The sequence below is a fragment of the Episyrphus balteatus genome, chromosome 3 (genome assembly GCF_945859705.1).
Source record: "Episyrphus balteatus chromosome 3, idEpiBalt1.1, whole genome shotgun sequence".
Taxonomy (NCBI): domain Eukaryota; kingdom Metazoa; phylum Arthropoda; class Insecta; order Diptera; family Syrphidae; genus Episyrphus; species Episyrphus balteatus.
In genome coordinates, this window is record NC_079136.1 from 7,261,949 (window position 1) to 7,405,280 (window position 143,332).

The 143,332-nt window shown below is 31.4% G+C and overlaps 5 protein-coding genes, 2 long non-coding RNA genes and 2 other non-coding genes across 11 annotated transcripts; 4 read left to right on the forward strand and 5 right to left on the reverse strand.

Moving 5' to 3' along the window:
- Positions 1-884: 884 nt before the first annotated feature.
- On the forward strand, positions 885-4,780 carry LOC129916021 (uncharacterized). Its single transcript, XM_055995782.1, has 2 exons — positions 885-1,430; positions 4,431-4,780. The coding sequence occupies exons 1-2, from the start codon at positions 1,336-1,338 to the stop codon at positions 4,669-4,671; spliced, it is 336 nt and encodes a 111-aa protein (XP_055851757.1). The 5' UTR covers positions 885-1,335; the 3' UTR covers positions 4,672-4,780.
- A 10,723-nt stretch (positions 4,781-15,503) lies between these two features.
- LOC129916019 (chorion peroxidase) lies at positions 15,504-23,453 on the reverse strand. The gene is given in 7 exon segments (XM_055995781.1): positions 15,504-15,803; positions 16,047-16,190; positions 16,193-16,209; positions 16,262-16,641; positions 17,027-18,530; positions 18,593-18,748; positions 23,126-23,453. Coding segments are annotated over 6 exon segments (2,469 nt in total). The 5' UTR covers positions 18,742-18,748; positions 23,126-23,453; the 3' UTR covers positions 15,504-15,528.
- A 365-nt stretch (positions 23,454-23,818) lies between these two features.
- Positions 23,819-36,909, reverse strand: LOC129916022 (nuclear pore complex protein Nup133). Its single transcript, XM_055995783.1, has 13 exons — positions 36,653-36,909; positions 36,419-36,590; positions 33,480-33,986; positions 33,232-33,415; positions 33,051-33,167; positions 28,391-28,994; positions 28,134-28,329; positions 27,970-28,076; positions 27,348-27,913; positions 26,930-27,282; positions 24,377-24,562; positions 24,096-24,312; positions 23,819-24,031 (listed from the first exon to the last, which is right to left on the reverse strand). The coding sequence occupies exons 1-13, from the start codon at positions 36,808-36,810 to the stop codon at positions 23,877-23,879; spliced, it is 3,522 nt and encodes a 1,173-aa protein (XP_055851758.1). The 5' UTR covers positions 36,811-36,909; the 3' UTR covers positions 23,819-23,876.
- Positions 36,910-40,327: 3,418 nt separating this feature from the next.
- Positions 40,328-54,671, forward strand: LOC129914071 (yemanuclein). 2 transcript variants are annotated; one of them, XM_055993123.1, is made up of 9 exons: positions 40,328-40,813; positions 40,925-41,622; positions 48,623-48,838; positions 48,904-49,636; positions 49,697-49,841; positions 49,915-50,154; positions 52,443-52,529; positions 52,590-53,805; positions 53,876-54,671. In XM_055993123.1, exons 2-9 carry the CDS (start codon positions 41,272-41,274, stop codon positions 53,981-53,983), a joined length of 3,096 nt encoding a protein of 1,031 aa, XP_055849098.1. In that variant the 5' UTR covers positions 40,328-40,813; positions 40,925-41,271; the 3' UTR covers positions 53,984-54,671. The 2 variants fall into 2 exon arrangements, with proteins under 2 accessions (XP_055849098.1, XP_055849097.1); XM_055993122.1 differs by having other exon boundaries at positions 40,328-41,622.
- A 7,813-nt stretch (positions 54,672-62,484) lies between these two features.
- Positions 62,485-63,197, reverse strand: LOC129915787 (uncharacterized). The gene is made up of 2 exons (XR_008772370.1): positions 62,800-63,197; positions 62,485-62,715 (listed from the first exon to the last, which is right to left on the reverse strand). It is a non-coding gene; the product is annotated as an uncharacterized LOC129915787 (long non-coding RNA).
- A 2,836-nt stretch (positions 63,198-66,033) lies between these two features.
- LOC129913711 (atlastin) lies at positions 66,034-84,215 on the reverse strand. Of its 2 annotated transcripts, XM_055992518.1 has the most exons (8): positions 83,921-84,215; positions 74,959-75,202; positions 70,661-71,437; positions 70,445-70,600; positions 70,106-70,386; positions 69,975-70,041; positions 69,850-69,903; positions 66,594-66,708 (listed from the first exon to the last, which is right to left on the reverse strand). In XM_055992518.1, exons 2-7 carry the CDS (start codon positions 75,151-75,153, stop codon positions 69,862-69,864), a joined length of 1,518 nt encoding a protein of 505 aa, XP_055848493.1. In that variant the 5' UTR covers positions 75,154-75,202; positions 83,921-84,215; the 3' UTR covers positions 66,594-66,708; positions 69,850-69,861. The 2 variants fall into 2 exon arrangements, with proteins under 2 accessions (XP_055848492.1, XP_055848493.1); XM_055992517.1 differs by lacking the exon at positions 69,850-69,903 and having other exon boundaries at positions 66,034-66,708; positions 83,921-84,212.
- A 2,779-nt stretch (positions 84,216-86,994) lies between these two features.
- Trnag-ucc (transfer RNA glycine (anticodon UCC)) lies at positions 86,995-87,066 on the reverse strand. Its single transcript has one exon. It is a non-coding gene; the product is annotated as a tRNA-Gly (tRNA).
- A 19,720-nt stretch (positions 87,067-106,786) lies between these two features.
- Positions 106,787-106,881, forward strand: Trnai-uau (transfer RNA isoleucine (anticodon UAU)). The gene is made up of 2 exons: positions 106,787-106,824; positions 106,846-106,881. It is a non-coding gene; the product is annotated as a tRNA-Ile (tRNA).
- A 27,239-nt stretch (positions 106,882-134,120) lies between these two features.
- Positions 134,121-136,143, forward strand: LOC129915914 (uncharacterized). The gene is made up of 3 exons (XR_008772385.1): positions 134,121-134,776; positions 134,836-135,820; positions 135,873-136,143. It is a non-coding gene; the product is annotated as an uncharacterized LOC129915914 (long non-coding RNA).
- The last annotated feature ends 7,189 nt before the right edge of the window (positions 136,144-143,332 follow it).

Below are 143,332 nucleotides of genomic sequence, written 5' to 3' on the forward strand. Positions count from 1 at the left end.
ATGGAAATGGAATGGAAATGGAATGGAAATGGAATGGAAATGGAATGGAAATGGAATGGAAATGGAATGGAAATGGAATGGAAATGGAATGGAAATGGAATGGAAATGGAATGGAAATGGAAATAGGATGGAAATGGAATGGAAATGCAATTGGAATGAAACTTATACTGAATTTGACTGCAATCATGCCTTCCACAATGAAATGTATACAAAACGCAAATGGAAATGCTTTTTTCAAAAAATAAATAAAGTAAAATAACGTCTTTATAATACAGAGTCGAGTCATAACGAAAAGAAGGATCCTGGTGATGATGATGATGACGACGACGACGCCATTTAAGGCTTTAGAATTTTCAATTAGCATTTTGGCGGTAGTATAGGGTAGAATATGTTGCACACACATGGGTGTTGGCTGGGACATGCCCCATGGGAACTTGTCAAAAGTTACGTCTTTATGTCGTTGACGTTCCTTCATCGTCTTCTACACTACAAACATACATATATGAGGGAGTTATCCTTCAATCTTGATATTTTGTCATTTTTGTTTCTAGACAAATTATCAAGTCCATGTAGCACAAGGAATTTCCTAGTCACATTATCAGTTTCATTCCATCACACACTCCAAGACACCAACTCACAGTTCTGTATAAGTATATAAAAGCAAAACTAGGAAAGGGGTAACATCTGTCGGAGACTGCTTCATTGTTTTGTCGTCAAGTTGGATTCAGTATCGGTTTTGGTTATATTATAGTGCTGGGAGCGAGCATTTAATTGTGCTCACGTATTCAGAGACATGGTGGAGGAGATAAGGTTGTTTACAGGAATTAAATTCACCAAATGACATTTTCACCAACCCAAACTGAACTCTGTAGAAGCAGCACACACAAGACAAGACGTTCCATATAAGCCAGCACATACCACCGAGTGGCAAGTGTGAGTTAGTACTTAAAGATGAACAGTAGTTCACTGCTCTTCTTGGTGTCTTGCAAATAAGTATCATAACGTAGGGGTTGAAAGAATAGATGCGGGTTGCTTTTATAAGAAAATAAAAAAAAAAAAAACACTTTTTATATTGTGTTTTCCTTTTATCTTGTGTATAGTTTTGAAAGCATACAAAGTGTTTTTTCGAGAGTGATTATATACATATAAATGTAGTATAATGAGTGATAATAAACACAATCTGGCAAATAGATAAGACTCTTAAAAAGATATAAGATTATTATCTTTGAAATACAATTTAGAGTGGAATTGAGAATTGTTGTTATTTATTATTTTTAACTTGAAGCTGCGAGTTCAACGATATAATCATAAGAAAGTTAAATTTAAGAAGATTAAATGGCCACTGAAACAACAAGGCTGCTTTTGACATCTGAATATGTTGTGGATATTTCCAATGGTGCAGATTGTTATGAATCCTTGGATGAAAGTCAGTAAGTAAGCTAACCCTTTGAGTAGTTCTAAATTTAATGAATTTCATTTTTGAAACGAAATAAATGAATAAAGGGATTTTAAAATATAAATAATTCAATAATTTGAATGTTTTTTATTAAAATAATTTTTCAAAAGTTTTAAGAAGATTAATTTTAACAAAATGTTATCATTTCAAATATTTATCTATTTCTTCTATCTTCTACCTATTCATAGAATAAACAATTATTTTGTCACAATAAGCATTTTTTTTTTTTTTTGTTTAAAGAAATGAGATAAGAACTCAAGGCTAACTCAGGTTCTAAATGATTACCATACCCTACCTACGTAAATGAAAAGAATGTCAAAAATAGACATTAATGATAAAGTAAACGTTGAACTTAGTGATGTGCAGGGTTGTAAAAAATAATTTTTTTTATTTAATGCATTTGTTTTCCATTACAAATTTTTAAAAAAATTATTGTTGCTGAAAGAAATTTGCATTATGTAAAAAAATGTAGGTATTGCAACTGAAAAATAAATTAAAAAATATTTATTGCAACTAAAAACATTCAACATTGAAAAAATTGTTATTGCAACTGAAAAATATTAACATTGAAAATAAAATTTTTGTTGCAAGCAAAAATATTTTGAATTAAAAAAAAATACATATTACAAATAAAAATTTTCTGCATTGAAAAAAAAATCATGCACACTTTACCTATGTGCATGAAATATTGTATTTTTTAAATATTCATGTTATTTCGACTTAGGTTCAATGGTATAGCGTATAGTTGACATAATGACTGATGCTGATGTATGTTCTAATTCAAAGTTCAAAAAGTCAAAAATTTAAAAAATTCGACATTAAAAAAATATTTAATGCTCACATTTTCCATTGAATTTGTTTGCAATGCAGAAAATTATGTATTTGAAATATTTTTTTTTTTATTGCAAAATATTTATATTTCAATCAAATTTTTTTTTTTCAATGTTCAATGCTTAGAATAATAAAGCCTTTTAAGGGGTTATATCTAGTTGTAAGTGCAAAAAAAAACCTTCTTTTTTGTGGATTTTTTGTGAAGAGACATTTAATTATATAAACATACAGAATACATATCCATATAGCAAATTTAAATGTTTTAAAATAATTCACTGTGTATTTAAAAAAATATTGGGTTCCGTTATTGAAGTGAAAACTTCTTTAGTATCGTAGTGATTTGAAACAAGATGAAACGAAAACGCGACACGACTTCAACTTGTTATAACTTTTTTGTTTTAATAGATAGATGAATGAAATTTGTACTGTAGATAGGTAATTAAATAAATTATAATTGTACAAAATTTCAATTAATTTCATATTCAAAATTCGGAGATAACGGTAAAAAGATGTTCTTTTCCAACACACGTTATATCTTTTGATCTAGTGCACATACAAATTTAGTTTAACTTTAATACGCATGCTTATAACATAACCTTTTATTTGATATATCACACATAACGTTACGTGCTCTACAAGTTACCTCAAAATACCTCAAAACACCTGTGGAGATCTGTTGGCGATGACCAGCTACCAGTGTAGGAAGTACCGTAATCTCAGTCTGGAAATTCGACATGGTTGACTTTAAAAAATTCTAACTTCTCTTGTAGACTTCTTTGAAATAAGATTTATACATAATTATTCAAGGTGAAACAATAAGCTTTCACATGGTATAAAATTTTGTATAGGTTGTCAAACAAAAAAATTGATTTAATAGCATGAGAACATAAAAATAAATGTTTTTTTTTGCTTTTCGGATGAAATTTCATCGAGTTTAAAAAATTCTAGCTCTTGTCTCATACACCTGATCGATATATATATTTTGAGCTACGACAATAAGCTTTCAGATGATTTAAAATTTATCTAGGTTGTCATATAAAAATATGGATTTAAAGGTGATAGAATAAAAATAGGTAGATTTTTTCTATTTTTTTTTTTTTTTGCAAGAAAAATTATTTTTTAAGGTTTCACTTCTACCACGTGTGATTTACAAACATGATTTTTTTTTGTAGTAGATCTGCTAGACGACCTCCAAAAAAAAGGTGTCTGGCGGTGAGCAAAATTTCTCCGAAACGGCTGGAGTAATCGGCTTGAAATTTTTACACAATTTTCTTAGATACTTTTGTCAGGTAATGAACGAAGGAAAAAGGTTTTCGACAATAATTCGATTTTTTAAGCCACTTTAAAGTGTAAATTTTCGTGAAAAACAACGATTTTTTCTTTGGGAAGCCGCCATTTTATCAAAAATCAAAATTTTGACTATTCCTTCGTTCATTACCTGCATTCGTCTATCTTGAAAATGAATCTTTTGATTTTTTTAATTTTAAGTGACTTGGATCAGAGATATCTTGCTCACCGCCAGGAGGTCGTCTAGCAGATCTACTACAAAAATAACGGAACCCAAGATTTTTTTAAATACACAGCGAATTCTTTTAATACATTTAATTTGCTATATGGATATGTATTCTTTACGTTTATATAATTAAATGCCTCTTCACAAAAAATCCACAAAAATGAAGGTTTTTTTGCACTTACAACTAGATGTAACCCCTTAAATCAAAATTTTACTGCGTAAGCTTAAAAAATAATTGCTACAAACTGCAGTCTGGAGATGTTTTCAAATAATTTATGGGTATAATTGTTTTGCTGGTTTTTCGTGAACGAAAAAGCTTACTAGTTTTACAGGAGGGAAAATTAATATAAGGTTCAATGATTTGTTTCATTGTTGTCACACTTGTTAAACAAAATTTGGACAAAACGTTTCTTTTTCAACTCTTGTTCATGTTTGTGTGCTTTTGTATTCCAATATTATGAGACTTCTTCATTTAACTCATAACAAATTGTCACATTATTAAGGGTACACTACGGTGTATTAGTAATATTTATTTTAAAGTTATTTTAATGAATCCATAATTTAATTTAATTATTGTTTATATTTGAATGAAAATATAATATAAATTGAATATATTCTTTTTATTTTCAGCAAATTGAAAAGTTTAAGTCTTGAAGAATTATTGCCATTTCAAGATGATCCCTGGTGGCAAAATGTGCGTAGAACTTTCTTTTTCTCGTTTTGGATTACTGTGATAATAACATTTTCTAGTGCATGTATACTTTCGGTGTTGCAGCATGGATCCTGTGCGGCAATGAAACATGAACTCCCCAAAACAACAACAATGATGGTTCCAGTAATAACAACTTCAACATTAAGTACTAGTAGTTAAAACTATAAAATTTAAGCATGTTAGTTACTTTTTTTTGTTAAACATTGTGCCTTTACAAAAACAATTGTTTTCATAAAAGAAAAAAATAAATTATATACATAAGTAGTCCCTCAAAATGTGTTTTAATTTTGATATTCTTATCAGTGTGCACTTTTTTGTATCTTTCCACAATGCACCGACGACATTGCACCTAGAAGAAATCTGTTCCAATATTTTAAATTATTGCATCATCAAATTAATCATTATTAATAATAATCTTTCGGAAAAAAATATAGGTAAGTGTTCTAGAATCCTTGATTTACAATGCAAATATAATCTTTCAATATTCTGAAATAATATTTACTTAGTCAATAGTTATCTTATTGAAAAGTAAATAAAATAGTCAATTGACTACAAACTAGAAGAACACTGTCAACGTGTGATAGGTTATGATTTTATCATCCCCAAACGAAATTTGATTAAAGACATTTTAATCAAATGTAAGTGAAAAAAATATTATTTTCGCAATTCGGTCTAGGAAACTAAGCATATTTAAATAATCATTTTTATCAAAAAAAATGGATCCATGGATCAAAACTGAGTTTTACGGTTTTTCTCTTAGTTTATATGGCAGTAAACAAAATTGAAATGGGACCACACTGCAGGCACCAGCTTTCCAATACAAAAAGAATTATGAAAATTGGTTCGCTTATTCCAAATCCAAAGATATGAGGTAACAAACACAAAAAAAAAATTAAAAAAAAAAATACAGACGAATTGAATACCTCCTCCTTTTTGGGAGTCGGTTAAAAAATAGAATACACTACGCATACAGTTACACATATTGACCCTTTTATTTAAAGCCATAATTTAATTCTTATTATTAAAGGTTAATTTTATGATCATGATTTTATTTAATGACAGTTCATATTTTAAAATTGTTTTTTTTAGCGATATTTCTTAGTCTTTTTATTTTTTCCGATTTTATTATGATTTGGACAACTTTACTGCTTTACACACTAACTTTTTCCTTTTAATGTCTTACTTTTTTAATTCTTTGTAAATTTTTATAATTTAAAATTATTTTACGATTATAACAATTTTTATATTTCTTACTTTCGATACACATAGGTACTACAGGTACTGCCCTAAAAAAATCGAACTTGAGAAAACAATCAGACTTGACACTTATTAGGGTTATAGAGAATGCTAAAAAGTGGGTATCGGGATTCTGTCAGTCTGTCTATGTGTCTGCCTGTATCTCGAGCTGCAGCTAAAAACTGCTGAAGCCATTTGCTTCAAACTTGTTAGTCAAGAGTTTTTCTCTAGAAGGGAAATTGAAATTAATATTAAAACGGAAAGGGTTATTTTTAGAAACCTATGTATTAATGTGCCTGCCAAAGCAACGTTTTCTTGATTTCTGACTTTCTCATTAAGACATAACCGATTTCAACGAAAATTATTATACAGACTACTCAGGTAGTCGTAATATTAAAAAAATTAAAAAAAAAATTCAAAACACTCTGTGTTGGATTTAAAAAAAGAAATACATATTTCAAAATTATTCCAAAAACTTTTGAAATACCTACTTCCCAATTTTTTTTTTGTGAAATTTTTTTGAAATTTTGTATTAAAAAAAAACTGCTTAGAAAAAAAAAATCATGTGTGCAATTCACACGTGGTTGAAGTGAAACCTTAAAAATCATTTTAAAAAAATCGAAAAAATATAACTTATTTTTATTCCATCACATTTTTTATATGACAAACTACAAAAAATTTTATACCATCAGCTCAAAATATTTATATCGACCATGTCTATACAACATCTACAAAAGGAGCTATTTTTTTAACCCAATTAGTTTTCATAAAAAAAGCAAAACAATCAATCTCTTTTCTCTTCTAACGCCATTAAATCCATTTTTTAAAAGACAACTTATAATAAATTTTATATCATTATTATTTCACCTTTTATATGACGCTTCTATCATATTTCTACCATGCCTACAAAAAAAGTAAGAATTTTTTAAAGCCAACAATGTCGAAATTTCAAACTGAGATTACGGTACTTCGTCTACTGCTGCTGGTCATCGGCAACAAATCGTCATAGACCGAGAGCCAACGACATAATGAATCAAGTCATCTAAAGAAAGTTGTGAGCCATATCATTAGAAAGAGCCTGGGGAGTAAAGCACGAATCGTGAAGTCTGGCAGCATTTTGGTGTGACCAACATGTGTTAAATTCGACCCAAAGGTGTGACAAAAATGAAAGAAGTCAAGTCATCTAAAGAATGTTGTGACGTATATCAGAAGAAAGCCCTTGAAGAGCTAGACAAGAATCATTAAGTCTGGCAGCATTTTGGTGTGACCAACATAGGTTAAATTCGACTCAAAGTGTAAAAAAAAGAAAAAAGTCAACCTGGTTGTTTAATTTTGTAAATTTAATTCCTAACCGAAAGTAATTTGCATAATATTTTTTTTTATGAAATTTGTCACATAATATTCCCAAAAGTGTGATGACTTGACTTCTTTCATTTTTGTCACACCTTTGGGTCGAATTTAACACATGTTGGTCACACCAAAATGCTGCCAGACTTCACGATTCGTGCCTTACTCCCCAGGCTCTTTCTAATGATACGCCTCACAACTTTCTTTAGATGACTTGATTCATAATGTCGTTGGCTCTTAGACTATCAACACAAAGCCAAAACCGCGAATCTGCATTTTTGGACATTTTCACTTTAATGCGTCATTTAACTTGTTATCGGTCCCTCTATCCACTGCTTCGATCCAATCATCCATCTATTGCCTAAAAGCTTAAAATATCAATTTCCGTAGCACGAGTTTCCATAAGATTGCATGAATTTCCAAAACTTTAAAGCCGTTTTTCTCAAAACTACAATTTTGCATATTCGTGGTTTTGGAGTGTTTTGAGGTATTTTTCAAGTTTTTCAATTAAAGATTATATAACTTGTAGAGCACGTTAGTTGTAGAGCACCGTTATGTGTGATATATTAAATAAAAGGTAATATTATCAGCATGCGTATTAAAGTTAAATAAATTTATTATGTGCTCTAGATCAAAAAGTGTTTAGAAAAAGAACATCTTTTCATCGTTATATGAAATTAATTGAAATTTTGCACAATCATAATTTATTACGTCCCTTATCTTGGCGGACACTTTGTGGCGGAATAAAACCAAATTAGTCTCATTAATTGTAGCTAATTAAATGCTAATTTGTTGCGCAAACCAAAAATTTGTAGCTCGTTTAGTTTTTGAGTTATTGAATTTTCCGCTAAAATAAGACTGAAGTTAGCGGACAAAATCTGAAATAATTAAAATAAATGAGTTAAGTTGGCCTCCGAATTTGTAGCTTTTTAAATGCTTTTCAATTCCATAAACTTGGATTTTGTAGCCTTAACAGTTTTTTTGATATTAAAAATTCCGCTAAAATAAGACTGAAGTTAGCGGACGAAAGTAGGAAATTTAATATTTTTTTGATGCCCAAAATTGTAGCTAATTAAATGCTAATTTGTTGCGCAAAAATTAATTTTGTAGCTCCACCCAGTCATTTTTTATTTAAACTTAAAGATTCAGAAGTGCACTTCCGGTTTGACGAGGCCAGTGGAGACTTTTTGAAAAAATCACTTTTTTAAATTTTTTCTTTTGCCATTAATTGTAGCTTTTGAATACATTATTTTTGATACAAACCACAATTTTGTAGCTCAAAACGTTTTTGAAATATTCAAGATTTTGTTTTAAAAATACACCTCAAAAGTACCCTTTCAAAATCCAAAAAAATGCCAAATTCCAAAATTTTTTTTTCCAGAAATTTGAAGTAACCTAGACTAAGACGAAATCCAAAAACCTCGATTTTGTAGCTCGATTAGTTTTTTTGTTATTCAATATTCCGCTAAAATAAGACTCAATTTCATATGTAACGGTCAAAATTTTCAAAAAAAAAACATGAAGGTAGTAAGAGTAGGTTGTTAGTTCCATTAGACCTTGCGCTTTTTATTACCTAGACATTTTTATAGGTTTAACGATGGAATGACTTGACTTGTGGGTAGATGAAGAGGCTATAAATAGTTTAAAAATGTTAGAAAACTAATTTAATGGAATTTTCCTAGAATGAATTTATGTTAATTGGTTTAGACAGAGTTAGAAGAAAAATTATGGGGGGTGTTTTCTTTTTTTTAAATTTATCTTCTTGAAGCTGAAGTTTAATTAGTATTTTTTTTTTTTTTTTTTTTTTTTGTAAAATTGTTATTAAACAATTCCTGAAAAATTTTATCTACTATTGTAATATTTTTTGGCCATCTCGTTTAAAATTATTCCTTTTTAGATTGTGTTTGCTTAAATCCCAGCCATATTTTTTTTTTGTCTTTATAAAATCTTAAGATCTTTCGCCATCTACTCAGAATTTAAGTAATAAAATTTGCTGTTCACATACCTACGTTCATAAATTTAGATTTTAAAAACAATGTGCGATAATAGCAATTTTGATCAATAAATAGATTTTTAAAAAATTTTCAAAGATCTGAAGTTCCCTCCTTGCGCTAGGCCCATTATATCAATTGGGTTCAAAAGTAACATAAACTTTTACACTGAGAGAAAAAACGCAATTTTGATTGAATGTTGAAAAACAAAAATGGAAGATTTTTTTAATTAAAGTTAAAACAAACCAAATGTTGTAAGATGTCTTTTTTTAAATTGGTACTTTTTTTAAAGATAAAAAACTTTGATTTAAGGATGTCTTATGATTAAACAACTTAAAAATAACGTCTTTTTACGTCGATTTTAAAATAATGGTCTTCAACGCAAAATCCTTCCGAAAAATACTTATATCTAATTGGTCTTCGTTGATATAATTTTGTAATTAAAAAGAAAATATAGGTATATTAGGGGAAAGTAGCCTAAAATGGCACCCCAAGGTAAAATGGCCCCCTTGCTAGGAATCGTAGAATCGAAAATAATTAGAAAGTTTTATGAACGCGATTCTTTAGTTTATCTGGCAAAACCAACATGTACGAAATTTCAGGAACTTCAAGCCGTTATTTAAAATTTGACAGGTCAAACTGTCTCTATCCATATCAAAAAGTACACTCGTTAAAATTTTGTGAAATTTTTTTTTGCAAAAAAAAAAAGTATAAAAAACATTGTATTTTGGAAAAAGAAGTTAATGTGTGTACGCATGAAGTATTTCTTATTAATTTACTGAAATAAGTTGGTTTAAAACGATTTTAAATTTTTTGGTGTACAAATTAAATTGAAAAAACTCAAAATGGGCAAAATGGACTACTTAATGCTCGGGTAAAATGGCATACCTATTTCACATGTCATTTAAAATTTTTTTTTCACATTTTCATTTTTTTAAAGTGAAAATAGTTGCTATTTATGAACGATGTACAGAGAGGAAGTCCTGGACTGAGGAAAGCCCTTGATTCCGTCAAAAACCTGGAAAAAAGCATCCAAAACACTCAAAGTTGCAAAAACTACAAAAACGAGACGAGCAACCAACATGAACTGGGGTTTGAATGGCTCGATGAAAGATCTGGGGGGATTAAGCACCACTTGTTCCAAGAAAATGGAAAAGAAGCCCTTTGAGTCAATTTTGCATTTAAAATCACTTATGTTTGGACGGTGTGCCATTTTACCCGGGTAAATTTGATCAGTGAAATTTGTAGACGTCTTGAAAATTAAAAAAATTAAATACTTTTTGGAACTTTTTCAAATCACAAATGAAAAAAATGTGAGAGTAATATATTAAACTTTGAAAAGTATATAGCATTTAAGTTTGAATGCTACTGTTTTTCGAGATATAGGACATTTTCCTTAGGGGGGCCATTTTAGGCCACCTTCCCCTACAACGAACAGGAAGTGCACTTTTTAAACTTCAAATTTGAATTGAAAATGACTGGATGGAGCTACAAAATTAATTTTTGCGCAACAAATTTTGTTTTGCAAAGCTACAATTTCTAGAAAAGAAAAAAATTTGAAAATTCAACTTTTTTGAAAATTTTGACCGTTACATATGAAATTGAGTCTTATTTTAGCGGAATATTGAATAACAAAAAAACTAATCGAGCTACAAAATCGAGGTTTTTGGATTTCGTCTTAGTCTAGGTTACTTCAAATTTCTGGAAAAAAAAATTTTGGAATTTGGCATTTTTTTGGATTTTGAAAGGGTACTTTTGAGGTGTATTTTTAAAACAAAATCTTGAATATTTCAAAAACGGTTTGAGCTACAAAATTGTGGTTTGTATCAAAAATAATGTATTCAAAAGCTACAATTAATGGCAAAAGAAAAAATTTAAAAAAGTCTTTTTTTAAATTTCGTGCATTGGTACAACGAACTGGAAGTGCACTTTTTAAACTTCAAATTTGAATTGAAAATGACTGGATGGAGCTACAAAATTAATTTTTGCGCAACAAATTTTGTTTTGCAAAGCTACAATTTCTAGAAAAGAAAAAAATTTGAAAATTCAACTTTTTTGAAAATTTTGACCGTTACATATGAAATTGAGTCTTATTTTAGCGGAATATTGAATAACAAAAAAACTAATCGAGCTACAAAATCGAGGTTTTTGGATTTCGTCTTAGTCTAGGTTACTTCAAATTTCTGGAAAAAAAAATTTTGGAATTTGGCATTTTTTTGGATTTTGAAAGGGTACTTTTGAGGTGTATTTTTAAAACAAAATCTTGAATATTTCAAAAACGGTTTGAGCTACAAAATTGTGGTTTGTATCAAAAATAATGTATTCAAAAGCTACAATTAATGGCAAAAGAAAAAATTTAAAAAAGTCTTTTTTTAAATTTCGTGCATTGGTACAACGAACTGGAAGTGCACTTTTTAAACTTCAAATTTGAATTGAAAATGACTGGATGGAGCTACAAAATTAATTTTTGCGCAACAAATTTTGTTTTGCAAAGCTACAATTTCTAGAAAAGAAAAAAATTTGAAAATTCAACTTTTTTGAAAATTTTGACCGTTACATATGAAATTGAGTCTTATTTTAGCGGAATATTGAATAACAAAAAAACTAATCGAGCTACAAAATCGAGGTTTTTGGATTTCGTCTTAGTCTAGGTTACTTCAAATTTCTGGAAAAAAAAATTTTGGAATTTGGCATTTTTTTGGATTTTGAAAGGGTACTTTTGAGGTGTATTTTTAAAACAAAATCTTGAATATTTCAAAAACGGTTTGAGCTACAAAATTGTGGTTTGTATCAAAAATAATGTATTCAAAAGCTACAATTAATGGCAAAAGAAAAAATTTAAAAAAGTCTTTTTTTAAATTTCGTGCATTGGTACAACGAACTGGAAGTGCACTTTTTAAACTTCAAATTTGAATTGAAAATGACTGGATGGAGCTACAAAATTAATTTTTGCGCAACAAATTTTGTTTTGCAAAGCTACAATTTCTAGAAAAGAAAAAAATTTGAAAATTCAACTTTTTTGAAAATTTTGACCGTTACATATGAAATTGAGTCTTATTTTAGCGGAATATTGAATAACAAAAAAACTAATCGAGCTACAAAATCGAGGTTTTTGGATTTCGTCTTAGTCTAGGTTACTTCAAATTTCTGGGAAAAAAAATTTTGGAATTTGGCATTTTTTTGGATTTTGAAAGGGTACTTTTGAGGTGTATTTTTAAAACAAAATCTTGAATATTTCAAAAACGGTTTGAGCTACAAAATTGTGGTTTGTATCAAAAATAATGTATTCAAAAGCTACAATTAATGGCAAAAGAAAAAATTTAAAAAAGTCTTTTTTTAAATTTCGTGCATTGGTACAGCGAACAGGAAGTGCACTTTTTAAACTTCAAATTTGAATTGAAAATGACTGGATGGAGCTACAAAATTAATTTTTGCGCAACAAATTTTGTTTTGCAAAGCTACAATTTCTAGAAAAGAAAAAAATTTGAAAATTCAACTTTTTTGAAAATTTTGACCGTTACATATGAAATTGAGTCTTATTTTAGCGGAATATTGAATAACAAAAAAACTAATCGAGCTACAAAATCGAGGTTTTTGGATTTCGTCTTAGTCTAGGTTACTTCAAATTTCTGGAAAAAAAAATTTTGGAATTTGGCATTTTTTTGGATTTTGAAAGGGTACTTTTGAGGTGTATTTTTAAAACAAAATCTTGAATATTTCAAAAACGTTTTGAGCTACAAAATTGTGGTTTGTATCAAAAATAATGTATTCAAAAGCTACAATTAATGGCAAAAGAAAAAATTTAAAAAAGTGATTTTTTCAAAAAGTCTCCACTGGCCTCGTCAAACCGGAAGTGCACTTCTGAATCTTTAAGTTTAAATAAAAAATGACTGGGTGGAGCTACAAAATTAATTTTTGCGCAACAAATTAGCATTTAATTAGCTACAATTTTGGGCATCAAAAAAATATTAAATTTCCTACTTTCGTCCGCTAACTTCAGTCTTATTTTAGCGGAATTTTTAATATCAAAAAAACTGTTAAGGCTACAAAATCCAAGTTTATGGAATTGAAAAGCATTTAAAAAGCTACAAATTCGGAGGCCAACTTAACTCATTTATTTTAATTATTTCAGATTTTGTCCGCTAACTTCAGTCTTATTTTAGCGGAAAATTCAATAACTCAAAAACTAAACGAGCTACAAATTTTTGGTTTGCGCAACAAATTAGCATTTAATTAGCTACAATTAATGAGACTAATTTGGTTTTATTCCGCCACAAAGTGTCCGCCAAGATAAGGGACGTTAATTTATTTAATTACCTATCTACTGTATAAATTTCATTTTTCATTCATCTATATATTAAAACAAAAAAGTTATGATCTATTGATTTTTCGTGTCGCTTTTTCATTTCATCTTGTTTCAAATCACTACGATACTAAAGAAGTTTTCACTTCAAAAAAGGTTTTCTGAAATTTTTGAACAAAAAATCCAAAAATTCATTTTATGCAAGAAATTAAATGGCACAGTTTGGAGATTAAAACCATTTAAACCGTTTTTTGAAGTTGTAAACCCAATGGAATGTATCCATGCCAATGTTGCACTGAGCAATTTGAACTACAAGTTGCTTACCTGAAAAAAGACGTTGGCTAATTTTTCGTTTGGGCACAAGTGTAATGTTCAATAAATTTTAATGGAATTAAGAATTAACTGCAGTTATAGTTTATATAAAGTTCGAATGTTAATTCATAAAAAACTGATTAGTTTTTACTGAAAAACTATTTCATGAGCATAACTTAGGAGGTGTTTAATGATGGCATCAATCTAAAAAGTCACATGGAGCAATTATGATTTTTTTCTAAGCATATCGGGATCATGGTTTAAAACAAATATTAACTGCTCCATGTGACTTTTTTTATTCTTATCGGTTTTGAACCTTAATCAAAATGCGTTGCATATGCAATGCATTTGTCACCAACACGCGGATATTGGATGTAATCAAAAGTGTACAATCTTCAAACCATCTTCAGAGTTTTGTAAAACAGTCCTCAAATAGCAAATAGAAAAAGCATAACAATTCAGCGTTACTTCTTATCGCCATATACAATACACCTTTAAATCTTGCAAATGACTCAAAAGCGTAATATTTGTGACGTATTTTTGCTAAAATAGGTATGCACAAAAATTCACACAATTTTTTTTTTAATATTACGCATACACCACAGTGAACAAACAAAATGAATCCTTTTCCTGAATAAAAATATTGGTCCAAGAAACCACTTACATATAGAGGAAGTTGGGGTATTGTGGTATACATGTTTGTTTTTTTGACCTGACCAGAAATTTAGTGAACGGTTTGCTCCCAAATTTTGTTGATGTCCAAATAAACATATCAGCTTTTCGTCCAATTCTAACAATTACTAAGCAAGAAATTAAAAAAACATTGTCTCGACCCCAAAATTGTCATTTTTGAAAACAAGTGTGTAATGTGGTACACCCTGTCTTCTAATGTGGTATACTATACCAATTAACCCATATAATGTTTATTACATTATTTTGAATGAAAAAAAATTAAATATTTAAATTAATTTTGAAATATGAAATTATGTAGTGAAATAAAAAAAAATAATAAATAATGGACGAAAGAACGTTCTTGACCTTAAGTGATGGAATAAGAATTTTTACCTGTGGAAAAATTACTTGCATGAAGAAAAAAAAATCAAATAATGCACTATTTCACGCCTATTCTGCTAATGTCTACCCGAGAAAAAATTTTGGTTCAATAACGCTTTACAGATGCTATTGTTGCTTCTGTAAAGTATTATAGAAGCAAAATTGCTATAAGGGTAATGTGGTATACTATACCACAATAGCCCATGACAGGTATACCACATTAGCCAAAACATAATAGTTGAACAAAAAATTTAATAAAATATAAAATTATTTAATTATGACAAAACTAACAATTATATAACTTAAATAAATTAATACTTTGTTTTAAAAAAACCAAATCCCGCCGAAAAACACAAAACTTGCCCAGCCACAAGCACTTTCCTTTCGTTTGAAAAAAACCCGTCTGCATCTAATTTTGGATTTTCAATATTTCGTCCAGTTGATTCGACATATTTGACATTTAAACACGCCTGCTTCTCTTTTCGCAGTCGCAGTCGCTTCACCTACTGGTTCAAAAATTAAAGTAAAATCATGCTTAGTTTTTGAGAAACCTGCCTATACCACATTACCCAAGTGTACCAAATTTTCCTAAATTACTCTATACGTTATTTTTTAAATTTTCTTCTAGAAATTTTTGTCTGATCCTTAAAAAAATGCTAACCTAAAAATATACATATATTCAAATTCAATATTATAATTTATTAAAAAAAAAAAAAAACATTTAAAAAAAGACAAAAAAAACTCCAAGCTAAAACACAAACTTATCATTTAAATCTAAAGTTTAAAATTAGGAGGCATCGTAGAGTTAACAACTTCCATAACTCTAACAAGTGTTTCACTTTTAGCAAATGGCACACTTGTCATATTTGTTGCTCTAATTTTTTCCTTCCATGGTGAAAAGTTGAAATTTTTCAACTCTCTGCAATCTGCAAAAATATTTTCTTCTGTATTTTGTCGTTCCATTACAAATCTTCTAGTACGATCTATAGCATCTGAATTTCGACAGATTATTCCAGCTAAAGTTGTTTTATAGATCTCCTTCAATTGACCTAAAAAAAAGATTCATAAAAAAATATTTGTATTAGTACAAATAAGCTTAAGTTCTGTCTTAATCACGTTTTTTTAAAACGCCTTAAAAAGGTTTTTAAAAAGACTATTATTGTTATTTTTAGCAAAAAATAAAAATTTCCAAGGATCAAATTTTTAAGACCCTCTAAAATTTTTTTTTTCAAAAAAATATGCAGAAAAGTTTCAAAGTTCATTATAAAAATGATCATTTACGGCTTACTTACTTGGAGTAAATGCTTGAATTCCTTGTTTTCGCTCATACCAATGTGAATCACCTCTCTTCAATCGAAGAAATTGATCCGATACGATACATGTTAGCGTTGGTCCAAATATTGAACCTTCAATTGGGGGTTCACTTAAGGCCCCAGGTCTACATCATCTGGGGAGCTAAAAAAAATACATAAAGAAACATAATTTAGCATTTTGTTTCAATTCTTACTCATAAATATCCCGAATCGACTTCAAAGATTCAGGTTCAATAGCTGCTTCCATTTGTTGCCACGTCTTGATAGCTGGAAATCCACAATGTTTACGAAATACTGGATAGCTTGGTAATCCATGATCACGACCTCTTTGAATGTTCAACGAAACCAAATCTAAACCACATATTGGAATATCATCCTCAGCAGTGTTTTCAAAGAGTTTTTCCGTCAGTTCGATTGTAAAGAAACGATCCACTTTTGAAACAGGGTTATTGACACTCAGTTCGATAGCCTTGTCAATTCCTCGACTAGCCCATAAAGAATATGGGTTAAAGAGCATCTTGTGGAGTTCTATTGATCCTTGAGTGGTGTTATCCTTGGTCGCTTTAAATAGGCCCTGAAAGGTATTTCAAAAATATGTTTAGTTTTTGAAATGAATGGAATGGAATGGAATGATATGGAATGATATGGAATGATATGGAATGATTTGGAATGATATGGAATGATGTAAAATGAAATGGAATGATATGAAACAAAATGGAATGGAATGGAATGGAATGGAATGGAATGGAATGGAATGGAATGGAATGGAATGGAATGGAATGGAATGGAATGGAATGGAATGGAATGGAATGGAATGGAATGGAATGGAATGGAATGGAATGGAATGGAATGGAATGGAATGGAATGGAATGGAATGGAATGGAATGGAATGGAATTGAATGGAATGGAATGGAATTAAATCGAATGAAAGGGTTTCATGAAAGTGGTAACAAGTTTACCGGTAAAAGAGTATGTGCAAAACGGAACGCTGCACTTGCAAAATTATTAGCAATACTTGCGTCCACTTTTGGATCATAGACATCATCATTCTTAGACTTTGGATCTGAGGTTATTCCAATTTTCGTAGCCAGATTCTTCCCCAGAAGAATCGGTAAGAATTCATTGTAAGTAATGTGTTGCATTTGAGCACCGAGAATTTTTCGAGCTTCCTGGAAAACAGTTTCATCATTCCAATGTGGATTTTTTGCCTGCAATCCACGAGCTAGATAATTATGATGTCTCGCGAATAACAGATGCATGGAAGTAAGTAGAAGATTCTCATTAGATCTATCATCACCAGATTCAAAACAATACTTCCCCACAGAATTCATCTCCTCCTGATTGCATCCATCATCTGGCTTTGTCGATAGTGGAAGAAGCTCTCTCCCGTCTTCGGTAATGTACATTCTTAGTGTTCCGTTCCTTTTTGTACGAAGAGACATTTGCCTCTGTTCACTATTCCCGTAAACTGCGGAACCATCTATGAACGCAGTAGCTTGATTAAGTTGCTGACGTGGACCGTAAATCCCAGTTGGTGCAGCGGCAGATCGAACAAAGTTCATACAAGTTGCATTGTACAAGTTAAAGTAAGGATCCCCATGTGCTAAAGGTACAGGGAAACATTCTGGATATGTACTCAATGGTACTGTACAACAGTTGATAGATTCACCATCTTCAGAAGTCGATAAGGCAGTGGCGGTTATATCGTGATCTAGAAACTGTCCGAAAACAGCTAGCATTACTGTGAAATTGGAATCTGTTGGATATGAAGCCCGGTGGACCTGAAGGGAAACTTGTCGAGCTGATGGAAGTTCTTTTTTCGAATGTGACTTCCTCGGTGCCGATATACCATCGCTGTAATCTGGAGCAACTTGACGTCGATAGGGAATGTAAGCTGCCCCATATCCTCTAGGATGTCGTATATTATTGCAAGTCCCATTTGATCGACGATATTTCTCGGTGAGATTACACCTAACAAACTCGGTAGGATCTGGTAAATGCAATGAAGGTCCATTCCCAATGTTACTTCTACCAGGTTTCTTTGTGTAGTTAAACTTCTTTGCTATCAACAATGTTGCATGGTATTCAACATAACCACGTCGAGAGAGTTTTCTTGATTCTGGAGTTGTACTGATTGAACGATAGTGTCGAAATGCTGGACTATTAACTGGTGTTATAGAAAGTGTTTCTTCGAATAGTTCTCGGTCTCCCAGGGCTTTGACAGCGAATTCTTCAGCTTCAGCTGATAAGGAAGCATTTATAACTGGGAATTTCCATTCAATTGGTTTTTCATCGGGTAGAGGTTCAGTTATATCCATGAGTAGAAGGAACAATTGGGATGTATTTAGTGGTGCTTCATCAGCGGGATTTACAAGTAAATGTACTGTCGATGTCGTGGAGTTTGTGTAAGGATCGAAACTACTGAAATTTGCTGCTATTATAAATGCTAGGATAATTATACCACTGTAATAAATTGAAACAAAATTGTCTAATTGGGTTATTAAAAGGGTTTGATTATAACATACAGAAATACTGTCCACATGCAACATTGAAATCTTCGCATTTGACCTCGACGAGAACGTGGAGGCACTCCAGGAAAAACATAAGAGGGTCCGGCTGGTGGAACTGCAGCCATTGCAGCAGCAGCGGTCAATGGTGTTGTTTCCGTCGACATTTTGTTACTTAAAATTGAAAATTTAAAAAAATAAACAATCCAGTATTTGATATTAGTGGAGTAACTAAAGCTCAAAAATTGGCAATATTAGGGAACCCGGCCGAACAGCTTAGATTTTGATGATCTTTTTTTTCAAACATAGGTAATTAAAAATACTTTAAAGTCTATAGATTAAAAATTGCCGGTGTTGCCGTTTTGATTTTTTAAATTTAATTGAAGATTTTTGTGAACAAAAACAAATTTTTTTCAAATATTTTTCTTAAATTTCATAAATTAATTGATGCTTAAAGATTGTCTAGGAAATTCAAGGAAAAAAATATATGGGAGTGAGGGACAAACTTCCATAGTTCAAGCGATAGATGCAATTTTCTTATTAATTGACTTCAAACACAAAAAAAAAATTTGAACACAACGGCAACACCTACAATATTCAAATATACATTTTTTAAAAGCTAGAAGCTTAGTCATATATGTAAAATTAAAATTAAGTTCATTGAATGAACGGCTTTTGAAAGAATGGTAATTGAACTCAGATTTTTGAAAAAAAAAATTATTGAAAAAATTTTAACATGTCGTTTTTTAAACTTGGTCGTAATATAAAATTTATTTATTTTCAAATTTTTTTGGCCGCATTTATTATGATTTCAAATTATAAAAGGAAATGTCAATATGTATAACGGTTTATGAAAAAAATCAAAAAGTATTTCATTTTCGAAGAACTTTTTTTAATAAAAGTTTTGAAAAAAATGTAACTTATTTTTTTTTTAAAGTTCAACATCTAAACATAAAATTATTTTTTATTCATTTAATAATTCTTACTGTTGAAAGGTAAATAGCAAAAATTTAAAGTTCCTATTTACCACAGTCTTTGAGAAAATTAATTATTTCAATGCAAAAATTCAGTTTTAATAAAAAAAACCATTGAAATTGAAGTAATTTTTCTTTTTTTTTTTCAAAAGTGTGATATATTTTACCTTTTTTACTTCGAAATTCAACTGATAATATTTATGGCCAAAATTTTTTTTTAAATAAATTCATATTTTATTAGAAAAAGTTTGGAAAAACGTGATTTTAAATTTTTCTAATAACATTTTTTTTTTTTAATTCTGAGTTTGAGGACCATTTTTTCAAAAAGTCTTGATTAAATTTAGTGGATTTAAATTTAAGAGATAAGAATGAGCTTCTGGCTTTTTAAAAATGTATTTTAAAATATTGTAGGTGTTGCCGTTGTTTTCAAAATATTTTTTTTGTGTTTGAGGTCAGAATGTTAGAAAATTACATTTATCGCTTAAACGATGGAAGATTGTCCCTTACTGCCTTTTATATATTTTCCTTAAATTACCTAGAGAATCTTTTGCTATCATTTGTTTTATGAAATTTAAGCAAAAAAAATGGTTTTGTTAAAAAAAAATTTAATTTGAATTTAAAAAAAAAACAATACGGCAACACCGGCAATTTTTAAAATATAGACTTTAAAGTATTTTTAATTACCTACGTTTGAAAAAAAAAATCGTCAAAATCAGAGCTGTTCGGCCGGGTTCCCTAATAATTTGCTTTAGTTACTCCACTAATGTAGAAATTTAAAAAGCAGTAGTTTTTATTCTAGAGATTCCAGAGAAGACATATTTATGCCTTGCGATTTTTTTTTTTTTTGTTTTTGAAAGAAATGATAGAAACAATATTTTTTTTAAATCCTCCTTGTTTCACCTACTTACACTCCCAACTCTAGCTAGCAAATCATCTTAAAATATCTACAATTGGGGACTTTCGGCAAAAAATATTAGTTTCCTAGCGGTATAATATTTTGAATAATTTTCAATGTTTAAACTGCTGGTCACTGTGGCGTATGTGGAACATTTTTTTAAGACAATTTTTTTTTTGTGCTTTGAAAAAAAAAATTATTTGCTTGAAAGCTTTTTAGAATATAACCGTTTTGAAAGTTGTCAGACAAAATATGCATACGAAATATGCAAACATAACATTTATGTATATGATGTATATGATATTATGAACATGAAGTGCTTTAGTCCTTATAGACTTTGCCGGGTTGCTGTAGGCTTCACACCAAATCCTTCAAACTCTTGATCATTAATAATTATGTTTTGTGTAATATTTCTAAAGCCTAGTACGGTGCTGAAGGGAAACAAAATTTCCAAAGTCAAATAAACTCTTTTGCAACAAGAAAAATGCAATTTACAATGAAATTAATCAAATATAGTATTGTATTGTGAATCAATAAATTGTTTGGAGTGTATATATATTGTCAAAAAGGCATTTCTTTTTATTTTTAATATTGTATTAATCTGGGGTCGAATTACGGCATACGTTCGTTAACGTATGGTTGCTATGTGTCCCTATCTTTTTCTACTAATTAAATAGAGACACAAATAGTAAAAACGTTGACGAATGATCGTAATCGTATGCTGTAATTCGACCCCTGATTTTTGGCTAAAACGGCTTTGATTTTGGAAATCCAACCTTTTTTTGTAAAGTAGAAAATGAATACTTTTAGTCGTAATATTGAGACCAAGTTAATTTATTTGAATAACTTTTTTACACAACTTAAATCATTTATGCATTTAATGTATTTTTAGAGAATTTTGTGTCCGCGTTTTGAATATTAGTTGAACATTTTCTTGCCATTTGAAAAATGGTTTTGTTGGAGAAAACTCATACTGCACTTACGGATGAGCATTTGTTTATAAAATAACTTGAGCTAAGAAAAACCAATACCTGTCAAAGATTGAGATGTTATACACTTTTTAGTGCTCCAATTCGAGGAAGGCCTAATATGCAATAATCGAGCTAAATTTAAGCTCCTATACAAAATTGTCTCCAAAATTTAGCCGACTTAAAATTTGTCCAGCTGTACATTTTTTATCTGTCACAATTTAGCGCACGAAAAAAAAAAAAGATTTTTTAACAATATATTTGGCAGAAGTTAAGCTCAATAGACTGTTTTTCGCTATGCCACTTTTGGAACAAAATATTTCCATAAGTGATTTGTTAGTTTCAAAGTTATTTTATATTTAACTTTTTAAATAATTTGGCTCAAATTAGTTCTATAGACCTAATCACCTTGAAGAAACGGCAAGAAAACACCTCCCTTCGTCAGAATGGTGTTAAATAAAATTCAAAACTCACAGTTACTTATCGCTTAAATATAACCATAATTGATTGAAAAAAATCTCAAACTGTGGCATCTAGAACGATTTGTTTTAGTATAAATGACATCAATAATATGGGTGAAAAGTTAAAACAACACTTGTTTTGGGAGTTATGAAACTTTGAGCGAGGTAAAAACGCACAATTTTCCAACAAAAAAACTGTGAAAAGGTCTGAAACTGCCTACCTACCTATTACCTACCTTCAATTAGGATTATCTGTAATAAAGGCCGGGTTCAACGCAGGCCAACTGCACTCAAGTTCTGAATTTTTAGACGCTCTGATTGGTCAGAACCAAATGTCCCGAATAAATGAAGGTCACCTAAATTTTTATGACATCTATCCTGGTGATCTGCCTAGAACCCGGCTAATGTATGATTTAATTCGACAATCTCAACCCAATTTCGAACCGATCTTTTTATGCATCAATCCATTCATATTTCATCATTTAATTTATGTTGTATCACATTTTGTTCAGTTTTGTAACAACTTTTGTTTTTAAATGGCAAATTTTAATGAAAATTCAATACTATAATTTATGACACACCCTTAGTAAGTATGTGTAGGTATACCATTAATAAAATAATCACAGATTAAGTTAACTTGGTAATGCCGCTTATTTTGTCGTTAAGAACAACATACAGATTCATGTACCGCAAAATTTAGATCATTGATATCTTCCTTATACATGCATAGCATAACTATTTCAAAGCAGATTAAATTACATTCTAGCTTGCGGCTATAACCTAAGAAAAATTTAACTTATGCGGTGAAAAACCTCAATGACTCTTTACAAAATGTATTATGGGAGGTTTCGAAAAATTAGGTAAATCACACCGGAAATTCAATATTTTTTCTTTGCTAATTTGAGCATGTACAAATTAGTCACGATAAGCTAGATTAATATTAATACGCAACCGAATCTATTCACCCATTTCAAAACTGGTATAACTGATATTACTGGTATAAAATATTCATTCATTGACTTGGTTTGGATTTTTAATTACACAATTTCCTTTAATTGAAAATCAAATATAAAAATAAAATGTATTAAATTATTTAAAATAACATAAAAGTTAATTATTTCAAAATTTAAAAAACAATTTACACACAAGTATTTAGGGTCCTTTTTCAGATTTGCACTTGTCTTAACGAATAAACTCTTTAGTTTTGCGTCTATCACGAGTAAGAACTTTATGATACCATGTTTTATTATTACCAATGTTCTAGTTTCTGCTCTTCTTCACGTGTTAACGTATTTCTCTTTAGGATAGGAATTTTACTTAAATTCACTTAAATTATTCCCAAATCAATCAAATCAATTGATAATCCAACGATTCATGTAAAACATTAACTTTTATTGAAAGACCAGAAATAAGTCTAATACAAATACGAATCCCGATTCCGACAATAGTAAACCGACGTTACGACCGTATCGCAATAAGGTACAATCTGAAATGCATCAAATGAAAAACAAAGTAAAATAATTTTTGCATTCGCTTAGATTATTTCTAAGGCTTCCTTCCACCTCAACTCTAGGTAATGTGTGTGCGGTTAAGGTGGGCATCTTTCAAGATTGAATATAAAATTACTCTCATACATAAATATCTATTTTTTTGTTTTAACCATAGAACGAGTGAGAATGCAGGAATTCAAACAAAAATATCATTAAAAAAAAATATAGAAAAAACAAAGTTGATCTACAATAATGGCACACCTCATTCAGAGTTTGTGTAGAACACAATCGAATAAAGTCATTGACTTTGGTATTTAAAAGAAGACATGAAAACTAGCATTAAACTTAAGGGTTGCACAGATAGACAAATTGACATGATTTTCCTGGTTCACAAGAGTTCAATTAAAATCACAGAATATTGGTAATTTGTTTAATTTTGTTTTTAATAGAAAAAAAAATTCGACATAACAAAACAGATACACACTTAAATTTCTAGAACTTATTTAGTTGAAATTCATTCCTGATCCATAGCTTTCTGAAAAGAGTCTGTTATATGCTCGTAGGTTAACTTCAAGAGATACTGGAATGATTTTTCTTGTGTTAAATTGCCCAAATCTGGACTGTTTAAGAATTCATCAATAGAAGGAAGGAATTCATCGAAATCGCCATCTAAATAAAACAAGAAAAATATATTATGTAACAATAATCTCAAATGTATATATTATACATTTACCCATTAAATAACAGACTTCTATTAATTTAAAGAAAAGTGTACTTTGCAGATGATCCAATGCTGAATTCATATCATAATGTGTCCAGGAATCTCTTAAAATAGCTGCACACCATATTTTGTGACGGACATCACAAGGATCATCAACGTAATTAAGAAGTTCGATGGCTTTGCGAAAATCAAATTCATTGGCAGTCTCATTTTCTTCAGATATAAAAAGCTAAAAACAGGAAATATTATTTATTTAATAAATTTTCTGATTTGTTGGTAATAAAAACACTCACATTTATAATTTCTTCGGCTTTTAATACTTTAGGATTCTCGACATCATAGCCAAATGATAACATCAATTGTTCGTTAAGTTGTTCCTGATAGTCGACCAAGTTTAGTTCTGCATTTATTTCAGTGACTTGATTGGAGAGATCTGAATCAGCAGCTAGGGATGCTAATTTGGCCAAAGATAATATAGACTGTGGGAAAATTTAAATTCCAAACAAAATGAAATTAGATTTTTAAAACGAGTATCTAAATATGTAGTAAATAATATTTATAAAACATTTGATTGTGCGCAAAAAACGCAAACTTGCTCATTATCGCCCGTTGTGACAATTCAAAAACAAATTAATTTGGTATTCTTAAGTTTCTTATCGTCTTGTTTCTGCATGAACACGTATATTTTTAGAACCGTTAATTTTTCTTAAAAATGGTATATTATTTTTTTTTTTGTTGAAAATTTTAAAATTGTTTATTTAGAAAAAATGTCTTAAGATGTAAACAAAGAAAAAAAACAAGTTTTATATGTACATTTTTATGAAATTCCTAAAGAAATCTAATTATAATTAGGTCCACTGTGTGACACTCAAAATATGCTCTGGCGGAGACCTATCACGTTTTGTAGAGTTTGTTGCATTTGCCAATAATCTAAAATAAATTACAATTTTTCCTGAAATAAGCGAATTTAAAATTTCAAATATGTGTGCCGATATTAAAAGAATAATAGTCAATAGTTAAAAAGTTCATTCCTATAAATGTAGTCCTAAGGTATCTGACCCATCATTAGTGCATTGTATTCAATGTATTTGTGCTTGTGATTAAGATTTAAACGAAATAGTTGAACATTAAGGATTAAGATAGGAGTCATAATCCGGCGATATGAATAAATTTGACACAATTTGTTAAAAAGGTTCAAGTTTGCTTCTTTTTAATAAACAAAAGACAGTTGGCAATTTCATTTACTGTGGGGCTTTGAGGGAAATTGAAAATAAAATTATTAAATATTGCCTATTTTTTAATTTGGAAATCATAAAAAATTGTAAATGAATACTGTAAATTCAAAATAGAAGCAAATTAAAATTATGTTTGATTGCATTTCTCTTACAAATATATGTAACTCTTATGTTTTTACACTTAAGATATATTTGTAAACCTTAGATCTATCATTCAACGCGTCAACTGAAAATAAATTCACTTCATAATAGTTCTGTTTAGTTGCCTTTTCTGAACTGTTTAGAATAGAAAAGTACAACATTTTGGCTTTTAACTTCCATATTCAACCAGGTTCAATCTTACCCATGATTTTTATTGAAAATTCGATTAAAATCGATCCCTGTGATAATATTTAAAGTAACACAAAAGTACCATTTCTTTTAAGACGATCGGCCCGGAATTGCAAACAATCATTGGCGGGACGTATCATAAAATAGGTCGCATTTTTAAAATAGTAATGGGTAATTCCATGAAAAAGTGGACACGAATTTTAAACAATATATGCAGTCTTTTTTACTTTTTTTATTAGCAAATTATTATTTACAAACGGCAACTCTTTATGCAAGTTGCAAGAAAAGATTCTTTGGATAGACATAAAATTCAGCGAGTTTAATAATCTAAAAGCATTTTTATAGCATAAGCTTGCCAACAACAGAAGAATTTCACATGAAAATGACGGAAAAACAAACAAACTGAAAATATGATGAGTCTAATAGTGACGATGAAAATATCCCTCGTGAGTGCTAAAATAAGTTAACATTTAAGCAAGCTTCGTTACACACTATTCGATTAAAAAAAAACTTGAGTGAAAATGCATCTTTTCTTTACTTTTGGAACCACAAATCGCAGGTAACATGAGTTACCAAAATAATGTAACGTGAGTTACCTTAATATTTTAAAATTTTTCCTCGAAATATTGGAAAAAGGTTTTGGTTTTGTCACTCATATTAAAAGCTTGTAATTTTGTATGTATGGAATCTTCATTGAAAACAAATTCAGATTCTTAATTTCACATAAAAACTTCATACTGTCGGACTCTTAAAATTCGTGTCCGATTTTTGTAACGTGAGTTACCATCAAACTTTTATTTTTCCCAAGCAAATGTTAAAAATAAAGACAATTTTTTTAGTTAATTATGAAAGTAATAGTTATGCTCCATTCATGGATAGTAATTTCGTATCAATTTACGTTAAAATTGAAAAAATAAAAATTATTTATGTGTTGGAAATTTTTGTGAATGTAACGTGAGTTACCATGGAATTGCCCTAATAACTTTTAACTATTCAAAAAAAAATTTTCTTGGAATACTTTCGTCTATAGTGAGATCTAACTAGGGTTTGGTCTGTATCTAAAAAAAAAATTATTCGGTATTATTCCCAAAATCTTCATTCTAAACCAATTGATAGTTTTAATTTTTAAAGAAGAGAAAACTAATTCTTTTTATGAATCGCAACAACATATATGCACACACTTTAATAATTTATATTTTAAATTTGAGATCATATCGAAAAAAATTGTATAGTCTAGCTACCAGTGGTAACTTTGTTTTTTTTTTTTTTATATAAAATTACCTTCTTTCTTTGAACAAATTCCGTTTCATCCTGACCCAATTGGAATAGAATTCCTGCAGCTCTATCAAAATCTCCATTAAAAATCAATTGAATCCAACCAAGTGATGGATGATCTCTCAAGAATTGCGACAGCGCAGCTTGATTGCCCTTAAAACGTTCAAATACATCACCTTGTCGATTTTGTCTCAAATGCCAATTGATAGCAAATTGTGAAAAATCATATTCTTGATATTTTTCAATGTATCCATCTAAACGATTTTGATTGCCAGTCTGATCACAAATTACAACCAAACTTTGGAAATCAAGATATTTTTCTGCTAATTTAGCTGCTAATTCATATTGACCTTCATCGACTGAAAGAAAAATATATAAAATTAGTAAAATATTGTTAAAAGAAGAAAATCTTAAAAATTTTTACTTAGAATTAAGATCAACTCTCTTCTTTGTGATTCATATTGCTGCAACAGCACACCATATTTCTCATTGTCTTTAATGCTCTCAAGATAATTCTTCCTTCCGTCCAGTACAAAATCAATTAATTCCATTATTTGTTGATATAGTTTGTATTTAATTTCTGGCTCTCCGGTAGACTTGGCTCCATATTTTACAGTAAGGGCAATCAAATGTGATAGAGAGTCACGCAATCCATTTTTTCCAGACATTGCTGTCCAAGGTAAATACTCGTATGAGTTACTTTTATCTGCCGGCAGAATATACTTGGCCATATTTTGCTCTCTAAACGATATTACTTCATTCAAAATCGATAAGATGACAGCATTCAAGTCGCACAAGAATGCTGCAATGGCTGAGGATTGGTGATGAGATTCTATCTTTGTGTCAGCAACTTGACAAAGAGCCTGGACAACATCTTGGAATCGGGTCAATTTGACATAGAACAAATCCTGTGAGGTTAGATTCCCAGATGGAAACTCTTTCCATTGGGAAATTACAATTTCTAGAGCTTCATCAATCAACTTGTTGTGCCTAGAACAGAAAATTGAGTAAAATATGATAAAGATTCAAATATTTTTTGTCCGTACTTATTGTGAGCCATTTTCAAAGCAATGGCAGCGATAATTTTCTCATTTATATCTGAAACGACATAACACGTCGGCTTGACTAACCCACGATATGAAACCGCATTCAGCTAAAAGTAAAAATCAATGAGGACCTTTTAATCAAAACCTGCATTTTCGGATCTTACCTTGTCCCACAATCCGGTGGAATGAAGAAAATCAACAAAATGGCTCAGGGCCAAGTTCTTTTCTTTCAATTGACTTATGATTTGAAGAGATGACGAACTGCCTAAAGAATGTTTTAAATTTCTTTCGACCTGTTCCCAACGTGGATCAGCAGCTGGTATATCTTCAGCCAGATCTTCAGCTATAGCCACAACGGTTCTATTATAATCGAATAAAAGTAAGTCCAATTTTTCTTAAAGACAGAATAAATCTAACTTACTTATCTAGCTGACCATCAAGTTCATCCAAACCAATATCAGCTGGAACTAGATCTTTCAAAATCGATGTACACATGGTATTATTCCGTTTGATGTGATAAATAAATGCAGCTTTAAGCTGACTAACTTCATCTTTGTTGTCATTGAAAATCTCATCTGGATCCAGTTCGTACATCGAAAGGCTATTCAAATTAACACTTTGATTGATAGCGGTGTTATTCAAGGAGTCCGAGAATGGTGGTGTAAAAACATCGGGTGAATATGAAGAATTCAAAAAATCACTATTATCAAAATCTGATGGTGAAACACACACTAATCCGTGATTGCGACTGAAGAAAAGTGGTATATTGCCACAAACTGCTGCACTAAGAATGTGGTCATCTTGAAGTTGGAATTCAATTTTTTCTGCTTCCAAATCACCACCAGTTGGGTTGAGAAGATTGACAGGATAGATTGTTCTGTCGCAATACAGATAAGCATATGATCGACAGATAATGAAACGAAGTTGCAAGCAGTTTACTTCAGTTCCAGTACTGTAGAATTGTGAAAGTTTCAATGGAATGAATGTAGCAAGACGAAGATATTCCGGTTCCTGTTCCAAAATAACTAAAAATAGAAAGAAATCGAAATTTTGTAAAAAAAAATTGTATTGTATTGAAAACATTTTCACCCCTCATGAGTAGACAATTAGAGAAATCATAGTCAAAGAACAAGGTTTGCTATTGTCAGACTTAGGCGATTTGTATTTTGGTATTCATGTTAAAAATTGGATCTCAAAATATTGTAATATTTTAAGTCAGAGAACGCGAATAAATTTGAATTAATTCAATTTGAAAAAAAAAAATGTAAAAAAAAAATATTGACCTGCCGAATGCAATACAAAAGAAGCATTATTCGAAAAAAATTATATACAATCGAACTCATTTAGTTTTAGGTACCCAATGTATATGATTTAAATGACTTATTATTATATCGTTTTCTAACTAAGGGAGGTAGAAATACAATTAAATAATTCCATTATTTGAAAATATTGCTTTGTAATTAAAAAAAAATGTTACGCATACACCTCAGTGACCACTTATGTTCAAACTTAAAACAAAAATTTATAAATAGTTTATCACGGACTAAATAATTGACCATTTACTGATATTTGATATATTTGTGTTAAATTATGATAAGTTTAGCCTATGTTAAAATTTCTTTTTCCTCTATTCAAGGTTTTTTTTAGTACTCCCTCTTTGAACTTGGTTTGAATTGTATTTGTGTACAACAGCATTTTCTTTCGTAGTTTTTGATTAGTCGATTTTAACGTAATTTTTTTTCTCATTTCAAACGGACTAAAAAGGAAAGAATTGCTCAAAAAATGATTGTGACTACGTAAGGCCAAGAACCTTAGTTACAATGAACTACGAGGCTGAGGCAGAAATTCCGGCTTAGCTATAGATTGCCTACGAGCAGAATTTTGATTCATATCATCATGTTGCAATCTTCCCAGTCTTTCCTTTTACGTCCCTATACCAGCTGTTGAATTTTCTTGAGTTTGTTGATGTCAAACAGTATGGCTATGGTGCAGGCTACCATAGTAAATAAGTAAAAATAGATGACCATTTGGCCAACCGATGTGTACGCCCATAAAACAGTATTTTTAAATGGAGGTCCAACTTTAAACAATTTTCGTATTATTAACCCATTTAATTCACTGTCAAGAATGATTGCGCTAAAATACCAGTTTCAAGCTTTAATCATTTAACTGAGGTAGATGTAAGGTGGAATTTTCAGTAAAGTTTGGTTTTCCATCACTTTCATGTGGAATTCTTCTGTAGTTGCCAAGGTTATGCTTTGAAAATTATTTTAGTTTACTTATACACTAGAGTGGAGCGTTTTTGGACTTTTCTTTCAGATCACTCCGTGTAACTCATGGTTTATGCGTTATGGTCTTTTGAACTTATTGTGATACTTTTTTTTCGACAATGGAAAAATAAAAATCGGGAAGCTTCTGAAGAATGCTCCTTTTTCACGGAAATGGATATTTTGTGAGTTTTTAGAACCCATCTGAATTGACTTATTCAGCTCATAAAATACAGGGTGTCCCAAAAGTAATGGATCAAACGAAATATGCTGATAGGCCAACTTTAGGGCTCTCAGAATTTAGTAACTTGTTCATCCCAAATCCTTACGGTTTTCAATTTAATGCAGTTTTTGTGAATTATCGAAAAATCTCGACTTTGCAACAGTATTTTGCTTCCTCCGGTCATAATTGATTTTTGTTTTTTACAATTCTTTCACTAAAACATTGGCTAATAAGAATAAATAATTATTTAATCAAAATATTTTTTATTTCATACTCCATTTTGCTGCAAATTATGTAACAGTTCCATGTTTTATAAAAACTCAATTACTTAATTTTTTTTCAGAGCAACACACTGCAAAAAATTTGTATAGTGTGACACAGGTTAATTATTTTAAAAAATTGCCGTGTTATTGCACTTTTCAAAAATGTATAAAAGTTTCCAAACTTGAAGTTAGAACAAAAGATATTACAATTTTAATGCAACAAAACAGGCCTTTTCAGAGAAAAATAACAAAGAAAAATAAACACATTTCCTCGACTGTTGTTTGTTTATTTCTTTTTGAATAAAAGCCTCGATTTTTGTTTGTTATTTTGCTCTGAAAACCCCTGTTTTTTTGCATTAAAATTGTAATATCTTTCGTTCTAATTTGAACTTTGGAAATTTTTATACATTTTTGAAAAGTGCAATAATACGGCAAGTTTTTAAAATAATAAACCAGTATCACACCATACAATTTTTTTTCGGGATGCTCCTCTCAAATAAAAGTAAGAAATTGAGTTTTTATAAAACATGGAACTGTTACATAATTTGCAGCAAAATGGCGTATGAAATAAAAAATATTTTGATTAAATAATTATTTCTTATTATTAGGCAATGTTTTAGTGAAAGAATTGTAAAAAACAAAAATCAATTATGACCGGAGGAAGCAAAATACTGTTGCAAAGTCGAGATTTTTCGATAATTCACAAAAACTGCATTAAATTGAAAACCGTAAGGATTTGGGATGAACAAGTTACCAAATTCTGAGAGCCCTAAAGTTGGCCTATCTGCATATTTCGTTTGATCCATTACTTTTGGGACACCCTGTATACTTAGTGGTCTCTGGGACCAAATCTGATCCCCTTTTTTTCAGTTGTCAGTGGGAAGGGAAGAATTGGAAAAGAAAAACTATCTTTGGCAATCTACTAGCATTTGGTCTGTTTATTAGAACCTTAAGAGCTATGAAGGGCCCTAACTGTGGACTTTTCTGTAATAATGACGTCGTTTATGGATGATTTAAAAAAACGTTACTTTGACATACCCTGACAAATTTCAACAGAAATTGCAATTCTAATACTAACCTTAAAAACATTTATAACTTAATCTTTAGATACAATACTAGCCTTTGTAACTGCATTTAATTTATGTCGATATTCTTAGATGTACTTAGATATCTGACATTTAGGTGTTTCCATTATTCTTGCCCATGCTAAACTTTTTTAACTTTACATGCTGCCGGTTTTCTTAAATACCATACAATGTATTAATTTCCAAAATTTCCATTCCATTATTTTAGCTGATCACAGATAAACTTTTCTTGGTGTAAGAATACCTAGATCAATACTACAAAACACCTTATCCAACCAATCTTTAGTACCTAAAAGACAAGAGTATCAAACAGTTTTTATTACCCTTACATAAAGTCAGTCTTCTACTACGACTAGTCGCGAATTCAACCTCAACCCAAACTAAAAATTATTAAGAACTGCTGACCCGGCGGACTTCGTTACGCCTCTTTTGCTATTTACTTCCAATTTTGGAGTGTGCCAATATTTTCCAAAAATAATCGGGTCACGACATCAAAGAATGTATTTTTTTAGTTCTATTGATCGTATTAGTTTGTAGGCTTAAAGTTTCTGTATTTAGAATATGAAATATTAAAAATTTAGACTATTCATATGTGTTGGAAAACTAACTTTTTTGAACCCCTTGAAAACAATATAAAGCCAGGACTTGAAAAAATCGTTAAAAAAAAAAATTTGGAGTGGACCACGCTAACCAATTATGGTATGAAAATAGATGTTGGCCGATTCTAAGACTTACCCGATGAACCCACAAAATTTCATAAAAATCGTTCCAAAAATACATAAATTTTTTTTTTGGTTTGACCACCCTAACTATTTACTGGTATAAAAATAAATGTTGGCCGATTTTTAGACTTACCCGATATACGTACAAAATTTCATAAAAATTATTCCAAAAAAGTATAGAAATTTTTTTGGTTGGACCACCCTATCCATTTTATCATATGAAAATTGATGTTGGTCGAATGGCCGATTCTCAGACTTCCCGACATACACAAAATATTTCGAAAAGATCGTTCCAAGGAGATATAACAAAATTTGGCTGGACCCCCCTAACAATTTAGAGGTATGAAAAATAGATGTTGGCCGATTCTCAGACCTAACCGATATGTGTACAAAATTTCATTAAAATCAGTTCAGCCGTTTCGAAGGAGTTTGGTAACAAACACTGCGACATGAGATTTTTATATATTAGATATACCTTATATAAATTTAGATTTATAAAAAACAAGAACCCAAAAACATACCTATAGCATAATGCATTTGAGGTGTATGCGATGTATTAACAGCTCCAGCAAACACATAAACTTTTCCATCACATATTTGCATGTCCAACAAATTTAATTCGATTTCTGTACTTTCAGCTGCAAAACAAAAGTGATTTAATACATATGATTCAGTTAATTTGTCAATTACAAAAGTTCTAACCTCTTCCATTCCAAAACTTCTGATGAAACTCATCTCGAATTTTCCTCATAACATCTGTTTCTTCAAAAAGAAGTTGTTCATTGCCATTACTAGAAAATGTCCACTTTTGAACCCATCGATCAGCCAAAACAATGACATTCCATTCGTTATCTGAAATCTTTTCACTGTCCACTTTGACAAATTTCTAAGAAAATAAAGAAAGCCAATTTAACATTTCAAAGCATTTAGTGTTTAATCGACAGTCTTACATTTTCCTTATCATGTCCACTATTCATTCCGATTATTATCGAAGCAAATTTCTTTCCGATTCCACCAAAGAAACCAGAAGGTGCCTTCACACTTCGATGTGTAATAACATGTCTTCCATTAACAACTTGCAATTGTAGGAACAGCAAGTTGCATGTGGTAGTGACTAAAAGGTAACCCTGAGGAGGTATAGCAAGCAAGTAGTCAAACTCTTGGCCATCTAGGATTCCATTAGAGTCAATGGATGAACCATCATGAGCAATCGATGGCCAATAACGTACATCCCCAGTTGGAGACACTGCCAGACATGAAGCCATTTGCTGACCATCTGGTTGGAAGACTGTCACCAAAGAAGCCTTGTGGCCAATGTCACAGTGAGGCAATGTCAATTCTCGACATTGTGCGGTTGTTGTTCGACGTTGGGGAGTTCGTGAAAGATCTTTGTACTTGGGGGAACCCTGGCGATTGTCTTTGTATTGCCAAACCAACAATCGTCTTCCATGGAGAGCCTAAAAGTGGTAAATTGTAACAAAGTTTCTAACAAGTTTCATGAACTTTGCAGACAATTTGTCTGCTGAGGTTTGAACAACCACCAAAGTCGCAAAACTCTTCCGATTTTAAAACATTAAACGTCAATCACTTTGTATTATCAAAATCTAGGAGCGATATTCTTTCGTTTTTTTTTTTTTGTATTTGTCTTAACAAAAAAGTTATGGCCAAATAAGCAAAAAACAAAAAAAAACTTAATTAAAAAAATTTGGGACTTTTGTCAACACTGTAATAACTAAAGGATTTTCATAAATTAAATTTCAATCGCTATGTTTAATCAAAATCTAGGGATGATATTTTTTAGTTTTTTTTTTTTTATTTGTGTTAACAAAAATGTTATGGCCAAAAACAGCAAAAAGTCTATTTATAGACCGATAGACTGCATTTCAAATGAATGCAGTCTTTGCACTTTTTTGCAGTCTTTTGCATTCTTTTTGCATTCTTTTGCATTCCTTTGCAGTCTTTTGCATTCTTTTGCAGTCTTTTGCATTCTTTTTCAAAACAAAAGGATGCAAAAGAATGCAAAAAACTTCAAAAGAATGCCAAAGAATGCTAAAAGAATGCAACACTGCAAAAGAATGAAAAAGAATGAAAAGACTTTGAAAAATAATGCAAAGACTGCCAAGGAATGCAAAGACTGCCAAGGAATGCAAAGACTGCAAAAAGAATGCATACTGCATGCATTCCCAAAAGACTGCCATTCATTTTAATGCAGTCAAATGAATGGTTAAAAAAAAATATTGCAACCATTTTACGAAAAATGATTGGTGATTGCAAAATTTGAAGTCTAAGCCTCAAATATAAGTCAATGAATGCAATCTTTTTAATTGAATTCATTAAAGATTGCATTAAAAAAAGATTGCAATCTTTTACAACTCTGGATTGCGGAGAGAGATACGGTAATCGATTAGTCTCTACTCCACATTCTTTTTTCAAATTTTTATTGACCTTAACAAGAAAGTTATGGCGAAAGATAAAATATTTTCAAAATGGAACGCCTTTTTAATTTTCTATTTAAATTATAAGTATGCATAACTTTGCCATTGTTTTTCTTGTAAAGTACTTTTTGAGGAAAAAATAATTTATTGTTTTCTTCATCAGAATAGGAACACCATTGTTATCTTTTATGTTTTGTGGATTTCGGGAAAATTTACCACTAAGAAAAATAATTCGAGTTTTCTAAAGTGTAATATAATAATTATACTACCATTTTGAACGACATGGGTGGATTAAAATCACTAATTTTGGTATTACGATTTGTGAATATTCTCTATCCAGACTTCACATACAAACATTCTGGGAGGAAAAAATCATGAATGGTGGTAAAAAATATGCAAAAAAACACTCTTAGATGAGTAAATTTTTACATGTGCTACCAGTTTTGGTGGATTAACGACAAGAATAAAAGTGAAAAACAGTGTAATTTTAGGACAGTAAATGGAATGGTCATTGGTCCCAATCTTCTAAAATGGCTGAATTTTGAAAAGACACCATCACTAAACCATGAACAGAATTGTATGCGTTTAAGGTTTTTGAAATCCCTTACCACATGAAAAGTTGAGTGGTATTTCTTGTTATTTTTGGATTAACGAACATTTAATTTTGATGTTCTTGGTAAGTTAAACTATCAGTTTTACATCCTACGAAAGGAGAAACTATTTTCAGCCCAACTTCATTGTCAAAAAAGAAGTTTTAAGGCATGGAAGAAAATAATCTACTATAATAATACTGATAATGAGTTTAAAACGTGAAGAATGGCCACAATTATTTGTAAATGAATATTCAAGAAACTTATCCCTAATTCTCGAGTATTTGTGAACCAGTATACTGGATTTTTCAACAGGGCCACGCCTCCTCCCACCAAAAATGCTGTGTAAAATATTGGAAGTGCAAAATTAGGAAGTACTTCAGTATCTGCCATTGAAAACAGAACTGAACTTAGTTGAAAATGTTTGGAAATGGCTAGCCCCTACCGATCAAATCTGTGATCGTCGATTTTAAGACAAAATATTTTATAACCCACCATTTAAAAATTTAGGGAAGAGATTCAGATAGATTGCACAAATAAAAAAAAAACTTCAAACTATCGCCCCTAGATTTTGACAAATCGAAGCTATTGCCAATTATTTAATGAAAATCGGTCGATTATTTTTACAGTGGTGACGAAAGTCCAAAATTGTTAAATTAATTTTCTTATTTTTTTTTACCCTAACTTTTTTTTTAAGACAAATACCTACAAAAACAAAAAATATCGCCCCTAGATTTAGATAACATAAAGCGATTGCCATTTAATTTTTTTTTAAATTGGGTGAGTTTTGCGATTTTGTTCGCTGTCCAATTCTCCGCAGAAAAATTGTCTGCAATGTTCACGATCATAAAATTTAAACCCTACCCATGCCCAACCGTTACTTGAACAATTGATAGAAACACCACAATTTCTTTCGGTAAATGTGAGTGCTTCATTGACAAGCACCGGCAATTGGAATCCAAAACTTTCAACGACATTGCATTCGGATCGTATGCCAGCTAGAGATTGAGTAGAACGACCTGAAACACTAAAACGACTAAAAATTCTATTTAGTAATACTTTTGTAAGTAATTTGGAGTAATTCTCTTTTTTTCATACCCAGTAATAGAACCTTTTTTCATGCCGCCACCGCCGCCGCTACCACCCATAGATTTGCGACCCGAAACAATTGAACTTGCTGAACTTTGTCGGGTTCTAGATCCAAATGGACTTCGTGATACTCCACCGAATAATTGATTGTGTAGTGATTTATCCATTTTTATTGTATAATTTAATTAGAAAAACTTAAATATATTAATTTTATTTGTGTATTTTGGCGGAATTGAACTTTTGTTGATTTGAAAAAAAGTGAGGTTATGTTAATTTTTTTTTTTGGCAGATGTCAATTTGAATTCGCCATGATAAATGACAGCTGATGATGTGATTTTCGCTTACACAGGGATGTCACAAAAAAAAATTTTCGTATTTGAGCTACACTAGCTGCGTTTTATTGGCGTGTTCCTTTGGGCTCTGAATCCTTTGTGTCTGGCTACACAGTGATTTTTCAATCGATTAAAAACTCACATGCGATGGCTGCACACTGTTGTGCCCAATCACGTTTGACTCAAAAAGAGGCAAAATTTAGCAATGGAACTGTACTGCCCTCAGAAAATTCAGTTCCCTTCGTGAGCATCTTCCTTCACTCCTCATCCCTCTTGCCAAACTCACTGCTTAGGCGATTGAAAAATCACCGTGTAGCCATGCACATTGAAAGCCATTTTTTCTATAAAATAGATGGAGTTGAATACAACCAGAAGTACTTAGTCAGCTATTACATGAAGCCTCAAGAGGCGCGCCTCTTTTCAAAACTAATGAGTGCAAAAGAGAAAGAAGATAAAACAAAAAATTATCCGACCGGAGAGTCGTGGGCCGAAATTCTGAGACTCTTTTTTGACGTTTCTTTTTTCCACTCTTTCTTTTTTCAACATTCCCTTTCATTTCTTTTTGCTTCTTGGTGGAATACAACAACAACAATACTTAAATCATATGAGAAATGTCAAATTTGAGTCTTTGACTCAAGAGGCATCATGTAATAGTACGTGCCTCACAGAATGATTATCAAAAGAAAATTCGAAAAAAGAGTCAAGCCTCTTGAGGCTTCATGTAATAGCTAACTTATCAGTAGATACTTAAGACTAAAGAAACACAGCTATTATGATCATAAAGACCGCAAGATAAAACGATCTGGGTCAATATGGATGCAGATTTGTATATTCATCTCTTTTTCGCTCATATTTGTTTATTATCCAATTCATGTTCCACCTCTTATTTTTCTCCATACCGACGTACAAAAGTCATCTTCTTATCAAAATAGGAACTAGTTGTTGGTTCAATAAAAATGATCCCGATAAACACAGGTACGCAGATCGTGCTAAATTTTAGCCGAGATAAAATTCCCATACAAGTTATCGATAATTTGAATGGGATACGTTTTAGCTCGGATAATAATTTTCGATAATTTGTATCGGAGCTAAAACTTAGCTTGAACTGCGTACCAGGCTTTAAGGCTTGGCCACACCGGAGGGTATGCGGTAGAGGTACGGGTAGCGGTAACGATATTTGTATGAAAAAAATTCCACATCTGAACGTTGATATGTCAATTTGGAATTTTTTTCATACAAGTACCGTTACCTCTACCCGTACCGCTACCGCATACCCTCCGGTGTGGCCAAGCCTTTAATGTGTAAAATTGATCCTGATACAGATCTATAGGCATAATAAACCACGGTTACTGTTATTTTGCACGAAAAAAATTAGCCGATCTAAAATTTACTTCAGAAACTTAGGGCTAGTTGTACAAACGTGGTTCAGCCTCGGATTAGGAATTCAACTCGCCGATTTCGGCGGATTAGCTGCAGGTCAACTTCGGTTCAAGCATGAATGTGGCTATTTTTACATATGTGGACCTTGCTAATCCGGAACCTTAACACCGATTTCAAAAGATAAAAGTTGCTGAACCACGGATTAAATATTTGTACAAATGGCCCTTAGAAGAGTTTTAGCACAGAAAATCACACACATTCGTTTCATACCATACATTTTGTATCTGTCATAATTTAGCGAACGAAAAATAAAGCCTTAACTACATTGGCTCGAAAAGTGAAAAAGTACAAAAGTGAAAATTTTCAAACGCATTTTTATGTAGTTTTCCGGGCTGGAAAATTTAAACAAATGATGCAGAAAGCTTATTTTTTGGTCTAATAAACAATTTGTATACTCTTTTTCACAAAACAATTGATGTGAAAAAGAGTATACAAATTGTTTATTAGACCAAAAAATAAGCTTTCTGTATAATTTTTTTTAAATTTTTCAGCCCGAAAAACTATACAAAAATGTGTTTGAAAATTTTCACTTTTGTACTTTTTCACTTTTTGAGCCAATGTAGTTAAAGCTTTAAAGGTATAACTACAACGGCCACTTTTTGCAAAAAGTCAAAATTTTCAAACTCATTTTGTGAAAGTTTTTCCGACCACAAAATTAAAATTAATGATGCAGAAAGCTTATTTTTTAGTTTAATAAACAATTTTTGTAGTTTTTTCCAAAAACAAATTGCGCTAAAAAGAAATAAAATTTTTTTACTTTTGTAAATTTCCCACTATTTCACTTTTTAGGCCATTGTAGTTAAGGCTTAAAGCCTTAACTACATTGGCTCAAAAAGTGAAAAAGTACAAAAGTGAAAATTTTCAAACGCATTTTTGTATGGTTTTTCGGGCTAGAAAATTAAAATAAATGATGCAGAATGCTTATTTTTCCGTCCAAAAATCAATTTGTAAACTCTTTTTTACAAAAAAATCCCGCTAGCGAGAAAAAAAATATTTTCACTTTTGTACTTTTTCAAAAAGTGGTGAATGTAGTTAAGCCTTAAGTCAAAAAACGAAAAAAATGTAAGCTAAAATTAATGTCGATCTGCGTACCATCAGGCTTTAATACGAGCATAATCCAGAGTTAAGCCGTTGCTAAACCACTGAATTAAAAAGTCGAACCAAAGCTTAACTATGTTTATTACAACTAGCCCTAAATAATTTCAAAAAATATATGTGAAGTTTTGTAGCATGTTATATGGATTTCATGAAATTAGGAAATAACTTGATTTAAAAAATAGAATTGAGTATAAATTCCTGCTTTGATATCGGTATTTTAACACAAGGTAAGGAAAGGACACACAAGGTAAATTATCACTTCCACTATGTTGCTTAAATTTCACAATTGAACGCTTTTCTGTAGTTGAAAAAGTGCGTTCAGCTGTTAGGATCAGTTGTACAGACCTATGGGTCAGCCTCGGTTTAGGATTTTAACCCTCCGATTTCGGAGGATTAGCTGTGGATCAAGTTTGGTCAAGAGTCATAACACCGATTTCAAAGAATACAAAATGCAGATCCATGGTTTTAATATTTGTTCTATACTGGCCCTAAAGTTTTGATTAGCTTGGTTTAAGCAAGTAATATATTTTTGGTTAGATTGCAAACACAAACACTTTACTTCGTTCTGAAAAATAATTAAAAATAAAAGCTTATACAAATTACAAACCAATTTCCATTTTGAAATGAACTAATTCAATACCCTATACCCACAAACTGTTAACTACACCTTAAAATTTGTATTCTCTCAACACATCCCTCATTTACATCACTGAATGCAACCAAAAATGCGAAATCAAAAAAATTGACACCATATCTGTCAAACCATCGACAAAACGCGCTCCAGCGGCTATTTTTCTTCTTCGCCGCGGCTGCCAGTTGTCTGTCAAATAAAAAAAAAAAAAAAAACGATTGCGTTCTGCAACTACTTGTCTCTCCCCCATCATCAATTAACACGAAAATACTATTTTTTTTCGCAAAAAATCAAATTAAAAAAAATTCCATCTCCCAAAAACTATAAATCATCAAAAATAATAACCAATATTAAATACAAATCAAAGATCTAGCCAATTCCAATCAAAATCTCTCAAAATTGCAATTTTCGTTTTCCTCCAAGACGACGACGAAAAAAAAGTCTGTCTCGCGAAAGAAAATTGACTCCGTGGTGTGTGGATTCCATTCGTACAAAAAAAAAATTGTGTGTTAAATTTTACTGGCGGCAGTACAGCAGCAAAGCAAACTTTACATATATACAAAAAATTTTATTTCCATGGAAAAAATTATAAAATTAAAATTGAAAAAATCCATGAAAAAAGGACAACAATTTGGTTAAAAAATTTATTCCAAACAAATCAATTTTTAGGTATTTTTTTTTATAAAATTTACTTTCGTTTTAGGGGAAAACTTGAATTTCTTGTTTTTTTGAGAAAAAATATTTTTCTAATTTTTTTTTTCTTTTTCGATCGAAAAAAAGGAAAAATTGTTGCGAAAATTTTCTTCTGCATTTTATCGTCGTTGTCGTAGTCGACGAAAGTCTCGGTGTTGTTGTCGTTGTCATATATTCATTGGTGTCGCTGCTGTCGCGCGAGTGTGTTAGGAGGATTTTTGTGTTTCCTCTTTTGGCTCTGCTGGCATCCATCGTCCCCCTTTTTCCTCATCTTCCTTCCAAATCGTTGTCATTCGTCGTGGTGCTCCTTTTATCTGGGCAAGACTTTGACTCCAGCGCGAGAGCTTGTCAATGCGTGGAACAGCTTTGGCGGCGACCTCGTGATTGCCACCATCATCATCGACAACGACGACAAACAGTGACGACAGCAAAAAATGTCTGAAATCAAGCGAGTTGCCTTCACTACCATCAGCAGCAGCACCAGCGCCAGTTTAAATGGCCCTGGTGGTGGTGCATCGTCGTCGTCGTTGTTGTCGTCTGCTTCGGCATCTGGAGGAAATGGTGCCATTTCGTCGATGTCGATGGCAACTTCGAGTGCGGCGCTTCATCGATTTGGTGTACCGGATCCACCAGTGACGTCACAAAAGTCCACTGGTGGATCATCGACGACGACGACGACCACATCAAAGCTTAATAAGACCATCCGCCTGAATATGGAACTGTTTGCATCCAATTCGAACTCCTTCCCGGAATTCAACTATTCCAAGTTGATTCATTTGGAAAAGGTTTGTATATTTTGTTGTTGTTGTTTTTCTTCCTTTTTTTTTTGTTATATTCTTTTTTCAGAGGAAAGGTTCCTTGGGCTTCTTTTCAGATGGCTTTGGCTTCATAGAAGTCAGGTTGGTTGTTGTGTTGTTCTTGGGTTGGTTTTGGGTTCTGTTGTGCGCGCCTCCTCGCAGAGTTTGCTGCGTCTAGTACTGATTTTTTTTTTTTTTGGTTCGATTTTGTTATCTATCTTTCTCGTTGTCGTTTTGTTGTTGTTGTTGTTTTTGATTTCAGAAATGCACTCTTGTGATTCGCTTCTTGTTGCTTGTTCATTTTATATTTGGTTGATGTTTTTCGCGTGTAGTAGATGGAATGAAAGGGAGGTGGGTGGATGGTTTGGTTTGGTTGATTGCTTTAGGTGGATGAAACCGAACCGACACATTATGAAGAATGAAAGAAAGAAATCGAATTTAGGTTGAGGGTGGTCGGTCGGTCGGTTGGTTGGTTGGTTGCCTGGTCTGGTCTCTGGCAGGCAGCTAGCTAGCAGTGGTCGATGATTTGCGATTGGTTTGGTATTTTGGTTGAGTTGAGTTGTCTTTCTCTCGTTATCGTTGGTTTTTGGTTCACTCTTTGCTTCATCGTCGTACTGTTGTGTGTACGTGTGCAATGCTGGAGACAATAATTTTTTTTTTCTTTTTTTTTTTTAATTAAAAATTGAATTGAAATATGGTTGGGAACCAAATAGTCATAGCAAGTAGAGAAGAAGAAGTAGAAAAACAAGCAGAAATGTAGATTTTGATGAGCGTATGGAGAAGAAAAAGGTGACGATAGCAATGGGGAGTTTTTTTCTCTTCTTTTTTTTTGTATTTTTCTTTTGTTTTTTTACTTCGTGTGCACACACGGTCATCTGGCATTTTGGAGTGGTAGTCAGTCAGTCGATTGGATGGATAGATATTATTTGATTTTGTATTATGAACTCGGAGTTTAGAGTAGAGTGGATGGTGGTTACCTAGTTGTTATGAATGATGCGTCGGAAGTTGGAGTGAAGTAGAGTGTGAGGTAGATGTTAAGCATTTTAGGAGTTGATTTACATTTAGTATGTATTTTGTAGATGTTTGTGTGTATGAGTGTGTACACGTTGTTTTTTAAGTGCATTTTGAAATGTTTGATATTTTTTGATGTGGATGACTTGAGGGTGGTTTGGTGGTTGATTTACTTATTTACTACTTGTATTATTTTTTTTATTGAAAATGGAGATGTGGGGGGTTTTTCTGTTTGAGTGATTTTAATTTGGGGGAGGTATAAGATGTGATCGGAGTTTTGATGTGGGGATTATGGAAGGATTTGTTAATAATGAAGGAGTAGATATCCATATGGAAAATTTTGAATGATGACACGTTTGTGTAAGAACTTTAGGATTCAAGATTAAATTTACTTATCAAATAATTACACTGTGCTTGTTCAAAAACCCGACAGATGGCGCACATATCTACTAAAGATAATTCGGCCATGCTGAACACGATGGCGTTCTTAGTTTTTCTAGATTAGGTCAAATAAGAAAGATTTTCGATTTTAAAAATTTTTCCATCAAGTCAGAAATAAACGATACAAAACAAGAGGCAAGAGTACGATAACTAATGCGGTGAAAAATAATAACGGAATTTTGTAGAACAGTCAAATACAATCATTTTTCACTATGGGAGGGGTGTCTATCTCCCCCCATTTAGGGGCAATTTTCTAAAATATGACGAAAAATAAAACAAAAATTATTAAAAAACAACGGCAACACTTACAGTTATAAATTATACCTTTTTCAAAATCAATCAAAATTTGTGAAAAAAAAAGTTTGAAAAAACACATTTAATACTATTTTTACCAAGGTATCGACAATCGATTATTTCGAAAACCATTGATTGAAATAACTTGATTTAAAAATTAGAATTAAGTGTGCAATTCTGGCTTTTGAAAAAGGTATCATTTATAACTGTAAGTTTTTCCGTCGTTTTTTATAATTTTTTTTTTATTTTTCGTCATATTTTAGAAAATATCCCCTCCCGCCTAAAAGGGGGGAGATAGACCCTTCCTCCCTTAGTGAAAAATGCTTGTATTTGACTGTTCTACAAAATTTCGTTATTATTTTTCACCGCATTAGTTATCGTACTCTTGCCTCTTGTTTTGTATCGTTTATTTCTGACTTGATGGAAAAATTTTTAAAATCGAAAATCTTTCTTATTTGACCTAATCTAGAAAAACTAAGAACGCCATCGTGTTCAACATGGCCGAATTATCTTTAGTAGATATGTGCGCCGTTTGTCGGAAAAAAAGTTCTATTTTCAAGGACAGTGTTACCTAACTGTTGAAAATAGGAATTTCAATGCGTTTAAATATTTTAAGGGACACTGTATTATTGCAACTCATTTGTTTTTCTTCTTATTTACTATTCAATAAGTATTTGGTACGTTAAAACATTTTTTCAGTTTGTGGCCATTAATTTTGTATGTTAGTGTCAGTGCCATGATCATTTTGCATTTGCCTGGTGACTTTCGACAAACTTTACCGATAGGCACCAGGGTCCACTGCTGCAGACAAAATCAATGCCTGTTTAAAATCTTAAATTTTGTTGCAATATGTCAAAAACTTACATTTGCCAAAAATGTTCGTAAATTAAAAACTATACCTGTGGAAGAATTTTATAACTAGTTATTGGACATTGTTAATAATCACACTAGTCCCATTTCCAATACAAAAAGAATTATCAAAATTGCTTTACTCAGTCCAAAGTTAATTGGTAAGAAGCATAAAAAAAAAAAATACAAACGAATTGAATACATTTTCCTTTTTTGGGAAGTCGGTTAAAAATCACACAAATCAGTTGACACAATTACAATTGAAAACGATGTTGTAAATTACCCGATGAAGTTATTGAATTCCTTGGATTAACCAGGAACTCCACTTATACACTACTGGAAAAAATTAAGGGATCAAAAAAAAATTCCAAATTTTTGGGCAAATTTCAACAGGCCGTAACTTCGAAAGAAATGGTCGTACAAGAAATCGATAAAGAAGGAAATAGTAGCTCCAAGTGTCTAGTTTTTGGATTAGAACTTTAAAAATTTTTAACCTCCGCGGTTTTTGAGTAATCGTAGAAAAACCAGCAACAAAAAAATTTTCAAAATTTTTTTAGTTTTTTTTTTTGGTCTACGGGCGTGGAAAAATTTTTTTTAGCTTAACCACTATAAGGATCGGATACTTTGTTCATTTAGCTTTAATTTGTTTTTTTGAACACCTCGATACGTCCACTTCTCGCCGAGATATCGGTCTTCAAATGGAAAAAAATCCTTTGTGTTTGATTATCGATATCTCAGCAACCAATGATCGCACAGAAAGTTAAAGGTGGGTTTCAAGAACTTGAATGAATTCTCCTTAACGGCTAGCCATTGCTTTTCCAAAAAAAAATTTTTTCTTATTTTCACATGAATTTGAAAATGCAACAAAAAAAGGGCTTTTGGTGGTTTTTTGGAAAATCGAGCGCTAGATCGAAAATATTGAGGAAACCGCTAATGTTAAGTGTGCATTTTACAGTTCAATATGTCCACAAAAACCCTACAAAAAATCAAATTAATCCAGCCAGTCGTTTTTTTTGTTTCACTCGATCTAATTTTTGAAAAAATTAAAGGATCACGTTTTTTGCTCTGAAAAGCTCAATTTTCTTTTCTCATTTTATAATGAGAAAAAAAATTGTTTTTCCTAGCTTTTTCCACATTTTTGCTCCAGAAAAAGCTTAAATTTAAAACAAAACAAAATTCCAAAAAAAAAAAAAAATTTTAAAAAATAAAATTTTTTTGAATTTTTTTCTCTTGAAAAGTTTAAGAGAAAAAAAATTTTATTTTTTTAAATTTTTTTTTTGTTGCTGGTTTTTCTACGATTACTCAAAAACCGCGGAGGTTAAAAATTTTTAAAGTTCTAATCCAAAAACTAGACACTTGGAGCTACTATTTCCTTCTTTATCGATTTCTTGTACGACCATTTCTTTCGAAGTTACGGCCTGTTGAAATTTGCCCAAAAATTTGGAATTTTTTTTTGATCCCTTAATTTTTTCCAGTAGTGTATTTTTTCGGAATATCAATTAACCTAAGCTTTGTAATGATACCACACTTCATGTAAAGTAATTAATGGCAACTCTGATTGAAGCTACCATTTTGTGTGGAAAATTCAAAGACGAATGTTTTTGACTTGTTATTTGATTTCCTTTCCTGTTCATCTTGCATTCGCTTTAACCATAAATAAAGCGCAAAGTCCATTGTTGAAAAGATACGGTATTGATTAAGAATACATATCCTATTTTTTCTCATGGTCAACTTCATATACGTTGGCTATTCGCGAGTAGGAAAACCATCTGGTCTTTTTACAATTTTGTGTACCAAAAAAACATTTGAATAAATTGAAAAATATTCACTGCAATAAACATAAATTCTCTTTTTCGGCTTTAAATTATTTTCATTTCGGTTCAATTTTGTTCATAAATGCACTGGGGGTTAACTAGGTAGTATATTCATATGTAAATCACAAATTAAAAAAAATTAATTATGTAATTATTGAAAATTTAAATATTTTAAACAAGATAAATAAACATACTTACTTACTTACTTACTATACAAGCTAACTAATACATTATAAAAATACTTTGAACTGCAAGTTCAAGTACCTATGCGCGACAAAGTCATGCATTTTATATATTTTTTTTTTTTTTTTCAAAATTATTACCACGATACATTTCTTAAAACCGTCCGATGTCAACGTATTTTTTTTTAAAGCTATTTATTAATCTGATTATAAATAAATAAAATGCACGACTGGGGCCGCACGTACTTGCTCTTATGATAAAAGTAGCTTTTATGTCAAAGATTTAAAAAAAAAATATTTTGAATAAGTTAAAATTTGATTTTTTTAAGGAATTTCATAAGAAATGCAAAAATGACAAAAACAAAAAACGCAATTAGCTACATATATTAAAATCACTTAAAGCATTATGAATGTCAAATTTAGTCTAGAAAATTGTAATAACTCAACGGTGTACGGGAAGAGCCGACATCAAAGATTAAAAAAAATGTAAAGTCATATTTCCATTATCCGTATTTTTTGAGAAAAACTAAAAATGCAGTTACGTTAGATTTACGTATAACATTACTTGTGTAAAATTTAAACGAAATCGTGTGAGTCATTTACGAGAAAATTGCAATAACTCCATTAAGATGTACGGGAAGAGCCGACATCCGCGACTTAAAAAAGAGTTAATGTCATATTTTCACTATCCGCATTTTTTTAGAAAACTAAAAACGCAGTTATATTAGAACTGCAAACAGCATTACGTATGTTAAATTTAATCAAAATCGTTAGAGCCGTTTTCGAGAAAGTTGCAATAACTCCAAAACTTTGTATGGGAGGTATACGTTTAAAGCGAGATATTAAAAAACAAAAAAAAACCAACCTTGGAAATTACAAAAAAATCATCTGTACCAAATTTCAAGAAAATCCCTCAACCCGTTTAGGCTGCAGCTTCATGTACAGCTTTTTGTGACGACGCACCGACGCACAGACCGACGGACGTCATGACGAAAACCACTTTTTTGGACTTCTCCATCATCGTACTGTTAGTTTTGATTGAAACCTCGAATTTTTTTTTTTACACTAAACCAATACTTACCCTATTGAGCAAGTAAAAAGAGAGTTTTCAACGGATAATTTTTTGTACGTTTAACAAAATATTTGAAACTTTCAGTAAAATAGAACAAAAAAAATGTTGTCCTCATGAAACTTGCTTTTGGAATAAGAATCTAGTATAAAAAGAGTTAAAAAAAAATTGGAAGGTTTTTTCTCAGGACAAAAGGCGGTTTACATACGTCAACGAAACAGTGAAAAAAAATTTGGGGGAAACTCATGTGAAAACGTGATACACTCATGAAATTCGTGATGGCGGTTTTAGACGAAGAAAAGAATCCATAAAGTTTTGAGGTTTTAGATGAAGCAAGGACAAAGGATCCATAAAATATAAAAATATTTTTGGTGAAAGTGTGTTTTTTTGAGGGATTAAGTTGTATGTGGTATCATCATAAGATAGAATTTATTTTGTTAATTTTTTTTTTTTTTAATTTGTTGGAAAGGTTTCTTTTGTTATAAAAACTAACAATTTTAAGAGTCAAGGTGTCAAAGAGTGCAAGGGTGTTTTTTTTTAAGAAAAAATAAAATTCAAATTTAATATCATAAAAACTAGCAAATATATGATAACCCTATTAAAATTGGTAAAAATTCATTTGCCACGCGCACCAAGAATCTAAGCAGTACATACAAATATTTAAGGGAAATAAATATAATCTGTAACAAATTTTATAAAAAATATTGTCTTTGCCATATGACCTACGAAAGTACGAATCAAATAAGTCTATAAATTTTTTGAGGTGTAGAGAAAATGCAAAAACTCAGTAAAAATAGTGAATATTAGTTTTGAAATTCAGTAATTTTAAATTAGGAGCAAGAATCTAGTTTCTTGAAGAATAACATGCCCAACAGGGTGTTTTTTATTGCAAACAAAAATTGACGGGTCACAATAATAAAATTTTGTAAGAACGTTACATCTTCTAACTAGTGCCGTGCAGTATGCATTTAAAAGAACTTAGATCTTACAGGCATATAGTTAAAATTATTATTACTATTATTAGAGAGACTTCATAAAATAGTTTTGAGTTAAAGAGGGTTTTTTTCGAAAAGGGAGTAAATTCTGTAAAACCTCCATAGTTTAGAGCTGTGTACTTTGTAGAAATTTTGTATTATGGTACTTTATTACAAGTCAAGTTCAAATATTTTGGTGACATGTGAAAACAAATCTTCTATTTCAATAATCCTCAAAACTAATCATTTTTGACTGTCCACTGGAAATGTTTTAATATTTAATTCATAGTACACAAGCATATATTTTCTTAAACCATTTCATATGTAAATTTGATTATAATAATATCATTTCAGAAAAAACTGAAGAAACTCAAAAGCAACAAACAACAAAATGGTTTCTCTGATCCGTTTGAAGAGAACGACGATGATGTTGCTCGAATAGCTAAAGAATTAGAAAAGAAGTATGGCACAACTTATGCCAGTGGAAGAGGAAGAAGCAAAAAGGACGATTTCTGTGATATCGGCCTAGGATATGATGAAAATGATTCCTTTATTGACAATACCGAAGCTGTAGGTTTTTTAAAATTTTCCATCTTTTGATTTTTAACTATAAATTTGTATTTTTATTTTTCAAGTATGATGAAATAATACCAGAGGAGGTAGAAACTGTAGAAGGAGGATTTTACATCAATTCCGGTGCATTGGTATTTAAGCAACTATCTTGTACAGAAAAAACCGATGAAATAATCAAAATGCCAAACAAAACAAGAAAGCGAGCACTATCTACATCCTCAGAAGAATCTGGATCTTCTGAGGATGAAAAAGATGCTGACAAAGAAACTGATGGACCAACAACAACAACAACAAAATCTACATCCGCAGTTGCCAATCCCCAACAGAGTGCAATTTCCAAAATGAGCACTAATAGTAGTAAGCAAAAGACTGCTCTTCCAACGGAAAAACGCCATAAGACTAGTTCCGACAAAGAAAGCAGCAGCGATAAAGAGAAATCATCAAAGAGTAAATCTTCTGCAGGAACATCAGGAGCTACATCTTCGGTGACTTCGCTGGCTTCTGGATCACCCAAAAATGATGACATTGCTTCAGAATCAAGCTCGAAGGATAAAACACGTGTAGACCGGACAACGGTCAAGACAACAACTGTTAAAGATATGCTCAAAGCAAAAAGAGACAGTTTCTTGAAAATGCAAGAGGAAGAGCTGAAAACAAAAACATCAAATGGTGACGCAAAGGCTACTACAACGTCCACCGAAGATTTATCTGGATCTGATTCGTCCAGTGACGAAAGTGATTCAAATCAAGAACCCAATGCAAAGAAATTAAAGAAAACTGAAGAGGATGGTGATAGTAAGTGGCTCTTTTCAAAACATTTTAATACTTTTTATTTATTTTGGTGTTTTATCTTAGAATTGCGACCAAGCGATACAGAGTTACCCGATCTTAGCTATGAGCTTATGAGGGACGTAGAAAATATAAAAGACACTGCCAAAGCTAGTAATCGGACTGGCAAAAAATTCCAATTTGATGATAAACTTACTGAAATATTTTTGAGGTTTTTACACGAATTATCTACTTAAAAATTATTAGTATTTATTGAAGACGTTTATTTTTTATTTTATTTACAGTGTCGATGATAGGTGTTTGTGTTTGGATAAAAATGTTCGAAATAATGTATTTGCGCATTTGGAATATCAACTTTCACTGCCAAAGTATTTCCTACTGCGAAAAGCTAAACAGTTACGAATCAATCAAGAAAAGACAAAAACTAAAAAAGCTTTTGTTAAGCTTCGGAAGGCAGTCTCTGAAATTATGCAAAGTATTCATCAGCAGTATCAAACAAATTTAACAAAATACGAAGAGTTTCAGTAAGTATTTTATCATAAACTAGTTATTTAATTTTATAAACGAAAACAGTTCAACAACAAAGCAAACCGAGGAGAAATGTTTCCCTCATTTATATTGAATACACAGCAACAACCAAATAATTATCTATTTAAGAAAATGGCACCGATTATCTTCTAAAAGATTTTAACTCGATATAAGGAAGCTAGTTCCTATACTCAAAAAGTTCATTCCTCAATTAATATGTCGCAATGTGTGAGTGCGGTCGGCCTGTGTGTGAGTGCGTTTAAAAGCCATTTAGTTGAGATTAATAGGTTTGTTCGTTGTGAACTCTAGGTTACTCTGGGTCGGTCCGAATTCTTCGTGAAGAGTTTTTGGTAGCTCTGTTCCAAACCAGAGTTACTCGCTCCGTGTTTGCTTTCATGTCAGAGCGCGCTCTGAACGGACTCTGAACGGCCCTGGGTATTTTTTTAGAGCGCGGAATTCAGAGTTATCAAAATCAAATCAACTGTTGTCATTTTAGAAAAAAAAAATTGTTTGGTGTGTGAAATGTGATCTATAGTTTGTGGATAAAAAATTTGTATGGTAAATATGATTTTTTTCCACAAAATTTACGAAATAAGAAACTAAATATGTACGTATATAAAAAAATTTCAAAAAAAATGAGCTGATAAATTTAAGCTCGAACACCTCGATGTTAAAACTCGAGTAACTGATTTTTTTGACAGTTGATTGACATGACCCAGAGTACCCTGGGCAACAACGAACAGACCTAATGTGTTTCGATATTGGATACCTGGGTCTTTTATTAGACGATTCGTCCTGTAAGTAAAGTGCTTGACACTTTCACAAAAAAATGTTTTAAAGGATCTATTAGAATTAGAAGATGTTCAAAAGACTAATGCATCTAATGTTGGTCCAAATAATCTATCACAAGACATTTTTGTATGCGACCAAATCTTAGAGATGATGACTATATGTTGTTTTCCACTACGGTCGGTGGTCCAAAATATTCTCCGGCAAGCCAATGACGTTACAAAAAAAATTCTTTCCCAACTACTTCAATATGCTATTCAAGTTTCCTTCCCTTTTCAAAATTTTTCGTAAGATGCACCAATTTCTTAAATAAATGTAAATTAATTTGTCCATATGGTTTCTTAGGCACAAGTCAAATTAATGCCATTTTTGACGTTGGTACCTATTCTGTAATTGGGTCCTTCATTTACATTTTCACATTGATTTATAGACCGACTAAACTGTCGGCCGATAGAAAGTTTGCAGTGTGCGGGGGTTCTAAGGCTATACAATTTTATCTTTTCAAAATCAATTTCTCACTTCTATATTGTTGTTAATTTGTCTCGTACTAAAAAGAAAATATTTATATAAATCCGTTTAGTAAAATTTGTATTACAAATCACACCCAATATTTGTTACTTCTCCAATAACGTTTGATAGCCTGGCGGTTGGTCATGCGTATGGTCAGTAGTTGAAGAGGCTCCTCCCTTTTCAACTTATTTTAACCAATCCATTAATGTTTCCGTTAGGAGTGGTAGCGTTTTCTGCTTATTAAGAAAACTACGTGAGTTTGACATGCTTTTATGTTGGTGCGTCTGGGTCGAATTGTATACAGCAATGCATGAGGTCATTGTCCTGCGAAAATATACCATAATCTAGTGAGAAATATTTCCATGCTGCCATCTATCCTCATCAATGCGTCCTTTCCATGGCAGAAAAATGCAACCCAGACCATCAGATCCCATCCCCTTGTTTCATTATTTGGGAGTATACTTTGGGTTGTACCTTTTACACTTGACACTTCGGGCGATCCAAATTTTGTATTTCCCTGTGCTCGCTCTATCTACTCACACTTGCAAGGAGGAGGGCGACTGCTCAATTTATTTTCAAAGTTTACATTTCTATTTACCCTTACTAAATAAATGGCATTTTAAACCATTTACGCTATAAATTCAGTATTGGAGCTATGGAATGATTTTTCTCAATAGTGTCCCAATTCTCTGTCAATAGATGTAATACTTCTTAACTCTTGTCTGAAACAATTCTTTTTCCTTTTAAGCCTTCATTTTTGTTTAAATTGGTTGAGCTCTGTAGTATTAAAAAATATGAGCAATAGAAACCAATTAACTAAACCTTAATTGAATTCAACAGCGCTTAAAATTTAGCTGTGAATCAGTCTGGTAGCGTAATTATATTTTAAATATGCCTGCCATAAACAACTTATATGTATTTCATTAAATGATTTTGTTGAAAACAAGAAGTAATACTAATTATTTCATGTGTTCCCATTCTTTAGAGCTCTTAACCCAGGTGCAGATATGCATAAACTAGAAAATGCTCCTAAAATGCCCAAAAAGAGATTCCAATGGAATGATACCACAAGGTAAGTTGTTTTGTTTTCACAAAACTTCCTCTGCAATCTAACATGTTTATTATTGTATAGATCTCTCTTGTACGAACTCTATCAAGTACGCTGGATGTCCTTCACAGTCCTCCGCACTCGCAAAGAATCATTTGAAGATTTTGTCAGTAATTTTCTCAAAGAAAAAGTCATAAACATCTGGCCAAGTGGTTGGATGAAATTAGAAGAAATCAAACGAGAAATCGAGAAAAAGAAAAATGCACCCAAAAAACTGAAAGAGAACAAAAAACCCGAAGAATCTCTACCAACAATAACTTTGCCAGAAAAATCACATTTGCTAAATCCGGATACTGCTATGAATTCAGGTAGCAAGCTATCAATAAACACAGGCGATAATCATGCAACAGTATCATCAAATGAGCCCACAACAGCAAATCTTAAACCAAATGATATGACAAAATTATTGCCAGCACATAGTAATTCTTCATCAACTGAACACTTGCATTCATCAAAGGCATATTCGTCGTCATCGTCGTCTGGCAAACTCCATCGTTCAACTACAAATAGTCCTCTGAATCTTTGCAGCAGTCAAAGCAGCTCGAAGGGTGAAAAATCTTCAAGTGGATTCGTAATCAATAACAACAATAATGCCAACCCTAACCAAAACTTAAACAGCAATAGATCATCATCATCCACCGGAGTTGTAAATATTTCAAACAAAATCCCCATTGATCTGGTTTCTCCCTCCAAACGAACTGATCACAGCATAAACAGTATAATGTCATCCCCATCGTCAACTTCCTCCTCGGTATCGACTACGCCGCAACCGCAACATTCCGCCGGTGCTATGGGTAGCTCATTAAACATGGATAACAACACTCATGTGATTAACATTGACAACTTCAAATCCGCCTCCGAAATAATAAATACGTCCAACCAGCTCATCAACCACACCAGCAAAACTCATTCACAGAATGAACGCCAAAAAGGTCGTTCTTCTGGTCTTGATGTACACCCGCACAATCATCCTCCCTTGAAGACAGAATTCATTCGTCGGGACAGCAGTAGTGAGTCGGATGGTGTTGAAATTGTAGGCGTCTATCAAGCTCGGAGCTCTGTGCCCTCACTGCCTGTTGTTAATAAGAATAAATACAAGAAATCAAGCCATCATGGAAGTCGAAGTGATTCGCCAGGTTTGCATGACAAACTTAAGACTGCCGCCGTTGCTTCGAAGAAACCACTCGAGTGCACAGATCTGGATGTAAATAAAATAATGAAGGCTCTTAAAGAGCTTGAGGTTAGTTTTTTTTTTGACTGAATTGAAAGAAAGCAGCTTTTTTTTATTGAATGTGTCTTTTATTTTCTAGGAACTACAACAAACTGGCAATTATGTGCCCGACATATCGTCTTTCACGAACAGCAATCACAATGCAAATACATCACCACTCGCCTACGGAAAAGACTTGACCCAATGACAAGAGTATTACAATCCCGCGACAGCTGTACTGCTCTCATCACTTTATGATAATTTTTCCTCGCGCCTTTAGAGCACGAATCAGTCACATATGGCCCCTTTGAATAGGGGCATCCTACGATTAATGCGTCCGCAACAGTCCTAAACCTAAACCCATAACCTATAACTTCCCACCCTAACTCCCCACTATTATTATTATTATTGTTTAGAATTATTTTTCCTATTTTTCAGAATTTGTGATTTTCTTTTTCTTATACATACAGAACTTTAACCTCATACATAAATGATGATGATTTTTTTTTGGCATTCCTTTCGCAAGTCCAACTTTTTATTTATTTTTATTGTTTTGGTCTTTGTTGCGTTGGAAAATAAAATAAAAGAGAAAAAAAAATGTTTTTAGTTATCTTCGTGAGCATCTTGCGTTATAAAATGTGTTTGTTATATTAAAAAAAAAAAGAAAATTAATTATTATAATTTAAATTTAAAACAAATTTATAAGATTATACACAAAGAAATAAAAATTTAAAATAAAAAAAAAAAGTAAAAATATAAAAAATAGAAAGAGAAAAAGAAAAAACCACTTCTTCAAACTATGTAAAATGTTATGAAAAATTATTTACTAAACATTAATACATTTTGTAAAGATATTTATAATTTAAGGAATAAAATATTAAAATGCATTAATCGTTTCCGATGTTCCCAAAACATAATTTATTTGTTCATAAGAAAAAAAAAAACTTTTATAAAGGTTTTCGGATCTAGCGAGGTATCCGCCGGAGCGGAAAATTCTCCGATTTCATACGAATTATGCTTCGAGGTGTGCTTTCGACAGTTAAAAACTCTCCGATTCGTATGAAATCGGACAAATTTTCGCTCCGGGGGATACCTCGCTAGGTCCGATGGTAATTAATTTAGTTTGAACTTGCTTCTTGGTCAATTTGAATGCAAAAGATTTATTCACACCAGCGCTCATCAACTCGAGAGTAATCTACCACTTCTTCACAACGAAGGAGACTATTATCCAACATAAGCCTTAATCAAACTTTTTGAGTTCTGCAGTAGTCGGAAGCGGACCCGAATTTCAGCAAAAAAAAATCACTTTTCGAACAAAAGTACATATAGTATGACACCATAAATGCAAAAAAGTAGACTTCTCTCATGATGGAATCAATATGATGCCACACAAAAATGGCATGTCTGAATCAGGAATTTAAGAGGAATCCCATCAAATCCACCAAAAGAAATGAATTAAAGGACCATGTGAATCGGCAACACAATTGAATGCCCTTATGTCAACAGGCAGCGCTCTCTACCGATGAAAAACAATTTCTTTCCAATATTTTCAAGGAACAACGTAACAAGCTGGCTTTTGGTATAAAGCTTGATATTGGGATGGTTTACAAATTGGGGTCCTATTTTGTAAAACGACTATCGTTGAAACTACTTCGTTATCGTTCAAACGCGATTACGTATTACAATAATCGTTTTATTTCAACGATACTCGTTAAACTTTCCTTATTGTTTAGCTGTAATAATATTGTTACGTCTGCAGTTAGAATGCATGTTAAATGCTTTGAAGTTTCCTCTGTTTGCTAGTCCCGTTATAAGGGATCAAAGGTCACTTCATTTTGTATTTTAAAAAAGGTAAGTTTAAGATAAAAATTATAAAATTTTGTTCCACAAACTTGTAGGTGAGCTTATTTTACAAGAAATCAACAGTACTCCAGTTGGGTATGATGAGATAGTTAATCTAAAGTAGACTTTCGGCTGAAACGACTTCGGCTATTGGGATTCGTCGAAAATAAAACCTCTGGATCTGGGCCCGCGCCACCCAACTAAGTCATTGCGAAGTGGTCACATAGTTTGTGAATGAGGTCGATAATCTTATAATTTTGTCCGAACTTTAAGCTCACCTTTAAGCGGTATTGTAGTCCAGGAACGATAATTTAAAAAAAAATAAAAAATGTTCCACATACGCCCCAGGGAACTTGTGAATGTTGTTTTTTTTTATGTGATTATTCGATAAATTTAGTATAATTTGCATTTATCTTTATTTTTCCTTTACAAAATACTGGACAAAACAACTGAATACTGTGAAAATGAATTTAACATCTGGATTTATAAAGTTAAACAGACCTCCAGAGAGCAGTTTAAATTTGTTGGGAATTTAAGATTGGATTTTAGCAGTGAATATTATGGAATTGGATCTATTTTTGACATTGTTTACATTCAGATGTATTTTTTAAACTAGTGAATAATATGGCCGTTAGTAAATTGCAAAAGCCATTTAGTAAGTTACTAAGTTTAAAATCAGGTTGCTTTATGGCTTAGTAACTTACTAAAGTAGCTTTAGCAATTTACCTATTTAATCGTTAAAAACTTTGCGCCAGTATTTTTAGGATTAAAAAATATATATTTTTTTTAATTTTAGGAAATTAAGCAAATGTTTTAAGGTGTTGTCAGCTCACAATAAAGTTATTTTTTTCGAAAGTGAACAACTTTGCTCCCGAAACTTTCCATGCGAAAATCATCAATTAAAATAAAAACGAACGCATAATAATAAAGATGATAAATACCTAATATAAAAAACTGGTTTTATTTGATAAATTCAAATATTAGTAGACAGTTGCTGTTCTTTCATTTTGAGAAAGCGGAAAACAGCTACTAGCTCCATTTTTTTCCTTGTCGATATAGCAAAGACACAAACCGGAAAATGGATTCAATATGAGAAAATATTCATTCAGCAACGAACATGAATCAGCCATTAAAAGACGGTTAGATTATGAATTTTTCGAAAACAAGATTTCATCGGAGAAAAAAATAATTTGTTTGCCTGTTATGTACTTAAAGGTTGGCTGACAACATTATCAGCTATTATTGTCTCATAAGAAAAAAGGGATACGAGCGAAAGAAACTGCGAAGTTAAATTTCTATAATTTAACACAAATTGGAGCTCCTTGGAGCAAGTCGTTTTCCTGTTCGTTTAAGTACAAACAACTAATGATTTTTTAAATACAGTAGGCCGGGCGGCAGGAGTAACCTTGCCCCACAGACCAATAGTGGTACAAATTTACTAGGATATGTATAAAAACGTCTTATCTGTAGTTGTTACGAATACGAAGCAATTGATTTTTGAAGTGGTGTCAAAAAATATGCTGTTTTTTAAGGTCAAAATAAATCAATTTACCTATTTTTTTGTTTCTTTTAAACTAATCTTTAAATTTATTACAAACACCTTTCGTTATCGAAATATGTAGTTCAAAAACAAATTAACAGACGTAGGTGTTAAATGTGAACAACTAGAGGAGCATAATTTATTTTTTCTCTTTAGCATTTTAATAAAACCAATTGTTCTAATTATTATTGTGTTCTTTTTCAATAAATGAGGGTAGTAAATTAAAATAGAAAGCTCATCTAAAGGAAATCTTTTTTTTTGAACACTGTGGTGTATGCGCAATCTTTTTTATAGTTGAGAAAGGGCTATTTTCTCCTTTTGCATATATGTAAGTATCATTTAAAAACAAGCAAATTTGTCACATTATTTTCAATTTATTCAGATGTTAACAAAGTGGTACAGGGCAGGTTAAAGATTCGTACAGCAAAAAAACGAACACGAGATAACAATAGCCATAAAGTTTTTGGGTGGTAACCATTTCCTTTAAACAACATTGCTCCACTTTTCAATTCAAGAAAAGAGACCCATAAATAATATACCTAATATTAACTTTTTTTCATCTTGTATTTATTTTTTATGTCTTGGTTTATATTGAATATAAAAATAAGTCGGAAAAGTAGAGCAAAGTAGGCCTAGTTTACGGTTTGTTTGGCAGGCCATTATGAATTTTTTTTTATCAAAATTAACTAAAAAATCAAAAACCTGGATTTTTCAATTTAACAATTTATTTTTTGAAAGTTTTTTTTAAGTTTATGTTGAAGTTATTTAAAAAAGCTTTTGATTGCGAAAAAGTTTTAAATAAAAATACAATAGTTCTATGGCAGATAATCGTTAATAATCCAGTCAAATAAGGATTTAACCTCGGAATGAATGTTAGTAGACATTTTTTTTTGCTCAATATCTTCCTTTTGCCATTCTATAACATAACTCAAAAGTCTAGAAAAATCTCATGTCCGCTTGTCGCGATTTCAAGGTCAAATCGCGAAATGGAGATTTTCAAAATTAGCAAAAATAGGCTATGGTAGTATATACACATATGATACATGATTTCAAGGTATTTTTTAATGCTGATTCCAAAAAATCTAAAATCAAGACAATCTGAAGTCTCTGGAAAAAGTTATACCTGTTTTTCATCTTTTAACCCATATTATTATAACAGTTGCTAACTTACTACCGAAAAACCCTTAAAAGTAATGGTAGCGGAATCATATTTTGCATGAGGGTTTTCATATCCATTATCATTAAGAATCAAAACAATGCAATGCAAAAAAACATTTATATCTATGACAAAATGGTATTTTTTGAGAAAAGGGGAAATTTTGGGATGAGCACTAAAAAACATCCTGGTACAATCTTGGAATTAGTGCTAATAGGCTAATTTTTTTGTTCTATCTTTGTTTGGATGTTCTATAACTTATGTCAAAAATCTAAAAAAATCTCATGACCGCAAGTTCTTATTTTCCAGGTTAAACTAAGTTAGGTGCAGATTTAAAAAAAATAATAAGAAAATTTTAGATTCTTATATGTACCTATACCAACATAACCCATATCATTTCAAGGTATTTTTTAACGCTGATTCCAACAAAACCCACAAACAAATCAATATGACCATCCCTGAAAAGTAATGTACCTTATTCATGTTGATCTGACACAAATATCTGAAGTGTTGTTTTTCAATTTTTTCAAATCTGCACCTTATCTTCAAACCAAGAAAATTAGGACTTGCGGACATGAGATTTTTTTAGATTTTTGAGGGTAGTTAAAGAATATCCAAACAAAGATTAAAATGAAAAAATTAGCCTATTATCACTTATTCCTAAGATGAACAAGAATCTTCTTTAGTGCATATCCTAAAAATTGCCCCTCCATCAAAAAATACCATTATTTCGTAGGTATATATATTTTTTGTAATGGATTGTTTTGATTTTTAATAATGATGGATTCTAAAATCTTTATGCAAAATTTGGTTCATCTACCATAACTTTTAAGGGTTTTTCGGCAGTAAGTTTGCAACTGTTATAATAATATGAGTTGACAGATGAAAAACAGGTATAACTTTTTCCAGAGACGTCAGATTGTTGTGATTTTAGATTTTTTGGAATCAGCATTAAAAAATACCTTGAAATCATGTATCATATGTGTATATAATACCATAGCCTATTTTTGCTAATTTTGAAAATCTCCATTTCGCGATTTGACCTTGAAATCGCGACAAGCGGACATGAGATTTTTCTAGACTTTTGAGATATGTTATAGAATGGTAAAAGGAAGATATTGAGCAAAAAAAATTTCTACTAACATTCATTCCGAGATTTACCCCTTTTTTCTCCTTATTTTACTGTATTATAATGGGTTTCGAAAAGAAGCTTTCGATAAAATAACTCATTATTTTCTTTTATCAAAATCATAAGACTATTTTTTGAGAGTTTAACTTTTTTTAAATTAGCCAGGTAAGCGCGGTTTCTTGAGTTCGATTTTTGTACAAATCTTTAACTCGTCCAGTCCAAATCCTTAACTCATACAGTCAAATGGGTATTCTCGTGTCTAACATAAAATAAATAAAAAAATCAACTACGTATATTTCCTTTCCTCGTTACTTTAAATCGATTTATGTAGTTTAATTCCTGTGGAAAGCATCATAATTCATATTAAATAAATTGCACGACTGGGGTCGCACGTACTTGCTCTTATGGTAAAATTTACTCTAATGTTAAAGTTTTTCATTGAACAAAATAAGGGAAGATTTAAAATTTGATATTTTCACGGAATTTCGTTAGTGGTGCAAAAAAAATAAAATCTGTTTTTATAAATAATTAAATACCGTTTTAAATGATCTTTTACAAAAAACTAAGTATGCCATTTTATTTCTAGTATAAAAAGGAATTTTTAGAAAAAAATTTTCGAAAATCGTTAGAGCCGTTTTTTAAAAAAATAATTTTTTCTATACAAAAATTTTCTAACATTTTTCAAAAAAAAAAGTTGATATGCAATTTTGCATAAATAATTAATTTCAAAATTTTTCACCAACTATCGTTTCCAAAAAATTGATTTTTCAAAAAAAAATTTTGAAATGTTTTTTAAAAATCCAAAAATGTGTTTTTTGAAAAATTAAAAATTTTTTTAAATAATGATTGTTTAAACGTTTCTGTATTAAAAAATTTGGTCGAAATCTGTTTCGTCGTTTTTGAGAAATTCATAAATCCAAAAAACCGTTCTATGGCAGGTACCGTTAATAACGCTACAAAAAATATTTTTTTTATTATCAAAGGAGGCTCTTATCTGTAACAGTAAGCAGAAAAATTTTAATCAAAATCGTTAGAGCCGTTTTTGAAATAAATAAACTTTTCTGTTTCCGTTATATGACAGGTACCGTTAGTTTTGGTCCTAAAAAAAAAACTTCAATTTCTCCTCTATACTCCAGTCAAAGCGTCATTTGACCTTGCGCTGAGAGGCACTGTCTGTTTTGGATCGATGGGGGTATATTTAAAAGGCTTAAACCCAATTTCTCACCACCTGATCATTCTTTTTAGCGGAGTTATTCACAAAAATGCATTTTTTGGGATATTTTACTTCTAAGCTAAAATCTTTGCTCCAGATTGTTGTAGACCAAAAAATAAACATACATTCTCTTCCTTATAATATTTTATATCGTTGTATTTAATTTTATTGTATTTGAGTGAGTAAATATAAAATGGCAGCCATTTAAAGTCAAATTCTTGTTGTTAAAAAACACATTTTTGTCATTATTTCGAAAAAAGCTTATATCATGATTGACATTTTTCTAACCTATTTTGTAGCCCTGTTCATGTCCTGCATTTTAAAGAAAAAATGAGCTCTTTGTCACCAAAGATGGCCGAGCTATTGATAAATGAACGCATGCAAAACCGGTGCGAAAACACCCAAAAATATCGTTTTTTGGGTGCCATTTGTAACGGGCAACTGGAGTGGGACCTGAGGATGGGATTCGTTGGGTAGGATAAATACGGAATCGGAAATTGCAGGAAATGGATGGGATTCGGTATAGGAAGGGTCCGAGTGTCTGGTAGACGGGGCCGTGGCATGCTGGCGATGCGCGGGCTAGCTCGCCGGATATAGGGGGGGATCTTGCCCCTCCACCAAACCTCACCTCGCTACAAAAATTCAAACCATGCCAACAATGATCTTCACTTATCTCAATACAAATAGTTCATTCACACATTAACAGCCCTATTCTGCTATTCGATTCACGTGGATCGAAAGATTTTCTTTCTTTATCACATCAAATTGGCTTTGAAAAACCCTTAACTTTCTTAGGCAAAACGTTGTTTCCGTCTATTTTAACAATTCTAAGGAAGAAAAAATTGCTTAAATGTTATTTCAACCCCCATTTAAACGCTTCTTATTTAAGAGTTTCACGTGAATCGAATAGCAGAATAGGGCCGTAAATTACCTTATACCACCTTTTTGGAACTACCCTGCAGATGTTGTCGCAGCTGAGCCTTCCCACTCCGCTCCTGGAATCCTTAGGGCTCGATTTTTGTCGGTAAGGACTCCCCTTTGGCGACCGTCCTCCAAACTCACCGCATCTCACCTCTTATATTCGCTCCACCCTTCCCACCCCCTGAAAATTTATTTTTTGGTCTACGACAATCTGGAGCAAAGATATTAGCTTAAAAGTAAAATATCCCAAAAAATGCATTTTTGTGAATAACTCCGCTAAAAATAATGATCAGGTGGTGAGAAATTGGGTTTAAGCCTTTTAAATATACCCCCATCGATCCATGAAATAAAAACTGACAGTGCCTCTCTGCGCAAGGTGAGGCCCTTTTTTCCGACGCTTTGACTGGAGTACTAGGGAATCACCCAAAACTGTTAACTACCAAGTTTGAAGAAAATCGCTTCAGTAGTTTAGGCTGTAGCTCGAGGTTCTTACAGACAGACAGACAGACAGAATTGTCGGACCCACTTTTTTGGCATTCTCCATCATCGTAATGTCATGTTAAATTGTTATCTCGATTTCGATTTTTTTTACGAATCCTAAACTTGCCCTATAGTACCTATATCGCAAGTAAAAATCTCAAAACGAGACCTTTACAAATCTTTTTGTAGCCTTTTAGTTTATATTCCGAGATTCAGATTTGATTAAATCATTTATTTGTCTAAGAAATCAATACTCGCCTTATGAAACAAATAAACAAAAACTTTATATAAATATGCATGTACATTGTACAATTGTACATTATATAAGTAAAAATGTGACACGTCATCAGTGTTTTCATAGCAAACCCAAATTTATTTTATTTTCTAAAACGCATTAAAGAACAAAACCACAATAAATAAAGTCTGAATTACATCCAATAAATTTGTATTTATTCAAAATGCAAGGTTCAATAGCTTGAGTCAGTCATAATACAAGTATTAATTCACATTATAATTTATTGGTCTTGAATTAAAATTAATTCACTTCGACTTTTCTTTGCAACATGGTTCCTTCTTTTCAGTGCTAGTGCTGCAACAGCACTTGCTAGCTTGGTCACACTTGCACCTTTCATCACATTTTTCCGAAGTGCATTTGCAATCTGTTTAAGAAAATTATAGAAAAATCAATTAATCGTTCAATTCATAGTAAATTCTTCCCACTCTATTATATCAAATAGTCTTACCAGAACCGCATCCACCACAAGGCATCTTAAATGTGATATAATTTGTGAAGATTGGAATAAATTGATTTAATAAAAATATTAACCTCTATCAAGATGACCGGTCTAAGTTTTATTGCGAACTGTTTTAGGCTGTTGTCTCTGATAAACTAAATGATGGATGACTCTATTTCACTTTGCGAAGTTTTGCCGATTTCAATAAAAAAAAAGGAACTGCGCACGACCGATATGTTTGTCGGAATGGAATGCAATATTCAATTCTTTTATGTTTTCGCAGAGTGAAGGGAAGAGAGAAATGATGTTCAAGATTTTTAATTGAAATTCCGTAGTGTTTGATAGCAGAATTCAATAAATTATTTCATTGCCTTTGACTTCCTTAAAAATATGTAGGTGTATTCCTTCATCAACTGGAGGAGTATAATTTATTCTTTTTTATATTAAACATTTAAATAAAACCTCTTGTTGTTATTTTTTTTACTTTTAATGCAGAGCTTACAGGGTGTTCAATTTTGGGAGTAATAAATTCCAGAAGAAAACAAATTTAAGTTTAAGAAAAACGTATCTAAAGGAAATCTATTCTTGGACACCGGGGTGTATGCGTAACCTTTTTTTATAGTTAATATCAGAAAGGACAATTTTGTGTTTTCGAATATAAATAATAGGTATTTAATATAAAAAAAAATTTGTAGCACGAACTTGCTCTTAGAACTCAAGTTGCTAAAATTTTTAAAACTTTCGCTCATTTATTCTGCGTTTCACTTTTTGCGAAAGTGAAATTAGGTGTTCTGCATTTCACTCATTTACATTTTCTGATCAAATTGAATTCACTTTATTTCTGTTCGTGAAGTGGTGCATTTGCCAATGAATTTGTAATTTTTGCAGAAAATATTATCAAAACTTATATTTATATTGTTTTGTGATGTTTATTTGTTGAATTAAGTACAAAATACATTAAATGAACACATAAATTTGAGATTGAAAAAATTAAAAAAAAAAAATAATTATTCGATGAGCAGGATTAGAACCCACGTGTGCAGAGCCCGTTGAATATGCAGTACAATTTTTAATTTTACGCATTTAAAAAAAAATTCAAAATCTTAAGAGCCATTTAAAAAAAAAAATAATTTTTTGCAAAAAATTTTTTTTAAATAAAATTGTTATGCCAGTTTGTAGCAAGTACTTACTTACCTGCGGTAGCACCCATCCCCAATAATTCAAACAAGAGAGTTGTCAATGCAATCAGCCTTATGAGGTAAAAAAAAATCCCGGGCACATTTTTCCATTTTAGGAACTTTGCTTCCACGAATCATCTTCGAAATTGAGAAAAATTTCCTTTCTGATAGTCGATAATTTTTTTTGTGGAACTTATGAATTGAACCTGTCAAAATAACTTTGAAAATGATAAAAACTTTTGTCTGTATTTCATTCGGTAAGTAAAAATTTGCGAAAGCGAATATTTTGTACTATCTATGGCCCTTATTACGAATTCAATTGTGTATTGATAGCTTAGAATAAGAAGTACTTCTTATTCTTTGATTGATAGACGACTTCTTTTGATAGTCGATCATCGAAAATGAATTTTGGTATTGTAAATATCTATTGTGAACGATATTTTTTGTTTAGTTCTTTATTCTCAATAGCAAATATTTTTTTTAGAAAGAAATACACAATACCAAAACAAATATTTATCGATACAATCGTCTTTTAATGCGTCGAAAGTTGAACGACAGTCGCAATAAGGGCCAATAATTCTGTAACCTCTTCCCAAATAAATGTCCGTAATCGGTCTGATCCTTGTACCTCGATAACTTACAGGCAGCATATAAAGCTCAAAGTGAAAGACCCTAATACCCTAATAGCAACTTACATAGTGAACACTCAATACTTAATAAATGCAATACCTACATATTTTTACACAGAAAAGGCTTCCTACTTTAACCACTTATATAATAGTATCGACTCTGGTATAGAGTACCCTTTTTAATGGACATTCAATTGGCCTCAGAAATTGAATAATACCAACCGGAGGCTTGCCGCCGCTTTCTGAGGTCAAACTGCCGAAACCCACAGGCTCACTTATGTGAAGCAGACACGTGGGAGAGTTATAATCTCTTCGACTTCGTCAGATCATAGGCCAATCGTGAATTTTATGAAAACATTAATTGACCTGATTAGTTTTCAATGCATCGATACAAATTTAGCTTTCTTGTTATTTGAGTACAAAAACTTTCTGAAAAAGAGTTATTAGAGACTTTGTCAGTTCCTTTTAAAGCACAGTGCCCCTGGAAAAATTATTTAAGTGGTGCGGTCTGGGATTCGAACCCAGACTTCTGACACAATAGTCCATCGCACCAAGAATCGGGTCGCGAGGATGTATCCCGTATATAAAAAATAATAATACATCTATAGATTTTTGAGAATGTTGTATTTTTTCATTTTATTTAATTGTATAACTTCAAAAAAAAGATTTTAAAAAAAATTAAAGAAAATTAACGAATCTTCTTCTTCTTTTATTTATATATTTTATAATCGAAGCAACCACAAGCAAACAAATTCGACATTCAGTTTTTTTATAATATTTATATAAAAAAAACATTAAGGACGTTCTTATCAACGCGGAAAACCCAAACCTAAATAAATTGTATAAAAAATAAGTAAAAAACAAAAATGGGAAGATTATTGACACTTAGAGAATGCTATCACTTTCTAAAATTGGTTACTCTCATTTTCTTCCTGCATTAATTAACTTTATCATTCTATTAGCAAGATTTAAAAATGAATTTTGAGAAATAACAAAAATAACAAAACAAAACAAATTGAGACCAAAATTAAAGAAAAAAAAGACCTTACCCGGGCGAGATATGTGAGAACGTATGTTTACCTAAAAAAATGAATTTGAGACCAAGGACCATCTTGAGAGATCCATTCTCGTTGATTACTTTTTTTTTTTTGTTTTGCTTTCTTAAACATTTTATCTATGAAAATATAGAACAGAAAATTTCACACCATGTATGTACGTATTACAACAATATTATCGTTTTTTTCCTTTCAATGGATTATTCTTTTGTTTTACAAAAAATTCATATACATATATTTTTTTAATAAAAAAAACTTCACAGTTTAATAACAAGAAATGGAAATTTTTTTAAAAAGGTTTTCAATTAATGTTAAATATAATATTTTTTTTTTTGTTTATGTTTTGTTTACTAATTTAAGGCTAATATTGTTTAATTAAAAAAAAAAAAATAAAGAAAGAAAGAAATGAACCAATAAGAATAAGAATTAGCAGCCGATTTGTATACTTGGATGGAGGGCGCATACCAACACAATACACGAGCAAACCGTTTCTCATTTCAATCTTAATTCAATGTAATTAATTAATTATTTTTTTAACGGTGGGCTCTTTTTGTTTTGTCTTCTCTTGGCCTTGCGAGTCGAAGCTGCAGAAGTAACGTTGTTGTTGTTATTATTGTTGTTAACTGGGACAACTGGGGGAGCAGCAGCAGAAGCTGATGCTGAGTTGTTTGGAGAATTTCGTTGAAATAATCCAAAGAAAGCCCACATTGATGTTAAAGGATTTGTTGGTTCTTCTTGTGGACCTTTGCTGCAGTTGTTGTTATTATTATTATTATGATTATTGCTTATTTTTAATTGTGATTTCGTTATGAGCTGCTGAGTAGACGACGACGACGACGAAGAAGATGGCTGCTGATTGGGTTTTCTAATCGGTTGTTGCGGCTGTTGGTTTTGTGATTGTATTGCTTTTTGCCTTGGATAGGCGTATTCTCATGATTTCTTCACCTTGCCATTTATTGATCCAGCAGATCGACCACCAACAGCTGCTTCAGCAGCATGCGTAGCCACATGTTGAATACCCTTTTCCATACATCCCTGGTAGACTGGCTTCATAAACTGTTAAAAAAAGAATTTTATTATTTGTGAGGTTTAGTAAATTCTAAAAAAAAGTGTTGTGTCATTCCAAAGGGGTTTTGAAGACGAAATTGGTTTATTTATGCCGTTTGAATAATTAATAAAAGTAAAAACGTATTTTTTTGTCTACCGTAGTAGTAAAACAAAGAAGGCTAAAAAGTTTCAAGAAAATAACGCTCGGTGAATAAAAGCTCGACATAGTTCGTCACTTTTACAACTTTGAACTGCCCAGATCCTTAGTGTGGCATATTCGTTAGTCTTTAACTTCTGGTAAAATATTTTAAAGGAAATTGAATGTGAATGATAGAATAGAACGATCTAACTTTTTCATTATATGTGAGGCTTAAGGGAAGAAAAATATTTCTTCATATTTGTAAGATTCTAAGGAAATTACAATTTTGTTTTTTTATTAATTTTATCATATTTTTGTTTGAATAAAGCCAAACAGCTTGATAATTCTTATTCGTTTGCGCTACCTCAAAAGCAGGAGGAGAAAAACTTGAACTAAACTATGCTATCATGGAACACAAAATGACAGATGGTAGAACAGCGTGGGGCAAAGTTTTCTCTCATGGAACACACAAAACCTGTCCTTTTTGGATCTTTTCTGTGCGGATCAGATTCATTAAACAGACCTTCTATTTTTTGTAAACGGCTCTGACGTTTTTCAAAAAATTTCTAAAAATTTTTTGTTCCATTTTATGGAGGTCAAAACTACTAAACCAGGTGTTTTTGCAATATTAAAAACAAATTTTATAATATATATATTGTAAAGTTTAAATAAAATTTGTTGTATAATTAAATTAAAAATATTCTTTTATGAATTTTTAAAACTTTAATACTGTAAGCAATTTTTTATCTAAAAGCAATTACGTACGACCAAGACGCGCATTTTATTTTTAAAATCTTTCCAACTCCTAACTTATGGTGTCAAAATGGATTTAGCTATGATCAAGAGGATACGATGAACATTATCGACTTCGAAAATGGTAATCAATATATCAACTCATAAAAATATCGCGGTGCTATCAGAAAAGTAAAATTATAATATTCAACCGCTGACCATAAGACCGAGAGCTGTACAAGGATCCAAACTTAAAAAATTCTTCTTCAACATATTTACATCGGACCCTACACAGAGAATGCACAAAAGATCCTTTTTTGCTGTCATATGTCAAGTATACTTGTATCACCGACACCGACAGAGTAGAGCTCCACAGACAATGCATGTTCGATTTCTAACAGAATAACGACTTTAAAATAAAGTCTACAAAATTGGTTTTTAAAAGAACCTTCCTGATGGAGATGCCAAAACCGAGGGGTTAGAGGCATCGAAGACAAAAATGAAAATCTTGGAAAGAAAGATCTTACGAATCTGAACTGGCTTGCAATACGGCACCACGAGAGGAAATATTCCAGCAATAACGCGATTTACGACGACGCAAAAAAGGTGAATATAGAAAGTCATACGAATTTTTAAAGAATGCTTCATTGCTCAGCGAAATCGAAATGCTTCTAACAATTTAACTACGGTTCACATTTGTACACAAGTTTTATGCATTCTTTCTTCTTCTTCCTTTTTCTCGGCGCTGTTATGATCTCGATGTCGAGGGGATCATAACCTTCCCACGTTACTGCTTCACACTAGTGATCCGCCTGTGGGGTTCGCCGGGTTGACCTCAGAAATCGGCGGCAAGCCTCCCGGTTTTGTATTGTTCCGTTTCTGAGGCCAACTGAATGCTGGTGTTTTTGCATTTGCTTGTACCAGGAGTTTTTAGGCCTACCTTTCTTTTTATTTCGTGTTGGAACGTTATATGATATTGCTTTTTTGACGGGGTTCTCAGGATCTCTCCTTTGAACATGGCAATACCAACTGAGTCGGTCGTGTTCAATTTTTTGGGAGATGGTATTTTTAACATGAAGGCTTCCTCGGATCTTTGTACTTCTAATTCTATCAAGCTTTGTTACTCCTGCTGTCATGCGAAGCATCTTCATCTCAGCTGCCGTTAACTTACTCTCATACTTTTTGTACATTGTCCAACATTGTGAACCGTATGTGAGTGCTGGACGCACAACTGCGGTGTAGAGCCTTCCTTTCAGCTTAGGGGGCATTTTTCGATCACAGAAGATAGCAGAATTTTCCCGCCACTTCATCCACCCTACGCTTACGCGATGATTGATATCGTCAGTTTTATGCATTCTTTAATGATTAAAAAGCAGTCATTGACTCGGCACATCGGAATATATTTTTCTATGAGCTCTTTTAATATGTCTTTACTAAATTCATATGCATCATAAAAGAAATATATTTTGGATTTGCGATATGAAAATGTGATGATTTTACCAACAGAATGATCCGACATTGTCTGTTTGACAGGAAAATTAGACAAGACAAATCTTTCTAACTGGATTTACTTGTCTACCTTAATATATTTTGTTCAGAAAATGACGCTAATTAAATGTCTAGTCTCTAATATTCTCTGCACTTAAAAAAATAAAACAATCTTGAAGTTCAGTTTTTTGGCATAGAGGATGGAAGATTCACTCCATTTTAACGCCAGCCATTATTTTGGTATTAGAATTAATCTGAACACTCCTGCACCTTAATTTCAAATCACCATACAAGACACTGCAAGGTTCACACATTTCGCTAACATTATCATAATCGAAAGTATATCTTGCAGATTAAATCCCTGTTTCCAATGGGGCATGAGTTAAGAGTAACCTTTATACCTACCATCTTTTTTGTACTTCATCAGTGATTAGTTAGATGACAATAACTTATATGTCTTATAAATTTCAGAAAGTATTTCAAACGGAATAACTGCAGCTTAAAAATTATATTCCAAGAAATCTGTACCAGTTTTATCTGTACCTAAAACCCACTATGTATATGACTTGTAAATGACACATCTTTACAAAGAAACTTTTGAAACTGAAAGATGATCAACTTAATTATGATAACTGGAAATGAGCCAGACAAAAACTGGCTATGTTAACTACGTAAGCATTGAATATTGCATCATGATGTGAACAAAATGAGAGTATTTTTCGCCAAGTAAAACACAACGTTGGAATGACTCATTAATAATTTTGCAAAGAATTTGAAAATATGTTAATTACTTTGTTCAATACTTATTGTGTCTTCAATCTCTTTTGAGTTTCTTTTTCATTCTTCTATGCACAATGAATAACAAATCAATTTTACTCTTCTCAAAACAAACAAACAAAATTACGATTGAACTTACATTTTCCCATAAGAACGATGCAAACTCATCCAACTTCAATCCAATGTCTGTAAATTCTCCACTATATCTATAAATTTCAATAATTTTGTTTAATTAAAAAAAAAATATATAATAAATTGATGTATTCAAACCTTATATATGCCCATAATGCAAGTGTTAACAATGCAACACCCATTAAGAGATTACAGAAGTTAGCAAATGTTGTAAGACCAATTAATCCAAATATTCCACTTAAAATGTACATTATAATTGCAATGGCAAAGTAAACGGCTGGCGTTCTTGCTGCTTTAAAGATGTTCTTACTCTCGTTGTGCGATCGGAAATTATTAAATGTATCTTCCAAGTCGGAATCAAGCTGCTCACGGTATTTTTCCGAGAATTCATCGCCACCCATTTTTCTCTTGGTAGCAAACTAATACAAAAAAAAAAAAAATGAGATACCTCAATCAAAAATTGAATCATTTACTTACTTGGAACAATGCTTTGTCTTTAATTCGTAAGTGTTCAGCATCCAGATGTCCTGTACTTAAGTAAGGCCTGGTTCCACCACAGACTTCTTCCATAAGTTGAGAATAGAGCTCTTTCGCTGCTGCCACTGCTGTTAAATTGTTTGCCTCTGCAGTTGCCTTAAAATTTCAAAACATTATTTCATTTCCAAAAAAAGCCTATTTATTAAAACTACTTACCACAAGCATACTCTTGGGTTCAGGCAATTCATTGCCTTTGTAAATTTGCATATACGACTTGAAGTACTGGACCAATTCTCTTGCCCTCACCTTCTGACCACTGATTTCTTTTGTGATAAGATTGTCTGGTGCCAAAAGCATTGGCACAAGATTCCTCAACGACTGTTTAAATTCTGGTGTAATGTCCTTGAGCCTGCCATCAAAGTTTGGATTTGTGGCGACTGTTAGACCAGGATGTGGCATTAAGAAGCATGCAATTTCGGTGAAGCATGATTTTATGTGTCGACGCAGTGATTGCAATTCGGGATGTTGTTTATCGGACAATTCTAATCTTCTTGTGAGAATTTTTTCACCACCTTCTGGTCCGTATTCGGCCTCATATGGGAAACTCCAATCACGCACCAGAAATTGCAATCGTTGGAAAGGTTTTTTCCCAGAGTCGGCTAACGCTAAGCGACCGTACTCTGTGAACAATTGCAAATGCTGCAAATCATCTTCTTGTATGTTTTGTGATAAATTGTAAATTTGTACAGACGAAACCATTGTGCTAAGGGCGAACACTGTTGCACAATCACGTACTGTACTCTGGCTGTCAAATGCACCCTGGGTGTCTAGCAAGATAATGGCAACTTTTTCTCCACTTGGATAATCGTGTAAGAATATTTCCGACCACATTAAAATGCCGGTTGTGTCACGTTCTGAGCCGCCACGCCATGAGAATCCCGACAAGGGTTCATTCTCATCGCCAAGCCAATCTGTGATATCATGTTTAACATACTAAAAGATACAAAAAGTTTAAATAACTTTTAAAAAAATGTAATTATAAAATATTTTTATTCTAAGTTTACAAATAAATAGAAAATTTTAAGTTTAATAATAATTTTTCAACCGTTTTCTTCAGAGTTCTTGTCTTAAAGTAAAAAGTTAATGAAATCGGCATCAACTCCTTTTTCACTCAATAACTATGTCGTAGTACCTACTGTCAAATTGGTACCAAATATTATTTATATAGTTATTCATATTAGTTAGGACCTCGAAAACGACATCCTAGTGGCAGAGCATTGAATTTCATTAGTTTTAAGAGATATTACGGATTCTTTCAGTTTGTTGGCTTATGTTTCGTTTTAAATAAAAGATACGTTTTTGTTAAATTTAAAAATGTGTAGGTTTTTTTTTTATCATATACACAAGAAATCAGAAATGGTTTTCTGGGAACAATGCGAACTTATTCGTGAAAAAGAATCAAATTAACATTGTTCCATGGTTTGAAATCAAGAACCAAGTCAGGAAGGAAGACTTCTATTAAGACTTTCAGAATTTGCGTAAAGTCTTAGAAGAGAAGCACTTTTCGATTGAAAAATTGGCACTAAGAATTAAAAAAAATTTAAACATATCCCAAATAATGTTGCTTTAAATATTTTTTAGGAAAAGACACATTAATAGCATCAGGAAATGTAAAAATACTAAGTTTTTGACATGACTTGACTATGTTCGTCTGTCAAATTATTTGGCAAGAAGCTGAATAAAATATATTCGAAAGGATTAGATTTGGCTTGAATGCTTAATATTTTAAAGATAAAACTATATAGACTGGGATAAGTTTTACGCCAGTCTGCCACAGTTGGATCAATTTCTCGTTCTTATACTTGCCGAATTCTCTAAATCCTGTCTTTTATAAGATTGGTACAACAATCATACTAGCAGCTAGTCAGAAATTAGAGTGCTTGAAGAAAATACGAGATTTTTATCTAAATCTTGTAGAACAGAAGATCCGATTTTGGTCCGCAAAGTTTCATATGAACTTTAGTTTCTGGTTTTATAATGATGCATTCGGCGTATAAGAAATTCTTCTTCAAATATTTGATACATCCAGTAAATAATACAAAAATACCAATAAATGCTGTTCGGAGCACAAATTTTCTCATTATCTTCTAAGAGTTGAATAAATTTCTTCTAAGCAGGCTATAGGTCTTAGTTTGATGATTTTTCTATATTTTCGTTGACGTGTGTTTACACGCTTTTTCAAGACTATAATAATTAAAATATTTAAAAAATGCTAATAAATATGAAATAAATACTTATCTTCAATCGTAAGAGGTTTCTTATGGTTCTCAGTTAAATTCTTATATTGGTTTTTTGTTGGCTTAAATATTTTAAAACTTCAATAAAAATGTCTTGAAAAAGACGTTTTCAAATATCGAAATTTGAAAACATCAAAACTTTTTTATTGTTTGGTAAGAAATTCAAAAATTTGTAAACACACGCGAAACGTCGACGAAAATATAGAAAAATCATCAAACTAAGACCTACACTACATTTATATATCCTGCTTAGAAGAAATTTATTTAATCTAAAAAAGGTCAAGAAGATAGGAACAATAATTCTAAGAGTTTTACTTTTCAGTTCATCAGAACATGCTCATTAAAAATATCTAATGACTAGGATAAAGACATACAAAAATTATTCTGGGCATTAACTTAATATGGTGTTAGTTAAATATGTATTGGTTGTCAAAAATGTATTCTGCTTTGGAAGCAGGTTACATTTTAATCATCAGAGGATGGTCAAATGGTCAAAAACTGGAAATAAAGAATGAAATTTGAGAAAGCAATGCAGCACTATGTTCAAATAGGTCCTGTCACAGAGAACCAAAGGGATACTAAAAACACTAATCCATAATCTCAGTCTTGTTGAATGGGGCAAAACATGGACCCTCTTGCACGCGGATGACAGCTCTCTTGGTTTATTCGCAACAAAGATCGTTCGTGCGATATATGGTCCAGTTAGCGTCAATTGGCAAGAAAACATCTGGCAAAGAAAATACAATGACGAACTGTACGATGTTTCACTGGTCAAAAAGCTACGATTTTAATGTTTGTAATGGTTGGGGCACCTAAAGCGAATGAACATCAATCCCGTAAAGTCCTTTAATAAGTCATAGGAGGCACGAAACAGAAGAAAACCTAATATCCAACGGCCCAACAAGGTTTAATGTGATATCGACTTCAGCTGTTTAATTGGAGATGGCTTGCTGAATATCGAGCTGACTAAAAAACTATTGAATGCGGCCTTGACTAACACAGCGCGGTGAATGACACATTAAAGTATAAATAATTGATTTTTTGTGGCAAATGAAAATTCACATACATACATAAGTATGTTAATGTTAGTCAGACATAACTTGCAAAATGTTACTCAAAGTTAAAGTGCAGACTTTAAACTAAAAAGCTCTTTTTATAAGTCGTATTTAATATTTCTTATACATAAATGAAAACTAAAGTTCCAAACGTACATAACGACCCAAAAAACGACAGTAAATAGAAACAAATAAATTCATGTCAAACTAAATAATTATTGATTTGTGACACACAAACAACAAAACAATTTCCTATTTGTTTTGAAATTATCATCAGCTAGCTACAGCAGCTAAATAAACATGCGATTAAAACCTAATTTGAATTAAAATTCAAAACAATGAATTTAAATTTGATTGAAATGGCTGTGCAATAACAATTATTAAAACTATCTTCAATCTTTCAAAATAAACATTATCATTCCTAAAAAGGGGGGCCTGTAATGAAGGCATTTGCATTGTTCTTTTCGTAGAATTGCGGGAAAGTAATGTTGTTAAAGCGTTGCAGCTGCAGGTACTGTGAACAGCTTATTCGCATACAAAATTTACTATGTTTAGGATAATCATTTATTCTTCTTAATGAATTCTCACTTTTAGATACACTCTGTTCCCTGCGGTTTTACCAAAAACGACTGGGATAATATAATTGATTATGTTAAAAACGGTGAAACCATTAAAAAACGTTTATATTTATTTTTAAATCCATTTTGTCTCCTTTCAAAAAATTAATTGGAATTCTAAGGTGTTTTTTAGAAGATCGCAAATATAAAAAAGAATGCTCTGTACAACCGATTCTATGATTCTTTGTCTTCAATCGGCCATAACTGAGTCATTGGTTTTTCTTTTTTGACGACTTTTTTTCGAAACTATTTCGGTAGTCTTTAAACCAAATATTTTTATGCTACATAGTACATACATGGACGTAATATTTAAAAAATTTCGAATGGAGTAATGGCACTTTGGGACACTATAAATAGGAGGCATAATGTATATACAGTACAAATTTGAGATCTTTTAAATTGAACAAGAAAAAAACAGGAAACACGCAACAATTGCAATTTAAATGGTTACATAAACAAATTTTCTTTAAAGAATTTGTTTTTGAAGAATATTTTCACAATTAATCATCATAAATCATCTAAAAAAAACAGAACACAAAACTTACCTTTGAGTACATATATCTTAGAAAGAAATCCAAGAGGAAACTCTTTCCTTTACGGAATGCTCCTGCCACCGAAACCACACACACAAAACGATCCTTAATTTCATCCTTGTTGAGGGCTTCAGCAAGAGCCTCTTCATTTAGGATAAATGTGTGATCTTCTGCGGTTGTAATAATATGCAGCGCTTCGGCTGGCATTTTGTTTGATTATTTTGTTATGATAAATACCGTTAGAAATTTTGTGAATCTAGAAAAAGAAAAACAAGAAATTATTAACACAAAACAATTTAATTTAAAATATGCAAATTTTATTCTATTTGAATGAATACCAAATTGCCCTTTGGAACAAAGGGTACCTATTTTCATGGCCTTCTTCGAGATCTAAAAATTTGTGCACTTTGCTAATTTAAAATGGACACAGCTGTTTTGAGCGGCGGCGGTGCGCACCTAGAAGAGATAGATAGAGAGCAAGATCGGCAGGTAAACTATACCAAAAACACCACAACACACAACGACGATCACCGCTCCGTAATTGCAAAAAAGAATATTTTTGTGTTGTTTTCTGCCCACAATTATTAGAATTTTCGATGAAGAAGCGCACCAGCAACGGCAGAAGCGGAGGCAAAGGCAGAGATAGTCAAACACATTTTTCAAAGCAGCGCAATTCCAAAAATAAATTTGAGGTCTTTTTTTATTTTGTTGTTTTAGTTGTTGTGGTGCGGCGGCTGTATCTTTCTCCGCTTGCGCCTATCTACTCTTAGATTTTGACTTATTTATTATATTAATTTTTTTTTCTCAAGACCAACCGCCGCATGAAATGAACATTAAAACGGTGATCAAATAATGTCTTAGCGGCAATTAGAAAATGTTTTCGTGGATGTTTTCTTCTTTTCGTTTTTGAGATTGAAACATTTCATAACGTGGCTAGGTATTGTCTGACTATGCCAATCGGGGTGCTTGTTGAATTGATGCTATGCAACAACCACGACCAATTCAAGGTTAAGCGTGTGGGATAAGAAAAAATTATTGCTGATTGCAATGTACGCAGTATCTTCAAAAGACATGACCCCGCCTACTAAATTGTGTCGTCATTTATCGCATGGGTGCAAATAAAAAATGGAAATTAATTTTGATAGCAAAAGTTTTATGAACAATAGAAGTAACATCAAAAGTTTCATGTTTATTCTCGGATGAAGGAATACATTTTTTCTATATTCGGAATATGTATCTTAAAATATATAGAGACACAGAAACATTTTTAAAAAGATTTGGAAGAAGTATCTACCTCAATAGCTGTTAGAAAGCTTTGCCGGGTTGCCGGAGGTCAAAAGTCGACGACTCGTCTACATGACGACAAAATATATATTCCACATTATTCTTTTTGAGAGTCTATGTATTACAAATAATTTAAAATTATTGGGGTGGGATGCTTGAGATTGAAAATTTATTTTAATTTGACTTGATCATTAGAAAAACATGGTACAAAAAAAAACTTTAACATATTTTAATTAAAACAAAATATCAATTCTAAATAATATAAGGTATTTAAATCAAAAAATTTAAAATTTAGCGCCATCTATTGTAAATCTAAAGACTAAGAATAAAAAGTTAATCAGACAAACGATATCCTAGTCCATTAAGTACAAACACACACGCACACAAACTAACAGTGATTTTTTAAAACAGAATTTAAATGCCTGCAATTGTATATGCAACTTTTACTATAGCAGCAAATATTTAATTGATTTTCCATATCTGAGAGTACGATAAAGACCTCACTATAAAGCAGATCATTAACCAATTTCATTGGTGAAGTTCATAATCGTCACCCAAGCGGAGAATGTTCACATATACATGTCTGAAGCTTATTCTGGCCTCTTGAACTTTTTATAATTAATGTCATGAACGAAAACTTGAGCAAACGCTTTGGTTTTCTTCATTTGAGTAATAAAAAATGTTATGCATGGAAGCATTTACTTGCTTGCTGGAGAGCTATTTGCTTGTTATTTTATTTTTTAATAAACATTTGATTAAAACAATTAACAATGATTATTTCGTTGAATTAGACGAGTGGAATCATGAAGTGTATGTTGAACAGTTCGAAGTTCTCCAAGAGTTTTGCCTTCGAAAATAAATGATGGAGAAAGCTTTTGCACTTCGTACCGATCGTTTTTACGAAAAGCAAATCATCTCAAGACTACCTGAGGTTGCCAAAGCAGGAAGATTAAACTGATTTTTAAATTGTCAGTAAATTATACTCATCTGGAAAAAACCAATTCCTGTCACAGGGAAAGCAAACTGAGCTCCTATTTCTAATACTATATTTCCATCTACCCTAAATCCGAGATTAAGCTATGTAGATTTAGAATAAATCTTGAGATTTATTCTAAATCTCGGATTGAAAGTAGGTGAAAATCTTGGATTTATGGTAGTTGAACCCAAATCCGTGATTTAGCGAAGTAGAAAGTTTGAGAAACAATTTTACTAAAATTAAGATTTTTTTAAATATTGAAAAGCCTTAACGAAATCAGGAGTCGAACCGGCTAAGGTGAAATTTGATAGTTGACATTCATATTGCACAATGTTGTTGTTGTTGTTTAACGGGCTTTAGATACTAGAAAAAAGATCAATTTGACTGTCAACATATATAAATACATCGTAAGACTTGAGGAGCAACAAGTTAATCAAAAAATAAGAATTCGTGCTAGGATATCTTCGATTGAAAGTCAGAAATCTTACTGATCTCGTTGAAATATCAGTAGGATCAAAAACGACCATTTTGAAATATTAATTTTAATAAATATTAATTTTCAAATGATCAATTGAATGTTTGTTGTATTAGGAATATTAAAAAGAGACGAAGAGAAAAAAGAATAATTTTCAAAAAAGAGAACCATCATTGTTAGAGTGAATCTCTATAAGAACACTTTTAACTGCATTTTAACCAAAATCCAAGAAACTATCTTTCGGGTAAACATTCAAATCAGATTTATAAAATTCATTATTAAGCTACTGTTCAAATTAGTTTTAGTTTAAGCAAACACTTCTAATGGTAGTTTTTGCTTTGGAACGAAGTCCGCTTACATTTTCATAGTAAAGGGACAAACACATTAGTTTTTCGAAGAAGTGTTTAAGTTATTAACATATCTTTTTCGTCTACAATCTAAAATCTTAGAGAAAGAATTATTAATTGATAAATTCACAAACATAATAGTTCTACTGAATTAATAGTCTCAACAAACCCTGTGTGCGTGTGTGTAATTACAATTTTCTGCCGGGTCGAAACGGCTTAGAAAAGATGCACTCATGGGCGACTTTGTCGATTTTTCTTAATAGGCAGTAAACTATCAAAACTATATAAGTGGTTGAAGCAGGATTTGAACTTGGAACATCTGGCATAACAAAATCGATTACAAACAAATAAATAATATTGTCTTTTCTACCAGTCATGCTGTTGTACGTTGAAAGGTTCAAGTCTCAAGTTCATTGAAAAATATAGATTTAAATCGATTTCTTAATTCTATCAAAACAAAAGAAAGACAAACAAAAGAAAGCAAAACAAAAATTTTATTGGAAGAAAAAAAGAAAACTACAATCCGTTTCGCGTGGTTGCTTATTTTTCGGTAGCTTGTAAGCTATCAGAATCAACTTACCTATTTGCAAATGGCAACACACAATAACAAAAGTATACGAACAATTTTCAACCACGATAAAGAAAAAACATATGTTACAGAAAAAAGATTCGATTAGCCGTTCTTATTTGAGACCTATTTAGTCATTTACTCAAAAATTGAATCATAATCGTAGATAATATTTATTAATACCAATTTGGAACAAAGTTCATCTACGCTATAAGTAAGTAAATATTCTCTTGTGTTTATATATCTACATGAGTTTGATTTGAATTTGAGTAAATTATTAGATACAAATCTCTCAGAAATTACTCAAAATAAGAAAGTTTAAACAAACATGTAAATAACCCATTTTTGAATTATATATACACGTACTGCAAACGAACACCATTTCAAGGTCAAAAAGTGTGTAGAATAAACAATTTTTACTGACCGTGTTATACGCAATTTAAAGAAAATATGACCTCAACTACAACAATGCAGTGTCGTCATTTCAACACACCCGGATAAATGGAAAAACAACAAAAACATAAAAAAAAGCAAATAGCTTCGATCAATCGAAACAATGAAGCTTGACCGTGTTTTAATCGATTCGATATTGGGAAAGTTCAATGATTTATCTCACAAGAAACAACAACCAAAAGAGTAAAAGAAGAATGTTTCAATTTAAATATGTAATTAGGTTGGTCAATTCTGAATCTGCCTACCTATCTTGGCAACGACCATGACAAAAGACTATACACGATCAGTTCAAAGTCCTTTCTCTAGGCTATAGTTAAGCTAAAGTAAAGTAAAAACAATGCAAGTGGTGACGGGTGACCAGTAGCGTATCTAGAAAAAAAAATTGAAGGGTGCTCACCTGTAAAATTGTTCAGTCGTTTTTTTATGTGTACTCCTTTTATTTAAGTCAATAAAACAGTAAATCGAACTTTTTTTGTCTTCTAAAAAAGAACTTTTCTATGGACGCTGGGCACAGTGCGTTCATTAATGAAGTTAAAAACAAATAAGGGCTAAAATCAAGTCTATTATTACAGTAAGAAGTTGGGGAATGAAAAATCCAAAAACGCATATATTTTCGAAACAAATGTTTATATTACTATCAATTTTAGTAAAAAATAAGGGACCTTTCTACTGATTTCAATATCTTTTTTCTACGTTCAGTATTTTTTCATATTATGGTTTTTAGACTTTTTTTTACCACGCATAATGCAATTTGTTGCGAAACGTTCGGGGTGAGTAAAAAATTGCACTCTTAAATAAATTGAACGCAGAATAATCCGAAATAATTTTTTATCAATAACTTATTTTGTTTTTTTTGTTGATTATTTAAAACGCTTATTTTTTGGTCAATTTTTTCATGCTATACTAGTTTTAACTTTTGATATAGGTTAATATCAAGTTATGCATTCGCACAAAAAAAAAACTTGAGATAACAATTTTCCATAACATAACGATGATAGAGAATGGCAAAAAGTGGGTCCCGGAAGTCGGTCTGTCTGTCTGTATAAGGAGCTACAGTATAACGGATGGACTGATTGACTTCAAACTTAATATTTTGGACAGCTCCAGAAGGGTTTTTGGAATGAATTTTTTTTTGGACCAAAAATAACGGTACCTGCCATATAAAAATTTCGGAAAAGTTTAATTTCTCGAAAACGGCTCCAACGATTTTGTTTAAAAAATTTTAGATATTAGTTTTTTTTTAGCAAGGTCTATTTTATGATGAAATTTTTTTTTTAAATCATTATTATCGGTACCTGCCATAGAACAGCTTTTTTTAAATCTGATTTTCTGCCAAATTACTAATTGTATTTCAACAAAATTTATTATACAAAAGCATTTAAATTATTTAATATAAATGAGGAATAAAAAAAATTTGAAAATCTTTTTTTGAAAAATCAAATTTTCGAAAACGGGACAGTGATTTTTTTTAAATTTTGGGTTTAGATGTTGATTAGTGATTTCTACAAAATGACATACAAAGGAGAAAGGGCATTTTAGACGTTGAGCTGCCATTAATGAAGTTGGTATCAAATGATAGAACAATAACATAGGAAAAACTTTTACTATGGACGTTTCGCTGTATTGCGTTAAGAATGCAAGATAATGCAGTATTAGTATTGTTAATACATTGTTCAATGTATGAAGGACAAATTGCTCTGCCATTTTTCCTAATTCTGAAGACATTAATCTTGAAAATCCGAATAATAGAATTCATAATATAAGATTTTTAAGACAACCACTTCAAGATTTTGTTCGAAAGTTTTCAAACTAACAAAAAATTGAACAACAAAACTATAAAAATAGGCTTGAAATCGTTGTTTTAAAGTGCTTATAGTTTGAGTTCTAGTGGTTGGATATTCAAGATAAAGGTCTTCAGACTCAAGGAAAATGACAGAGTATCATATTTTGCACTTAAAATACACAATTAAGTTATAACATTGAGACAATCTATATAAAGTGTTAAATGTAAAAATGCATTTTATCCGTTTTTGAAGTACGTCACAAGGATAAAACTTCTGCGCAATATATGTTAACCTTAATTGCATCAAAAAATAACAAATTCATTCCCGGCCGCGAAACGTTCACGTTCCATACAAACTTGCCCATTCTCCTTTTATTTTTTTTATCCAAAAAACTTGTTTTTTTTTTTGAAAAACGGTTCAAACGATTTTGAAAATTTTTTTTCTCGAAAAATGCATCTTAATAGATATATCAAATAAAGATGCATACTTGTTTTGGATGGCAATTTGATTTCAGATGTTGTTTTATTGCTTTGAAAAACGAAATTTATGTTTTCTTTTAATTTTTTTGTTTTTATATAGGGGAAGTGGTGGCAAGACCGCCCCTTTAATGTTTAACTTCTTTAAAAACCAATAAAAAATAACATTTAATTTTAAATAAAGTCTTTATTCGCATTGAATAAGCCCATTTTTACTTTTTAAAAACTCTTAATTAACAATAGTTGCCATTTTTAATGGACAATATTTAAAAAAAAATCGAAATAAAGTTACACAAACTTTTAAACGTCAGCTAAGGGTCTAAAACAAACAAAAACAATAGCCGTTTTGGAGTTGGCTGGAAGCGAGAGGGCTCGAGTGTCAAAGATCATTCTAAATCTCGTTGATTAACAAAAAAGTTTCTGTTAATCATGTAGGGTAGATGTACCCATTTCCGAACAGCTCCAGTAGCCGAACACTTTTCACTTAAATATGTAAAATCAAACTGTTTTGTCCCGTTCGAAGTAAAAACCCGGTTAAACTAGAATCTATATACTATATTCGATCACTCCTTGCGATATCTCGCTCAGAAATCTATATTTTCTTGTTCAAATAGCTTTCAGTTTGTCGGAAGGATCAGATGCGTAAAATTATCGTATTTTTTTTGTAAAAAAATTAGTTTGAGTGGTCACATGAAATAGTGTTTTTTTGAATAAAAATAAAGTTTAGGCTAAATTTTATAATTTTATGCATTAGTTTAGACAATAAGTAATTGATTTTAATATTTTTTTAAAAAAATTGTATATACTTATTCTTATTTTAAACTGTTCGGAAATAGGAAGCCAATTTTTATGATTTTCCTTTCTCCGAACAGTACTGTTTGGAACTAGGCAACTGCTTTAAATTTTATTTATTTAATAAATATTTATACAAATTTATAAATATTTAAACAAAATAAATAATTATTCATATTTCATAAAAAAATGCACTTCATTTCTTCTCCGAATACAACCCACATCGTGCTACACATGTAGCCGTCAGATGTTGGAGCTCAAAAGTCACTGTCGAGCTTCAATGTGGGAATGGACCAGTTTAAAAGGCAACGAACGTTGGAAAATTCCTAGGTGACAAAAGCAAACTTCTGCGGACTGTTGTGCACGTTTTAGAAAATAAAGACCTTTTTGGTTTTGTACAAATGCATTGCGCAGATATGGAATTAATCCATTCGCGGTCGACCATTCAAAATGCATCCATAGTAACTTTCTCTTATATGTCTACCAACCAGTTATTAGAATGCACATCTAACGCTACGTATTAAACTACGTAAAAACTTAAAAAAAAGTTCGTTTTAAAAAACCGTTCTTAAATTTGTATCGGAAGCACCGACAAAACTGAGCCCATTGAAGAGCCAGAACCAAATGATATAGGCCCGTTTCCTATATGGTTTATAAATATATATGTATGGAACATTTTTGTTTACCTTGAAAGTTCCATATTTTTGTTATTTAAATTAATTGTAAAAGAGTTTTTATCTAAATAATAGAAGAAAATTGTTAAAATTTATGGTGTTCGGAATTAGGCACATTAGTGTTCGGAATCAGGAACCTTGTGTTCGGCTTCTGGTGAAAACGACATGCCTTCGGTTTTTATTTTTTTATAAGAAAACTTTTGTACTCATTGACAAAATTTTATTTTTTTATAATAAAGTATTCTTACACCTTTCGTAAAAAGGTTTTTTTCTTCAATAAATAATTTTTTGCAGCTTTTTTACTTTTGAATTTTAGTTAACTGTTCGGGTATTGGTACATCTACCCTACATTATGATCAAATCACATAAATAATAACATGATCTTGGTGGCTTAGGGGGGTCTTGAGCCCCCTGAGCCTCCCCCTTTCAATACGCCACTGCGTTCGACGAATAAGAAAAAACACACAAGTGTCGTCTACAAATACGTATTACCTCTATTATGCGTGCTTGGAGAACTTAAAAGGTTTTGGCACTTTATTTTTGCAAACACAAGAGTAGTGGGGAGCTGATATAGAACAAGCCTCACAAAAGGGGAACAAAAACAAGTGAACACAAAAAAAAAAGAAGAAGAAAATAACAACGAAACTTGTGCAACTGGTTCTCAACTAATTCTGTCCATTTACGTCGAACGAAGAATACAGAATTTTACCAGATTTATGTTCCCAATTGGAACCCTCAAAATGTAAACAATGGAATCCCAGAAATTCCATTGCACTTTCTAACTTTTTTTTTAAAGGAAAAAAAACCCCAACAAATCGTGTAAAACTATGAACAACCAATCTCGGAATAGAATTTAATTGAATCATTTAACAAAAAGCAAAAAAAACGTAGTTTGATTAATTCTAGCACAGCTCAGCACAAACAAAGTGCTGCTCTCTAGCCCCTTGCCTAGAATAAGTGCCAGGTTAATCGGCTAACATTTTTTTTTTAGATTGGAAACGTGTTTTACTTCTAGCTTTTGATCTGTGAGATGTTTAATGATTGTTGGATTGGATTTGAGAGGAGAGTTCTCTTTATTTGGAAATTTTGGAATTTTTGTTATTTTTTTTCTTTCTATATTTTTTTTGTATCTATTTTGTACTTACGTAAAATTGACTTTCTTTTATTTTTTGCGAGATATATTTCTTTCACTTGGAATTTTTTTAGTTCTTCATTCGATGTAGATGTTTTATAGAATTCAATGGATAATGAATCAGCTTTTTGAATTTTTTGTTGTTTTTTTTTTTTTGCTTTTCTACGAGAAGTAAATTTTTATTTTAGCAAAATGAAAAAAACTAACACGAAGGCTAAAAAATTTTTTTTTTTGTGACTCGTTTCTCAGCTCTCGCGATGGGTATGAAGTTTTTTTTTTAGCCTTTGTTTTTATCCTAAATACACATTGCGATAGAAAGAGATAAATAGATGGATTTTGAATGTGGCACGTCAAAAGATGAAACGTCATTTAAAAAGTTATGGAGTCGACTGTCAACAAAATCGATGAAGAGGAAAATTTGAGGTACAGTTGGAATTAAGAGTTTGACAGTGTGGAATTCCGTATGGTTGGAATTTGTGTGATTTTTGAGTTGTTGCTGTGAAATGATTTGTCTGATTTACGCGGTTGTATTTGGCAATTAATTTTAATATTAGATCTGTTTGGGGTACTGCCTAAAACAGAAATATTTTTACTTTTTTAACCCAATTCCAGTTTGGGTACTCTGAAATTGTAGGGGTATTCAAAAAGGTGTAAAAATGCAAAATTTTGTTTTCTACTACTACAACTACAATAGACAAATTTTGCACCATTGTATTTTATTTTTGCAATAGGGTTGGGGTATAGCAAAAGTGTAAAGAAATTTTAGTGTGTATATTTGGTTGTTTTATTTTAAGAAAATGTTACACTTTTGCACTTTTACAACGATACAAGACCATTTGCATCGAATCGTGAATACCCCTTGTGCATTTTTTCACAAAAAAGATGGCCGCGAGAGAGAAAACAATTTCCTTTTCCATATGTGAATAGGTTTGTTCGTTGTTTTCCCGCTCCAGGGCACTCTAAATCATGTCACCCAATTGTCAAAAAAAAAATCAGAGTTTCTCGGGTTTTATTTTACATCGAACACCACAGAGCTTTAGTTTTATGAGCTGATTTCTGTTTTGACATTTTTTTCTTTATTTAGTTTCATATTTCATGAATTTCGTGAAAAATCTCATATTTACCACACAAATTTCGTATCCACAAACGATAAATCACTTTTCGCACTCCAAACAATTATTTTTTTTCTGACAACAATGAAAACAGCTGATTTGATTTTGTAACTCTGAATTCCTCGCTTTAACTGACAAAATACCCAGAGTTGTTCAGGGTGCGTTCAGAGCGAACAGCGAACACAGAGGTTGAAAAAGGAGCTACAAAAAAACGCTTAACGTCGAATTCGGAGCGACCCAGAGTGCCCTATAGAGCTCACAACGAACAAACCTAATTTCTGCCCAAAAAATTTCTTCCGGCAAAAATCTGAAATCTGTCAAAGGGGTTTGGGGTCATAATCCCGAAAACCGAAATCTCGAAAACCCAAAATCCCGAAAATCCAGAATACCGAAAACCCAGAATCCCGAAAATCCAAAATCCCGAAAAACCAAAATCCCGACTAAAGTCTGGTACGCTGCTAGCGCTAAATTTTAGCTCCCATACAAATTATCGAAAAATTTTAGCCGAGCTAAAATGAGTCCCATACAAATTATAGATAACTTGTATGGGAATTTTATCTTGGCTAAAATTTTAGCGCGAGCGTACCAGGCTTAACCTAAAAAAAAATGTGTCCCTTTTTCGATAAAAAAATTAAAAGTATGATGTTTGACTAACTTTTTACCTTTCAATTAAGCCATCGAAACCTAAAAAATTATTTAATGGAATATTTGTTACGAATTTTTAAATATATGTTACACGAGAGTAACGCTGGGACCGAAAGGGTTAATATCTCTATTTGAACTTGATTTCCTGTTCCTATTGTGGTTTCCGAGGTGTTGTTTTATGATTGAGTTAAGTGGGAAAAAATCGTGTTGAAGAGGTTGTTAAAGAGGTTTTTACTTTTTTCATTTTTATTTTCAAGATTTTGGCCTTTCAGGATTTTGAGTTTTCGGGATTTTGGATTTCGCGATTCTGTCCGTCTCGCCTGTCAAAGGAAGTGCTTTCTCTGTTTTTTCTTTATTTTTTTCTTGTCGTACAACAGAAACAAAACAATTTACCAACATGGCGGTGTGGCTTTTTTCCTGTTTTTTTTTATTTATTGCGTTTTAGTGGTTAGGTGCTTTATTTTATAAATATTTTATGAAAAAATATATGTATATAAAAAAGTATTTGAAAAACAATACAAAATGTTTTGATATTTTTCGTTTCTTTTTTTTCAATTGGTGTTGTTGTTTACATTTTTGTTGTTGTTGAAAAAGTAACAGAAAATTTTGTGCTAAAAGCGTTTGGGTAGATACTTTTGCACAATTTTTCTTTCTCTGGGAGGATTTCATCCCCACTCCTTAAAATTTGACAGGCTTCATATTTTTGTCCAAAAAGAACCCAAAAAGACCTTATGTTGTGACAAAAGAGTGAGGAATTTAATTTTTATAATGCTTTAAGGTAGGTAACTACAACGGCCACTTTTTGCAAAAAGTCAAAATTTTCAAACTCATTTTCTGCCAGTTTTTCCGACCAAAAAATTAAAAATACTTATGCAGAAAGCTTATTTTTTGGTTTAAAAAAAAAAAACAATTTTATAGTTTTTTCCAAAAACAGAGCCTAGAAAGAAATAAAAAATGTTTACTTCTGTAAATTTCACACTTTTTAACTTTTAAGGTCATTGTTAATGGCGACTTTTCACAAGTCGATTTAAGCCGCTCAATAGTTGTGTTTTTTATTACGCCCATGCTAAACTGGACAATAAAAACGCAGTGGGGGCTTCGCAATTCACATGTTAAATACAACAACACCTCAGGCTAGTTACATTGTTGTATTTAACATGTAAATTGCTTAGCCCCGACTTCTTTTTTTGTCCAGTTAAGCCGGGGTGTAATAAAAAACACATCCTTACGTATATCTTGTTCTTATAAAGATATTAGCGATATACCAAAAAAATAATAAAAAAATACCAAAAGCGCTCAGTGTAGGTACAAAAAATAAAAAAAAAAAGTGTGCGTCGGCCGGGAATCGAACCCGGATCAACTGCTTGGAAGGCAACTATGCTAACCATTACACCACCGACGCAACTGAAAAGTGATGGTATAATACTAAATTTATATACAATTGTCTAGTGATTCAATGGAAAATAAATGAACAAATAAACTGACATATTATAATGTTTATGGAAATTGAAAGAAAGGTTATTGGCCGTAAGTAACAAGGTCGTTAGTGTAAAAAAAAATTAAGGCCGTGTGTGAATTGCGTTAAATTGTTAACTTCTTGTAAAATTTTTGACACTATTGAGGTGAATAAAAAATTTTCAGCTGTTAAAAATTTAATGGCCTCTGGGACCTGGTTAAATTTAGGATACATTTTTTTTTGCAGATGGTTTTGTTTTGTTTTTCTTTTTATTAAAAAGGAGTATCATGGCAGAAAGGCAGAAAAAATTTTAAACAATAATCCATACAGCTGAAATTTTTTTATTCACCTCAATAGCGTCAAAAATTTTACACGGGGTTAACTATTTAACGCTATTTACACACGACCTAAGTTAGGTTAAGTAAGAAGTAGGCAGGCACAAGAACTTATTTGTTCATAAAGATTTTAAAAGAATATGTTTTATTATTCGTATGAGGTGAAAATAATTGCACGAAAAAGTTTGAGGTGTGTGAAATTTCTTAAATTTCTTAAAACTAAAAAAAAAAAAATGGGATTAGATTACGGTAAAAGTTATGGAATATTATGTAGGTACCTACTCCATTTTCTTAAATTTAAACTGCCATTCTTAATAACTTGTTACCTACTAATGAAATGACATCTTTTAAGAACACATCATGTTAAACAGTAATTGAGGTAGGTAGGTACCTACTCTTTATTAACATTGAACTACCTATATATAAAATTCTTTAGAACTAACCACAACCTGAATAGAATATAAACTCATTTGAGGATAAAAAAGGATTAGTGAAAGCTTTGTGGTTTTCTTTTCATGTTCCGCCATTGATTGTACAGAATAATAAACGGAGCTGATATCTATTATATAGCCTTCAGCTATAGCCAATTTGTGTGAAAATCATTCGAGTTTGAAATTTGAATATTATTCTTTTTTTTTGTTGTTGTTGTTTTAAATGATTGAAATGTTAAGGGATTTATGTTTGTGTATGTGTTTTACAAGGATATAAAGGAGACGAATGCGCTGCATAAAAAGCCACAAGCATTATTTTTGTATCGACAGTTTTGAAATTTAAATGTAGTACCTATACCTGCCTGTGATGTACACATAGGTAGGCTTTTTTACACTTTCTTTCAGCAAAAAAACAATTTAAAGTCAACGTCAACATAATTCAATATAATGCGAGTTTCCTTTTTTTTTTTTTGGGTTTTGAATGGAGAAGAAAATTTACCCTAAGGGATTTCGCAAGAAAATAACATTTGAATGTTGCCGCAAATCCCCAAATTTTCACCTGAGTCCTGTGTTTTTAAATTAGTGAAAAGTGTAGACATGTTTATTATTTGAAAAAAAGGATAAATAGGTATATGAACATTTTATGCGTATCTTTTTATATCTACACGATTATATCGTTATGATTAAACTGAGCTCGAAATTAAAATCATTGAATATTTACAAAAATATACATATGTCAAAGAAGACACTCTGCAAAACGGCCACTATTTATGTTGTTGGTGTTAGTATCACCCGATGAGGTTTGTGTATTAATTAAACTAAGACAATGAATTTTTAAAGAAGGTTTAAAAAAAAAAAAATGATTACAAGAAAAGGTTTCCGCTTCAAACAGTTCGTCGTTCAAAATAAATAAAATGCACGACTGGGTCGCACGAACTTGCTCTTAGAGTTCAAGTTGTTTAAATTTTTTAGACTTTTTATACCTATATAAATTTGGGAAATGTCAGGTACCTACAAAAAAAAAAATAATAAAAAACAAAATTCGTTAAAAAAAAAATAAAACAAAATCTGAAATCAAATATGCATTTTTAGAAAAAACAAATTTCAAAATCGTTAGAGTCGTCTTTTTAAAAAAAACTAATTTTTTATAAATAATTTTTTGAAAAAAAAGTTTTTAAAATAAAATTGGTATAGGTATCGTCGCGTCGGTGAAACCAGAAAAGTGTGTAACTTCTAATTTTCTGAAAATTAGATTTGAATGCCATCTGTTAGACAAACCTGATATCTATCGTTCCTTAAACCGAGAATCCCCTTAAAGTTCATAGTTTTTATTTTATTAGCAAATTAGAAAATGAAAACTATTACAAATGCCTTCAAAACGATTTTGTTTTTTTGCTCTCCTATAAAATTTGCTAAAATGGAGTTACACACTTTTCTGGTTTCACCGACGATATGCCATTTTATTAGAGTTTGTTGGTTTATTTATATAACAAAGGTGATAAACAATTATAAGAAAACCAGGTCTTGCTTCTTGAACGTTGAAAATTCGAATGAGAAAATTTCTGACAAATAATTTTCTCAATAATAAATATTAAAACCGATTGCTTATGTTTTTCAATACCCCTTCTCAATCGTTTAATCCAAGGCGTTGGCATAGGTCTTGAAAACGTGTTGAATCCAGGGACTTTGTTAACATACCAGCAAGTTGATCTTTTGTACCAATAGGTTTAACTTCTATCAATCCATTTTGAATGTGGTCTCGAATGAAATGATGTTTAATGTCGATATGCTTCGATCTCTTCGTTTCTAAATTTGTTGCCATTCCAATACAGCCTTTGTTGTCTTCAAAAATTATTGCAGGCTCATTTTGAATTTGGTTTAAGTCTTGCAATAACCCCCGAATCCAAATAGCTTCGGAAACAGCTGCACTAAGTGCCATATACTCAGCTTCACTGGAAGAAGTTGCAACTGTTGTTTGCTTTTTGCTTGACCAGGAAACCGTGCATCCAAAAACTTTAAAAATATATCCAGTAACCGATTTCCTATCATTTATGTCACTTCCCCAGTCAGCATCAGCGTAACCAGTTAAAGGGTGATCATCAGTTATTTCAAAAATAAGGTTTTTCTTCTTAGTGCCTTTTAGATACCTCACTATTCTTTTGAGTGCTTGCCAGTTATTTTCTGAAGGGTTTTGTTGATACCTTCCCATGTATCCAACTGGAAAGCATATATCAGGTCGAACACATAACATGATATACATGAGGCTTCCAAGTAATTCTCTGTAAGGCTTGTTAAATTCTTGCTCTGATTTTCTCAATTGAAGTTGTAATCCTTTTTCCATTGGACTTCTTGTTGGATTACACTCTTCCATCCCAAATTTTTCAAGCAGCTTGTCGATACTTGATTCTTGTGAAAGTCTTATCACATTTTCTTGAACATCGATTTTAATTCCAAGGAAAAATTTAAGGTTTCCACAATCTGACATTTTAAAAGTTGCTTCTAGTTTTGTCTTAAGTCCTTCTAATTTCAATAAGTTCTTTCCAGTAATCAATAAATCGTCCACATATAATATAAGTATAATCAGGTCATCTTCTTCTTGTCCCATCTTAGTGTATAAGCAATAGTCATGTCTAGATCTCTTGAACCCCAACTGAATTATAAAATCATTGAACTTCTTGTTCCAACATCTAGGAGATTGTTTAAGACCATAAATGGACTTATATAATCTGCAAACATCTCCATCCTTGACTGAAACCCCTTCAGGAGCAGCCATGTACAATTCTTCTTTTAGTGTGCCATGCAAAAATGCAGTTTTAACATCAAGTTGGTGAAAGATAAACTTGTTTCGTAAGGCCACAGCTAACACAGTTCGAATAGTGGTTAGTTTCGCCACGGGTGAATAAGTCTCTTCATAATCTATCCCAGCTTTTTGCGTAAACCCTCTAACTACTAGACGAGCTTTGTGGGTTCACCATATTCATTTTCTTTAATTTGGAATATCCATTTGGGCTTCAAGGTCTTTGCATTTTTCGGTTTTGTAACCACTTGCCAAACATCATTTTCTTTCATAGAGTAAAGCTCTTCTTCAATAGCCTTGAACCATTTTGGAGCATCAGAACGTCTTTGGATTTCATCATATGAATTAGGTACACCTGTCGAAAATTTATCAGCAGCAGCTGTTCTATAACACATGTAAAAATCATGAAACTTACTTGGAAGTCGGCGCTCCCGTTCACTGCGCCTTGTAGTTATCTCATTATGAAGATTACCACTATCAGTTTGTGAAGGGAGCGCAGCTGCATCTTCCCAAACATCAGTTTCTTCATTTTCTTCTTCAACTATTTGATGTTCATAGTTTTCAGCTTCATTCACATCGCAATCAGTATCTTCATTCGTATCGCAACCAGTATCTTGGATATTTTCAACACCAACGAGTACTTCAGATACCTCTTGTTCTGTTGAACCTTTCTGATACTCCGTTTTGCTGAGGGGAGTAAGAGATTGTAGGTTCAACTTGAATCCCCATCTTCTTGTACCACAGGTTCTGTTCTCTCGAGCAATATTCTCTCCCTTGGTCAATGGTAAGCTTAGAGATCGAATGTCCAAACATTGATTTCGTCATGGCTTCGTATTCTTTCATTGCTTCAAAGACGTCAGATTTTCGCTTGATAACATACACCATAGCGAAATGCGTATAGTCATCAATGAAAGATACGAAATATTTGGATCCATCCCAGTTAGCTTCATCAATGGGTCCACACACATCGGAGTGAATTCTTTCTAACACTCGAGTTGCTCTGTTTCTTGTGCCATTGAAGGGGTCACGACTATGTTTTCCCTCTACACAAATATCACAGAAACCAAGGCCATCAACGGAAGTCGTATTGAGTCCTTTTATAAGATTTTCTTTTGCCATTTCTTTTAAGGCTCCTTGTCCAACATGTCCCAAACGATTATGCCATAATTTGATATCAACAGTCTTACATAAATTTGCTGAAAGATATTGAATCTCAAATTCAACTTCATACAAACTGCCATTTAGATATCCTTCGGCAATGAGAATACCATTTTTAACAATTCTGGCTATATCGTTGGCAAATTGGACATCAACACCAAGACTTGTCAATCTTCGAACGGAAAGTAAGTTGTCTCTTAATTCCGATAGATACAGAACATCATTAATTGTCAGGTCGATACCCGTGTTGCTTCTTCCATGAATAATTCCAGCACTTTTTGCAATTAAAAATTGACCATTCTTTGCAACATTGATTTTTACTGGTTCTCTCAGTTCTTTCTCTTCAGAAAAACACCAGTTCACATTCATCAGATGGTCACTTGCCCCAGAATCAAGCTTAAATTTTATTTTGGAGCTTGACTCTTTGAAACTATTACAATTATTTCGATCCGACATCAGACATACCCGCTTTGAATTTTTATTGGGTTTTTGACTATGTCCTGATTCAGAATTTCGACAATCTCTCGCTAAGTGCCCTTGCTTATTGCATTTGAAACATTTGCCTTGAAATTTGAAAGGTTTCTTAAAAAATTTCTTTCCAGCAAATGCTGATCTCACATGATCATCTTCTTCATCTCTGTCATTTAACTTTGCTTCTTCTAAAAGCAGTCTGTCTTTGGTAGTTTGAAACGTTAAATCACTGCTACTAAGATTTTGTAAAGCAGTAACCAACGGATCAAATTTTTCAGGCAGGGAAAGAAAAAACTGAGCTAGAAGATCACTTTCTTCTAATGATGCTCCCGACATCTTAAGCTGCCTTACCAAATTCTCAAAATCAGTGATGTGCTTGCCGGCTGAATCACCATCTTTCATCTTGAGCTTCGACAATTGCTTTCTGAGCAACATCTGATTCACCACAGACTTTGTTGCAAAAGACGATTGGAGGCTTTTCCACATCTCTTTAGCTGTAGTCTTCTCACGAATGTAGCTCAAAAAATCATTATGAACAAACGCTACAATTCGTTCTTTAGCTTTCATATCCCTTTTCAAAAAATCTTCGTATCCCACACCATTTGCTTCAACGACATTGGTCAAAACATCTCCCAGATTAAGCGAGTCCAGATGGGTCTTGACCCTAAACTGCCAATCATCAAATCCGCTTCCATGAAATTGCGGAATTCCATAAACCGACTCTTTAGTTTCGCCCATAACCTATTAGAGTTTGTTGGTTTATTTATATAAAAAAGGTGATAAACAATTATAGGAAAACAGGTCTTGCTTCTTGAACGTTGAAAATTCGAATGAGAAAATTTCTGACAAATAATTTTCTCAATAATAAATATTAAAACCGATTGCTTATGTTTTTCAATACATTTTGTAGAAATCACTAATCAACATCTAAAAACAAAATTTCAAAAAATTCAATGTCCCGTTTTCGAAAATTTGATATTTCAAAATAAAAAAAATCAAATTTTTTTTTTTTTAATCCAAAAATTTTATTTTTGGCTTATATAAAAATTATATAAATGCTTTAGGTATCACAAAAAGTTTCGTTGAAATCGAATAATCAGTTTCGGAGCAAATCTGATTAAAAATAAAATGCACGACTGGGTCGCACGAATTTGCTCTTAGAGTTAAAGTTGCTTAAATTTTTAAGACTTTTTATATAGAAATTAAAAAATAAAAAACAAAATTCGTTTTTGAAAAAAAATAAAATAAAATCTGAAATTAAATTTCCCTCCAAAACAAGTATGCAGTTTTGATTGATAAATTAACATGCATTTTTAGAAAAAAAATTTTCAAAATCGTTAGAGCCGTTTTTTAAAAAACTAATTTTTTATAAATATTTTTTTTGGAAAAAAAGTTTTAAAATAAAATTAGTATGCCATTTGGTAGAAATCACTAATCAACATCTTAAAACAAAATTTCAAAAAAGTTCAATGTCCCGTTTTCGAAAATTTGATTTTTCAAAAAAAAAATTTCAAATTTTTTTTAAAAATCCAAAAATTATTTTTTTCAAAATTTTATTTTTGGCTTATATTTAAATTATATAAATGCTTCTTCACAAAAAGTTTCGTTGAAATCGAATAAGCAGTTTCGGAGATAATCGGATTTGAAAAAAAAACGGTTCTATGGCAGGTACCGTTAATAATGATTTTCAAAAAAAAATTTTTCTATTGAAAGATAGACTTTAGCTTAAAACTAACATTTGAATTTTTTAAACAAAATCGTTAGAGCCGTTTTCGAGATATTTCAATTTTACTAAAATCGGTATATGACAAGTACCGTTATTTTTGGTCCAAAAAAATTAATTCCAAAAACCCCTCTGGAGAGTCGCCAAATAACGCTACATACCAAGTTTGACATTAATCGGTCCATCCGTTTAGGCTGTAGCTCCTTATACAGACAGACAGACAGACTGACAGACAGACAGACAGACAGACAGACAGACAGACAGACAGACTGACAGACTGACAGACTGACAGACTGACAGACTGACAGACTGACAGACTGACAGACTGACAGACTGACAGACTGACAGACTGACAGACTGACAGACTGACAGACTGACAGACTGACAGACTGACAGACTGACAGACTGACAGACTGACAGACTGACAGACTGACAGACTGACAGACTGACAGACTGACAGACTGACAGACTGACAGACTGACAGACTGACAGACTGACAGACTGACAGACTGACAGACTGACAGACTGACAGACTGACAGACTGACAGACTGACAGACTGACAGACTGACAGACTGACAGACTGACAGACTGACAGACTGACAGACTGACAGACTGATAGACTGACAGACTGACAGACTGACAGACTGACAGACTGACAGACTGACAGACTGACAGACTGACAGACTGACAGACTGACAGACTGACAGACTGACAGACTGACAGACTGACAGACTGACAGACTGACAGACTGACAGACTGACAGACTGACAGACTGACAGACTGACAGACTGACAGACTGACAGACTGACAGACTGACAGACTGACAGACTGACAGACTGACAGACTGACAGACTGACAGACTGACAGACTGACAGACTGACAGACAGACGGACTTCCGGGACCCACTTTTTTGGCATTGTCTACCATCGTAATGTCATGGAAAAATGTTATCTCAACTTTTTTTTTTTGTACGAATGCATAACTTGATATATAGTACCTATATCGCAAGTAAAAACAGTTCTATGGCAAGTACCGCTAATAATGATTTTCAAAAATAAATTTTTTCATTAGAAGATAGACCTTATCTTAAAACTTCTAATTGAATTTTTTAAACAAAATCGTTGGAGCCGTATTTGAGCAATTTCAACTTTACTAAAATCGGTATAAGACAAGTACCGTTATTTATGGTCCAAAAAAATTAATTCCAAAAACCCCTCTAGAGAGTCGCCAAATAACGCTATGTAGGTAACCAGGTTTGACATCAATCAGTCCATCCGTTTAGGCTGTAGCTTCGTTTACAGGCAGACAGACTGACAGACGGACTTCCGGGACCCACTTTTTTGGCATTCTCTATCATCGTAATGTTATGGAAAAAATTTTATCTTAACTTTTTTTTTTTGTACGAATGCATAACTTGATATACCTACATAATAGTACCTAACTATACGCAAGATATTTTCTTCGTGTCGGTCAACAAAAATTTTCAAACTCAATTTAACTTTAAGCCTCTTTTTGTATGGATGTTTCAAATTTTTACAATCCCAACACATGTTTATTAAAAGAAAAAAGTTTATGAATTCTTATTAAGGTTTTTATTGGACTCTGGTTGTAACTTTTACTGAAGAAGCCTTTTTTATGTCAAAAATACCGTCTTGGATAAAATATACAGTACCACAGACCGACCAAAGTTAGATCTATATCTAATTGACTGAAGCGTCAGACGAAACGGATGGGAACAGCGTTCGCAACCGCACTCGACGGATGAAAACTTATCAAAAAGAAAACGAGTAAAAACGTAGGATATGACATTAGCTCCCGACTGCTTCCTCAAATTATACTTCTGCCTTAAGCTGTTCCTGTCACCGATATGTATAAAGAAAAAACTCTGTGTTCAACGCAGCAAACCCCGGAGGAGTAGTATAAAATATTTTTTACTTAGCAATTTTACCAAACTCATTAGAATAGCAAAGAATAGCAAACCATTTAATTCTACCCTTTATTTTTTGTCAAATAAGTATGAAAAACAAAATTAATTAAAAAAACAATTATAAATCACCAAAAGCATCCCTCAACCATAAGTTTTTCTTTCTTAATAATATTTGCCCAAATGTCAAAGAATACTGATGAAGTAAATCAAATATGTACCTACCACTGAATATATTTTTGTATTCGACAGCTGCTAGGTTAACTTTTTCATTACCTACCTACGACCTACCTAAAAATAGCCATTCATCATAGTTAAACAATATAAGAAAAGTTAAGGACATTAATTAAGAAATATAACATTGCACTTAATCCCTTAATAAGTTTTGCAAATCTAATATCTATACTACAAACTATATATACAACAAAGTATAAACAATAACAATCCCCTGATTATCCATTCAATCAGTTTAATCAGTTTTAAGAATGGCTTAGTGTCATTCAGAGCAGAAGTCCTTTTTGCAAAGCTTTTAGCAGATTTCCATTTTCGCATTAATATATGACGAGATTGTTGGCTGAATAAACAATCAAAAATCTCAATACCATTAGTCATAGTGTTATAAGGCCACCATACCGCATCACACCAGAAGAGGGCGCTGTTGTCGTTCAGAGTCGTTCATCGTGTCGTCCTTGTACTCGCCCACTCTTATTGTCGTCGACTTCGTAGTCGTCGTCATTGTAACGTCACACAACATGCCTCTGTTCATAATATTCAAGTTTGTTATGTAACCTTATTTCACTCTGTTACTGGTAACAGGTGTTTGAAATGGGTTCACGTGAAGAGTTTGTTACGCACCAAAACACAAATAAAGTACGGCCATTCGGCGAAAGAGAAGATTAATGGTGACCATCAAGCTCCTTGTCGAAAGTGGAAATTACCCCCCGCCTATACATATAACAAAACCAACCAACAACAAATCTCCTGCTGAGGGACCAGAATCTCCTTACTTTATTATTGGGGATACACTGGGGTGCATGATGGGGAAAAAGGTCGGGTACCGTTACATACGTAAACCACATCCCTCTTGCCATATCCTGGCAGCCATTTCGCATTTAAATAAATAATCGGTAATGTTTGCTGTTTGCTTTTATGGGACTAGTTAAGTGTTTTTGCAGCTTTTTCTACCTATACTTGGGAGAAAAAGGATAATAAAAGTGCTCTGGTAAACCTGCGAGTTTTAATGTAAAATATGCTCCTCTCTAGTCACATGCCGAGTCTAAATAATAAAAAAAAAAAAACTAGGTTGTTGAGTGAGTGACTTTGCAGACGTCCTAAAAATAAGATTTTGTAACCTAGAATAAATGGTTCATATCTACCTACACAACATAGAAAATGGGTTACGAACATTGTATGAATGAAAAATCACTTAAAATTCTATTATTTCTTCAATGCGAGAGGATTTGAATAAAAAGTTATATAAGGGTTAGTGTGTTCAAACGGGACACATTTTCTTATTTTTGGTTTAAATTTCTCTACAAAGTTGCACATTAACTTCAGGAAAGGCTGATTTAAATTTGAATTCCTTGTTGGGTTATAATTTTTAGGTTATAGGTAGTATTTTGTTGTGGTTTTGGATTAGATGAATTTTTAAAATTTTGGATTTTCTTTTGCGGTTGAAAGTTTTTCGTTGAGGACTGAATATTCCTGAACGGAAAATAGCTTTGGTCAAATTAAAACACACAAGTGTAGCTTTAAAATCTATTTCAAAACTTTCATAATGAATTGTTCAAATTTAAAAAAAAATCACTCATACACCATACACATTTTTTTTCTAAATAAACACTGCAGATAATGTACGAGACTTTATAGAGAAGAATAGCTGAAGTAAGTCAAAACACCATAAACAAATTTCAAAACAACTTAATTGTTTCGGCCAAGAGGACAGTGCCGAATATCTTTAATACCTTCAAAATGTGCTCTTAATTAACTGAACAAATAAAAACAATTTCCATTAACTTTTTCTAGCCTTTGCATACTCTTTTAGTGTGTGTGTGGTGTTGAAATAAATCAATAGTTGGAATTTTCTTTATTAAATATATGGGGCATTTCACGTGAAACCAGCAGCGAAAAATGTGGTGGGTCGTCAAATTTGTTCATATTTGGTATATGTATTCCTCAATCGAATTAAAAAATACATCTGGAAGGATTTTGAATTTTAAGCCTTGATAGCGGAGTTATGGGCTTCTAAAGTTTTGGAAAACTCTGGGAAGAGTTTATTTGAAAAATTTATATAAATTAAACGAAGGGGTAACAAAATTATTTTAATGATGGATTATACGCAAAATTAGACGTGCTTTTCAAATATGAAATCTAAACCGGAAATAGATTTATTTTTTCGACAGAAAACCGGAAGTTGGCACTTCAAATCCAAATTTAAGAAACTTCGACCATTTTGATATTTTTTTAAATAGTCTTAAAATAAAGCTTATACAATTTAGAAACTACATGCCAAGTTTCAGAGTGGGATATCAAGCCGTTTAGAAGATACATAGGTTTTAGTGAGGGGTCTTCGTGCATGTAAGACCGGAAGTAGGTACCCAGTTTTCTCTGCTCTGACCCAGCAGTTTGTACCACCCCCAAATTTTTTTTGCCCATTCGATAGAGCATTGGCTGAATATCATTATCCTGATTTTTCGCACTCGCGAAATTCACCTTTCAGCCGCCATCTTGGATTTTAGTTTTTGTTGAATATCTCGATTTCTATTTATCCTACATAAAAGTTGTGTATGCAAGAAACGTAGGAAATTCAATTTCGCGTCTTTATGTTAAGAGAACTTTTTCGATATTCCTAATATTAAAAAAGTTGCAAGCCAAAAAAGAAAAAAAAAACGAAAAAAATGACAATTTTAAAGTTTTGAGCACTTTTTATCAAAATTATGAAAAAAGGTCCTGAATTTTCTCTTGTAACATAAATCTCTAAAATACTTACTAATCATTTAAAATTCAATATTTGTTAAAAAAAAAATTAAGAAAAAAGTAAAGATAAAAACACAAACAAAAAAGAGCATTTTTTAACAAAAAAAGTTTAATAACGTTTGTGTTTATAGCGTTACAAAAAAAAGTTGTATAGGAGAGTTGTAGAGAATTTTAAGGAATAATCTTTCCTCGGAAGGTTTTTTCATAATTTTGATAAAAAGTGCTCAAAACTTTAAAATTGTCATTTTTTTCGTTTTTTTTTTCTTTTTTGGCTTGCAACTTTTTTAATATTAGGAATATCGAAAAAGTTCTCTTAACATAAAGACGCGAAATTGAATTTCCTACGTTTCTTGCATACACAACTTTTATGTAGGATAAATAGAAATCGAGATATTCAACAAAAACTAAAATCCAAGATGGCGGCTGAAAGGTGAATTTCGCGAGTGCGAAAAATCAGGATAATGATATTCAGCCAATGCTCTATCGAATGGGCAAAAAAAATTTGGGGGTGGTACAAACTGCTGGGTCAGAGCAGAGAAAACTGGGTACTTCCGGTCTTACATGCACGAAGACCCCTCACTAAAACCTATGTATCTTCTAAACGGCTTGATATCCCACTCTGAAACTTGGCATGTAGTTTCTAAATTGTATAAGCTTTATTTTAAGACTATTTAAAAAAATATCAAAATGGTCGAAGTTTCTTAAATTTGGATTTGAAGTGCCAACTTCCGGTTTTCTGTCGAAAAAATAAATCTATTTCCGGTTTAGATTTCATATTTGAAAAGCACGTCTAATTTTGCGTATAATCCATCATTAAAATAATTTTGTTACCCCTTCGTTTAATTTATATAAATTTTTCAAATAAACTCTTCCCAGAGTTTTCCAAAACTTTAGAAGCCCATAACTCCGCTATCAAGGCTTAAAATTCAAAATCCGTCCAGATGTATTTTTTAATTCGATTAAGGAATACATATACCAAATATGAACAAATTTGACGACCCACCACATTTTTAGCTGCTGGTTTCACGTGAAATGCCCCATATACCAATTTTAAAGGAGATATTAAAAAATTATCTCATAAAAACCATACCTACATTAAAAAAAAAAAGCAGTAAAAGCTTCTTTCTGAGTTTATGGAATTCATTAATTATTAATAAATATTAAAACTGATATATATACAAGATAAACAAAAAATATGTAAGTAAATTATATAAATACAGTTTTGTTAGAATCACTAAGAACATTACGAACACCGTTTTCGAGAAAATTGGAATATCTACAAAATATTACACTGAGGGAAAAAGAACAATTTAAAATCAACAAAAACCACGTTGATTCAACTACTTTTTGAAATGATTTTGCATTGAAGACGAAAATTTTAAAATCAAAGTAGAACATCGTTAGTTTAAAGTGGTTTGCCGTTATAAAACATCTTTAAATCAAAGTTGTTTCAACTTTGAAAAAAGCATCAATTTGTTAAAAAGAAAAGAAATAAAAATTGGCAGCCACTAAGGATCGAACCTATGTACAACTCTTGGGTCTCAGGTGAATGCCTTACCAACGTATCTTACTGTTGGAAATAATTGTGATCAAATGCAACAAAATCTGAAGTCCGACAAAAAAAATTCTCACGTTGTTTATTTTACATTGCGCTTTTTATAGTATCCATTTTGACCACAGATTGATGCACAGACGCACGGACAGCATCGGCATGACGATAACCGCTTTTTTGGACTGCTCCCATCATCGTAATGTTGGTTTTGATTAATACCTACTTGGTTTTTTTTTTTGACACGAAACCAATACTTGTCCAAAGAATCATATGGTCCTATGTGCCTCAATGATATGCGGCACAGTAGAACGTAGGCAATTTTTTTTTATATTTGATGTTAACACATAAAAAGTAGGCGGTGAGCAAATTTAACTTTTTATCTTTGCTTAAAAAATACGAAACGTTAAGTGTTTTTCTCTACCCCATCTTCCCCTACTTACATTTTTGTTGTTTTGCTGAAAACATGCAAATTGGAAGTAAGTTAGCTAGATTTCATTCACTCAATTTTGAAACTTAAAAGCATGTTTACACTTTATTTCTTCTTTGAATTAATCGATAAAGGCTTCGATCAATAATCAGAAATTTTAGGTGAATTTGAATCTTCTCCTTATTTTAATAGGTACCTACCTAATTTATTTTATCTTAATTAAACATTGATCTTAAACAAATCACCCTAGATATAGGTATTTTTTTCTAAATTACAAAATAAATAGGGTAGAGTTGCCTAATTCCGGCAGTTTCCAGTAGCCGGCCACCTTTCAGAAAAATCGTTTTAACTAGTGATTTCGTAGGATTTTTAAATGTCTCTCCTAAAGTTACAATATTATTATTATTCTTGTTAATCAGTCTTCGTCGAAAAAATAACTTTTTGTCGAAAAAATAAATATCTACATTTTTGAATCATTTGATGTTATAACTTATTAACATTCAAAATAGTTTCTTAAATCTTAAAAACACAAAAATTTAAATAAAAAACATTCAATTTATTTAAGCTTGACCTAATAAAGTCAGTGTCCGGAAATGGCACACTAGATGGCCGAAAATAGAAAACAAAGGTTATATTTAGGAGAATCGGACATTTTTTTTTTTTTCAAAAACTTAAATAAAATATTTTTGCGCACTATTATTAACTTTTTGACGTGATAACGTCTTATAAATCGATGAACCATGGCAGCCACCACAAAAAAGTGACGCCATTTTCTCCCGTTCCACTCTCGTACTTTCGCAGTGCGGAAAACATTTCAATTAAAAATTAAAAATAAACTATAAGAGATACAAAAATCTTCTATAGCTTATTTGAAAGATAATAATCTAAAGTTGAATACATTTGAAGGATTTAAAAAAAAAAATCCATCTTTTAATAGGGTAAATAGGGGTAAAACAAAACTGCAAAAAATTGGCTATTTTCTAAACGCGACAATGTATAGAGTTGATTTTTTTTTAATCGATAGATAAATACAAGACTGACAATGGATTTGAAAAAAATTTTGAAAATTTCAAAACCAAGTAATAAATGATTTTCTAAAACTAAAACATGAAGTAGACCTTTGAGGAACTAGTGATTATAGGTAGGGGAAATTTTTTTTGACAATTTGAAAAACGTCATTCAAAAGATAATAAAAAAAAGTCAGAGGTCTCAAACGGATTTTTTTTAAGTCTCTGCCTTTTGAAATATGAATTTTTGAAAAACACCTACTTATTTTGGGGTATTTTTGGGTAATTTTTTATTTTTTTTTTATTTTTTGTAGCGTTCAAAAATCTCAAGCTTATAGAACATCTAGTCTATGACTGTGCGCATATATGTATGTGCAAAAAATTGATATTTTAAAATGATTTTTGACCGAATAACGGGAAAAACAAGTTTTTTTGTCCCAAGTTTTTTTGACCGTTTTTGACCGTTTTTTATTTTTATCTTTTTTTCTTCAAGAGATAAATGAATTTAATTTATAGTCAAAACAGATAACACTGGTCAACAAAATTAAACTTTTTTTTTGTTACAGAAACCAAGGTATACTTTTCTATAGGATTTTGGTGTGCTGAGCTCAAATCCGAAGTCAAAAAAATTCTACCGCATCACGTTTTTGACATAATCCCGTTAGAAAATCGAAAATGCCGCTTTTTACCAGTTTTCGAGATTTTTTTTTAGCTTTTGGTTATTTGTTTTAAATAAATTTGTAACGGTTTCTAATAGAACTAAATGTTGTCTTTCTAAATCCGTTTAAATCTTTTAAAAATCTCTTATCTTCTTTGAGAAATCTGAAATTGAAATCAACGTGTTTGGTATATCTCATGTTTATTTACTTTTAACTGCGAATCTCGAAAAGTTCTTTGCCAATCGCTTTCAAATTTTGACACAACGTTCCATTTAGAATCTTGCAAGTTTTTATATTTGCGAAGGTGGTTAATCGCAGTGAAATACATCAAAGCGTGACCGTGTCAGATACTTATACTAAATAATTACTAGTGAGAAAAATATAATTTTTTTCTTGTTAAAAACAAGATAAGAACTTACTGGAATGTAAATGAAACGTTGTGTCAAAATTTGAAAGCGATTGGCAAAGAACATTTCGAGATTTACTATTAAAGGCAAATAAATATGAGATATACCAAACACGTTGATTTCAATTTCAGATTTCTCAAAGAAGATAAGAGATTTTTAAAAGATTTAAACGGATTTTGAAAGACAAGATTTAGTTCTATTAGAAACCGTTACAAATTTATTTAAAACAAATAACCAAAAGCTAAGAAAAAATCTCGAAAACTGGTAAAAAAGCGGCATTTTCGATTTTCTAACGGGATTATGTCAAAAACGTGATGTGGTAGAATTTTTCTGACTTCGGATTCAAGCTCAGCACCCAAAAAACCTATAGAAAAGTATATCTTGGTGTCTGTAACAAAAACCTTGTTGACCAGTGTAATAAATAGGACTAAATCTTTGCAAAATTTTAATCAATTTTGATCTCACAATATTGAGATAACGATAAAAAAGTTCTATTTTTCAACAAGTTATATCTTTCGATCTAGAGCAAATACAAACTTGATTTAACTTTATTGAGCATCCTGATAATATTACCTTTCATTTGATATATCACACATAACTGTACATTCACTACAAGCTACACAATTTTAGTAAGTAAGTAAAGGAAGTATATTTTACTTAGAGAATTATTCGAAAATGTTGATATTTGACGTTTTTGTGCTTTATTTTATGAAGCAAAATCCTTAAGGGGCCGGCTACTAGCAACTCTACCCTAACAAACAGAAAAACTTTTCTTATAGGAAACTATACTGCCTAAAAACAAAAACCATTGTTCGGTGGTGCGTAATTAGGTACTACCTTCATATTTGTTTGAAATTATAAAAAATTACATTCCTATTCGAGATAGGGTAAAGGCACCAGTATCCGGACAGTGTTAGTATCCGGACACTTTGTGATATTTTTGCGATTAATAGGTAAATCATCCTAATAAATTCAAATATAACCACAAAATATACTTTCTCTGATGTATTTCATATATAAATCCAAAGTTTCAAGCAGATTACCTGAATGGTTTAAGAGATATACTTCAGTTAAGTGTCCGACATCAGGGGTGAGGTTGTGAAAATGATTTTTTGTAAGAAAAAAATAGTGGAAGCATTTGAAAAAACTAAGACAATTCAGACCTGTTTTTTAATTTTATTATAAAAGGAAATTGTTAGTTTTGAGTAAATATGATACATTTTGATAATTTATTAATAAAATAGTCAAAAAGTTTTTTTTTTTTATTATATTTTTAGTGTCCGGATACTAAAACTAAAATTTAAGACTTTTTTTAGTTCCCGGACACAGTGTCCGGATACTGAAATTATGAGGGAAAAGGAAAAATCGCTTTTCTAGGCTTTTTGTACTTTTAAACTTGCTATCTTATAAGGAATGAATTCAAAAAACATATCAAAGACCATAGAGGATACAAGGATTTATATAAATCGAATTCTAGCTTTGAGAGAAGCTGAAAACATTAGCAGGCAAGGAACAGCAGTTTTTAGACAAGAGAGCATTATAAAATAGTTTGAATAGCTCTAAAATTATTTGAAAAGTATTGACCAGGAACATATTTCCATTTATGACTCGAGTATGATATTAATAATCAATTAATTATTGGTGATGAAACCAGTTTTTGTCTCTACCCAAAGACTAGCAAAATTATTTCACTGAGAAAACATAACGCCAGGGAAAACTTTACTTCTGGTATATAAAATCATAATATAGTTAATTATATTAGAAATTAGTTAAATGTACGAGAAATAATGTTAAATATACCAGAAGTTAAGTTATTACTTCGTTATTTTCTCTGTATAGCCTCCTTAGGCTGAGTAGCTAAACCTTTTTTGATTATGTTGCAAACTGCAGACACAAACGCTTGCTTGATGACAAAGTGGAACATCCTGTGATGAACATAAGTCACATTTAACACCAAAGTTGAGTGAATTTTGTTCCAAAAATCTAGTTTTTTTGTACGCATTGCCACCGAACAAAACTCACATCATACTGTCAATGTTAGTGTCTTTAAACCCTTCTAATCTGTTTGAGAGATAACAATTCATGATTGGATTCAGTCCAAGCACCTCCAAACTGAATTTTTCACCACTTTTAAATGAAGCAATAATGAAAAATATGGATATGGTGGTAACAATGTGATATTATTGAGGAATGAGGACCCCTAAATTTTGTTGTCACATTCAGTACCTAATTATGAATTCTGGAAATATTCGTTCCGTGCTTCAATCTATCTCCAAGCCTACCAATTTTGACAATTCTTTCGGTTCCGAACGAAGTTTCAATTTCATCCCAAGAACCTCTTTTTAACATAAACGTACCTAAGTCCTTATTTATAATTGTTTTAACGAAAAGTTTACTGAGAAAAGTGGATTGTTACCCTTATTATAAGAACTATTTTTCGTTTGTTTTGTAGGTACATAATAAAAAAAGTTCTTATAGGATTTTTTTTTAAAACTGAAATGTATTATTAATTCTTTTAACAAATATAAGCTGTAAGTGTGTCCTTTTTGTTGATTAGCAATCAACTTTTATTAAAAACTATTTTAACCTTTAAAAGTACCTTCCAAGTTATTTTTCAACAATTAATTTTTTTAATACATTTTTTTGTATATTAAAGTTATATGTTCATATATTTTTCATAAACAAAAGATGTTTTATTTCGTAAAAAAGAAAAAAGAACCATAAATTCATACAAAATTATCGTGTCCGGATACTGAAATAAATTTGTCCGGAAACTAAATTTTGCGTCCGGACACTAGTGCAAATCGAACTTTTTTTATTATTTTTATTTTTAAATATTAAAATGTTTTATTTAAAAATTATGTGAATGTAACATTATTACAAAAATGCCAAACTTTAAGAAAATACCAAAATATTTGCTATAGCTAGAACAGCAATAAAACTATTCGACGTCAAAGTTCAAAAGTATCTTAACTGTCCGGATACTAGTGCCTTTACCCTACTTAATTAGATTATTTCATTTATGTATATTCGATGTAATGTTCTGAATCAAAAAATCATATGACAATATTCCCATAATATACTATCAAAGTTCTTTAAACTTTTCATCTCAGTTATCAATTTAATTAAACATGAAACCACTTTTCTATTCATTTATTACCATTCACCGCAGTTCGCAAACAAACATAATATAAAACAACTGTCATATCCAATTTATCATGAATTTTTTATTTTTTTAAAATGATAAAACGATAACGTGAATAAACACTTAAATTTCAAATCTCCCCTTATCACATAGAATTATCAGGCATTCAGAATAACTAAATACCTTCCTCACTGAACCATATCATTTTAGATTTAGATTGTAGATAATACGAGTAGGTAGGTAGTTGGGATCCAATGTAGATAGCTACACTTTTTTAGCTACTATACCTCCACCTAAACCACAAATTCAAAACACTTGTTTCAACATTGGAAACTAGAGCTATATGATACCTATAAAACCTAAGTGGTTGTATAATCAAATCATATCAAATGTATCTTATAGATACTACTATAGAGATAGATATGAACCTATGTCACACAGCTTGTCATTTAAATTTGTGACAAGATGATGAAAAATGTTTAAACGATGTCATCGTTTTTGTTCTCCTTTCTTTTGACTTTCCACCCCCAAGAGCAAATTTCTATTGTCCCCTAATGTATTTTGCTGACCGTACGATATTGAAAAAAGTTCTCCAGTCACCCTTAAAAGGCCTACTTGGTTTCATATAAACATTTGGACAATCTCGTTGCCGAGCTCCAGTGGCGCAATTGGTTAGCGCACGGTACTTATAATCAGTATTTGTTGTTGAGCTATGCCGGGGTTGTGAGTTCGAGCCTCACCTGGAGCATGTTTTTTTTTTTTAACCATGAGAATGTTGTGTGCCTGGAATGTAAGAAGAAAGTTGTTCTAATGAATATAACTGATTATGAGAGTAAAAAAAAAGTATTTCTACGACTAAACAGATGTTGGAAGAAAATAAAATAAATGTGTAATGCGAAAAAAAATTATGTCAGAAGTATGTGAAGAACGAAGCTACCCTTATCTGTGTCGCGACTTGTCGGTTGAAAAATCGATAGAAATGAGGGTACATGCTTGGTTTAATTCAATAATCAGATTTGGAATTTAAATGTACCTTTATTAGATATCATAAGTAGATATAGATATATGTAGATTTACAATATTATGCAAATTAATAAAACAAAATAAAAAATTTGTATTGATAGTTTTTAAAACGCTTTTTGAATTCCATATGAATTGGTGTTATATTTATATTATTTATAAAAAGATTAATTTAATTTTTTCAATTTAGGAAATTTTAAGGTTAAAGGCGAAATTTTTGGATTTTTGAAAAAATCAATTTTTCAAAAAATAATATGTATGAATATGAATATATTTTTGAATTTTGTTTAACTATATTTTTTAGTTTTCTTTAAAATAAATTAAAAAATAAATTTTAAAAATTAAATACATACATTTAAAAAAGTTAAAATAAATTTTCAAAACAAAATCGATTTGTTAAAGAAATTTTAAGAAAAGAATTTAATATTTTCAAAAGATTGATTTTTTTTTTTATATTTGTATACTTTTTAAGAATTTGAAAATCATAAGAGCCGTTTAAAAAATATTTTCCAACATTAAAAAAAAAAGAAAAATAATATATAAAATAATTAGCGTGTTTTATTGGTAACTCAGTACTTAGCTCAGTAAAATTTTACACGGTAAACAACAACAAATGATTGCTAAGGATAAACAAAACTTTTTATTTGTTGGTTTACAGAGAATTTTTTTTTCCTTAACTTATACATTTTTTACCCTTCAACAAAAAAGGATTATAAAAAATAAATAAAAGTAATCGCTTTTTGTTATTTAGATCATAAAATGTTTACTCAGTAAAATACTGAGTACCAATAAAACACGGCTAATATAATTGTTTGAAGTCATTTACATAAGTCACAAAAAATTTTCAGAAAAAAAAAATTGAAAATCGTTAGATTCGTTTTTTAAATTAATTTTTCTTATATGTATGTAAAACTACAATACAAGTTTTCACAAAATTAGTTTTCCATTGAAAAGTAAATAAATAGACACATAATAACAAAGTTGCCACAACATAAATTACCTAGTCTGTTTTCAAAAAATTGGTTTGTCAAAAAAAGTTTGAACGTATTTTTAAAAATCCAAAAATGATTTATTTGAAAATGTTTCTTAGTTTTAATATTAAAATTACTAAAATGTTTTGTACAAAAAAATTTAATTGACATCGGATTTGTCATTTAGGAGAAAGTCAGATATAATGAAAACGGTCCAAAAAATATCCACACGATCCAAAAAATATTTTTTTTATTTCAAAAGTACGACTTATAAGACAACTTAAATGTATTACTTGCGATATAGGTACTATATATCAAGTTATGCATTCGTACAAAAAAAAAAAGTTGAGATAACATTTTTCCATGACATTACGATGGTAGACAATGCCAAAAAAGTGGGTCCCGGAAGTCCGTCTGTCTGTCTGTCTGTCTGTCAGTCTGTCTGTCTGTCAGTCTGTCTGTCTGTCTGTATAAGGAGCTACAGCCTAAACGGATGGACCGATTAATGTCAAACTTGGTATGTAGCGTTATTTGGCGACTCTCCAGAGGGGTTTTTGGAATTAATTTTTTGGACCAAAAATAACGGTACTTGTCATATACCGATTTTAGTAAAATTGAAATATCTCGAAAACGGCTCTAACGATTTTGTTTAAAAAATTCAAATGTTAGTTTTAAGCTAAGGTCTATCTTTCAATGAAAAAATTTTTTTTTGAGAATCATTATTAACGGTACCTGTCATAAAACCGTTTTTTTTCAAATCCGATTATCTCCGAATGCTTATTCGATTTCAACTAAACTTTTTGTGAAGAAGCATTTATATAATTTAAATATAAGCCAAAAATAAGATTTTGAAAAAAATAATTTTTGGATTTTTAAAAAAATTTTGAAAATTTTATTTTGAAAAATCAAATTTTCGAAAACGGGACATTGAATTTTTTTGAAATTTTGGTTTTAGATGTTGATTAGTGATTTCTAAAGAATGGCATACCAATTTTATTTTAAAACTTTTTTTCCAAAAAATTATTTATAAAAAATTAGTTTTTTAAAAAACGGCTCTAACGATTTTGAAAGTTTTTTTTTCTAAAAATGCATCTTAATATATCAATCAAAACTGCATACTTGTTTTAGAGGGCAATTTAATTTCAGATTTTATTTTATTTTTTTTTTTTTTTTTTTAAACGAATTTTATTTTTTTTTTCCAAATTTCTATATAAAAAGTCTTAAAAATTTAAGCAACTTTAACTCTAAGAGCAAGTTCGTGCGACCCAGTCGTGCATTTTATTTTTTTTTTGTCATAATGTCAAGTACCTAGGGAAATTGAAATTCATCGAATTTAAATATTTTTAAGGCCTATTTGTTGAAAGGAGTCTTCAATATTTAAGTAAAACATAAAGGCCTAAGTTTCACATACCGGTTTGCACGAAATTTAAAGTATTTCCATAACATAGGGGGAGGAAATAGTAGAACATACAAATTTTTGTTTCTAAGCACTTTTAACTGAGGAAAGAATGAAAAAAAAACCTTAAAATGATTTTCTTTTAATAAAAGTTTTTTCAATGCATACAAATTTTCAAAAAAAAATAAAAAAAAAAATTTATCATTTATTTATTTACTTTTTTTAAAAATTTAATTTCATATTTATTTTTTTGCACTTCCACTTAACATAGGTTTAAAGTATTAAAAACGGTAGCCAATAGATAATATCGACAAAAAATTCTTCGCATATGTCATTTTTTTCACGTCCCATCTCTTTGCGCTACTCTTTGTGGTGGAACCAAAAAAAAAAATCTCAGAAATTAAAGCTACTCAAATGCTTATTTTGTGTGCAAACCAAAAATTTGTAACTTGCATGGTTTTGGAATTATTGAATTTTCCCAAAAAATAAGTCTGAGTTAGCGGACAAATTTAAAAATTACACGGTGTTACAAAAATGAGGTTTTAAAATATACGCGGGCTGAGACCTATCACGTTTTGTAGAGCTAGTCGCACTGATTACGAAACGGTATTTAAAAAGTCCCTAACACCCCCAAAATCTGGAGTTAGGGGCACTAAACGGTTTTTTTGACCTTCACCCATTGAAAAAATTCTAGCTCCGTCAAATTTTTACCCATTTTCGATTTTTTTACAGTTTCTGATAGGAGATTAATATACCATCTAGAATTTATAAGCTGTCAAAGTTCAAAAATTCCATTTTTTTCGTCATTTACCCAACATCGACATCAAATTAAAGTATATATTTTCACAACAACATGCTGTTTTAAAAATATATTCAAAAATAATATTTATTTCCAAATCAAACGAGGTATTTTGCATGAAAATTAGTTTAAAATTGGCTTAGAAAAAAAAAATTTTACGATTTCAACCCAGATACAGAAATTAGAACTCTAAGGTATAGAACAAAAATGTTGTCTTGGCACGTATTAGTATAACTTGGGCGCCAGGATTTGATAACAGGTTTTTGTAGAGGAGTTCAATACAAACATTTTTTTCTTTCGGAGGGGGGTCTATCTCCCCCCGTTTAGGTGGGATAAAAAAAATTATTAAAAACAACGGCAACACTTACAGTAATAAGTGATACCATTTCCGAAAGGCAAAATTGTACATTTAATTCTTATTTTTAAATCAATATATTATAACCAATAGTTTTTGAAATAATCGATTTCAAAGTTAAAAATAGGCGAAAAAAAATGGTTAAAAACTCATTTTATACTTTTTTTTTTTGTTCAGACTGTGAATTTTAATAAAAAAAATTACTCACCCAGAAAACTACCTTAATTATTTCCTTATCGAACAGTGAAAACTATATGTTTCTATGTCTTCTAGTTTTTTAGAAAATTTAAAAATTATTTTATCAGAATTTTCTTTTTTCAAAATATTTTTTGTTTTTATTTGTTTTTATTTTTCAATTTTCTCAAAAACTAGAAGACATAGAAACATTATAGTTTTCACTGTTCGATAAGGAATTTTTGTTTGTATTTTTTTGCTCTGAAAAACCCTGTTTTGTTTAATTCAAACTGTAATATTTTGCGATCTATCTGCAACTTTGGAAACTTTTATACTTTTTTTAAAACTACAATAACAGGGCAACTTTTTAAAAAGTACCGTACAAATATTTTTTGCGGTGTTGCTCTCAAATAAAAGTCAGAAATTGATTTTTTTTATAAAACTTGAAACTGTTAGTTAATTTGCAGCGAAATGGCGTATGGAATAAAAAATATTTTGATTAATTAATTGTTTCTTATTATTTGTCAATGTTTTTGTAAAAGAATTTTAAAAAACAAAAATCAATAATGGGCGCATGAAGCAAAATACTGTTGCAAAGTAAAGTTTTTCGAAATTTCACAAGAATTGCATTAAATCGAAAACTAAGTATTTGGGATGAACAATGTACCAAATTCTGAGATCCCTTAAGATCCCCTATTCCGTTAAAATAAGACTTAAGTTAGCGGGCGAAAATAAGAAATACATAATATTTGTTTGATGCCTAAAATTGTACCATGCTGCAAAAATCAATTTTGTAGCTATTATGGGTAATTTTATTTCTCAATTTGAAATATAAAAAGTGCACTTCCGGTCAGAGGAGAAATTAAAACAAAATAACTTTTTTAAATTTTTTGTTGCCAATTTGTTGAATCGATGAAAAAAGGCATCAGACTGGAGCCCTTACATTGAGGGAAAAAAACAACTTAAAATCAATGAAAACCACGTTGATTCAACTATTTTTCGGAATGATTTTGGGTTAAAGACGAAAATTTTCATATCAAAGTAGAACATCGTTAGTTTAAAATGGTTTGCCGTTATATCTTATATAACATCTTTAAATCAAAGTTGTTTAAACTTTGAAAAAAAGTATCAATTTATTAAAAAAAAAAATGAACATATTGGCAGCCGCTGGGGATCGAACCTACAACTCTTAAGTCTCTAGGCGAATGCTTTACCAACGTGCTATCTCACTGTTGGAAATAAGAGTGAAAAAATGCAACAAAAGCTGAAGTCCGACAAAAGCAAAAAATTTCTTACTTTATTTCAATTTTATTAAAAGTGTTTCATGTTAGCTTTTCAACATTAAATCAACGTTGAACATATTACATTTTACGTTGTGGTTTTTCCCTCAGTGTACAAATTTTGTATGAATTCAAACCAGCAAAATTAAATCCAGTGCACATAGCAGACTGAAAAACATCATGAAATTCCTCGAAAAGCCATAATTAAAATATTCCATATTACAAAAAAAAATGTTGTAACATTTTATCTCAAGGGCATTATTTACCATTTTTCCATTAGAAATTAAAAAAAAAAATCGAACCTCAAACTCATATCTTCCTACTTTAATACCCAGCGAGATAAAAATCTTCTAACAGAAAATGTTTTCAGATGTACAATATTCATGTTTCCTGTTCATTAAAAAAAAAAGTTAATGCTCCAACTTTAAAAAAACGAAGAAAAAAAGCAAAATATCCCAAGGCCATCATTGGTATCTACAATACATTTATATACAAGGTTTTTCAACACAATATCTACTCTCTCTGCTTATATAAGTAGCTTTATGTTAACTATTCACTTAACATTTTTATTAAAATGCGAGCATATTCCCTATAGAAGGTCCATCATCATCCCACTTCTGACACCCTTGTGCTTGTAGTAAGTCCGCACTTTGTTTCGTACTTTTTGTATGTACAAAACCAAAAAAATGTTATCAACAAATATTATATAAAAATTTATGTATGCGATATAGTAGAGAATGGGGATATGGTATTTTGTAAAGCATTGTGCGTAAATCCGGATGGAATATTATATTTTAAATAAAAGAACAAAAAAAAAAGAATATTTTCAAAGCTCCAAGAGGGAAATATACCAAAATAAAATTAAGTTTTCCGTGTTATTTTATATTTTTTTATTGCTCGCATTATCGATTTATCTCGAACATACACACAATACATCTGAGAATAATGTTTTTTTTTAACGATTGCAATGGCATCAGACAGCGAAAACATAGCATAAGTGTTGTATTAAACGCATCAAACAGAGAATAAAACCCATGTAGATATTCAACCCCTGTTAAAGCGACCCCATTCCCAATTCAAATCGTCACTTCGGGATATAATGAATCCCCAAGGCCAACAGCACAATTTCCAGTTTTGTGTCATAAATGACACACAGATAATAACGCACATCGCACACGATTTTGAGAATGCCACAACCAGAGCGTTATATCCATTTGTTTAAGAGTACATAAATATACCTACGGAACCAAAACTGAAACTGAACAGAACCAAACCAAACCGACAAGCGAAAGCAACCGACCTACCACCTACCAACACTCTAACCAATAACAACACAAAAAAAAAAATTATCTGCCTGAATCGAGTGCGTTCGGTAATGTGTACATAATATGATTCCCAAAACTCGAAGCAAGCTTTATTCTGAATCGCAAATAAAACCATCCTGTAAAGGATCACAGTCTTTACTATCGGAGCTGGAGTTAGTCGGATTAGGGCCCTAAATACTGTTTATAGGGCCTGATTAATTTTCTTTGGGAACATACTATGATTAAGTCTGAACGAAGCAATCTAATACGGAACGTTGTCAATTTGTCTGAGCACTACAGGGTATTCAGACTTTAAGTTTATCCTAAGCTGCATAGCTGGTCTTGGCTATTTGCTTAAATTCTGTGATAAATGGGTTCTTCTAATGTGACTCAATGAACAAGTAAGGCGCTGCTAACGGGCTCATGGTTTGTAATAATCCGTGGCATACATTTCACCCAATACGGTCATGGAACGTGCATGTTAGCGGAAGTAGAGCCCTTGTTTCCACGTGGATGCAGCCACGATGAAGTAAGATAGGGTCTGATGTGACTTAATGGCATTTGATTGGCTATTAGTATTTTCCACAAAAGTGGAACTGCTGAGACCAGAATACTTACTTACTTACTTAATTAGGGTGACCAGCCACTGTGGATTTGCGCCTCAACTAACAAGTTTCGCCAGCCATCTCTATCCTTAGGTCGCTGATTGAAATCTGAGACCAGAATAGTGAAAGCAATCAGCAATATCCTGAGTTTCCCGTGAAAATTTTTCCACGCGGAATATTTCTATTCCAAAAAATATCTTGAAGGGAATTAACATTTACTGCTAAACAATCTTCCTGTTCGCCACCAAAATTGATGTGAAAAAAGATCTGTCGACTACCTCGCATATTACCTGAAAATAAAGTTCAAAATTGGGAGAATTTTCCGAACGTGAACAACTTTTGGCCCGGAACTCACAATAGGGGAAAAGTGAAATTGAATTTTTCCGGGAGGAATCTTGTTCACGCGAAACTTAGGATAGGGCTGAACAACAGGCGCAGGGACATAAGTCCCCGGGACACAAGTCCCGAATTTTTATTTCGGTACTACTTTACTGGGTCATAAGTCCCGAATCCAATTAGGGAAAAAACAAATGTGCCTCGCTTCTGTTTATTAAAGCGGAATAATACTATTAGGATTTTAATATCATTCCAACTTTTCAAAGAATAAGTTTTATATAAAATTTGACTTACTTCAGTTTGCCAAAGAAAAAAAAAAATAGAACTCAAACTTCAAAGACAATATTTTGCCAGTTTAATGTTTGTTCCAAAGATATGCGTGTGTTATAACTCGATAAACGCGAAGCGGAAAAAAATTTCTCATATCGGTTATCATTCGCGCGAATTTTTATTTCCACACCTCAAAATGGATTCTCCCGTGGGCAAAATTTTTTTCCGCTTCGCGTTTGGGTTGTACAAAATAAAGAGATTCGAATCTGAGAAATTTTTTTCCGCTTCACCCTTGTAAGAACTCATATCGGTTATCACAATTTCAATTATTAAACTTTCACTTTATACATTTGTTTATATTTTGTCACGATGTAATTTCGAATAACCAACAAATTTGCTTTTGTTTTCCAACAGCTTGTAACCGTACCTTACATTGGAGTTGGTATTACGAAAAATACGAAGAATACGTGGGACATAAGTCCCGAAAATTTTTTTTCGGGACTAATGTCTCAGTAAGGTGGGACATTATTCCCGAATTGGATTCGGGACTTATGACCCGGGGACTTATGTCCCTGCGCCTGAACAACAATGGTACTGTACTAACTCTCCAGATTACAACAAAATATCAAAAATGAAGCTCAAAAGTACTTTTTTAGTATTATGAAATTAAATCCAGTACCTTTTATTAGTGTTGAAGGTTGGCAGTTGTATAGTTCTTAGTTGTATATAGTTGAGCCCAGAAAACTCGAAAATCTTATCTAAAAAAATATTTATGGATAGGTTTTCGAGATATGTTTTTTCAAAGTTTTTTGTCGTTGTTTTTTCCATCCTACTTAGTATTCGGGCTATATCTTGAGTAATAAACGACTAATCTGAACAGAAAGGCCGACGCGACGCCTGGAAGCTGAGTAAATAAGCAACAAACACTAGAACAACTTTTCTGGGTTACTCTTGATGTTTAAGTGCAATGTATTAACACATTTAAAAAAATTCGAGTTTTTAAAGAAAATTTTTGAAAAAAAAAAACTTTATTTTATTACTGAAAGAAAAAATCAATATCTTTTGAATCTTCATAGTTTTAAATTTTTATGTATAGTACACTTTCTGGCAAAGATAAAAAGATCTTCATGGAGTGTGACATCAGCTTATACGAACGGTACCTAGATATTTCGCTTGTAGATTGGGAGAAGGTATAATTTTCGATCCACTGATTAGGCATTTGGTCACCGCTACAGCGCACTATGGGACCAAACGATGTTAATCATCTCAAAATTCCATAACTTTTTTGTTTCTCAATATTTTTTTTTTAAATCTGGCACAAATAAACTACAATGTATATGCTTCAACATGTAATAAAATTCAGAACTAAAAAAATTATGTATGTATTTATTATAATGTTCTCAAAAACAGAAATTATGAAAAATAGCTCAAATTCATCAATTAATGGCTTAATTCATATACAAAATTATATTTTAAGTCGTTGTAATTTGTGTTAAATATAAGTGAAGTTATCCTGGATATAAGGAAAGCAAAAATTGAAAGATCATAAATTCAAAAAAAAATCATACTAATGAAAGATAATATAAAATTCATTGTAGGTAGAATTTATTTTATAAGTAAGAAAAGAATGAAAAAATGTGAAAGGGATAAGTATCTAAAAACGTAGAGACTAAATTAACCACTTTCTTAATAAAATCAAAATTATTGTGTATTTTATAAAACTGAAACAACAAAAAAAAGGTTGAAGAGGAAAAAAGTATTAAAACGAAATAGAATATGAAAATTATTTATATTTTATAGAGAAGACTTTTTAAATAAAACAAAAGCTTGAGATAAGAATTAAAATAGCGTAAAAAAATAAAAGTTTGAAAAAATGAGATGAAATAAAATAAAATCAAATCTGCAGATTTTGATTTGCGGTAGAAAATGGTACTTGAAATCCGTTCAGAATGTCAAGCTTGTTGGGAATTCCCTTTATAGGGGATCCCAAAAGTAATAATATAAAATACATATCTCAAATTCTTACCATTTTCGATTAAATGCACTTCTTGTGAAATTTCGAAAAATTCCTGCTTTGAAACTGTATTTTACTTCCCCTGTTCATAATTAATTTTTGTTTTTACAAACGTTCACTAAAACATTGGTAAATAAGAATCAATTATTTAATCAAAACATTATTTATTTTGTTCGCCTTATCGCTACAAATTAGTTAGTAGTTTTAATGAAACTCAATTTCCTACTTTTTTTTAGAGCAACATCCTAAAAAATAAATTGTACATTTTGAAACTGGTTTATCATTTTTATAACTTGTCTAGTTATCACAGTTTAAAAAAAAAAGTATAAAAGATTCGGAAACTGAAGTTAGGATGAAAGATACTATAATTTGAATTCAACAAAACAAGGTTTTTCAGAGTAAAAACAAAAAAAAACAATAAGAAACATAGGCTTTTGTTTAAACTAATTTGTAGCGAAATAATTTTTTTTTTATTTGTCAATTGTTCCTAATTATCAATTATTGTTTAAGGGACAGATTTGTAAAAAAACAAAAATAAGTTATGAACAGGGGAAGCAAAATACTGTTTTAAAGTAGGAATTTTTCGAAATTTCACAAGAAGTGTATTTAATCGAAAACCGTAAATATTTGGGATAAACAAGTTACCAAATTATAAGAGCCCTTTAAATAGCCTATCAGAATTATTCATTTGAATTATTCATTTTGAGACACCCTGTAGATGACCGTTAAAAAAAAGATTTGCAAACATTTTTGGAAAATTTTTATTTTATACATTTTTGACCGTAAATCAAAATGTCGCAAATATGCGCAAAATTTTATTTTTATTCCTTAATTTTGAGTAGTATGAGATTCTAAATTCAGTCATAACTCGACATCGGCAGTCGTCGGCAAAGGAGAAATCTACAATTGAAAATTAAAGTTGGCCAAATTACTTCCCATTAATTGTTATTTTTTTAAAACAATCAATTTGAGGTACACTCAAAAACAAATGACGGATTTATAAAGTAGAGATTCTAACCTTTTTATTGATATACAACACTTATAAGGTTTCTTCACAAACTTCTGAGAAAACTAAGTTTAAACTGTTATATAAAATAGGACGAAAAACAATAAAAATTGAAATGTAAGGTTCGAGACTCATTTTAAGTACTTTCATCCAAAATATATTAAAAACAATGTTTGCTATCATAATTGCGCACATTTCTATTATGTTAAACAATCATTACTTTTTTGAAATGATCACATTTGTCGTTTGGTTTTGGTCGTTTGGTCCCATTGTGCAGCGCACTTATGAGTTTGGAGATGAGAATCGTGAGTCATTTTTACTGAACTCAGACTGTATTTCATCTGGACCAATCGCTTTTCTTTTTTTTTTTAAGATTTTCGCCCCCAAACTTACTTATTTGACTGTGTTTTCTTCTAAATAAGATTTAGCTGTTGGAAAAGAGACTGCTCATTTAAAAGCCCGTCACAATTCTGTCACCACCTGGGGCCTATTTCTCGACGAGTTGCATCAACTACATCAACGACTTTAAACTTCAATATCTCCGTCCCATCGCCATCGTGCCTCACGGATAAAATTTTAGTATCTTTGAATTATTCCGACCACAAACAATATTTCTCAATATTAAATGGAGCTTTACTATTGGTTTTAAGGGTCGTCGATGTAGTAAATGTAGCTGATGTAGAATGTAGTTGATGTAGATTGTCGAGCTACCTGTACAGAATTTTTTCGTTTGTGAACTTTTTAAGCATGCCTTCTTTTTTGAGTGGCAATTTTCTTCCAGAAAGTTAAGCTTTTCAACGAAGTTTTGGCAGACAAACCAACTGAATAACACCCCCGATTTTGAGCAGAAAAGTGTTATGAGCCTTAACTTATTCTTCTACAAATCCCCCACTGTCAACCACCCAAATATCAACATTACTGCGGTGAGTTGTGGTGTGTTAAATATATGTATATTGTATAGTGTTAGTAGGATGTTTCACAAAAGATTCTTTTATTTTTTTCTCCACATTCCACACCTTATACACACATCAACCAACATCAAAATTTCTTTCTTCACCCTCAAGCCTCATTCCTTGTCACGGTTCGTGCGACAAAAAAGCAAAATAGACAAACACTTCGATGTTAGTCGAGTGAAACGCGTTAAAGGTAATGAGGAAATGTGAGAAAAAATTGCAAAAAACTCAATGAAAATTGGATCACACAAAAGAAAAATGAAAATAACAAAAACAAAAAAACAACTTATGGGGATGGGGGAATATCCTTCCTAAGCTGATATCTATCTATAAAATACACGACTATTATTTATTGCTTTTATTTAGCGCTTGACTAGGCATAAAGATAAAGAGACCGCCGAAAAGCTATCCGTATAATGAAGGAAACAATCAAATATGTTGTTCCTTCATCTTCATTTTTTTTTTGTATCGATTTTTTGTTTTTTTTGGAAGACACCAGATTGAAGATATAAGGATAAAATTGAAGGGAATAAGAACATTTGTTTTGTTAGATTTTTTTGTAATCTATTATGAGGATGTTTAATCTTTGAAATTAGTAGATACTTAGAAGAACACTGGATTTTGACGAAGAATGAATAAAACCAAAAAGTGAAGATCCCTAATCTAACAATTTAATCAGTCTGATCTTGTTAATTACTGACAAATCAAAATTTATCCCTTTGCATACATAAATTGTATTAAATTTACTGAAATCATAAATTTCGCTTTAATTTTCCCTCAAAGGATAAAAAAAAAAATCCTTCCAAATTCTTATACAAATAAACTCTCATATTTTAGATCAAAAGAAATTTTGAACAACAACAACAATACAATTAATCTTCCGTTTTTATATTATAAATTGTGTCACTTAAACTCATTTATTCTATAAGAGGCATATCACCTTCTTTTTTCCTTGTTGTTGTTGTTGGTGTTCATTATACTCGGAAGAAAAGAAATATTTAATTTGCCATAGCAGCACTTGTTCAGGAAAAAAAAAATGAAAAGAAAACTCAAAGCATCATAAATATTGTGGGTTCACTCACGCACATAAGGAGTACACGATATACTATAAATGTATATCTCATATGTGCTGTATAGTAGGTAAGGTACCATTGCAAGTAAGATTTTTGCAATACAAACCAGCTTCCGCCTATTCAAGAACAAGAGGTAAGGATTCTTTTTATTTTTGTACACTCTGAGTGTTTTAGAAGAATTCTCAGAAAATAATAGGAAATCAATGAAATTAAAAAAATAGTCTGCATCTTTTTTTGGGTTTATTAAAGCAAGCATGTTTTAGTAAAACAAGCATATTATGAGTAACATGAAAAATAAAATAAAACAAAAAAAAAAAAACATTCATGTCCTGACTATCTTATATCTTTTTGAAAACGGTGTTTAATGTCGACAAGAACCTCATCAAAAAAATTTTACTTTAAGGCTACCTATATTTAAAAATATGGCCTCATAAGTCAAAGAAGAAAAAACTTTAACCCTCTTGGGGTGCCATCTAGCGTCAAAATAAAAATCTGAAAAAAATTGAGGATTTTTTTTTATTCAATTTAGAAGCAGTTTTGTCAACCTAGGAAGTTGATTAAAAAATAACGAACGCCCTAATATATGTACATTAGGGTGGGTGAAAAAAAAATCGACATTCTTTTTTTTTTTTATTTTGTACTCCGAAAACACTGTTCAACAAAATTGAACTTTTTTTTTGCCACAAAAACCAAAATATACTTTTCTAGTATTTTTTGAGGTGCTGAATCTGAATCTGAAGTCAGAAAAATTTGATTGGCCTCCGTTTTTGAGATATTACCGTTATAAAATGCTTAAAAACGTCATTTTGGCTGTTTTCGATCTGTTTTTATGTGGGGTAATTCATTATAAACAAATTTGTACCGATGATTCAAAAACTGTTTTAATTTTCCCGATATCACTTTTATTGCTCGAGATATCTTGAATTTCAGTTAGTAAGTCAAAGAGACACTAATTTTATTCTAAAGTTTAAGTCCCTCGGTATAAAATTTTTGCCACAAGAACCAAAATATACTTTTATAGAGGTTTTTGGGTTTCTGAACTCGAATCCGCAATCAGAAAAATTCTATTGGCCCCTGTTCTTGAAATATAACCGTTTTACCTAATAAAAACCATTTTTTGTATTTTATAACGGTAATATTTCAAGAACGGAGGCCAATAGAATTTTTCTGATCGAGGTTTCGAGTTCAGAAACCCAAAAACATCTACAAAAGTATATTTTGGTTCTAGTGGCAAAAAAAGTTTAATTTGGTTGGCCAGTACCGCTTCTGAGTCAAAGACCGGTACTTAATTTTTTAATATCTCGGGCAGTAAAAGAGATATCGGAAAGATTTAAACATTTTTTGGAAGAATAAAACTAGTTCTTATAGACACCGTTATACTTATACCCTCATAAAAACATAACCTCGAAAACAGCCAAAATGACGTTTTTCGGCATTTTCTAACGGTAATATTTCAAAAACGGAGGCCAATAAATATTTTCTGACTTCAGATTCAAGTTTATCACATCAAAAACATATAGAAAAGTAAACTTTGATTCTTGTGGCAAAAACCTTGTTGACCAGTGAAATCGATTGCTAGACACCTCTAGATTATACACACCAAAAATGAGCTCTTTATATTAATTGGAAGGTACTCCGCTTCGCAATTTTCGATTTTTACATCAAGCTTCTACTAAAATAAATCATTTTTTTATTAATTGACAAATTTCTATACAAATTCATACATACATACGTAGGAAATTGAACGCTTAACAAAAAAGGCCTTATAAACTTTTTTCGTTTATCTAACTGTTTAATAGATATTTGAGGTCCAAAAATCAAGAAAATCTTTAAAAATTCGTTTTTTGTTCTTAATTTTTTAACAAATTGAAAAATTAAGATAATCAAACGTGGATTACATATTCTTGTAGGAAGCAGATTGCTCCACAAAAAAGGTCTTAATAACTTTTTTCATTAATAATTCTAAAGATATTCATCTTTCATCTAATAATTCTAAAGATATTCTAGGTCAAAGTTAAAAAAAATTATAAAAACATTTTTTACTTTTAAAAAATTTCCAATTCACTGAAAATTCATTATTTTCAAATTAGCAAGATATATTCTTGTAGGGGCTTAAACGTTTTACAAATAATTCCTCAGCATCAAATTGATTTCTTTAACCGTTTACAAGATATTTGTATCCAAATCGCAATACATACGGCTCATAAGAAAACTATTGAAATCAGTGGGCATTAATTTGGATACGAATTTCTTCTAAACGGTTAAAGCAATCAATTTGATGCCAAGGACTTCTTTGTAGAACATTTAAACTCCTATAAGAAAACATCTTGGTAACTTGATAATAATGAATTTTCAGTAAATTAGAAAATTTTGAAAAGTAAAAAATGTTTTTATAATTTTTTTTTTACTTTAACCTCGAATATCTTTCAAATGGTTAGATTAATAAAAAAAGTTATTAAGACCTTTTTTGTGGAGCAATCTGTTTTCTACAAGAATATGTCTTCCGCGTTTGATTTTATCTTAGTTTTTCAATTTGTTATAAAATTAAGAACACAAAACGAATTTTTAAAGATTTTCTTGATTTTTGGAACTCAAATATCTATTAAACGGTTAGATAAACGAAAAAAGTTTATAAGGCCTTTTTTGTAGAGCGTTCAATATCCTACAAGAATATGCATAGAAATTTGCTAAAAAGTCAATTAATAAAAAAATGATTTTTTTTAGTAGAAGCTTGATGTAAAAATGGAAAATTGCGAATCGGAGTACCTTCCCATTAATATAAAGAGATCATATTTGGTGTATATATTTTAGAGGTGTCTAGAAATCGATTTTTAGGAGTACAAAATAAAAAAAAGTGAAAGCTACATTCTTCAATTTTAAAAATTTTATTACGATTTTATTATTTCAAATGGTAAAATGGCAAAATCATTGAAACTATCCAAAAGCCAATATTTTCAAATATTGTTTTGTTTTTATTTTTCTCTTGAGAAAGTGGGAAAATACCTTAAAACCTTAACGAGAAGACTAAACTGGACTGTTGAGGTAATAGGATTGAATGGGCAGTAAATATGTACCTTTCAATCCTTCAAATCACCAGGAGCGGATCCCATCTTTCTTTGAAAGAGAGCTAAAGCAATCGCTGTCTTGGTTTTGACGATTACATTGTTATAAGCGCCTATGGGATGTTCGAGGAGACTGTTTGCAATTTATCATCCAAAGAGGACTTACAGTTAGAAATAAATGATGTGGGGCTATGGGCTAAAAATCATCCCATATCGAAAACAACTATCGTAACTTTTACAAGAAAAAGCTTTTCGCCTCATATAAAACCTGTCCAGCTAGCTGATAAGGCTATAAAGCTGGAGAAAGAGGTGAAATATCTATATCTAAATTATCTAGAGGTAAAGACTAAACTCCTCTGAAATATACACTTAGAAATAACTATAGGGAGAGCCATTGAAGGCTTGGTGGTATACCTGTCATAAACTGGGTAAACAAAGTTCAAACAATAGTCAGAAGAATTAATCAAAAGTATATTTATAAGAGGTAGGAAATAAAAAGAAAGGTAGGCCTAAAAACTCCTGGTACAAGCAAATGCAAAAACACCAGCATTCAGTTGGCCTCAGAAACGGAACAATACAAAACCGGGAGGCTTGCCGCCGATTTCTGAGGTCAACCCGGCAAACCCCACAGGCGGATCACTACACGGTTAAAAATTCTGGAGTATTTTTCAATACTTTTTGGGTTACATATAGGTCTACACCAGAAATGTATTAAAATTTAATACAAGACAAATATTAAAATTTTTTAGTTAATACCAAATTTATTAAAATATAATACAGTTGTATTAAAAAATAATAAAGTTTATATTAGAATTTAAAACCAAATGTATTAAATTTCAATTATTGTATATTAAAATTTAATCTTTTTATATTAATTTCTAATAATTTTATTAAAAGATAATACAAATACATTTCAATTCAATACAAAATGTATTTAAAGTTAATAAAATATATTCTTTTTCTTAATTCATTACTGAAAATATATATTAATCATAAATAATATAATAATGGTGATATTATTTTCTCTATTTTACCAGTTTCACAAACTGTGGCATGTAAAATCTTATTGCCGATCAAAATTTATCTGTAATGTATGTATTTTGCTTCGAAAAAACACAAAGCGCCTTCAAATTAGTAAAAATTTGCAAATTTTAATTAAATTTTTTTTAGAAAAGGTACCTCAAACAAAGGATTTTTTTCATTTTTAATATGGCTTCTGCTGACCACAGTACACATAAAAGGTAATATCTTCCAAACCAATGTCAGCTACCGTAAATCTTATTTCTTTTATTTAGCGACGGAAAACGCACAAAAACTGAAAAACCACGCACACGACTAATTTGTTCACAATAATTCACCGTTTTCCGCAAGGAAACACGAAGAAAATTTGTTATTTTTTAATTTATAATTTTTTCAAATGACACCTTATAAATTTAAATTTATTATTTAGATTAAAATATAAATATTTAAGGCCGACCTGACAGATTGGTGCCCATTTTTGACAAACAAATTTTGACAACGTTCGAAATATATAATAACCTTATTATGTGTACTGTGGCTGCTGACGTTTGATTAAAATTTAATATTCTCGTATTACAATTTAATACTTTTTATATTTAAATTTGTATTATATTTTAATACAATTATATTAAAATGTAATATAATTATATTAAAATGAAATACAATACACTCAAATATAATACAAAAAAGAGTGTGTGTACACATGTACACGCGACTGAAGTTATACTTCTCATTCAATATTTGTAAATGAATTTCATTTGATATTTTTAATTTCTATTATGAAGTAATTAATCCACACTTAGTTTTTTTACATTTTTATCAAGTGTACAATAAATTAATTCTTTCATCCTCCTTGCGTAAATGTAGTTTTCAATTTATTCTGTGTAATTTACTCATGTTGTGCGGTCAGAACGTACGGTATATGGTTAACGAAAGTAAATGAATTGCGCATAAAATGTGCGATATGGTAATTTTATGAGAATTGTGTGTGCTTCAGCACTAGTAGTAGCAATATGGAATTTGCAGGGTTGCTACAAAGCTCAAAAGTTAGCTGAGCTCAGCTCAAATTTTGAGCTAGCTCACTTTTGAGCTATGTACCATAGCTGAGCTCAAAATTCCGGTACAATCCGGTTTTTCGACTTTTTTTCAAAATTCCGAGAAAATCGCGTTTGAAAGTTGGGGTAAATTTTTTTTTCGAAAAATCCCCGAATCTTTGAACGCTCCTCTAAGCTAAACCGCTTGAGAACAATTTTTGGGAGTGATGCCAAATGATAGCTTGTGTAATGGGCCTACGCTGTGCACATTGTCAGATTTTTAAAAAATCGCCTTCCATGTTAAACCGCCACATCATGCCTAGTTTTTCAGAATCGTGCCTATTTTTTTTTTTTACTTTTAAGTTCTTCCAGTTTGAGAACGCGTAGACCTACAGGGGTGGGAGTTGTACCCAAATGTAGGTTAGAGTCCCCGCTAACTTTTGGCATCAAAATTTTTATTTTCATTTTCTTCAAAATTCCGAGATATAGGCGTTGGAAGTTGGGGGTGCTCACTTTGCTCTGGTACCTAGCTCAAAAGTGAGCTAGCTCAAATTTGAGCTGAGCTGTGAGTTGAGCTGAAATGTGAGCTTTTTGCAACCCTGGCAACTTGCCACATGGAAATTACCACATGCAACTTGCCACACGCAACTTGCCACATACAACTTGCCACATGCAACTTGCCACATGCAACTTGCCACATACAACTTGCCACATGCAACTTTCCACATGAAACATGTAACTTGCAACGTGTTGTGTGTTTTATGTTTGCCGTACTGCGGCGTACTGCATTTTTAAATACTAAAGTACTGCCTACTCTAAAGTTGAAACGACAGCCCTGCTACATAGGGTGATCGCGTCATAATCCCTTTGACATTCTTGTCAAAAAGTAAATTTTCATACTCACCCTCCCATAAGAAGTATAACTTCAAAAATATTAAAATAAAATACAGCGGTATTAAAATTCAATACAAGATTAGAATTTAACCCACGGAGGTTATTTTTTAATAATTTTTGTATTACAAGTAGTAAACTTAATACTTAAATATTGAAATTTAATACCAAAAAGATTAAAAATAATTTTAATATTTTGGAAGTATTAAATTGTAATATTTTTTGTATTGAAAATTGCTTTAATACAAGAGCTGTATTAAAAAATACTCCAGAATTTTTAACCGTGTAGTGTAAAGCAGTAACGTGCGAAGGTTATGATCCCCTCGACATCGAGATCATAACAGCGCCGAGAAAAAGGAAGAAGAAGATAGGTATAAGAGGTAGGGATTTGATATCAAACACCACAGTTAAAAACCTCCTTGACATCCAAAGAGATTGCAAGATCAAGAAAAAATTCAGCTTATTTACTTAAAGAGATTAGGTAATTGAAAAAGCATTCCAAAGGTCGAACGTATTGAAGAATAAACTTTAAGGAAGTGTAATCAATAATCATATTTGATTGTTATTTTTTTTTGGAAAAAATATAGTTGTTTTAAAAATTAAAATCAATCCATAACTTAAAAAATCGGAAATTAAAAGTTTAGATCTTTTTCAGATATCGTTAGCTGATTTTTTTTTCTTTTGTATATAAATTCTTTACTGGCCTTTTTTTGCTGCATCTCGTACATATGTAAGCCTTCTCATGAATAAATAAACAATTTTAAAGGCGAATTCGGCCCAGTTCAGAATAAAACAATTTATATTAAGATTTTTCAATAAAAAAAGGTTACGCATACACCACAGTGACCTTCTTAGTTCTCATTAATTTAATACCCTATAAAATAGTGAAACAAGTTGACTTTTACGCTCGTTGCAAATAGCTTTTGTTGTTGTTCTTCCAGTGTTTTAAGAGAAGTTGAAAAGCCAATCCCTCATCGGCAGCCATGTTGACCCTGCCAATTTCAAAACACAAAATTTTTGTGTTGGTCTTCTTTACCTACTTCATCCGTTTTGAAGATTTTTGAAAAAAAGTAAAACTGACTCAATTAACTGATCCGTAGTGTTTTTAGAGTGGATGGTGTGTCTCTTTCTCTATTATTTTTGTTTTTTGCTTTTCTATTTTTTTTCCGCTCGTGCAAAACAATTCTTGTGATTGAAAATAAAATTGCCATAAATTTATTTCTCTTGTGTATAAAAGTACCTCTATAGAGAAGAGCAAAAGCCTGAGTAATGTGTATATGTGCGATAAACGCTCCAAAAAGCGACAACGATGACGATGACGACAACAACGACCCACGACTCGACTGTGTGGACCTAAAGTTGAAACAAATGGTTGACCTAGTTCAAAAGGGGAAAGTCGGAGGAGTTCTCTTTTAATTTTTTTTTTTTATTTTTTTATCAAAGCACAAACAGGAAGTTTCCTCGAGGATTACTACACAAAAACTAAAGCATCATCATTACGTAATGGATTTCTATTTCTTCTCGGTGCGGCTCTCATATCCTTGTTGTTTTGTTTTGAGAGTATAGTAGAGTTGGAGTTTAGAGATAGGAGGACTTATTCCCATTCCCATTGCTATCTGCCCATGTTAGCTGTGTATACGATTGTAATATAAAAGTGAACATGCATATGAAGAGTCTGGATTGGACATTTATATTGGAAGGACATATTGCGCTGTTCCATTTCGTCCTGTTTATTATAGGTACTGTCTTCATACAAAATGCTCCTATACTGTTTGTAATTTAGTTTTCCTATTCTGCGGAAAACATTTCTTGTGTTTTTGTTATACGAGAGTTTGTAGAGTTGGCTTGCGGGCAGGTTAAACCCTACGACCGACCGACTTGAAGACAAAAGGAGACTGAGAGAGATCCAAAGCCAAAGTTGTGTATAAAAGCCTTAACCCAAATAGAAGCACAATACCCAAATTGTTGTCTTTAACTTGTTTAACATGGGCTTTCTTTTATTTTTTTTTATCTTTTCTCTTTTTTTTTATGGAGACCATATAGTTAGTCTTGACATTGGTAATCTTTGTCATAATAAATCTTGAATGAAATTTCGATCACATTGTGGCGCAGTTTATTTGTTGGTATACCGAATGTATTCTATACGTTTGGGAATGTTTCAGCCTTTTTGATGTTGTGTGACGATAGGGTTTTTACTCTTACGAGTATATTTGTACAGTTATTGCTTTTTATATGTTGTAGGTTTTTTTTTATTTGTATAAATGTATTTCTACAAGATAAAATAAAAAAGAAAGAAATCTAAGAATTATTGCAATGTGGGTGGTTGTTTTTTGAAATTGCAGAAATATATATATTTAGGTTCATCTTCATGGTATAATAAACTGATAGAATTCATAGAGACCCCAGAGGAGCTCTTTTGCTAATTTGCTTATCCAAGCTTGTTTTGAAAAGTAAATTTTCGAGTTTTCTGATTGAATTTAAGATTTGACATTTTCTTTGAGAGGCCTTGGACCAGTGTATGAATAGGTTTTTGGTTGGGGTTTTTTGGATGGTGGGGAAAGAATATGAAGTCTCCTCTCTTAGCTTAAGGGGATTTTCAAAATTAAATTTTTAGCTTTGATGTCATTTGATGCAACTTAATAATTGTCATGTCTTTTTAGGTTGAATATACATTTGTTTTGGGTGATTTCAAGTCTTAATAAAATTTTATTTATACTGGTAGATGTAAGTAAAAATACATAAATAAATTATTTAAAACATTTTATTTTGTGTTGTGTTGTATTTGGCATGACATGAAAATGGAAGGTATCTATTACCTAGTAAATGTTATTGAATCCTTGATTGCCTTGAAGGTTTTTAAGAATTATGTATATTTTTGTGGGAGACCAAGTAGGAATATCTGCAGAAGTATTTAATAAATAGGTACTTTATTTAAATTTGTTTTATCAAGAACTGCATTTGAAGAATTAATTTTAGTTGCTTTTTGTTTTCTCAAGGAACGCCTGAAGAAAAAAAGATTCTTAGAACTTTGGGATCAAATTTTCATTTGAACATAAACTCTGGTGTGAGTTTGAATTTCTTCTTTCTTTCTTATATTTATAGATTTTCTTAAATTGGTTCTTAAAGGTTAATTTTAATATAAGCTTGCTGGAAATATGTATTTAATTAGCTGTAGACAAGGTTACTTAAATTCTTGCCAATAATTGGTTTAGCATTGAGATTGACAAATCGATAGTTGTTTCAAAAGATAAAGTAAAAAATACTATTATATTTTATAAGCAAACAAAATTCACAAATTCTTGGCTTTTTAGATAATTAAATGAGGGAGCGATTTCTTTTTGTGACTGTATTTGTGTCTAAGTGACCGATGAAAAACAAAAAAACTATACAAAACTTCATAGTAGGAACAAAACAACAAACACAAATAAACAAAAATTGGCTCTGGTTCTTCATTTCTTTACAAAATTTTATTTTGGTTTGACGTTTTGTATTTGACAAAATTGTAGTGTTTGTGAAAAGGATCGATTCTTCGGGAAAAAGTAGCGAATTTTTTTTTCATTGGAATTCATTTAAGGAAAAAGTAGCGACTGCAAGTCGACTGCAGATCGAATTTTTGGTTATTGAGAATTCGACATATAATATTTTTTCTTTTGCACTATCAAGAACGTATTTTTTTCTAGGTGCCAAAGAAGAAAAACATTAATCGCCACATGAAAAAACATCCATTTAAAAATAAACTGACTGTGACCTCCTGGGAAAATTTTGCGTGACCCACCGGCACCGGTGGGTCACATGGTGGTCAACGTGTTAAGGATACGTTTAAAATTGAACAACTTTTAAGATTGCTTTATAGAAACGACCGTTATTTTGTTTGTTGGTTAAGAGCTGCTCACTAAAAATATGACCGCATCTTCAAAATAATATGGTAAAATAGTTCGTTGACACCAAAAAATTTTTTCACTTTTCATTTTCGTTCATGTTCTAAAACTTAAACATTTTAAAAATCATCTTAATTAAGTATAACTTACCAAATTATTGTTTAAGATTTGACTTCTTGGGGGGGGTCATGACCCCGTAACCCCCCCCTTGTATACGCCGTTGGATCAGTTCCCGTTTTTGAAATATTACCGTTAGAAAATCCTACTTTGGACTACTTCGGACCTTATTTTTTTTATATAAGGAAATTAGTTAGAACATATTTAGTAACGGTTTCTAAAAGAACTGTTTTCCTTTCAAGACCTGTTTAAATCTTTCCGATATCTTTTTTACTGCCCGAGATATCTTCAGTTGTTTGGCATGTTATATCTACCATAGAAATTATAACGTTATTATCTCCTTTATGATATATGAAGCCAAAGCCACGAACTTCATTTTAAGATATCTCGTGCAATAACAAAGATATCGGAAAGAAGGAAAATAGATCTTATAGATACCGTTACTAAATATCTTCTAACAATTTTCCTTATATTAAAGAAAAAGGTCCGAAGTAGTAAAAAAAAAACGATTTTTTGCATTTTCTAACGGTAATATTTCAAAAACGGGAGCTGATCAATTTTTTCTGACTTCGGTTTCGAGTTCAGCACACCGAAAACCTTCAGAAAAGTATATCAAGGGGCACGGTAGTGCCCAGCCAAGTTCTCTAGCAACTTTGGCACTACACCCTTATTTACAGGAAACAACTCAGGCCATTTTCGACCCCCCTCTAACTTCCACACCAAAGATGGTAGAAATTTCAAACTCACTACATTTGTTGAGCTCGTAAAAACCAAACTCCTCACAAAATTTCAGCCTCCTACGATGAGTAGTTTCTGAGATATAGGGCTTCAAAAATCGCAAAAACCGTAACTGACTCACTGACTCACTGACAGATCATCAAAATTATGGAGAACTTCCCGATATCGTAGAAACTTGAAATTTTACACGGTGATAGGACTTGTGGTGTATACAAAGGAAAAAATCGAAAATTTGAGATTTTCAATTCAGGGGGCGTGGCATCCGCCCATTTCCGCTGAATTTTCATCATATATTATAGAGCACTTCTGATTATCGTAGAATCTTGAAATTTGGTAGAATAGTAGAGCTGGTAGTTAATACAAAGGAAAAAATTTAAAACTTGAGAATTTCAGCCAGGGGGCGTGGCAACCGCCCATTTCCGCTGAATTTTCATAAATTAGTATAGAGCACTTCTGAATGTCGTAGAATCTTGAAATTTGGTAGAATAGTAAAGCTAGTAGTTCATACAAAGGAAAAAATTTAAAACTTGAGAATTTCAGCCAGGGGGCGTGGCAACCGCCCATTTCCGCTGAGTTTTCATAAATTATTATAGAGCACTTCTGATTGTCGTAGAATCTTGAAATTTGGTAGAATGGTAAAGCTGGTAGTTTATACAAAGGAAAAAATTTTAAATTTGAGAATTTCAGCCAGGGGGCGTGGCAACCGCCCATTTCCGCTGAATTTTCATAAATTATTATAGAGCACTTCTGAATGTCGTAGAATCTTGAAATTTGGTAGAATAGTAAAGCTAGTAGTTCATACAAAGGAAAAAATTTAAAACTTGAGAATTTCAGCCAGGGGGCGTGGCAACCGCCCATTTCCGCTGAATTTTCATAAATTATTATAGAGCACTTCTGAATGTCGTAGAATCTTGAAATTTGGTAGAATAGTAAAGCTAGTAGTTCATACAAAGGAAAAAATTTAAAACTTGAGAATTTCAGCCAGGGGGTGTGGCAACCGCCCATTTCCGCTGAATTTTCATAAATTATTATAGAGCACTTCTGATTGTTGTAGAATCTTGAAATTTGGTAGAATAGTAGAGCTAGTAGTTCATACAAAGGAAAAAATTTAAAGTTTGAGAATTTCAGCCAGGGGGCGTGGCAACCGCCCATTTCCGCTGAATTTTCATAAATTATTATAGAGCACTTCTGAATGTCGTAGAATCTTGAAATTTGGTAGAATAGTAAAGCTAGTAGTTTATACAAAGGAAAAAATTTAAAACTTGAGAATTTCAGCCAGGGGGTGTGGCAACCGCCCATTTCCGCTGAATTTTCATAAATTATTATAGAGCACTTCTGATTATTGTAGAATCTTGAAATTTATTGGAATGGTAGAACTGGTAGTTTATACAAAGGAAAAAATTTAAAATTTGAGAATTTCAGCCAGGGGGCGTGGCAACCGCCCATTTCCGCTGAATTTTCATAAATTATTATAGAGCACTTCTGATTGTTGTAGAATCTTGAAATTTGGTAGAATAGTAGAGCTAGTAGTTCATACAAAGGAAAAAATTTAAAACTTGAGAATTTCAGCCAGGGGGCGTGGCAACCGCCCATTTCCGCTGAATTTTCATAAATTATTATAGAGCACTTTTGAATGTCGTAGAATCTTGAAATTTGGTAGAATAGTAAAGCTAGTAGTTCATACAAAGGAAAAAATTTAAAACTTGAGAATTTCAGCCAGGGGGTGTGGCAACCGCCCATTTCCGCTGAATTTTCATAAATTATTATAGAGCACTTCTGATTGTCGTAGAATCTTGAAATTTATTAGAATGGTAGAGCTGGTAGTTTATACAAAGGAAAAAATTTAAAATTTGAGAATTTCAGCCAGGGGGCGTGGCAACCGCCCATTTCCGCTGAATTTTCATAAATTATTATAGAGCACTTCTGATTGTTGTAGAATCTTGAAATTTGGTAGAATAGTAGAGCTAGTAGTTCATACAAAGGAAAAAATTTAAAACTTGAGAATTTCAGCCAGGGGGCGTGGCAACCGCCCATTTCCGCTGAGTTTTCATACATTATTATAGAGCACTTCTGATTGTCGTAGAATCTTGAAATTTGGTAGAATGGTAAAGCTGGTAGTTTATACAAAGGAAAAAATTTTAAATTTGAGAATTTCAGCCAGGGGGCGTGGCAACCGGCATTCCCGCTGAATTTTCATCAAATATTATAGAGCACTTCTGATTGTCGTAGAATCTTGAAATTTGGTAGAATGGTGGAGCTGGTAGTTTACACAAAGGAAAAAATTTAAAGTTTGAGAATTTCAGGCAGGGGGCGTGGCAACCACCCATTTTCACTGAATTTTCATCAAATATAGAGATTTTATATTCTACAGCCATACCTTGCAAAAAGTAGTGAAATCACAACAAAAACATTACTGTTAAAAAAAGAGCCAAGTTCTCTTATATTGAAATTATGCTGGCACAAAAAGTACTGAGATGTAAAAGTGTACCAAGTTCTAAAGTTTGGGTTCAAATTCGTATCAATAAAGTTTTGATTGTTTACTTGGCAATTTTTGAAATAACTTTAAAAATCGATAATTAAGAAAAATTGTCAAGAGAACAATCAAAATTTTATTGATACGAATTTGAACCCAAACTTTAGAACTTGGTACACTTTTACATCTCAGTACTTTTTGTGCCAGCATAATTTCAATATAAGAGAACTTGGCTCTGTTTTTAACAGTAATGTTTTTGTTGTGATTCTTGTTTCGGCAACAGAACCCTTGTTAACCAGTGATCAAAACGAGTTGTTCATATGTTTTTATCAGGCTTTGTACAAAAACAAACTTGTTTTTAGCTCTAAAAATTGGACTTTCCTTAATCAACGACCCATAATAAATTACTTTCCGATTCTACAATACAATGTAAAAAAAACGAAATGATAAGGTGAAATGCTTTACCTTCTATACATATAAATGAAGTTTTTTTTTGATGATACAAAATGTGGAACAAAATAAATCAGAACAAATTAGCCCAGGTATAATGTAGCTTACAGAAGTAAGCCTTCTGTTCCTTAGTTCATTCTTCTTTCTAGTAGATACCATATCTTTCAAAACATAGTGATTTTTTTTCTTCAATTTTATTCAAGGTCTACAAAATTGTTAACGCTATGCTAAATTTCTGTTCTGAAAACATGGGGTAACAGTTCTAATCATAATCCCAAAATGCCAGACAGAAAATATAGCATGCCAATGTTCCAACACTTAATACTAACTGTAACTGTGACAAAAATAATAGAAAAACAATCTTCTATTTCGAAATCTTCTATGATTTGACAAATCTAATTTTTCTACATCAACTATCACTCCAAAGTAAGTGCTTCAACCAAAAACAAAAATAAAAAAAACTAGAGTCTTACAAAAACAAAACTATAGATTTTTTTATAGTCTAAACAAAAAATTTTTAATATTTAAAAAAAAAAATCTATATTTAAAATTTTTCATATAACAAAAGGTCACAAAACTCATCATCACTGACAAAAACAATGATAAAGCGTTAAACGTTGAGCGTTAAATGCTTTTGTCCAACTCATTCTAAACTCACGTGATTAACAATTGAAAATCTCGTGCTAAAACGATTCCATGATGCTACTGCTACTGCTTCTGTGAGTTATTTGTTACGAGTGAGGGGGTTTATCATAGAGGAAGGAATACCTAGAGACCCGACTCGTACCCCCCTTGCCTAAAACACCCGAAAATTTTATTTGAGGTGAATAGAAGAGAACTCTCTTATTTTACTCTTTTTTTCTTATCCATGAATACGTGTGAGTGGTGGATTCAAAATAAAAATGGCGGTTGTAGCTCAAAAAAAAAAAATAAGTTTAATCAAAAGTGACAGCTGACAGTTCTCGATTTTTGGTTTTTATTTTGTTTGCAAATTAAAATTTTTCGAGTTTTAAAATTCCATGAACATATTTTCCTTTCGGTTCTTATTTTGTTTAAAATAAATAAATGTATCTCGACAACCTTTAGAGGAGAAATTCCTGGACAAAGCTTATGCTTCTGCTTTCTCCATACCCAGTAATTCAAATCGAACTGGAAAGGCATTTAATCCATTAATTGGTCAAAGTTACAAATATGATGGTATGGATGACCTAGGCTGGCGTGTTACAGCAGAACAAGTCTCCCATCCCCCACCGATATGGCATCAATTCTCTGCGAAGAAAAAAATGGAACTGCTCAACTGCTGGCAAGAGTTTGGACACTACTAGCAATAAGACCAACTCTTGAACTGGTGCTTCATATGCGTAGCCCTTGGCAAGCTCATTTACTGTAAAGTCTGTCCATTCTTAACCAACTGTTGGAACAAGGTAATTTAGAAACAAAATTCCATAGATTGAGTTAACTGAAAACACTATTTTCTTTTTAGGGGACAGGCGAGAAATAGAATTATTTAAAAAAAAAATTATTTTTAGCCTGGGAGCTATGAGGGACTAGCTAAATCGACCTATCGGGTTATTTATTTATGATGGAAGTAGTTATCAACTTACATCCAGAGTACATCCATCTCCACCAGCAGCGATAACTTTGTTTTAGAGCAACAACGACTTGTCGCCGTTGCGTCGTCTTCGAAGAAAAATAAATTTTCAAGAATCTACAAAGCAAACAAGAATTTCAATCAGTGTGTTATGCCTGTGTGCGTGAGAATTAAATAAGAATGAATCAACAACACATATTGTCTTTGCCCTAATCCTTGATTTGGGTATATGTATCCTCGACCGTCGGTATGTTTGAAGCGAGAAATTGGGACTTCATTTTTCTCGCCTTTTTTTTGCATGCGCATCGTGCAACTCTGTCCGATTGGATAGTCAATACCAATGTCACCGACGGGAAATTTTATAGAAACCCAATGATCGAGAAACCGATTATGTTCATCACAAGATGTTTGTATATTGTTCATTATGAGCTGGGACACATTTAGTACTATTTGTACTATCAGCATGATGAAACTGATTTTACTTAAACTATTCGCAGACATCCAAAACAATTAAGGGTTTTAACAGCGAAATATTCAATAAAACAAATGTAGTACCTATGAAACCATACACCAACTGGGGAAAAAAGATATTTATGATACAAAATGAAGTGCATAACTTTTCATATTGATATAGTTAAATTCATTAAAGCATCCGGACCTATATGAAGCTTACTGGCAAACCAAAACTTAAAGCCACAGCTAATAATCAAGTTATACCTCAGTACAACTAAAATTAACAAGGACATTAATCCAGAACCAGAAAATATTTTTGACAATGGTATTGTCTTGAACTATACGGTTGAATAAAATTGTTATTGTTCATTAATGAGAAATGGACTTTTGTTGTAACATGGATTTGTTGCTGTTGACGTGCAAGGTATTTTTTGTTTATTTTTTTTTTTCAATAAATAATAATTTTGTTTTTTTAGGTAATGCTCGCTAATCGTTGGTGCATGCATAAAAATACAACTGTAATAATTTGTACCACTGAACTCTACATATGTGCCCATAATTATAAAAGTGGACTAAGTCACTTTTTGCATTGTTTAAAGAAAAACTTACATAATAATTTTCTTATAACGATTGAATTGTATTTCTTTTATGAAATCACTGAAGGAGCAATTAAGAAGTTCATTTAATGTAATTTTGCTTATTTTTGTTTATTTCATAAAAATGTATCTTTATTTTTTGTTTTCTATACTTTATTTAAATGTAATTTAAAGTTTGGCATAGTTAAATATCTCAATATTTACAAATGAACAGCAAACAATAACATTTCATTACTTTAACGTCTTAAGTGTGAACATGTGTGCGTAATTCTCGTTTTGATTTAGGCTCAATATCTCAAATTACAAATTGTGTAAAAAATACCTCACGCTTATGTGCACAGAGCTGCACTTGATACGCACTTTTGATCGAAATTCTTTGACTAGATGTTCTCGCCCAACGAGAACTACCAATGCACAAAGCCAGCATCCCAGAACACCTCGACATTTATGTAATTGTGGGAGTAGAGTTAGGAACACAATTCCAAGGTGGAATACTCCATCATAACATTTATGTCATGCTGTGTCAACGCCATTGATCAACTCGATTTCCATACCACTAGTAATCCTATTGAAATGAATGAATTGTTGACAAAAATCAACATTTTTTTTGGGCGGCGCATCATGTCCGGATCTTTCTCTTCAATAGCGGATTCAATGGGTTTCTCATTTGCAGTGGCATTGTAAAGTATTTTCCAAAGTATTTTTATTTATTTAGGGATCTTCTCTGCAGGTAGATTCCGTTGTGGACAATGAAGTATGCTATTTCTGTTCTCATCTATATTGGAGCTGGTGATTATGCAGGTTACACCTCTCAGACAAAGTTCTTCGCCATTCTATGTTTGGCCTCTCCAATGCTCTTTGGGTGGAAGAAATTTGCAGCAGTCGCTAGCATCTCTCCAGCCAAAACAATGACAAATGTGATGATCAGCTTTTCGTTCTGAGTGCGAGCAATAATTTCCATCACTTTCTTCGCACCAAGATTCTGAACAGTGATCTTGCGGAGAAGGAATAGAAATAAGTACATTATATTCGGTCGGCATCAACAAATCAAAAAAATTAAAGAAATAAAAATAAACTTTTAAATCCATGTTTTACATTAACTATTTTTTTTATTTTGATCTGTCAAAATACTCACCTTTGAGCTATTTTTCTGTACTGGAAATTAGGCGCTGTTCGTATTTTTCATGGTAAGATTAGGATCCGCTTATACTTCTTTTTTATATTTTTACAGTTTTTAACAATAAAATTCATAAAAATTGTTGAATTTTTATGCTAAAAGCAATAAAAAGTAATATTTAACATATTTTTAATCGATTAAGTGTCAAAAAAAGAATTTTTTCGGAAAATTTAATTCTATTTTTCAATTTTTGAATTAAACGAATTTTTTTTGTTCAACCCAATTGCGCACTGAGCGCATTGAGCAAAACTCCACAGTTGAATGTGTTAGTGCCATTTAAAATGCACGGGGAAACTACCACATATAGCCACTGTGGAGTTTTTTCTCTCATTACAGCTTGTAGGGTCGAAGAGAACAACCCCCCGAAGTCGGTTCTCTAGGTATTCCTTCCTCTATGGGGTTTATTGTGATACACGCGATTAACACGAAACAACTTCAGCAATTTATTTGCTTAATGTTTTGTCTGTCGGCCGACAGAGATAAAATATATTTGTGTTTTGGAAATGAAACGTGTTCCCGTTTTTTTTTTTTGTTTTTATGAGGTGCTTTAAGGGTAAGCTATGGTTTCGAGAAAAAAAGTTGAGTTGAGAGAAGAATTGGTCTAAAATGGGTTATGAAAGTGACCATTTTTTCTATGTCGACTCTCTTTCCCTTACATCTGAAAGCTGTTGAGGTTTTTTTTTTCTTACCTTCTATAAATTAAGTATAAAATGAAGAGAGTACGACTATGACATCATCTTTATATTTTATTTTTTGGGGATTCATAATCTGTAGACAGATTCGTACACGAAAGGATTTAAAATGAAACGAAATCACAAAACGTAAAAAAAAAAAAAACAAAAACACCCAAAAGGTGTGGCATTCCAGTGATAAGGAGCTTGCATTTAAATGCGAACAATGTTCTTCTGTTAATGGACAGTTGGAAAAAATACTACTATTACCCGATTAAGGTCGTTGTTTTTGGGGATTAATTTTTGTATTTTACTTCTTCTTCCTCGGGTATTGACATTGATCTCTGAAGTAGGTTAGTACTTTCTATTTCTGGTTTTTTATCAATTTTTTTATAATGTCTAATTGAGTTAATCCGTCGCGTTGTTTGAAAATAGTTTGAACTTTGGTGAAATTGTGTGATAGTGGGATGTGGTTAATCTTTTTTTATACTTGACATTGAAGATAAGTAAAAATAAATTAAATTGGTAAGAATTGAAGGGAAAAATTATATGGTTGACATAGTTGACAGCTGCCTTTTCATTCAATTTTTTTTTTCTACAAAATATAAGCAAAAACATTTTTTGTAATTCAAAAATATAATAAGAACATTTTGTTAAGTGCTTTATTAAGATGTAAAATTTTCGACATGGAAAGTCATCTGTCATAAACATATAAGTCAAGGGAACATAAGTGCCAAACTCGATTTTGGGTTTTATATTTCACTTGAGACCAAAAAACAACTCCTACAGACTAGCAGAACCAATACAAATCAAAACAAAAACTTCCTATACTCTAGTTTGTTTTTGTTTTGCGAATAGATAAAAAAAAATCGACTGATTCGCACGATTTTGCTCTTAGAATTTAGGTTCTTTTAATTTTCAAAACTTTTTCTATATAAATTTGGTATCTAAATACTAAATGTCTATGAAAAACAACAAAAATAAAATTAGTTGGTCAAACGAAAAAACAATTTAATTTAATATAGTTTTTGAAATTAATAAAATACCGTTTTAATTGATTTTGATCCCAAAACAAAGTATGTCATCTGATTTCTGGTATGAAAAGAAATTAAAAAAAAAATTTTAGATCCGTTTTGAAAAAATAATTTTGTATAGGAAACACAAAAAACTTCTAACATTTTTCAAAAAATTTTACTTAACTATTTCCTTTGTCCCGAAAGAATTAAGGGTGATTTTGTTCACTAGAAGTTGAACATAACTTGAGGATTTTTATCTTCAACTTCTGAATTTGGTTTTATTCACTCGAAGTTGACGTTTTTAACTTTCGATTTTCAACTCGAGAGTTTATCAACTTTCGGTTTTCTCAACTTCCGGAAAAAGTAGAAGTTTGCCGACCAAACTTGGGAGTTTGCTTCAAAATGTTTTTTTTTTGTATTTTTCTGTCAAAATTTTGTTTGTTTATTGTGAAAACAAAAATAATAATCCAAAGCAACACAATTTTGGCATTACCTTTTCTTTTTAGAGGAATCAATGCAAAATGTTGCCCCGCTAATTTAAAGAACAAATTCATAAAACCAAATTCAAGAACAAAACAAAAACTAAAACCATTTTTTTTTCTTATGCATTTTATTAAAACCTTTAAATAAAAACATTCTGTCTACGAAAATATTCAATATTTTTTTTGATGATATGGGTTTGCAAGAAGTTATTTTTCTAGTTTTCTTGTTAAAAAATTCTGCTTTAGATCACTGTGGACGCGACGCACGGACGCACAGTGCTTTGATTCAGTGCAAAGTATGGAAAAAATTCAAAACAGCCTAATCTGTATGATCTTTTCTTTTAACATTATTTTTTAGTCTCATGGCAAGTAAATATTGTATAAAAACATTTTTTATTTCGGTTATAAGTTTTTGTCATATAAGTTCACTGAGGATTGTTATTTTTATAACTCAAAAAGTGCGTTTTTCATACAAATTGTGCGTAAAAAGGCTTGAAACAATCAGTCATAGCTAGCAGGGACGCGGGTGGACGCGGATGAACGATACCTTTTTGGAAAGGTCGTATTTCCCACTTTATAACCTATTAACTTTTTTGATGAATGCACGTGAATCAAAAATTATGCTGAACTTTGAAAATAAGCTGTTTTTGTGAGAAATAAACCGTTACTTTACCGGTTATTAAAACGATCTAAGACTTTGGAGTGCAAAAAAAAACCAATAAAATATATTAAGCTTACCCTTCTTACGAGTATCCAATTAAAAACCGGTTTAATTGGAGCAATTTAACTCCGTGGTGCAGCTATTCGTAAATCATCACTAAATGGTCTACTTTTGACATGTTACCTTTAAGAGGTTGTGTAGCTTGCTGTAGTTGCATTTTACAAAAAAAAAAATTACAGTTCATCTAGTTAGACATCTGGCTATAATTTTGCATTCTTCAAAACCGGTTTTAGAAGGTCAAATTTTTTGACTTTTTTCCACTGGTCGCCGCACTGTGGGACGCGACGTTTGAATATTTTCACTTCTATCCAATTACAGGGACTTCAATTATAAAATTCGCACTTAATATTTTTTTGAAATTGGATTGCTTTGCATTGAATATCTTGAAAAACAGCGTGGCGTACGTAAAATCGGACAAAACTAGATAAGTTATTACTTATAAAGTACACAAACCAAATAAATTTAAATACCGATTGAATTTCTTTAAAACAAATTTGGCATTTTCAACACAAAAACGAACAAATTACAGTGCATAACGCTTATAAGAAACTCAAAAATTGCACAATATTTGTTTGCTTATAACCGAGTGTTTCTTATATTCTAAGAACGGATATGAGAAACAAGTTTCTTATACGGATATAAGAAACGAGTTTTTTATACAAATATACCTACCCAGTAGTACCAAAAACTTACATATCCTCGCCTAAATATTCAATTATTAAAAATTATATTATATTACACGGCCTCAAAGGTCATCAAGTAATCAGTTATCTTTTCTATTTTTTCCCGATTTAATTTCTTCAAGGATTATCAATTTAGTTTTAAGTGAAATATTACTTCGCAACATTTTTAGCAAAGGTAAACACAGCAGAGACAGAAAGAACACAAATCCAACAAATAACAAATTGAACACTGAACTAAAATTCTCTTCGAATAATGTGAAACTCAAATGACATTTGCAAAGGTTACTTTGAATTTTTCTTAAGGGTTCATGTTTGTTTAGTTTCTTGATTTTTTTTTAAAGTTTCTTAAATCCAACCAACTTTACGTGTGAACAAGAAAATTCGTTCTTTAAAAATGTTTCTTTTATCAGTGTTTTTCTTATAAACGTGTTTCTTATAAACACATAATTCCACATTAAAATATATGGGAAAGTACACGTTGCTTTTGTTCGAGTTTCTTTTAAGCGAATTTTTCTTATAAAGGCTTGGCCACACCGGAGGGTATGCGGTATAGCGGTAACGATATTTGTACTAAAAAAATTCCACACCTGAACGTTGATGTGTCAGTTTGGAATTTTTTCCATACAAGTACCCTCACCGCTACCCGTACCGCTACCGCATACCCTCCAGTGTGGCCAAGCCTTAAGCGTGTTTCTTATAAGCGATAAATACTGTACAAAAAACTTCGATTAAAATGACATTGAACTGGCAGTATTTGTTTGTGCTGTCACAAATATCCTAGGGATATTTTTTAAACTGAAAGTTGACCAACTTTTGTTTTACAAACTCGAGAGTTGAGAAAACGATAATGAACAAAATCAATTCTTAACTTTTGTTTTAACTCTCAAGTTATAGTCAACTCTCAAGTTTGTCAACTTGGAAGTTTGCTACAAGTTGAGCAATAGTGAACAAAATGGTCCTTAAACTGTTCTTATAAAAATCTTTACGATTTATGTTTAAACTACTTTCCTTACATAAAAGAATAACGTCTGAAGTAGTCAAAAAACGTTTTTTTTTCCATATTTCTAAAAATAATATTTCAAAAATGGGATTTAATTAATTTTTTTCTGACTTCGAATTCGAGTTCAGGACACTGAAACCTTCAGAAAAGTATATTTTTGTTTCGCAACAAAACTTGTTAACCAGTTTAATTATAGGTCTGTTTAATGAATTTGATCCGTACAGAAAAGAACGGAAAAGATTCGAAAAATTATAGTTTTTGTGTTTCATGACTCATGAGAAAAAAACTCGCCCCAACTTGTTCTACAATCTGTCATTTTATGTTCCATGAAGTTTTTCATCACAGAAAAGTTCAAGTTTATCTGCTCCTACTTTTGGGGTAGACCAAGTGAGTGAAAAGTGTCATTTGTCAACTATTTGTTTGATTGTGGTAAAAATAAGAGAAAATAAGATACAAAAAAGTGAATTTCTTAAGAGTTTTTGATTAATAACAAAAAAAAAAAAAAATTACGGCAATATTAAAAGCGCTATCAAAATCATTTATTTTAATAAAAAATCATTTCAAAAAATAATTTTGAATTTAAAATTTTGCAACTGATACAGACAAGTGTCAATCTTGTTAAATACGAGGTTGAACTTTTCTGTTCTCTCTTGTTCTGATAGTATTTACAAACTTGTAGGTACTGCTCTGATCCCTTTTGTCCTAGATTTTTTTCATTAAACAGACCTTATACATATATTAAATAACTAAAGGTCTGTGCTAATTTTCAATTTCGGTTCGAATTTTGTACAGGCTTTCGTTTAATTTTGGTATTTTGACAGAAATAATACCTTCATGGACACGAGATGGTAAATAGATAGAAATTTCTTGATAATATAGATTTTCAAAAAATTTGGCGTGTTTTGACTACATTTTGCTTTAACTTTGATTTCTCACATTCACTTTTTTAGCCAATTTTGAAACATTGTTAAAAACATGTACGTATTTTAGTCTCCAATCCTACTTATATGCTTCAAGGAAGCCGGAATACCCTATAGCAATCGGGGACTTTTTATTTTACTATAATCACAGAAATTCTTGAAAACAATAATCATATCCGATGAGATCCACTAAGTAGGTCAAATTTAATAAAATTTATGGAAATCTTTTTTTTACCAAAACAATGTAGGGTTTTTCTAAAAACGAGAACTAGTTCTCTCAGATAAATAAATCATTAGTTCTAGCTAGGCCTACAGTTGATTCTTTTTATTAAAAATTGAATTTCGGGAAAACCGTTTGGAGAAGATTTGAAAAAATTATTAATCCACAAATATGATAAGGCGTACGATCAGAAAAAAACAGAAGAAGCATAACTAGAAGCTACAAAACAAAAACTCGAATAAAGTGGAAGGCTCGACTCCCTGTTCTGAACCATTATACAAAAAACTAAAATCAAAAAAGTTATCAATTTTTCATATGAACTCTATTTTGAAATTAAAAAAACTGCGAATGAAAGATTCTGTTATCAAATAAGTCGTCAACTAATATTTCCAGACAACATTAATTTGGGGTTAATCACAGGCCATGTCCATAAGCATCCGCGAATTGTGT

Coding starts and splice junctions, on each gene's coding strand:
- LOC129916021 (XM_055995782.1), top strand. CDS start 1,336: ATGGCCACTGAAACAACAAGGCTGCTTTTGACATCTGAATATGTTGTG. Junction 1,431..4,430: donor GAATCCTTGGATGAAAGTCA/GTAAGTAAGCTA, acceptor TTTTATTTTCAG/CAAATTGAAAAGTTTAAGTC.
- LOC129916022 (XM_055995783.1), bottom strand. CDS start 36,810: ATGGATAAATCACTACACAATCAATTATTCGGTGGAGTATCACGAAGT. Junction 33,987..36,418: donor CAAGTAACGGTTGGGCATGG/GTAGGGTTTAAA, acceptor TACCACTTTTAG/GCTCTCCATGGAAGACGATT. Junction 24,313..24,376: donor AAGCCGAAGAAATTATAAAT/GTGAGTGTTTTT, acceptor TCCTGTTTTTAG/CTTTTTATATCTGAAGAAAA.
- LOC129914071 (XM_055993122.1), top strand. CDS start 41,272: ATGTCTGAAATCAAGCGAGTTGCCTTCACTACCATCAGCAGCAGCACC. Junction 41,623..48,622: donor AGTTGATTCATTTGGAAAAG/GTTTGTATATTT, acceptor ATATCATTTCAG/AAAAAACTGAAGAAACTCAA. Junction 48,839..48,903: donor TTATTGACAATACCGAAGCT/GTAGGTTTTTTA, acceptor TTATTTTTCAAG/TATGATGAAATAATACCAGA.
- LOC129913711 (XM_055992517.1), bottom strand. CDS start 75,153: ATGCCAGCCGAAGCGCTGCATATTATTACAACCGCAGAAGATCACACA. Junction 70,601..70,660: donor AACCCAAGAGTATGCTTGTG/GTAAGTAGTTTT, acceptor TGAAATTTTAAG/GCAACTGCAGAGGCAAACAA. Junction 70,042..70,105: donor GCATTATGGGCATATATAAG/GTTTGAATACAT, acceptor TGAAATTTATAG/ATATAGTGGAGAATTTACAG.